A 143,656-nucleotide genomic window follows, 5' to 3' on the forward strand; every position below is an offset into this window, starting at 1 on the left:
CTTGTGGCACCTTAGAGACTAACAAATTTATTATTTATTTATTTATTACAAAGTTAGCTGCTTCTCACCACAGGCTGGATTGTTGACTTTCAGCCAGGCTCCCCCCTTTGATCAGCATGTCAGTCTCTTACTGGTGATATCTGTAGATGGAGGTGGAAGAGCGAGAGAATGGCAAACGTCTCTCACTTTTATCATGTTCTCTGCCCCCCCCTTCAGATTCAGGTGAGAATTACCTCATCACAGTCTCTAACAGGGAGCAGGGATAGCTTATTGGTGTGAGCATTGGCTTGCTAAACCTAGGATTGTGAGTTCAATCATTGAAGGGGCCACTTAGGGATCGGGGGTAAAATCAGTACTTGGTCCTGCTAGTGAAGGCAGAGGGCTGGACTTAATGACCTTTCAGGGTCCCTTCCAGCTCTATGAGATAGGTATATCTAGTCCAACAGAACCTTTGTTGTTTTCTAGGCTAGTGTCCTTTGTTCCTCTAAAGATGGGCTGGGTTTGTCCCATATATGCCCTGATGAGGTGTGAACTAACCCTCTGCCTCTGGAGAATTTTTTTGCCTGGGCTTGCTTTCAACCATGAGGGCACATTTTCAGCCTCATACCTATATACATGAAATTACAACCTATAACATTACTATAACGACGATTATTATAAGAACTCAGTGCATCATTCATTCTGACACTTATCAGATTGGGTTTCCTTTCCGGGGTTTCAGGCACTGCCAGCAAAACTCAAAAAATTTCCCCTTCTGTGACTGACAGATGACACAGCACACTCACAGATTTGTTAGATTTTTCATTTTTTTACCAGGCTTTTGCAACTTGGACACTTAGAGGAAAAAACAGGAATTTTAGAAATGTTTTTATTGAAAAGAAAGTGACGAAAAGCATATTTACATAGCTCAGGATTACTGCTCATATTTCTAGGTGGTCAACAAAGGAGAAGGAAAAAAGTGTGTCCTCTTCCTGAAAAGATTTTTTCCTCCCAAAATAGGTGTCTAATTTCTGATTGACAAATGCCTATGGGAAACAAGCACAGACTGGTGGGACCGCATAGTGTTGCAGGTCTGGGATGATTCCCAGTGGCTGCGAAACTTTTGCATGCGTAAGGACACTTTCATGGAACTCTGTGAGTTGCTTTCCCCTGCCCTGAAGCGCAAGAATACCAGGATGAGAGCAGCCCTCACAGTTCACAAGCGAGTGGTGATAGCCCTGTGGAAGCTTGCAACGCCAGACAGCTACCAGTCAGTCGGGAATCAATTTGGAGTGGGCAAGTCTACTGTGGGCGCTGCTGTGATCCAAGTAGCCAATGCAATCATTGACGTTCTTTTATTAAGGGTAGTGACTCGGGAAATGTGCGGTCATAGTGGATGGCTTTGCTGCAATGGGGTTCCCTAACTGTGGTGGGGCGATAGACGGCACGCATATCCCCAACTTGGCACCAGACCACCTTGCCAACCAGTATATAAACCGCAAGGGGTACTTCTCAATGGTGCTGCAAGCACTGGTGGATCACAAGGGACGTTTCACCGACATCAGCGTGGGATGGCCGGGAAAGGTGCATGACGCTCGCATATTTAGGAACTCCGGGCTGTTCGAGCAGCCGCAAGAAAGGACTTACTTCCCAGACCACAAAATTACCATTGGGGATGTTGAAATGCCAATAGTTATCCTTGGGGACCCAGCCTACCCCTTTCTTCCATGGCTCATGAAGCCTTACACAGGCAGCCTGGACAGTAGTAAGGAGCAGTTCAACTATAGGCTGAGCAAGTGCAGAATGGTGGTAGAATGTGCCTTTGGACGTTTAAAAGCTCGCTGGCGCTGTTTGCTGACTAGGTCAAACCTCAGCGCAACCAACATTCCTATTGGTGTTTGCTCTGTGCTCCATAATATCTGTGAGAGTAAGGGGGAGACGTTTATGGCAGGGTGGGAGGTTGCGGCAAATCGCCTGGCGTCCGATTTTGAGCAGCCAGACACCAGGGCGATTAGAAGAGCACAGCAAGGCGCGCTGTGCATCAGAGAGGCTTTGAAAATCAGTTTCATGACTGGCCAGGCTTCGGTGTGACAGTTTCTCCTTGATGCAAACCCTTTGGTGATTTTAATTCCCTGTAAGCCAACCATTGCTGTTTGCTGTGTGCTCCATAATATCTGTGAGAGTAAAGGGGAGACGTTTATGGCAGGGTGGGAGGTTGCGGCATCCCTCAGTGAAGGCTGCAAAAGCATTTCCTTTCCAAATCCCTCTTTTCAGTTCCAAATAAGTTTCTTGTTTTTCTTTTAACCTAAAACGTCAGACTTGACCTCAGCCAAATGGTGAAAATGTAAGAAAATTCTATCATTGTATGCAGTGTGTTGTTGTAGCTGTGTCAGAAACAGGATATAAAAGAGACAAGGTGGGTGAGATAATATATCTTATTGGATCAACTTCAGTTGGTGAGATAGCCAAGCTTTTGAGCTACACAGAGCTCTTCTTCAGGTCTGGGAAAGGTATTCACATGTCACAGCTAAATACAAGGAGGAACAGATTGGTTAGCACATATTGTAAGGGACCATTCAAGGCACAGTGGGGAACCTGGGTGCACAAATTCATTACTCTGATCAACACTAAAAACAAAGGACTTAACAGAGACACTGGATTTATGGCTTAGGCCTTGTCTACACTGCCACTTTACAGCACTGCAACTTTCTCACTCAGGGGTGTGGGAAAAAAACCTGTGAGCGCTGCAAGTTTCAGCGCTGTAAAGTGGCAGTGTAGACAGTGCACATTTTTACATTTTTAGTATCTGATAACTCGAATGGATGAAAACCATTTCCCTCCGAACTGACTGCCTAGTTAATCAGAATGTATAGAAGTGTGCTGTTTTAAAGTTCAGGGTTAGTTTTATAATTACATGTGCAAGCATTAGTTTGACAAATCCCTGTTTTTTTTCCTTTGATTGCCTTAATGCCTTTAGTTCTGTTCCCTAGAGAGCATCCCTTCTAGTCACTGTGAGCAGTACAACGGGGCTTTCATTAGTTCCATGAATCAAGTGACAGACAACTGCTGTGTAACCTCTGTGGTTACGAATTTGAGGGACTGCATGGCCTACTGGGTTGGTCTTCCCTTTCTGGTCATCAGTGAGGTCTGGCCCAGGTTGGTAGCAGGCAAAAATCTTTCTTGCCAGGTGTATGGGAATACCTGTCTAATTCCCGGGGGACAGGTTTGTAGCAGTCTGGGCATCAAGCCCAAGGATTAAATGGAGGCCAAACCACTAATCCACAGGTTTCTGCAGATATGGGGAGACCCACTATAATGGGTCAGTGGGTGCAGGAGCTATTCATGCATCTGTAGGAAGCAAACTGCCACACTGAGACTGTAGGGTTATCAAAGGACCAAACTCCAAACATTTGGAATCCGTCAGCTTAAAGTAAAGCTTTTCTCCACCAAAGCTGTTCTGAAGAGAAAAGGTGAGGCATTATCCCACCAACAGCACTTAAAGCACAAGGAAAGGCTTGCTCCCAGCCAGCAGTGCTGCAAGCCTATCTGGTCCTTTAAGCTTTCCTTAGGGCCTCTTGTGTAAAAACTTTAGATCTGTGCCTTAGGGTTTTCCAGGGGTATCCCCATAGCTGGGGCAGGTCTCATCTAAAGAGCATTTACTTTCAGCATGTAATTGAGCTTAAAGCTTTTCCTCGGCACCCAACTGACATTTTCTCCTCTAAGCATCCTGTCCCTTGTCACTTCCCACAGCCAATGGACTGCCTGGATGCTTTAGGACAAGTTCAAAGGGTTAAAAAAAACAGACTTGATGGCGGCAGCGGCGGTGATCTCTTTCACAGGTTTTATTTTTCATGGATCCTTTGGTGGCTGAGGAGTCCAGTCCTTGAGCCACAGGCCCGTTGGCAGATATTGAAGGTAGTGTTGGAAAACAGAGTTGGGCTGCATGATGATTGTCTTTCCTTTCTTTTCTGGTGTTTTTCTGCAACCAGGGCAAGGCAATTTTCCTCAAAAATGGACATTCCCTCTCTGACAAGTCTTCACCAGTTATCCCTATCCTGGGCTGCTCTCTCCCAGTGTGTGATGTCGATGCCACATCTTTTGATGTTTATCTTGAGGATATCCTCAAAATGTTTCTTTTGACCTCCCCGTTTCCTTTCTCCTTTGGTGAGTTGGGCATACAGCAGTTGTTTTGGTAAGCATACATCAGACAGACACCATGCCCGCGCCACCTCAGCTGGTGTTGGATAATCAGGGCCTCAACTCTGAAGATGTTGGCCTCTGTGAGGATGATCTTCCCACTTTATGTTGAGGAGCTTCTGAAGAAAGTGCTGGTGCTGGCGTTCCAGGTTTTTCAAGTGTTTTCTGTAGGTCACCCAAGTCTCACAGCCATAGAAGAGAGTTGGGATTACCACTGCTTTATAAACTAAAAGTCTAGTGTGTGTTCTGATGTTGTGAGTGCTGAACGCCCAGTGAGACAGTCTGCCAAAGGCAAGGCCTGCACAGCAAATTCTGTGCTGAATCTCGACGTCTATATCTGCCCTCTGTGAGAGACAGGTAAAGTGTTCTACATTTTCCAGTTCTTCTTTGTCGATATAGACTGGGTTCTCAAACTGGGGGTCGGGACCTCTAAGGGGGGTCATGAGGATATTACATGGGAGGGGGTCGCGAGCTGTCAGTCTCCACCCCAAACCCCGCTTTGTCTCCAGCATTTATAATGTACAAAAAAGTGTTTTTAATTTACGGGGGGGGGGGGGGAATCACACTCAGAGTCTTCCTATGTGAAAGGGGTCACCAGTACAAAAGTTTGAGAACTAGTGATATAGAGCTTCCTTGTTGGGTCTGATAATTGACCGGGGACTGGCTGGTGGAGAACTTTTGTTTTGCTGATGTTCAGAGTTAGCCCTAGGCTTTTGTAAGCTTCAGAGAAGCAATTAAGGGTGTTTGATAATCCTCCTTTGAGTGTGCAACTATTGCACAAGCATCTGCCTTCTGGAGTTTGGTTACTGTTGCCAATATTACTTTAGTTCAGGCACAGAGACGAGAAAGGTTGAAGAGGTTGATGTCAATCCTATATTGGATGCCAATGCCCTGTGGTAGACTGTCTTGGATTAGTGTTTTCATAGCTGCTAAGAAAATGGTGGGTGCCAGTACACAGCCTTGTTTTACGCCAGTTTGGATGACAAAGGGCTCAGAGGTAGAGCCACTGCACAAGATGGAGGCAGTCATCTGGTCATGGAGGAGCTTACAATGGTGATAAATTTGCTTGGGCAGCCAAACTGTGACATGATTTTTCACAGAGGCTCATAGGTGACAGAGTTGAAGGCTTTGGTCAGAGCCATAAAGGCCATATACAGCTCCTGGTGTTGTTCTTGAAATTTTTGCTGGATCTGCCTGGCTGTGAAAATCATGTCGGTTGTGCCTCGTGATGGTCTGAAGCCACACTTGGACTCTGGAAGTACTTCCCCTGCAACAGGGAGCAGGTGATTCAATAAGAGTCTAGCAAGAATCTTCCCAGCGATCGAGAGGAGGGCAATGCCTCAATAGTTGCCACAGACGGCCCTGTGTCCCTTTTTGAAAATAGTGACGATGTTAGCATTACGTAAGTCAGCAGGGATTTCTTCAGTGCGCCAGATTTTGAGGAGCAGCAAGTGAAGCTTGTTAGTTTTTCTTCTCTCATTTTCAGTACTTCAGCTGGCATGCCATCAGGGCCTGGTGATTTATTGTTCTTCGTGTGTTTAATTGCTTTGCAGACCTCCTCAGATGTTGGTGGGTTGGCAAGAGTTTCCCAGGGATGGAGTTGATGGTGTTGTCACTCACAGTTGATTCTCAATTTAGAAGCTTTTGGTAGTGTTCCATTCAGTGCTCTTTGATGGATTCGTTATCTTTAAGAAAGGTACTACCATCTTGCTTATACTTAAGACCCTAATAACGATGCTGTCTGTAGTCCTGTACTCCTGGTAGGGTCACCTATGGCAGTGTAACCCTTCTGCCTGTCAGAGTCGGCAGCAACAAGGACTGGGTTCAGTATCTAGGGGTACCTTTTCAATAACACAATGCAAAACCGGCTCGAGCCCCCACCCAGTGACCTGGGACAATTACATACCACCTCCCTGGGTGCCTCTAAGAGGCAATACTTCCCCTCTCGCAAGCACAGAGTCTGAGTGTAGCAAAAGCCTTTTAATAAAGGAGGGAAACAATGTGCCATTATGTGGGGAAACACCACAAACAGGATTCATAATACAAACCATGAGCAAAGGACCCACCCCCAAGTAAGTTTGGCAGTGTCCTTTTCCCCTCAGGGTTTTAAGTCACCCCTCCCACAGTTTCTGTCCTTGGTCAGTGCAGCCCCAGAGTTCAGAAGATCATCTGCAGAGTTTACCTCCCAGCCAGTGTGGAAGGGGGGGGAGGTATGGGGGCACCTTACATGCTCTGTTGCTCGGGTCGACGGCCGATTGCCATGCCTCTCCACCAGCCACCCTGCTAGCCACGCCTCTTTGCCAGCCATCCTGCTAGCTGCTCACCATGTCTTCAGCCCCCCCGCACACTTAACACAGCTCTCAGTGACTTCAGCTTTTAGTAACTTTAGCTCTTTAATGATTTCAGCTGTTAGTAGGGGAGCCTCAGTGTTGGCGCACCCAGAACCACTAGCCCAAAGTATGTCTAATACTTAGACCTAGGAATCAGCATTTCAGCTCTGCAGCATATAACAAGACTCCTAATGGAATCAAAATTAGCTCTGTTATTATACTGTGGAGAGAGGAAGAATCAAAGTGGTGTTTAGGGCCCACACTACCAGGTACACATACCTGTCCCCAGCCTCTCTCTATTCACTGGGCTTTGGAACCCATGTCCCTTGCAGAGCGAGTGCTACTTAGTTGAGGGCGAGTCCCTCCGTCATAAAATGCCAAGCACAGTTCTACTGTCCTTGATTCACATAACCAGGATAACAACACTTCATTACTCCTGCCCCAATAACAAAGAGACTGGGGATCCTGCAGCAGCCAAAGTGACCATTTGGGCAAGCAGTCTCATCATGCTAGGCAGGGTGGGTGTGCCCATGCAAACTAGATCAGCCCCTGAACTCCTTTTCCACAGCTCACCACCAGATGTCAGGGTAGAGCTCATTCTGACTCTGCTTACAGCAGTAAGGTTGAAGGTGAAGTACTAGACAAAGTGCAGTCTAGCACAGCACAACCCAGTATAAGACCTCAATGTCAGAACAGGTGGATGAAGCAGGATCACCTCTCAATGGCTGCAAAGGCGGACGAAGGCTGCAACGGAGGAGAAACACCCGATCATCTTGGACCTCCTTGCCACCAGACACAGATGCCTCTTCTGCCAAGATTTGTGTGGCTGCTGGTGCACATCAGCTCCTCCACATTAAACTACTCATGTGCAGGCTTCTTTCACAGGAAGAACTTTTCCCCCACCCCTACCCATAAAAGTCCTGCTGCGATGAGCGAGTGGCGACGGGGATAGGTGAAGTGATCACCAGGAGTCCCTAGTCAGAGACGCACACACAGGCGGTGACCGCAAGATGGTTGTCATCCCCGTACTGGGATGGGGGGCATTTTCAGCAGCAGTGGTCATAATTGAGCAGGCCTTTTTAGGAACTCTTCTGCTCACCCCATACGGAGACGGGGCTAAAAAAGGGATATAGACTATATCCCACGATACCTGACTGGAGAACCGTGTCCAGAGGGATCACTCCCAATGTGGTCAAAACCAAAAATGTTTCTTGCAACTTGGAATGTCTGTACCCTACTAGATGGATCAAAAAGTGAAAGACCCAAACGCAGAACAGCAAATGTTGCTCGAGAACTCTCGAGGTACTATATTGACATCACTGCTCTCAGCGAAACAAGACATGCAGATGAAGGCCACTTGAGGGAAGAGAGCGGCGGTTGCACTTTCTTCTGGAAAGGAAACCAGCAAATGACAGGTGTCGGCTTTGCAATCAAAAACCTGCTAGTCAACTGCCTGACTGAGCTCCCTGTTGTTATCAACGGGCATCTTCTGACCCTCCACATCCAATTGGTTAATAAGTCATTTGCCACTATGATCAATGCATATCCACCAACTCTTGATGCTGAAGAAGAACAGAAAGAATCCTTCTAAACTGACCTTGATAACATTTTGTCATCCATTCCAAAAACAGATGAGATAATCCTTTTAGGAGACTTTAACACAAGAGTTGGCTGAGATGCTAACATATGGAGTAGCACCATTGGGAAGGAAGGAGTGGACAAGACCAATTCTAATGGCATCCTTCTACTCAGCAAATGTGCTCAGCACAACCTTGTGATCACAAACACAATCTTCAGACAAAGCAACAAGTACAAAACAACTTGGTAACACCCCCACTCAAAACAGTGGCACCTCCTAGACTATGTCATTGTAAGAACACAGGATTGAAGAGATGTCTAAATCACCCATGTCATGAGAGGAGTCAATGATTGCTGGACTGACCACCGCCTGGTGAGGTCAATCATGTCCATCAGGATTGCACTGAAATATAGAACGCAATCCAAATCTCACAGACCGCAATACAACTTCCAAAGACTTCACTCCTCAGTGCATCAAGAGAACTTCCAAACACTCCTCAGTGAAAAACTGGCCATATGCACACCTGGAAATGACAGCACAAGTGTCAAAGAAGACTGGGAAGCCCTAAAACAGACCATCCATGAGGTTTGTGAGGAATCCATTGGCCTTGCTACCATCAGGACTGGTTTGACAACAACAACATTAAGATTACAGCCCTTTTGGACCAGAAGAGAAAAGCTTTCTGTGACTGACAAAACCAACCACTATCCAGTCAGAAGCAGTGTTCTTTCCATCAAGTTCAAAGGAGGATCTGAGAAATCAAAAACAAAAGGGTTGGAAAGACTTTGGCCTGCTTGGCCTCCGTAAGGCTGATGAGTGACATCTGGTAAGTTTTGGGCATATGTATAGGAACTTTTATTGTTTTGCATATGCTTTCTCTGAAATGCTTTTACTTTAAGAATAAAGCTGCTTGCTTAGAAAGAGTTGCATAGTAACTTGTAATTGCTGGGAATATGCTGTTCATAGCCATCAGTGAGAAAGCAATGCAGAGGTGCTGGCAGTTAGGCAGGGTGGCTTGCTGGGGATATCACAGTGTAAGGCAGGCAGCTGGGCAGCTTTAAAAACCTGGTCATAAGGAAGTGGGACATGGGTACCTTCCCAGAGACTGATGATGGTTGAAGTTCTACACATTCCACTATCTCGCTCTTTGTTCTCATGCCACAGGGACCAAGGCCAACAGTCTGGTAATGCCAATCAGTTTGATTGAGCCATGTGTTTAAATACTAGATGGATGCCAGTGGAGATGGTTGGATTGCCAGACTCTGAATCAATGAGGGGGTTGAATACAACTGTAAACTACCCAGGTGATGGCTGAGATCGTTGTATGAGCTGACAATGAATCCGTCACTGTATATTATTTATTATAGAGGCACTGGGCCTTTATGGTACTGCATAGGAATCCCCAGATTTCTATTTAGATAAGGGTGCCATTTGGGTATATATTTTAAAGACTCAGTTGAATAGTGCTATGATTGTACATTCATTGGGCAGCACAAATATGTCATGCTGACGGGTGAGCTGATGGGGAGAAGAGATTTGAACAGGAGTCTCCCATCTTTCACATGACTGTTAATGCTGGACAATCAAGGCATCCAGCCCCCCAATCTCCCACTAAAGGATTCCCTCCCAGCTTATAACACCTGTAGATCAGTGATGCTGAATTCTGTGGCAGCAGCCAGAACTTTTAAAATAGGGATGTTTTGACAGAAATGAATACAAACATGTTGGTTATTTTGATACAAAATTGAAAAGGGCCCTTATCGTGATTGTAATATCCAATTACTACAATACAAGTCAGTAATAAAAGTACAAAGTGGCCACAAAATATGTAACAGTAGTGTGTTTGTGTGTGTGACATTCCTCAGGATACAATGTGAACAGAAGGACAGCTGTGTCCCCTCAAATCTCTTACCTGGGGAGAGCAATCATGCCTGGTCCTGCTCACACACAGCCTCTAATATGCAAAAATCACTCCCATCTGAATTGTAGGCATGTCATAATATTACATTACAGGGTGACAGCAAATCCCCAGTTCCAGGCTTGTCCCCAGAAAAATGTGTCTTGTACTGCCCAGCTCTTTCCTTCTGTGCATTACAAGCTCATAGAAAGTCTGTCATTTCAATAATAGAAAATGATATGCACAAATCATGTAATCCCAAATAGAGGTTCCCAAACACTTCACTCCAAACATACACTGGTTTAGATAAAACAATAAAACAAGCGAATTAACAAGAGAAAGATTTTAAGTGATTACAAGTCATGAGGCATAAAAGTCAGAATTGCTTACAAAGAAAATAAAATATAAAACACAAACTAAATGAATTCAAAGCAAAGGCTTTTCTGATCTCATGCTTTTTGCTGAAAGCCTCCCAGTCAGGAGTCCGCCCCCAGTTCAGTGTTTCTTCAGGTGTTGCTGCCGTGAGCAGAGAGGAATGGAGGAGATAGGTAATTTGTGTTGAGTGGCCTCTATTCTTATACCTTTCTCTACTCTTTGAGGATTATCTCCAGCTGGGGTACAGGCAACAGCCAGTCTATCATACAGGAATCCTCAACTGTTCCCTTGCCTAAAAGGTAAATTTCTTGTTCACACCCTACTTCCTGTCAAAGAGTGGACGTTTACCCAGGTGATAGTCTATTTGATTATACTGACACCTAGCTGAGGTGCTTTTTGTCTCTGAGGAACTGTTTTGGGCTATTTTTCTTACATTGGAACATGTCACAACAATTCATAGAGTAGAATCTTATAATTTTACATACAAGATTGCCACACATATTTTACCAGGACAATAATGTTTAGCAGATTATGAGTTTTCAAATGATACCTCACAAGGCATACTTTGTACAAAATTTATCATTGTCTTGTAAACGTGATGAACATGGGGTACAGGCTGTCACAATGTGTGCAAATGTTTGTCTATGCATACAAAACAGCACTAATTTCATTGTTACAATTAACATATAAATTGTAAATGTCCTAATGGCATGTATGCTTACAAGTTGGTCTGTGTTTCAGGCAAAGATAGCAAAGGAAGACGCAGGGGCTGTAGGAAATCAAATTCCACTCCTGAGATTTATATTCTGCAGATAAATGTGCTTAAATGAGAGCAGATAAAAATAATAATGTTCGAAAAAATCAGTGCAGTTGGTTTTATTAAGAAAATTATAGCAGAATGGAATTAAGATGCGGAGGTAGGAAAGGAAGTTAAATCAGTTTCTTTAAATGTAGCCAAAACATAAGATTTCAGTGAGTTTTTGGAAGGAAAACTGTATCTTCAAATAATTAGAAATGTCAGACAGTAACGTCCTTGAGTTTCTTGTTTGCTTTTAAAGTATAGATCTTTTATTAAAAACAGGAATTTCCAGACACAAATGTTAAGGTTGAGCGTATTTATCAGTAATTCAACCTGAAACACATGGTATGGATGGTGTAGTTATCACAAAAACAAGTTGTCAAGGCTGATTCCCCACTCTGGCACTTCGAGTGCAAAAGGTGGGGGCCCCACAAGGATTTTAAAAATTAATACTGGCCACTCCAGATTTGTATTAAACTAAAATTAAAATACCTTTTCTCTGACCTTGGCTTGGTAAATGTGGCCACCACCCAATTGCAAACCCCCTTTCAGATCCCAGGAAGGCACACTTGGGAATTCCTTCTTGTGGGGTACCCTCAAGCCCTTTCTCTCTCTCTCTCTCTCTCTCTCTCTCTCTCTCTCTCTCTCACACACACACACACACACACACACACACACACACACACACACACACACACAAGAGCTGAGAAAGAAAACAAGGAAATAAACCTCTTAGAACACCAAAAATCCAATCCTGTTCTTTAAAAAGGTAAATTTTATTAAAAACAAAAAGAAAGAAAATACATCTGGAACTTAGGCTTTTGCTAGATTTTAAAAGAGCAATTCCAAAAATTAAGCACCCAAAATAGCTCTCTTGAGGTTCAGCTTAAAGGTTACAAGCAAAACAAAAGCATCTGGGGTTAGCACAGAGGAGTCCACAAGCCTTACAGAAAATAAAAGAAATAAAGCTAATTGCGTCTATCTAAACATTCCCTGTCCCAATGAATCCTTCTAGGTATGGACAATGATTTTTCATACCTGGTCCAAACATTACACGGCATTGCAGCTGCCCCCATCTCTTCAGCCCTGAGAGAACAGAAAGACAAAGGTGAAGCTTTTTTCCCATTTTAAAAAGTTCTAGCCTTCCCATTTACTCTTTTGGTCAGGTGCCCACTCCCTTTCCTTTATCTGGGGAACTTTTTTTAACCCTTTACAGGTAAAGCAAGCAGCCACCAAGAGGGACTTTGTAGCTAACTGGCTGGCTGGGTGTCCATAAAAGGGAGCTACCTCCCCCCTTCATTTATCACACAAGCAATATAAATGCAGGAAACTGTGAGGTGCAGTTAAACTTGAGCAATCCAAAGATGTGAAGGCACACCTGGCCAACCTTCACACTGCAGTGATGCCACAAGGAAAATAAAAATCTGTCTTTAAAAATCAGTTAAAGCTAATTGGGGACTAAAAGCAAATGCCTTAATCAGACTGATGTTTGCATGGTGTCACTCCAGGACAGAGCTACAGTTATTCGGGTGCCCTAAGACGATACCACATTTGCAATGCTCTTGCCAGTTAGGAGCATTAGGCTGCAAATACTCAGAGACATGAATGTGTTGATGAACAGTGTTGCTTTGCTCTCCAGGTGGCCCAGCTCCCTGTCCTTGAATTGCTCGGTATTCCACAAGAGGCCTCTCTCAACATCCTTCACCAACATCCTTCAGACACAGGTACACTTTTGGCTAGTCACAGCAGCTCCGCTCTCAGGTTCCCAGTGTCATGTGTGTGTGGAGGCCACAGGAGAATGTTGACGTCTGTGGTGGAAATGCACCTGAATCATTGCCCTCAGCCCAACACAGGGCTTCCCCCTGCCTTGCACGAAGGAGGGAGAAAATTCCCTCCGAGCAGCAGCGGAACTCCCTTCCCCAGGTGAGGGCACAGTGAACGTATGTTTGCATGGGGGGCAGGTTAATGGAGTGAGGTCTGGGCAAATGAGTAAATGATGGGGTGTCCAAAGCAATGAGAGAAGAGACTGCTAAGGAGACAGATTGAAATAAATTTCCCCTTAGAATCATAGAATATTAGGGTTGGAAGAGACCTCAGGACGTCATCTAGTCCAATCCCCTGCTCAAAGCAGGACCATCACCAACTAAATCATCCCAGCCAGGGCTTTGTCAAGCTGGGCCTTAAAAACCCCTAAGGATGGAGATTCCACCACCTCCCTAGGTAACCCATTCCAGTGCTTTACCACCCTCCTAGTGAAATAGTGTTTCCTAACATCCAACCCCGACCTCCCCCCACTGCAACTTGAGACCATTGCTTCTTGTTCTGTCATCTGCCACCACTGAGATCAGTCTAGATCCACCCTCTTTGGAACCCCCTTTCAGGTAGTTGAAAGCAGCTATCAAATCGCCCCTCACTCTTCTCTTCTGCAGACTAAACAATCCCAGTTCCCTCAGCCTCTCCTCATAAGTCATGTGCCCCAGCCCCCTAATCATTTTCTTTGTCCTCTGCTGGACTCTCTCCAATTTTTCCACATCCTTCTTGTAGTGTGGGGCCCAAAACTGGACACAGTACTCCAGATGAGGCCTCACCAATGACGAATAGAGGGGAATAATAACTTCCCTCAATCTGCTGGCAATGCTTCTACTAATACAGCCCCAATATGCCACTGGCCTTCTTGACAATGAGGGCACACTGCTGACTCATAGCCAGCTTCTCGTCCACTGTAATCCCCAGGTCCTTTTCTGCAGAACTGCTGCTTAGCCAGTGGGTTCCTAGCCTGTAGCGGTGCATGGGATTCTTTCTTTCTAAGTGCAGGACTCTGCACTTGTCCTTGTTGAACCTCATCAGATTTCTTTTGGCCCAATCCTCCAATTTGTCTAGGTCACTCTGGACTCTATCCCTACCCTTCAGTGTATCTACCACTCCCCCATCTTAGTGTCATCGGCAAACTTGCTGAGGGTGCAATTCATCCCATCATCCAGATCATTAATAAAGATGTTGAACAAAACCGGCCCCAAGACCGACCCCTGGGGCACTCCACTTGATACCGGCTGCCAACTAGACATCGAGCCATTAATCAGTACCCATGGAGCCCAACAATCTAGCCAGCATTCTATCCACCTTATCGTCCATTCATCCAATCCATACTTCTTTAACTTGCTGGCAAGAATACTGTGGGAGACTGTATCAAAAACTTTGCTAAAGTCAAGGTATATCACATCCACCGCTTTCCCCATATCCACAGAGCCAGTTATCTCATCATAGAAGGCAATCAGGTTGGTCAGGCATGACTTGCCCTTGGTGAATCCATGTTTACTGTTCCTGATCACCTTCCTCTCCTCCAAGTGCTTCAAAAAAAACCTTGAGGACCTGCTCCATGATTTTGCCAGGGACTGAAGTGAGGCTGTAGTTCCCCGGGTTCTCTTTCTTTCCTTTTTAAAATATGGGCACTATATTTGCCTTTTTCCAATCATCTGGGACCTCCCACAATTGCCATGAATTTTCAAAGATAATGGCCAGTGGCTCTGCAATCACATCAGCCAATTCCCTCAGCACCCTCAGATGCATTAGATCTGGACCCATGGACTTGTGTATGTCATGCTTTTCTAAATAGTCCTTAACCTGTTCTTTCACTACTGAGGGCTGCTCACCTCCTTCCCATATTGTGTTGCCCAGTGCAGCAGTCTGGGAGCTGACCTTGTTTGTGAAGACAGAGGCAAAAAAAGCATTGAGTACTTCAGCTTTTCCCACATCTTCTGTCACTATGTTGTCTCCCTCATTCAGTAAGGGTCTCACACTTTCCCTGACCTTCTTCTTGTTGCTAACATACCTGTAGAAACCCTTCTTGTTACCCTTCACATCCCTTGCTAGCTGCAACTCCAATTGTGCCTTGGCCTTCCTGATTACACCCCTGCATGCTCTAGCAATGTTTTTATACTCCTCCCTTTTCTTGTGTGTTGTCGTGTTCCCAATTACCTCTAAAGGGCTAAAGAACATTAATGTTTCAGTCACTCTAGATGCCTTTTATTTCAGATTAAGGGGAGCATACAGATTTATTTTTAATGGGAAATGAGAACAAATCTACATCCTATACTCAGGAATAAACAAAACTGAAAAAAATCCTACTAGCTCTTAAGCAATTTTCCTGTGAGATAAATCCAATAATATATTAGCAGATAGACTGTGAATACAACAGGGAAAGAAAGGGTCACAGGGAAACAAAAATCCAAGGGATGGTATATGATCCTTTGTAGATTAAGGAAGTGAAGTTTTTGAAACCCTTAGACCCTGAATCTCTCATTATATTAATTTGAAACCAGCCTAGCTCTGTAATAAAGAGGTAGAAGTGGAAGTAAATGAACAGGGATTCAACATGGGAAAATCCCGTATATCCCAAGATGTCGGCACAAGATGTTTAAAGATGATTAGTGTCAAGTCCAATGTTTGGAGGGCAGGGCCGCCCAGAGGATTCAGGGGGCCTGGGGCAAAGTGGGGGAGCGGACATAAAAAAAAAGGCGCCACCCACTGCGGCGCTTGTACTCACCGGGCGGCGCTCCGAGTCTGCGGCGGCGGTGGCGGATCCTTCACTTGCTCCGTGTCTTCGGCAGCACTGAAGGACCCGCCACCGAAATGCCGCCAAAGACCCAGAGCGACTGAAGGGCCCGCCGCCGAAGTGCCACCGAAGACCCGGACCGCCGCCGGGTGAGTAGCCAGGGAAGGGATTCTCGGCCAGGGCTCATGGGGCCCCTGCGGGGCCCAGGGCCTGGGGCAAATTGCCCCACTTGCCCTCCCCTCTGGGCAGCCCTGATGGAGGGCAGCAAGTTGGTATGACATGTCCACAATTACAACAGGAGCTAAGAGAAAAATCCGTGAGTATCTGAGAGTGGACGAGACATGTTCTGGAATGCCCACTGCAGGATCCCATCAAAGGAGCTCTGGAAGACAAAACAGAGGCAACAAAGGGGTAGCATGTATTTAGGGCATCTCAGGAAAGCAAAGGAAGGGCTTCATGAGGGCAGTAAGAAGATTTTCTCCAAGTGAGAGAGGAAGATTAGGAGAACTGGTTCATCTGGCTATATGAGGCACTTGCATGTGCATGCCTTTGCTCTCTGTCCCCCACTTTAATGGGCACCAATTTCAAACACAGTATACAAAAATAAACCTGCTTTATGCAGTATCAGCCTTGTAAATAGGCCTGTTCAGACTCTGATCCTGCCTCAGCCTGTACCCTGGCTCCCCAGGAGCCCTAACCTACACCTTTTGCCAGCAGGGGTTTCTGATGGCGCAGCAAGGCTTACAGGGAATACTCATTGACACAGGATTGCCCATTCAGTGCAGTCATACCTGGACTGCTGAAGGTGTTGCAGTATTTCTGCACTTGGACCCAGCTGCCTTTAGGCCTGGATTGGGTAGGGAGCCTTTGCAAACAGAGGTGAGTGGAGTGCCTGTGAATTCCAGGACCTGTAGGAACTGCTCTGTTCAGATTGTGGACTATTTTCTTGCATAAAATAAAATCGGAGAGATGAGAAGATGAAATGGTTTATTACCTCACCCAGGAGAGAGTCCAACTCCTCTTTATTCAGGATCGGGTCATTCCCAGCAGATTCTTCCACTGCCTGGAATCCAGAACATGGCCAGACTGCTCAGTTTCCCAACATGAAGGTGAAATGTTAAACACAATGGGTCTGAGTCTCTACCCAGTTACACTGGTTTATGATGGAGTAATACCATTGTCATCAATGGAGTTATACCAACATAAGCCTTCTGTAACCAAGAGGAGAATCAATTCCAGTCAAGCTCATCTGTTACTGAGAATTAAAGACACTTGTTGCTCCCAGGGCCGGCTCTGGCTTTCTGGCCGCCCCAAGCAAAAAAAAAACCGCGGCAGCCAGAACAGCAAAGCAAAAAAAAAAAAAACCACCTGCGGCGCGGCCAGAGCCAGGGTGCAGGGAGACTTCCTGCCCTTCAGATGTGCTAGCGGGGGGAGGGAGAGAACGGGGGCAGCCAGGGCTTCAGCGGGGCGCTGCCATGCGGCCCCTCCCGCCGTGCCCCCTGCCGGGAGGGCTCCGCACCACTCCGGTCGGCTGGGAGGGAAGGACGCGGGCTGCCCTGCTGGGCTTGCTGCAGGGCGCTCCCATCCTCCATGCTGCTGCCCCCTACAGGGCAGCCGGAGCGGAACAACAACAACAACAACAAAAACAAAAAGCGGCCATGCCGCCCTAGGATTGGGCGGAATGCCACCTCCTACAAGCTGCCGCCCCAAGCATCAGCTTGCTCGGATGGTGCCTGGAGCCAGCCCTGGTTGCTCCATGAAGTTTGTTTAGAAGACAGTGAGGCAATTGGGAACAAAGTGGTGCTAAACTCACAAGAACCTAAGCCAGAGTAGGGATGTTACACAGATGATTATGGCAGGCATGGCCAAACTGTGGCTTGTGAACCACCTGTGGCTCTTTTACAGGTAAAGTGTGGCTTGCAGAGCCCCTTCCCCCATTTTCTGCCTACCAGACTGGGCGGGGAGAGGGGGAGAGCTCAGGGCTTCTGCCCTGTGGTGGTGTAGTGAGACTAGTGGTTTCTGTTCTGCAGAGAAGGAGGTCTAAGGGCTTTAGCCCTGTTGGGGGGAGATCAGGGCAGAATCCCTACTCTCCAGCAGGCGCTGCCCTGTGGGCCAAGTTATGTGTCTTGTGGCTCTCAAACTTCTGAAGATTATTGGAGGGTCAGTAAATGTGGCCACTCCTGGTTATGCTTTCATTACTTGGATTAGCATGGTGGTCCCTTCTGGTCCTGAATGACTGAGGTTCTTGGAGTGAATATTGGCAAGGTGACTGGCTATGTCTTCTCTGCAATCATTAGAATGGTTAGTAAGTGTGGCAGTGTCTATGAAGTGATATACTGCGATATGTGCTTCTCTGGTAACATTCTCAAAAGGGCTTCTAAAAATGTGACCTCCAGTCTATAACAGGCTGTACGGGGGATTCCCTTAACCAGATGGACTTGAAACTGTGTACTAAGTTCAGGGGAACTGTGAATCTTGTTACTCTTATAATAAGCATGTTATACTGTAGCCCTAGGCATGTGTATGGTGCTTTACAGAAGACGTGAATCAGCTAGGAAGGTTGGCCTTGTGGTTAAAGCACATGACGGTAAGTCATGTGATCTGGATTCTGTTCCCCCACAGATCCAGGTAGAGCACAACTTCTCTCTGCCTCCATTTCATCATCTGTAAAAGAAGCTGGAGCTGTCCTACCTCACAGGGGGACAGCTCAGTGGTTTGAGCATTGGCCTGCTCAAGCCAGGGTTGTGAGTTCAATCCTTGAGGGGGCCACTTAGGGATCTGGGGCAAAATCAGTACTTGGTCCTGCTAGTGAAGGCAGGGGGCTGGACTCGATGACCTTTCAGGGTCCCTTACAGCTCTATGAGATAGGTATATGTCCATATAAGTATACCTGTATTTGTAAAGTGCTTTGAGAGTCTTTGATGGCAGAGGATACAGGAGGGCTAAGCATCTGCTGGAAGAGGTTGCTCCCACTGAAACGCACTTTGCTAAGTAGCCCTAAAAAAGTCATCTAGGACTTCTGCATGCACTGCAGAAAAGGCTCTGACTGTACTGACCTTCACTGCTCTTAGTGCAGGGTTATTTGAGGTCACTGTTCCCTCCAGACCACTGGTTCCAGAGCTGCCAGAGCAGGACTTGCATAGCAAGGTTTCACTGGAACAGAAGATAAAGATTATGGATCCTAGTCAAAGCATCACCCTGCAGACTGGAAAAATTAAGGAGAGTCTTGGTATGTGTTGCTATTTTGGATCAGAAAAGATAAGTGAGGCAGAGTACTATGAAGGATTTAAGACAGTATAGAGAATTTCAGTGCCATCTTTGACAGCAAGCCAGTAGCCTTCAGCTTCTAAAGACTGGCCAGACCCCTTGGTGGAATATAGTGCATGTGCATGGGGGCTGGAACATAGAGCATGAGTGCAAAGTACCAGAGTCATGGGGAGCTACCAGAGATTTGAGAGAATCAAATGTACTTTTGATCTTAAGAAACTGGAGAACAGCAGTGTCCAGCAAGTGTAACTTTTCCCTTGTAAAATAATAGACAAAATACCTGTATCTGGATTAAATCAGGTACAGCCGGGTGGGAGATGGCAAGGCCTTTGCACTCGTGCATCTCACCTGAGCCGCTCTGCTTGGGCAGGGAAGTGGCAATGGGCGTGGAAGGCCTTGAAGCACTGGGCACAGTAGGTCATGTCTCCTCCTCCCCTGCAGACTCCACATCTCTCACCAACTGTCAGTTTCTGTGGAAAGGAAAGGCGGAGAATTTGGATTTTATTCTCAGCCCCACTGTGACATTTTATACCTTGGGGGAGCATCCTGTAACCCCCATATTCCTCATTTTTATATAATTGTGATCTTACATATAAAGCATGCCTTGTAAGGTATCAGGTTATGATCTGCTGAGAGTCATTTCTCTATCTATATATGTATATCATTAATGCATATGAAGTTATGAGATTGTGTAGTATGGTTGTCACTAAAACATGCTGTAAATTGGGGAATCAGCCAGACATTAGCTCCCCAGAGGCAACAGCAAGAAAAGTAACCAACACCCGGGCGGGGTTTCAAACAACCCATCAACAACCTTTGCCCAGCAAGGGAACTACAATTCAATGACTCACCTGCATGAGGCCACACCAGGGGAATTGCTCAACCTTGCCGGGAGACTCAGCAATGCCCCCAGACATGCCTGTACTTGTGTTTTCCAAGCACACGGACTGAGGGTATAAAACAGGCAGAGTGGACACATACTGGGCCCTTCTCCTGCCCCCACCCATTCTGCAAGCAACTAAGACACTGAGAAGACAAGACTCCAACAGAGGAGATTGGCTCAGATTTCAAGGGTGAAATCTGTATATTAAGGACTGCAATATCCAGTGGGTGAGAAAAACTGCTTGATCTAGTTGTTGCCCAGTCTAATAGGGTTGAGAGTTTAGACTGCGTGCTTATATTTTATTTCTTTTGGTAACTAACTCTGACTTTTTGCCTATCACTTAAAATCTATCTTTTATAGTCAATACATTTGTTTTACTGTTTATCTTTACCAGTGAATTTGTATGAAGTGTGTGGCAAATCTGCTCAGGTTTGACAAAGGCTGGTGTATATCCACTTTCCATTGTTGAAGTGGTGAACCAATTAATAAATCTGCATTGCCCATCTTGAGCAGTGCAAGATGGTATATTCCTGAGGTACAGTGCTGGGAGCTGGGGGGATTTGCCTCTGGTGCCTTTCTCTGTGTAATTCATGAGTAGGGTGACCAGATGACAGGAAGAAAATATTGGGACACAAGGGGGGGTGTCACCAGCGGAGCAAAAAAAAAAAAAAAAAAAGGCAGAGTGCTGCTGGTGTAACGACACAAACAGCTCCCTCTCCCAATTCCCTACTGTGGCCCAGTGCTGCCGGCAGTCAGAGGAGGGGGGTGGGGGAAAGTCGAGAACAGCCGAGTGCTGCCGGCAGTCAGAGGCGATTATGCACCCTCCCTTAGCTATGCATACGTCCAGCGACTAGGTATTTACACCATGCTTATCACCATAATGACAGAGCAGAGAAGTAACAACCACTGTAACTTTTCCTTTCACTCTGCATTCTGACATGCAAGTCTAGCTGGGTCCAGACTGGTAGCAATGTGTGGATCAGTTTACAGTGGGGGAGCCTCTGGTTTTCAGGAGAGGGGAAAAAAACAACAACCGAGAACAGCCGAGTGCTGCCGGCAGTCAGAGGAGAGGGGGGGGAAAAAAAAGCCGAAAACAGCCGAGTGCTGCCAGCGGAGGGGAAAAAAAAGGCAGAGTGCAGCGTCCCGACCGAAGATCGATCAGGACGCAGGACAAACGCCTAAATATCAGGACAGTACCAATTTTATTGGGACGTCTGGTCACCCTATTCATGAGTGACTCTGGGAGCATTCATGCAACCTAGCTGGGTGGGGGCTCCACATTCTTTTGTGCTGAGTGATAACAGCACCTGGAGGGGTTGCTGCTGGTCACTAGCAAAGCATTGTGAGAGACAGCCCAGGCAGGAGAGCATTAAGGGGGCACAGTGATCCCACAGTCCCAGGCTGCACACTGTGGGGGATCCCATCACACTCACATTCTGGATCAGTCATGGGGCCTGCTGAGTCTTGGGTATATGTGCTCTGACCATCCCTCCCAGCCCACCTCCTTTTTAGGTGCAGTGCCTCCTCTGCCGCTGGCCCCTTCTCCTCTCCCTGCCCTCTCTCCCCCACTTTGCAGCAGGCATGGTGCACGCTCTGCTTTACAGGACACATGCACTGACCCCACACCTGCTGCTCTGAGCATTGGGGTGGCAACTCCATGGAGTATTTTGGGGTACATTTGTAGTGCTGGGGCTAAGCTGAATATGCCTTATAGCCAACTCAGATATGCTTAACATACTCTCTGAATCTGAACACTGTGCACACCATGGTTTTAAAGGCCCTGTAGAGTAAGATGGTTGAAAATCACATGGAAAGCAGAGCCACAAACTAGCTGTCTCTCCAGGCCCAGACTTGACAGCAGCTGGAGGGTTGAGGCTGGCATTACCACTGGCATTGGTGAGTGGGAAGGCGCAGGGGGCAGAGGTTGTTTGAAGGTGAATGAGGCATCGGAGCCTGGCGTGAGTTCTTTGATAAGAATCCTCTCTCTGTCTCCAGCTCCCCTGTGTCCATACAGACCCTTCTAGGCACAAACAGAAGTGTTGTTAGTTAGTCCCTCCAGAGGAGGCACCTCAGGCCCCTGCAGGTGGATCTGCTGATGACAGTTCTGTATAGAGGCACTTCAGTCTCCTGGATGGCCGTACTGGGTTAGACCAATGGTCCCTCTAGCCCAGTATGCCCGTACCAGAGCTTCAGGGGGAGTGCACAGAACAGGGTATTTGGAGTGATCCACCCCATCTTCTCCTCCTGGCTTCTGGTAGTCAGAGGTTTTGGGTTGTCCCAAGCATGGGGTTGGGTCCCTGACCATCTTGGCTAATAGCTATTGATAACTTTTCCTCCATGAACTTATCTAATTATTTTTTGATCCCAGTTATGATTTTGGCCTTCACAACATCCCCTGGCTATGAAGTCCACAGGTTAATTGTGCATTATATGAAAAAGTACTTCCTTTGTATTTAATTGTTTGTATTAAATCTATTAAGCAAAGGTGATCCATTCCCTTGATCACCTTTGTGCCCTTCTCTGAACCTTTTCTAGTTGCACTATAACCTTTCTGAGATGGGACAACCAGAACTGGAAACAGTAATGTGGTATAACATGGATTTATATAATGGCACTGTGGCATTTTCTATCCTTTCCTGGTATTTCCTAGCACTCTGTTCACCTTTTTGACTGTTGCTGCACATTGAGCTGAAGTTTTTAGAGAACTATGAACAATGACTTTAAGATCTTGCTTGAATAATAACAGCTAATTTAGAGCCCATCATTTTATGTGCAGTTGGGATTATTTTTTTTCCAATGTGCATTACTTTGCATTTATCAATGTTGAATTTCATCTGCCATTTTGTTGCCCAGTCACCCAGTTTTGTGAGATACATTTGTAACTTTTTGCAGGCAGCTTTGGATTTAACTATCTTGAATAATTTTGTATCACCTGCAAACTTTGCCAGCTCACTGCTCATCCCTTTTTCCAGATCATTAATGAATATGTTGAACAGCACAGGTCCCAGGACAGATCATAGGGGATCCCGCTCTTTACCTCTCTCCATTTGTGAAAACTGATAATTTATTCCTATCCTTTGCTTCCTATCTTTTAATCACTTACTGACCCAAAAGAGGACCTTCTCTCTTATCCCATGACCACTTAGCTTCCTTAAGAGCTCTTGGTGAGGGACCTTGTCAAAGGCTTTCTGAAAATCCCAAGTACACTGTGTTGACTGGATCACCCTCCTCCATGTGCTTGTTGACACCCTCAAAGAATTCGTCCCTACTGAGGAAAGCAAACCATCTAGGGTGACCAGATGTCCTGATTTTATAGGGACAGTCCCGATTTTTGGGTCTTTTTCTTATATAGGCTCCTATTACTCCCCATCCCCATCCCGATTTTTCACACTTGCTGTCTGGTCACCATAGAACCATCCCAACAGACTGGGCAAAAACTCTGAGCAAAATCTTGCCCACCCTTTCTTGTGTAGGTACAAGGGGCAAAGGAGGGTGGCCATAGGGGGGTTCACATGTCACATTACACACAAGGCAGGGTAATCCCAACAGCGCCTGGAACATAATCCTCTAATTTTGCCCAATTTCTATCTAGGGCACAGGAGAAGAGCGGTGTGGGGATATCGATAGAGGAGTGGTTGGACGTGGCTAAGTTTGGTGAAGCAAGGCTCCTAGCTATACCTGTGTCTCGGATGGTGGCTCTCTGGCCCTCTCCTCTTCTATGCGCTGGTCCTGCTTCACTTTCCCAGCTGAGCAAGAGATGCACCTCCATGTCCCGCTGTCCAAAGTCACATGGTAAAGAAATAGGTAAGCAAATGTTTAGGGGAAACAAAAGAAATGAGAAAGCAAAGCCAACCTGCATTTACCGCAATGGTGCTTTCTTATAGATACAAGGGATTTTTTCTGGAGACTCAACTGATTGGTCACAGTTGTGTAAAGCAACAGTACTGGCTAGTGGTTAGTTCTGTAAACAGCAATGAATTACAATGAAGCTATGCAGATTTACACCCACTAAGGACCTGGCCCTGCATGTAGGCCCCACAAGTACCCAAGGTCTCTGCCTCTGTAGGAATCATAGAATATCAGGGTTGGAAGGGACCTCAGGAGGTCATCTAGTCCAACCCCCTGCTCAAAGCAGGACCAATCCCCAACTAAATCCTATATTTAGGGAAGAGGGAAGCCTTCCTACATTTAGGACAATACGTTTTGGTTTTTATTTTAAATCTAGTTAAGAAAATCAGGCAAAATAATGCAAAATTATTTCAGCATTTTTTTAGCCCAACACTGAGCACTTTGAAAATCCTGCATCTTCCCCCCACCCCTGGATCAGAGTGAGCTGATGGGGTGATAGAGCAGTAAATACTCGCTGTGGGGAGTGTGCCTGGGAATGCTTGTTATTACCTTGGAATTTCTGTCAGTGGGGGCACAAGGCAGGCCAGATGGAAAGCTTTGGGGCAGCCGTCACAGCAGATCAGCTCCCCACCATCCCTGCACACTGCACATTCATCATCGTTCTTCTGACCCAGGGAGGCAAATAGCGCACGATGTAACAGAAAGCAAAAGTACAGAAACTCAAAGCCAACTTCTTCCTCACTCCAACTATGGTGATCTGTTACACTAGCGCAGTGCAATCCAGTATACTGCAGGACAAACTGGATTTGGTCTGTTATAAAGGGTCATGTTCCAGCACAGGTGACCAATTGGTGAATCCTTGCTATCAGATGTCACAAAACTAATAGCTGGAGCAAAACATTAGTATCCTGGACTTCAGAAAATACCTCTCTCTTCTCACTAAAGGATGACTAAACAGAATACAGAGCTGAGGAGCCAAGGGAGGTGAATGCTCAGGGGACAGCATGTGTTACAGCTGGCTGGCAGATGTAGTATTATAACACAAGCCTGCTTGACTTCTGTGGCCAGGTACTGTCTATGTATTTCAGAGACATTACACCTGGCAGGTGCTTCCTTGCTGGGGATCTGGCAAGGAATTAAAGCAGTGAATGCTTCATCCTTAATTCCAAGCTCCAGAATCCCACAAATTCAACAGACACTTGTCTCCATGGGTTATATACAACACGTCTGACAGCCTGCAAGGAAGCTCTGAACCTCTGAAAACCTTTCCCCATTTTACGCTTTCAACGTGTAGGTCTAGTGCCCACACACAGACCGTCAGTTAAGCAGGGAGCTCTTGGGCTGGGCAGGGGATGGAAATGGTGGCTGTTTCACTTTGGAATCTTCTGGGGAATTCCAGTTTTCCCGGGGCAGGAGGCTTTTCACTAGCAAATGTTTGTCCTGACCAAGCCCTTGTGTCTCCCCCTCTCTGGTAGCAAGACTACCACACTGAGGAAACCAGAGACTTCCAGGAGTCATGTACTAATTCCATGCAGCACCCTGAGGCCCAACAGGAGAATCTCACTCTCACGGAGACAAGGTGGTGCAGCAAAGAGGCACACTGCTATCCACCACGAGAGAATCAATGAAAACGAGATGTTGGCCCTGCACATTTGGAAAATTCACCCTGGAGGAGGAGGGAGTGACACTGGACAGAAACAGTTTGCCTGCTCCTGGCAGAGGGGAAGAGAAGCTCAGCTCCTCGATAGGGTTTTTACCTGGTGGAGGGGTTGATCCACGGTGTGAACAGGGGTGACATGGAGGCTGCTCTGTGAGTTTATTTTCAGCTCCCCATTCTGCAGAGTGAGATGGACAGGGGGTGAGGCAGGAAATGCTGCTGTGATCAGACTGGCTGTATAAATGCACATCCCATAGATGCATGTCCTGTCTCAGATGGATGCTAGGTCTAGACTCTAGAGCATCCTGTGTTCTCTGGCAATGGAGTCGGACTTGTGCCAACTGGCTGGAGAAGCTGTTGTGCTGCAGGAAGAACACTGCTCTGAGAGCACTTTAGGCCAAGCTGGTTCAGAGAGTAGGGAAAGGTTAGAAAACCACTCAGACCTTTCACATTCAGCACGAGGTCTGCCCGACCTGCCCAGGGCCAAGCCAAGCACAAATCTGCTCGATAGTTTATGAAGAAAAAGGACAAGGCTGAGCTAAGCTGTATGGGTGGAACCAGTACAACGTGTGAAACCCCTTACTACAAAGAGGACTCAAACAGGACAAAGATGTAAAAACAACTCATGTTTGCTGAAAGCATACATATTGGGGCCCTTGAAATCCCTTGACTCGCACACTGGGCTTCAGGCTTCGGCTTTTGTTCTTTCCCCCAGGTTCCTCAAACTTGCTTGGTGCATAAAACTCGCCTCCAACTTTGACACATTTCTTGGAGCCCCCTGGAAGAGAGGACACTCTGGCTTATGTAAGCTGTGTGCTGGGAGCACATGCACATGCTGCTCGAACGATGCTCAGGTGCAGGGGAAGGTTTCATTGTTAACGTGGTAAGGATGCCAGAGTTCAAGCAGAACAGGTGTAAAAGCATTACATTTTAGAAATGTTTGAAAACCATCTTCTCTGTTTCCCTCCCAGGGCCCAGTTCAGGAGTCAGCACTTCCTCTGAAGCAGCTGATGACACCACGGACCCCAGAAAATGTGGCAGGCAGGAGTTCAGGTCCCTGTTTAGCTGCTAGCGATGGGATGGACTCTTATCAGGGAACTTAATCCTGAGCCCAAGGCTTGGCAGGTAAATGAAGGATCTGACCTGCATGGGCTTTGTCAAGAATCATCCACATGATATGCTGACGTTTCAAGGGCCAAATCCCAGTGATAGGGCAGAGAGCACAGCAGGGACAGTGGCTGGTAGCCGTGCACCCTGCCATGTGCAGCCTGTTAGTGAGAATCATGGGGCAGAACACCACCTGTCCAGCTGGCCCAGCAAGGTGTAGTGCTGGGTCCTGCTGCCATTTGCTACTTCACGTTGCTGCAAAAATAACTCTTGTGCACCATGGCAGGATGCTACGTACATGCCCACATCACAACAACTACTGCTCACAACTCCATCCTCCTTACACAGGCAGGGGGTAGCCAGAAGGCTGTGTTTGTTTATATTCTGCCAGTGACTTAGAAAAAATTAAAGACCATCTATGCTAGGAGGAGGGGGGTCTCCCAGTCCAGGGTTACAGTACCGCTACACTTTCCACCTGAACTGAGACTCCCTTGTGGGTTTCCCCATCCCCCAATATCCCAGCTCCTCCCCAAATGCTGACCCTATCCGTGTCTCTGTTCTTCTTCCCACAGCCATCCACACTTTCCACCAGTGTACGCTACTTACACAGCCCTCTGGCTGGTCTGATCTGCTAACCCGCCCCGCACGCCCACCCCGCCGGCCCCACCATCCACCCTACTAGCCCTTCTGCCAGCATGCATTGAAATCTTGCCCTACCTATAATTGCCTGGGTGGCTTCTAGCTTCAAGAAGGAGGGTCCTTTCACTCTGATTAACCTGAACTAAATCTGTCCCCGGGAACCAGGCTGTCCTCAGGAAGGGGGAAAACCTGGAATGGAGTTGGCCCACATTGTTGTCATGAGAACTGTTCTTTAACTCCCTAGATACTCAGCTGTGTCTCTCATTATAGTCACTACTAGCCCCAGGTTCATGATTTCTTGGACCAAGAACATTGGCATATCTACCTGACTCAAACACCTGTTTGATGAGAATTCCTTCTACAGCCCCGCAGCTCACTGGTAGTTCACTGGATGACACAGTAACAGCCCTCTGGACTGAGGCAGCCATACTCTGAATGCCTATGGTTTTAAAAACAGTCATTATCAATGAAACATGAGGCCTTTGTACATATATTCTCCCAAGGGACGGGGGAGGGCTATGGTTTGAAGTACACCGCTACCTCGATATAACGTGACCCGATATAACACGAATTCGGATATAACGCGGTAAAGCAGTGCTCCAGGGGGGCGGGGCTGCGCACTCCGGTGGATCAAAGCAAGTTCAATATAACACGGTTTCACCTATAACGCGATAAGATTTTTTGGCTCCCGAAGACAGCGTTATATCGAGGTAGAGGTGTATGTTAAAAACTGGCATTAAATACAACCTGATGACCCCAATCGGGGGCTCCCCCAACCCTGATGATTGCATCTCCCTGCAAGGCCCGTCCCAATCTCCACTAGATAACAAGCCCCTGGCTGGCCACTTGATCTGGTCCCATGTCTGGCTGAGCAGTAGAATGCAGACCTCTCTTCCCCACCTGCTGAGATCAGCATCTGGGGAGGTGGGTTTAAATAGGGATTTGATTTCAAATGAAAGGAGATTGGTGGGCTCAGTCTAGTCCCTAGTAAATCATTGGTCATATCACACATTACAGGGCATGACTGAAAGTCTCTGCACACCAGCCAAGCCCAGCTCTGGAGCAAGGTGTGCCCAAGGTGTGTTGGCAGAGCTGTGTAGGGAAGGTCATGCAGTTGATGGGTTTGCTGGGTTTTTTTTTAATCCATTGCTACTAGTCCTTTAGCTTCACAAACACTAAGAATCCTCCCTTCGCCCGCTGAGGTGCCTGTGTGGTGCTGCACTTGTCACCTGGTTCTGGGAGCTGCTGTTTCTCTGAGACATTTTACTTAAGCTAATGTTGTGTATGGGAGACGCCAACCCACTAGCACTCACAGGGGCCATTGCTCTGCAGGGTCATGGATTCTCTTCCCATGCTGAAGGAGGCCCAGTGACACCCAGCTCAGGAATGGTTTTAGCCTGTTCATTACTGGATGGTGCTAACAACAAAGATTTCTCCAAACAGGGCTGGAGAAATGAGGGGAAACACATCACTCACCATTTCCCAGAGGGAAACGTTGGATCTCCACACCTTCTGGTTTCTTTACAGCTTTTGCCTTTGGCAGGGTCCCTGTGGGGTTATAATATGGGTTAGAGACAAGGGTACACATTGGATGTTATTAGAAAGAGCCCTTAATTCACCTCCTGGTTAGATAATGGAAACCTTACAAGAAACTGGAACAGTAGGCAGGGATGGTGATGCTCCAATGTGAGCAGCCAGATCTAGCTATTTAGGTGCTTAGATTGCACCCGCTGGGGTGTAAGAGAAACTATTTCAGCAGTAAGAACTCCTTATTGAAAGTGGTTACATTCCTTCTTGCACATGCAGTCATGGTGCACACCTCTGGGCACAATGGGCAGCTTTAGAAACTCAGCTGAAGTCCAAAGACCATAAATAAATGATTGCATCTCCCTGCAATGTATATTATGGATTTATATGAACTTTAAAGAGATTCATAGATTCCAAGGCCGGAGGGGACCATTGTGATCATCCAGTCTGACACCCTGTAGAGCACAGGCCAGAGACCTGCCCCCAAATAAATCCTAGAGCTGAGTTTTAGAAAAATATCCAATGTGACTTTTCTTACATTTTCTCCAACTCTTTATTCTTTTTCCTCTTCTTCCATCTACCACTTTTCCTTCCTTTCTCTCTCCATTCTGTTAGGTTCTCTCCTTTCAGCTCTCTTTTCCTCTCCTCTATCTCCATTCTTAAAATTCTCAATCTTCATTCTTTTCTCCTCTCGTCTTCCATCCCTTCTTCCAGTCACCCTGGTTCTCCGCCATTCTTTCCATTTCCTTCTTCATTTCTACATTCTCCATCTCATCCTTCCCTACTCCTCCTGCCCCCCCCCCCCCCCCCGACAACTGGCATCTATCTCCCTGCAAGGCCCAGCCAAATCTCTGCCTGATCACAAGCCCCTAGCTGGGACTTTGATCTGCTCCCTTGCCTGGCTGGGCAGCAGAATGCAGACCTCTCTTCCCCACTCCATTTAGATAGCTGCGGAGGGGATGGGGAGCTACTTGAGGCCTACAAGAAGCCAGGATAGAAGCTGTTAGACCCAAGTGGGAAGAGCTCCTTGAAAGTCCAAAACAGGACAGCTGCTCTTCGTTGCCTATAGAGCCTGGGGGAATTGTGAGCTTAAGAAAGGCCTGGTGAGCTATCTGCTTGATGGGTTTGGGAGGCTGTGCACCAGCACGGCTCAGGATCCAGCATGGGCCAGGCAGCGAAAGAGGCTCCGTACCAGGATTCGAGTTGCATTTCAGCAAGGGCTGAGCTGGCTGGGGAGAGTCCCTTTCCTCTGGTGCTTTCCTTTTCGGCTGCTGTTTGTGCTGCACCAACGTCTTGGGGCTGGGGAGTGGTTTCTTCCCCCGGCGCTGTCTGCTGAGATCCACATCTGGAAAGAATGACAGCAGAGAGATTGGCATCAGAGTGGGGACATTCCAAACTGCCCAGTGCTTTGCTGGGGCTCTAGATTTCTTAAGTTCCCCAGTGATCTGGTGCAGGTTCACCCCTTGGCGCTGATCGTTACTGAGACAATCACTGCTTGCTTCTCCCCTCCCCTCCCACCCTGTTCCCCGTGCACTTCATTCCTGGGCTGATGGCTGCCATTCTACACCTCTCCTGGGGCTGGAATTGGAGTACGAGAGGCGAAGCTCTTGGTTCCTAAAGAGGAGGGACCCTCATGGAGCAGAGGCCTGCTAGGTAAGGAGTCATTCTCTTCACAGTCCGTCTGAGCACCCTCCCACCTTTGGGAAAGCTGCTCTGAATAGGCTGGAGCTTGGAGTATCTCTCCAGGTTGTAATCCTTGAAGAGGACCCTCCAGAAGTCCTGGATGGAGGATGAATCCCGGTTCAGTAGCCAGGTCAGCATGGCATGGAAGGCCTTGTGAGAGCCCTCCTGCTCCTTCAAACTCAGTGTTTCCTTCAAGAACAAAAAGAGCAGTGTAATCAAATGTGCAGTTCTCAAGGGCATCCCTCCTGTTCCCATGCCTCCCCCCGCAGCTGTGCTGCACCCATGCTGTGTAATGCAGGCTCTGGGCAAAGAGGGAGCCATGGTTACAGCACCTAGCACCTCCTCCCCCGGTGTGCCTGGGTGTGTATGAATGGATGCTTTAATCAGCCATTAAAGGAAAGCAAAAAGATCACATGCAATGGGGCGCTGGGGTAGGCCGTGTTGGGGGAAGGGGGAGTGAGACCCTAGGATGGACTGAATGAGGCTGAAACCATGTTTGACAAATAGCATAAGATTTGGAATTGTATTGCCTAGAGCTGACGACACAGTCACATTATCATTGTAGCATAAGAGGTGGGGGGTGGTGAGTCATGAAAACAGCAGAGGAAGGGCAGAAAGAAGCCAAGAGTCCATTGTAAATATAAAAGCAAATGACTTTAATCAAAGATCCCCTAAAAAGTACATTAAGTTGACTTACAACGTTCCATTAACAACCATCATATAAAATAGCCACCGCTTTCTAAAAATTGCTGTTAAGGGCAAACGTGCATCTGACCTGCAATCTGACCAGCACTAAATTCTAATAACCAAGACTGAGCCTCTAGCACCAGAGATCAGCTTTATAATTACTTGGCTCCACCCCTTTTGGTTTCATCCAATCCGCTCCCCCTTCCTCCTCACGCTGTTCCCCCCTTTTATTTGTGTGTATGTGTTCCCACCATGAAAACACTTTTCACCTTATCTATTCCAGCCAAGAAACCATCCAAAACCAAACAAACCAGAATTACAACACACACTGAGTATTTAACATTCCGCTCCTTGGGGGGAGCTGCCATGCTGACTTCCTTGCAGTATTGTCAGTTCTGGGTTTACAATGGCTCCAGTAGCCCATGCTCAGAAGGGTCCCCAGCCTGCTCTGCTTGCACTGCGCCCCGAGACCCCGCTGGCTCCCCCCGCCCACCACTTGCTCCTCTCGGCCTGCCCGCAGGCTGGCCGAGGGCTCCTCTCCGCTCCCTGGCCCCACCCCCTGCTCCTCTCGGCCCCCTGGCTGGACCCCAGTGCACCTCTGGCTCTGAGCAGTCTCTGCTTCCCACCACCTGTGGGGCCCCGCCTGTCTCCCCAGAGCTGAGCCGCCTGGAACTGGTGCAGTAGCCTGGCCAGTCTCAGCCAGGTGAAGGAGGAGACAGTGAGGGGGGGGCTTGGTTGGGACCCTCCAGGCAAGTGCATCTTGAGGGAGCCCGGCCGGGCAGGCCCTGACCTGGCTGATCACGCCATTCCCGAGGGGCCAGAGCGATTCCCGGCCCTGGGACCAGCCCTGGCTGCGCTGCCGGCTCAGCCCGGCAGATACAGTCGCCAACCAGCAGGGAGTGTGGCCGGGAGGCAGGGCTTGGGGAAATGGGTCTGTGGGGAGTCTGGGGCGGGGGTGCTGGGCTGTGAAGGGGCAGGGAAGCTCTGTGTGTGTTGGGGCACTAGAGAGTGGGGGTGAGGGGTGCTGTGTATTTGTGGGTGAGTCTGGGGGCACGCTGGGCATAGTGGGTCCAGGGGGCCTCTGAACAGAGGGAGTCAGGGGGTGCTGGGGGGGGGCTGTGTGGTATGGCATGGGCCTGCCCCCGAGGGGAAGGGGCATGCTGGCAGTACAGGGCCGGGCAGGCCACTGTGCGTCTGGCAACTGCCGGTTTGTAAATAGTGCCCTCGCATTGGGCGGAGCGGGGCTTCCCCTGCCATGCCATGCCCCATTGCCTCTGGCTGGCCCCTCGCTCTGGGAACTGACCTCCCCGCACCATGCTCCATTGCTTCCATGGGGGCCCACAAATATGTTTGGTGCCGGGCCCACAAAAGGTTAATCCGGCCCTGATTACACTCCAGACAGAAGGGTGTGCTGTGTAAGAATAAAAATAGCAGCATTTCAAAGCCCCACCTAATGACTCAAATACAGTCCAGCAGCCACCTGCAGGAATTGTGGCCTCTACTGATTCAAGAGAAAACTCCTGAAAACACTGCCCCCAGGTAAGACTCAGCAGTCTCCACCCTCTGGGGAGGGCAGCTGAAAAAGGAAGTCAGCTCTGCAGCATGTATCCTTCAGTTGTTTCTCCTTCCCTATTTTAACCTTAAGCATTATAGATAACTCATCAGGCAGTTTTACTACAACTACATTTCAAATGTCTCTCCTCACAGGCCCAGCCCTTGGGGTTCCACACTATCTGCACTAGCTTGTGCCAGTACGATCATCCTTGCTGATAGGACTCCCAGCTAGCTGCAGTGGGGGAGGGAATCGGAGTGTCAGATACAGACCAAGGAAATACACCTCGTTTCTCAGTGGAATATTTCCAGTTTTTCCAATTCCTTTTCAAGAGTATAAACCTGGAACTCCAGTCAAGCTTTTCATAAGTGCCCAGTGGTTTGGGGTGCTCAGCTTGACACCTGACTTTCAGATGGTGGGTACTCAGCACTTTCTGAAACTCCTGCCCCTTTAAGGAGCACCCATAATCACTAGTTACTTGAAAGTCTTGGTTTATATGCATGCACATGTATACGTACATGTGCACATACAGAGCAGTGCACAATCATTGCCCAGTCCCGAAGGAATGTAGTCATAACCCCAATAATTCCCGAAGTGAGCTTAAAATATGACACTTTCCTCTACCCCCAAAAGACATTGACAATCCCTTTTACAGCTCCCCACACCTCTGAGACCCTTTCTTTCAGATTTACAAGTATCCACATTCAAACTGCTTCTAGGGTTAGAATCCTCACTAGAATATACGCCTCAGACATTAGACCTGAGCAAGTCACTTAGCATGGAGTGCCAGTGTTCTTCTCACCTTGAACATCTCCTCTGTGACAACATCATGATCAGCAAGTCCATGAAGCAATGGGAAAACGTCGTCCACAGCCATGGAGATCTCCGTGCGGTATAGCTTCAGCAGCTGCCGCAGGTCCCCTTCTCCCAAGGGCCTGTCAGTGCTGGACATCCTGCAAGGAATCCGTATTTGTGGGGGTTTCAGCTGGAACGGGAGGATCTCCCCTACAATCAACACCACTGGGAGAGACTGGAACTGCAGTAACTGAGGCACCCGTGCTGCCTATGCTCTTACATCATTCCCTGTGAAGCCTGGTTCTGGGAAAGGCAGGCACTGAAACAGGGAGAAGAATGTGCATCTTACTTAGGACAGGACTTGCTGTGTCAAGTCAGTTGCCAAAACTTCCCCTTTAATAGAAACCTACGTGTCTTGTCACCAATAGCCAGCTCAGATGTCAATCGCTGGCTATTGAGCTGAACCCAGGAATCCCATTAAGTTCAGTTATTGCACTCACATTTCTATACTCATGTTAACGTCACATTGCATGAATTTCTTCTCATAGCTCTCCTCTCTGACTGTTCCTCACCTGTCCCTGGGCCAAAACACCACCAGATTGGATGTGCTATGCCTGAAGTGCTGACTCCTTGCCCACACTGTTCAATAAGGCTGCGTGGTAGGTATTCTCCTCTGTGTGCGTGTGTACACGAAGATGCAGAAAGGGTGGTTGGTTGGTTGGTTATACATCCACCAGCCACACTGAAATGTGTTAGTAGCTAAGCTTGGTGTCTGTGAAATCCATCCTTTGCCCTTAAGCATGCAACACTTCCTTGGGCTCTTTATACAGGTTAATCTGTGGAGGGAGGGAAAAAAACAAACTACTATTATTGAGGAACCAATTGGGTCCCAAGGATGAGCTTCTGAAGCTTGATTGGAGCTGGGAAGGTGTCTCTAATTAAGCTCATTTGCTCAGTTTCACTTTATAAGAGTTTGTCGGGGTTTTTTTCCCCCTTGCTTCACTTAAGCCCTGCAGATTATTTTAAATTGGTGCAAAACAAAATTGCTTAGTTAATTTTAGCCAGATGTTAAACTATGGTAGGTGCATTTTCAGATCCGTAATGCTAGTATGAAATGGTCAATACACATTTTGCAAACACTCTGGCATTTAGTGGCCACAAAGGATTCTCCAGTTGTCATAGGCCATGTGTGCAGCTTGCTGTATGATTTACTATTTGTGCCAAGTTTGATTTTTTAATCAGTATTCAGTATGTAGGAATATTTCTGCTTATTCAGCCCCTGTCACATCTGATTTCTGAAGTGTTTAAGGTCTGGCTGCTGCTTATACCAGTTGGGTGTTTGTCTTTACAAAACAAAGACAGCTGGATGACACATATTTGCAGGCTTGCTTGATTAGTCTACATGTCAGCTTTTTAATAATTCTATTCATTTGGTGGCAGTAAACTCAAACAGTTTACCTGAAACAGTACCTGAAATTCTGACCTGCTCATTTTGTCAGAATGAAGAGGGTAGTTTCCTGCTCCTCTTAGGAACAGAACCTGCAAAACCTTAAGCACGTGCCTAACTTTCCAACCAATTTGAAATCAATACTCATGGGGGTAAAGTTATGCACATGTGTGATTGCAGGATCAGGAAATTAATTTTGAAATTATTAATTGGTACACTTCTGCTGTTTCCACCCAACCTTCAGTTTTTGTTTTGTCAGTTAACCCCTTCTAACAATCCATGCTCAAAACTTCAAATGCACTTGTATTTCAGCCCATGAGCAGGATCAGAGTGATTTGAGGCTTGGCTCTGCCACAATTGCTTGCTACACAAGTTGCACTCTAACTATTTAGGTGAGTATTCTTTCAACTTCTGTAATTGGAGTCTGTATCTTTTCTATGAGTAAAATCCTGAAAGCCGCTGTCTCCTGCAGAGGGGAGCCCCACATCAGCTTGTGGTCGGGAGCCAGGCCAGCGTGGTATGAAGTGCAAAGTGACTACTAAGGGTGTTGGCTGGGCTCCTCACCCATGAAGCAGCAGGGCATGGTTTGGCATTTAAAATATGACAAGCACCAGTTTGCATAGGGGTTCTGTACAATAAGCAATATATTCACACTGGAAAATGAAACTTTTATATGCAACTGCTGCCTCAGGGATACTGTATACTGTGGGGAACAAACTTTATACTCCACCACCTAGCAGGAAGGGATCCTTTATTTCGGAATAAATGGGAGATCCTGTTCACCATGGTAAAGGTAAGGGTAGGTAAAGGTGGGCATTCCAAAAGCCTTTGCATAGATCTGCTCTATGTGTTTGGGTAACTATTAAATGATCAATGCCAGGTGAAACTTGGAAGCTACAGAATCATTCAGATTTCCAAATGGAATATCTCTGCTCCTACACCATTCAATGATCAGCACTACTTTCCCTATGAAATATAATCTCTTCCTATATTGTTCATTAGTGTCAACTAATTGCTAGCTGTAGATAATTTTGGTTCTATATTAACCTCAATGAGACAAATTCAGAGATTTCAGCTTATACAAGGCAAAAGTAACCCAATCCTCAGTATATTGGTGTTACTCACAATACCTCTTTGTTCTTGTAATGAACTAAGAGTCACCTCAGAATTTATGTACTTTCCAGGGCACCTGTCATTTTCATCCAGAAACTCTCCTATGTAATTGTATCACTAGTGACCTGTCTCTTAATGCTTGCTCCTGTTCTTAGTTAAGTCATTGCCATTGACTTCAGTGAAGGTTGGATCAGGCCTGTATTGTACACAGCCTGTAGTGCTACAAGATGATGGCAGAGAAATTCAGCTCTGAGCTGAAAATCTAAGCAGCCCACGTTGGCTCAAATAAACTGTTAAAATGAGAGCAGTAGACTGACATCACACGTAGAGACACAATCTAGGAAGAAAAATAAAACTGTTGCTTACTTAGGGCTACAGATTATCACAGGATTGTAGAAAGCACTGTAATTCAGGGCTGAATATAGTCACTTGTTTATGACCTCTCTTGCCCCTTTAACAGTTGAAATCTGTTTCCTTACCCACATTTTTTGTTCTTTTCCCATCCCCAGCTCTTCCTCACGCTGCTTTGATACTATAAGGCTGCTCATCATGTGTGTGTTGAGTTGTAGGCCTCTTCTGAGAAGTAGAAAATATTGTAGGATGCAATTCAGTAACCTAAATTTATAAAGTAAATTGTCTTTTGACAAAGTTTGTGGGCCTAAAACATGACCCTTTAGTCTACCCACCTCACACCTGCTCCACAATCCCTCTGAGCCCTGTCCTTGGCTAAGGACTCAGTAGACTGTGTGTGAGTGCTCTCCACATCAGGAAGACTCCCACAAAGTTTCTGGGAACAAGCTAGGCCCAGCTCCAGTTCTCTGGTGAAGGGCTTCAGAAAAAGGCTGTAGATGTTTATGGCAGCTCTGCTGATGAGTGCAATATGACAGTGGTGCAGCCACACCACTAGAGTTAAGGCTGCATCCTGACTTCTGTTTAAATGTTGCCCATTCAAAGTCCTCTAACATCAACGTTCAGTCAGATTCCATAGCAAATTTGTGTGCCTCAGGAGAGCGCAGGGCGTAGGCTTCAGGCCGCAGATGTGAGGTCACTTGTGTGAGGGGGTTGCAGCAATATAAGCCCTGAAAAAAATCCATTTTCAAACAGTTTCTAGGTGGTTTTTATTTGTGCAGTGCTAGAGATCAAACTATTGATGTGGTGCGGGTCACAGTGGGCACACTCTAGACACATTTCCTCAGGGTAGTGCATAGTACACACTAAACCTTTGGAGACCTACATTGAGAATGGTTCAAGACAATGTGCATGCCCCAATAAAAAAAAAAGCAGCTAGAGGGTTTCCATTCGTGTTTTATATGCTTTAAAGCTCGACTCTTGTCTGTGCTCTGACATCCAAATGGTTAACCAGATTGCTTCCAAATTTGGTGTGCCTCATGCAGGCAGGGGGCAGCGTTAGTGATCCAAAATTTGGGGCTGTTTGCCCAGAGTATTCCGAGTTATAGGCCCCTGCCAAAAATCAGTTCCCTTCTGCTGCCTTGTACTGTTAAACTGAGAGGTACAAATGACTAGATCAGTGGTTCTCAACCTATTTACCATTATGGGCCACATATGCAGTTCTCAAGTGTTATGTGGGCCATACACACTATATATATTATACCTTTGTGGCCCTGAGGATGTCATATGGGCTGCAAGCAGCCCACGGGTTGAGAACCACTGGATTAGATGAATCAGAGCTCATTGAGATTGTTGGTTATGAACTCGCCCTTCAATTAACAGAACTAAGGATAAGTTTCTCACAAGCCCCCACCTAAGACAAAAGGAGTTTTGCACTGAGTGGCTAGAAGATGCTAGCATTTGTGACTCTTGGGGTCAGTTTTATTTTGAGGGGAATGTAATCAAAGTATTTGGGGAAGAAAAATTAGACATGTGAATGCTTCCTCAGAGAGGAGGAATATTAGGGGGCAGAACAGTAGCAGAATAAGGGGAGCGAGGAGGGAGTTATGGGGAGGGGAATAAATGGATATAGATTGTAAGGAAAAGAACAGCCATACTGAGTCCAACCAAAGGTTCATCTAGCCCAGTATCCTGTTTTCTGACAGTGGCCAATGCCAGGTGCCCCAGTGGGAATGAACAGAACAGGTGATCCATTCCCTGTCGCTCATTCCCAGCTTCTGGCAAACAGAGGCTAGGGACACCATCCCTGCCCATCCTGGCTAATAGCCATTGTTGGACCTATCCTCCATGAATTTATCTAGTTCTTTTTTGAACCTTGTTATAGTCTTGGCCTTCACAACATCCTCTGGCAAAGAGTTCCACAGGTTGACTGTGCATTGTGTGAAGAAATAATTCCTTTTGTTTGTTTTAAACCTGCTGCCAATTAATTTCATTTGGTGACCCCTAGTTCTTGTATTATGAGACGGCGTAAATAACACTTCCTTATTTACTTTCTCCACACCAGTCATGATTTTATAGTCCTCAATCATATCCCCCCTTAGTTGTCCCTTTTCCAAGCTGAAAAATCGCAGTCTTATTAATCTCTCCTCATGCGGAAGCCGTTCCATACGCCTAATAATTTTTGTTGCACTTTTCTGAACCTTTTCCAAGTCCAATATATGTTTTTCGAGATGGGGTGAACACATCTGCATGAAGTGTTACCATGGATTTATATAGAGACAGTATGATATTTTCTGTCTTATTATCTATTCCTTTCCTAATGATTCCCATTGAGTGGATGTTTTCAGAGAACTATCCACTATGACACCAAGATCTCTTGAGTGGTAACAGCTAATTTAGACCCCATAATTTTATATGTATAGTTGGGATTGTTTTCTCCAATGTGCATTATTTTGCATTTATCAGCATTGAATTTCATCTGCCATTTTGTTGTCCAGTCACCTAGTTTTGAGAGATCCTTTTGTAGCTCTTCGCACGCTGCCTGGGACTTAACTATCTTGAGTAGTTTTGTATCATCTGCAAATTTTGCCACCTCACTGTTTACCCCTTTTTCCAGATCATTTATGAATATGTTGAATAGGACTGGTCCCAGTACAGACCCCTGGGGGACACCACTATTTATCTCTCTCCATTCTGAAAACTGACCATTTATTCCTACCCTTTGTTTCCTATCTTTTAACCAGATATCAATCCATGAGAGGACCTTCCCTCTTATCCCATGACAGCTTACTTTGCTGAAGAGCCTTTGGTGAAGGACCTTGCCAAAGGTTTTCTGAAAATCTAAGTACACTATATCCACTGGATCCCCCTTGTCCACATGCTTATTGACCCCCTCAAAGAATCCTAGTAGATTGGTGAGGCATGATTTCCCTTTACAAAAACGACGTTGACTCTTCCCCAACAAATTATGGTCATCTATGTGTCTGACAATTTTGTTCTTCACTATAGTTTCAACCAGTTTGCCCAGCATTGAAGTCAGGTTTACTGGCCTGAAATTGCTGGGATCACCTCTGGAGCCCTTTTTAAAAATTGGCGTCACATTAGCTATCCTCTAGTCATCTGGTACAGAAGCTGATTTAAATGATAGGTTAGAGACTACAGCTAGTAGTTCTGCAATTTCATATTTGAGTTCTTTCAGAACTCTTGGGTGAATACCATCTGGTCCTGGTGACTTATTACTGTTTAGTTTATTAATCTGTTCCAAAACCTCCTCTAATGACACCTCAATCTGGGACAGTTCCTCAGATTTGTCATCTAAAAAGAATGGCTCAGGTTTGGGAATCTCCCTCACATCCTCAGCCATGAAGATCGATGCAAAGAATTCATTGACAGTAGTTTCTCCGCAATGGCCTTATTGTCCTTGAGTGCTCCTTTGGCATCTTGATCATCCAGTGGCCCCACTGGTTGTTTAGCAAGCTTCCTGCTTGTGATGCACTTAATTTTTTGATATTTGGCTAGCTCTTCTTCAAATTGTTTTTTGGCCTTCCTAATTTTATTTTTACTCTTTGTTTGCCAGAGTTTATGCTCCTTTCTATTTTCCTCACTAGGATTTAACTTCCACTTTTTAAAGGATGCTTTTTTGCCTCTCACTGCTTGTTTTACTTTGTTGTTTAGCCATGGTGGCACTTTTTTGGTTCTCTTACTGTGTTTTTTAATTTGGGGTATACATTTAAGTTGAGCCTCTATTATGGTGTCTTTAAAAAGTTTCCATGCAACTTACGGGGATTTCACTTTTGGCACTGTACCCTTTAATTTCTGTTTAACTAACTTCCTCATTTTTCTGTAGTCCCCCTTTCTGAAATTAAATGCTACAGTGTTAGGCTGCTGTGGTGTTTTCCCCACCACAAGGATGTTACATTTAATTATATTATGATCGCTATTACCAAGCAGTCCAGCTATATTCACCTCTTAGACCAGATCCTGTGCTCCACTTAGGACTAAATCAAGAATTGCCTCTCTTGTCGATTCCAGGACCAGCTGCTCCAAGAAGCAGTCATTTAAGGTGTCAAGAAACTTTCTCTCTGCCTCCTGTCCTGAGGTGACATGTACTCAGTCAATATGGGGATAGTTGAAATCCCCCATTATTATTGAGTTTTTTAATTTAATAGCCTCTCTAATCTCCCTGAGCATTTCGCAGTCACTTTCACCATCCAGGTCAGGTGGTCGGTAATATATTCCTGCAATATGCTTATTATCCAAGCATGGAATTACTATACATAGAGATTCCATGGTACAGTTTGGTTCATTTAAGATTTTTACTTCATTTGATTCTATGCTTTCTTTCACATATAGTGCAACTCCCCCACCAGCACAACCTGTTCTGTCCTTCCGATATATTTTGTACCCTGGTATTACTGTGTCCCATTGATTATCCTCATTCCACCAAGTTTCTGTGATGCCTATTATATCAATATCCTTATTTAATATACGGCACTCTAGTTCACCCATCTCATTATTTAGACTTCTAGCATAGGTATATATGCACTTAAAAAACTTGTTACTTTTTAGCTGTCTGCCATTACATGATGTAATTGAATGGGACTTTTTTCATTTGACTCTTTCTAATCAGATCTTACCTGTATTTTATCAGCTTCCATCCTCTCCTCCTTACTAGGTCATAGAGAATCTCCATTAATAGATCCTTCCCTAAGGGATGTCTCTGTCTGAACCACATGCTCCTCTGCACCTGTCGGCTTTCCCCCAGCCCTTAGTTTAAAAACTGCTCAACAACCCTTTTAATTTTAAGTGCCAGCAATCAGGTTCCATTTTGGTTTAGATGGAGCCCATCCTTCCTATATAGGCTCCCCCTTTCCCAAAAGTTTCCCCAGTTCCTAATAAATCAAAACCCCTTCTCCCTACACCATTATCTCATCCACGCATTGAGACCCTGCGGTTCTGCCAGTCCAACTGGCCCTGCGCATGGAACTGGAAGCATTTCAGAGAATGGAGGTCCTGGACTTCAATCTCTTACCTAGCAGCCTAAATTTGGCCTCCAGGACCTCTCTCCTATCCTTTCCTATGTCATTGGTACCTACATGTACCACAACTGCTGGCTCCTCCCCAGCACTACACATAAGTATATCTAGATGTCTCGAGAGATCCACAACCTTCGCACCAGACAGGCAAGTCACCATGCGGTTCTCCCGGTCATCACAAACCCAGCTATCTGTTTCTAATGATCAAATTGCACATTACTAATACCTGTCTCTTCCTAATAACTGGAGTTCCCTCCCCCAGAGAGAGATCCTCACTGTGAGAGGATACCACATCATCATCTGGAAGGAGGGTCCCAAATATTGGATCATTTTCCTCTGCTCCGGTTGGATGTTCTCCTTCCCTGAGACTTTCATTCTCCTCAACAGCACAGAGGCTGTCAGACCAGGGATGGGACTGTTCTACTGTGTCCCGGAAAGTCTCACCTATGTACCTCTCTGTCTCCCTTAGCTTCTCCAGTTCAGCCACCCTGGTCTCCAAAGCCCGTACATAGTCTCTGAGGACCAGGAACTCCTTGCCCCGAATGCACACACATGCCACCTGCCCATAGGGCAGGTAATCATACATTCTGCATTGGGTGCAATAAACTGGATAGCCCCCACTTTGTTGCTGGACTTCTGCCTGAATTCTCTTTTTACTTCTGAAGCTTGTTCCTTTATTGCTGTTTTGTTTTTATCACGGGGTGTTTTTAGCTTTAAGGTTAAAGAATGTTAAGTTTATTTAGACACCCCTCCCACACACTTTCCCTCTAAACTGCCTCGCAAAACTCCCGTTAGCCTCTCCTGTTCGCTAGCTCCTCTGGTCACTTAGGAGCGGGCTTTTTAAAGCCCTGGTCTTCCTGAGTAGCTCCACCCCCTGGTTAAGGATTGATGGGTGCTAAAGGGCTTAGGGCATGGCTACACTTGCAGACGTAGAGCGCTGTGAGTTAAACCCGCCTTCAGAGAGCGCAGTAGGGAAAGCGCTGCAGTCTGTCCACACTGACAGCTTCAAGCGCACTGGCGTGGCCACATTTGCGGCACTTGTAGCGGTGCATTATGGGCAGCTATCCCACAGAGCACCTCTTCCCATTCTGGCGCTGTGGCTTGTGGGAAGGGGGCATGGAGTGCGGGGCATTCTGGGTCCTGTCCCAACGCCCCGTGATGCATTGGTTCGCATCCCAGCATTCCCTTTGCTTCCGTCCACATTTGGCACCATCTTTCAACGTTTTTTGTACTGCACGCTCTGTCTTCCCTTTTGGTCTGCGGGAATGGAGCCCGAACTGTTGAGGACTATGCTGATGAGTCTCACCAGCACGTCACGTTTGGCAGTCGAGTTTTTCCTTATGATCCAAAGTGACAGTGAGAGCTCCGACAATGATATCGACTCGAGTAACGCATATGACATGAGTTTGCTTGTGGCATTCACGGACATGCTCACCACCGTGGAATGCCGCTTTTGGGCTTGGGAAACAAGCACTGAGTGGTGGGATCACATCGTCATGCAAGTCTGGGATGACGAGCAGTGGCTGCAGAACTTTCGGATGAGAAAAGCCACTTTCATGGGACTGTGTGAGGAGCTCGCCCCCACCCTGTGGCACAAGGACATGAGATTGAGAGATGCCCTGATGGTGGAGAAGCGGGTGCTATTGCAATCTGGAAGCTGGCAACTCCAGACAGCTACCGATTGGTCGCTAACCAGTTTGGAGTGGGAAAGTCGACCACTGGAATCGTGTTGATGCAAGTTTGCAGGGCCATTAATCGCATCCTGCTCAGAAGAACCATGACTCTGGGTAAAGTGCATGACATTGTGGCTGGCTTTGCACAAATGGGTTTCCTAACTGCGGAGGGGCGATAGATGGGATGCATATTCAAATTCTGGCACCAGCCCACCTAGTCTCTGAGTACGTTAATCGGAAGGGCTATTTCTCTATGGTTCTCCAGGCGCTTGTGGATCACCATGGGCATTTCATTGACATTAACGCAGGCTGGCCCGGAAAGGTGCATGACGCATGCATCTTTCGGAACACTGGCCTGTTCAGGAAGCTGCAAGCCGGGACTTTTTTTCCAGACCAGAAGTTCACCATAAGGGAAGTTGAAATGCCCATTGCGATCTTTGGAGACCCAGCTTACCCTTTAATGCCGTGGCTCATGAAACCCGACACAGGGGGCCTTGACAGCAGCAAGAAGCAGTTCAACAACAGGTGGAGCCAATGCAGAATGACTGTGGAGTGTGCTTTTGGCCGTTTAAAGGGCCGCTGGAGCTCTCTGTTTGGGAAGCTGGATCTGGCCGATAACATCCCCACGGTTATATTCGCGTGCTGTACCCTCCATAACATTTGTGAAAGGAAGGGTGAAAGATTCACTCAGGCATGGAACTCGGAGGTTCAATACCTGGAGGCTGAATTTGAACAGCCAGAGAGCAGGGCTATTAGAGGGGCCCAGCACGGGGCTGCACCAATTAGGGATGCCTTGAGGGAGCAATTTGAGGCTGAAAGCCACCTGTAATGTCTGGTGCCCTGCACAAGAGTGAAGTGCAGTGCTTCTAATGTTAGTAGGAATCTGTGTTTGCTACGCTAACTTACAGTGCCTGTTTCTTTCCTAAAAATCCATTTATTGAAAAGAAAATGCATTTATTGAAGAGAGATACGACTGCTTGGGAAACAGAAAAGGCAAGGGGGTGGGGAACGGTACAATCACAGATTTGCATATGTCCTGGCTGGAGTGCTGTGCAATGAGTGGTGCACTTCAGGATGGCTATACTGCATGATGATGGGGGTTGAGTGCAGTGGGTAAGGGTCGTAGTTTTCAGGGCTGGGTGGTGAAGCTACAGGTGTTGGAGGCAGCTGGTGGAGATAAGAACCGGGATGTTGGGGAAAGTGGGTTGGAGGTGACATGGGGGCACGAGGGAAAGAGTTTTGGGACAAGGGCTGCAGGGGGGGAGTGGGTGCGGATGTGCTCCACCTGCATTGCTACGAGTGCCTGTATCGAGTCCGCTTGGCTCTCTATGATGCTTAGCAGCCGCTCCGTGCTTTGGTGCCGGCGATCCGCATTCTGCTGGCGGACCCTCCTTTCACTCTCCCTGCCACTCCTGCACTTTTTGATTTTCATTACTTGAATGCTGCATTACTTCATGCAACGTCTTCCTTGCTTCTACGTGGCCTCTTTCTGATTCTTTGGAGTCTTTCGGCTGGTGATAATATGGACGGCTGAGATCTCAAGGTTGCATCTGTAAAGGCAAAATGCAACACTTAACAGAGGCAGCATTGTTCACACCAGACAGAGCAACGATTCCCCCATACTTAAGGGCAAGCACAGTCTACACAATAGCATAATTTGCCCGTTTCAAAGCGAGCGCACATAACCCTCGGGAGCCCCAAAATGGTGAGTAAGCACAGGGTCAAGTGTGACTGATTGTTTCATGGCCATACTGTCCTCTGGGTTTCTGTGCCTTGGGGAGAGCCAACAGTGGAAGGGGGCCCCTATACTGAACACTGTCCCCACATTTTCCCCAGGAGTTCTTCCTGGAAGATATCTCGTTGCTGAGGGTGACCTGGGAAGCAAGGGAGGGTCTTCTACTGCAATGCGGCTTCTGCCCAGGCCCATATGCAGCTTGCTTTGTGTGCAGCATTGGTTCCCCCACCCCTCACGGCACAGTGGCACGGGCAAGTTAGCCTGACTGGGACAAGGACCACAGTGGCTCTCCCATGAAACCTGCGCAAGCGCATTGCCCAAGTTCTGGATGAGACCTTTGAAGAGATCACTGAGGCCGATTACCGCGATGTGACAGAGCACATCAACGCCATATTCCGCATCTAGGCATGCATACAGCCCTAACCCTTCTCGCCCCAAGAGCCTGCACCGAATAATTTCCTTCCCAAAATAAAAGCCGCTTAGCGGGAACCTCCTCCAGTGTTTGTCCTTCCCCAAGCACCAGCCGCCGCGAGTGGCTACCCTCCTCCTGACTTGAGAACAGCTCCTGGCTGCATGCATCTAGGGATTCTGGGATATTATCCTCGCTCCCACTTTGCTGCTCCTCCTCTTGCCTTGTTGGACTGGACGCTGAAGTGCCCATGGTGGTCCCCAGAGTGGAGGTGGGGTCGCCCCCAACTATCGCGTCCAGCTCTTTGTAGAAATGGCAGGTCGTGGGGGCAGCACAGGGTGGTGGTTTGCCTTTGTGGTAGGCATTCCGCAGCTCCTTCACTTTAACCCTGCACTGCAGTGCATCCCGGTTATGGCCCCTTTCCATCATGTCCCTTGATATCTGCCTGAAGGTATTGTAATTCCTATGGCTGGAGCGCAGCTGGGACTGGACAGCTTCCTTCCCCCCCAAACACTGATGAGGTCCAGCAACTCGCCATTGCTCCATATTGGGGACCACCTGGCATGTGGAGGCATGGTCACCTGGAAAGATTCGCTGATAGCACTCCACACCTGGCTGAGCAAACAGGAAGGGATTTTTCAAAATTCCCAGAGAATTTAAAGGGTGGGTCTGACGGTTGGTCACCTGAGGGCAGGGCAGTAGAGTTCAAAGTGAGGACCAGAGTGGCTAGAAAAGGCATCGTGGGACACTTCTGGAGGCCAATCAGAGCGCACTATAGGATCAGGGCGTCCACACTGGCACCTTGGCGCTCCAGCAGGGGCGCAACAAATGTTATTCCACTTGCCGAGGTGGAGTACCAGCAGCACTGTAGCCATGGAGTCAGAGCGCTCTACGTGCCTTGCCAGTGTGGACGGGTAGTGAGCTAGTGCGCCCGGGGCTCCTTTGTTGCGCTGTAACTCGCAAGTGTAGCCAAGGCTTTAGGGATCAAAGCCTCGTTAAGAAGCTCCCAGCCTTGCCTAGCAGGCCGCTAAGCTCAGTACTCACACGGTTAGCACACGGTGCCCCAAACAAACAGACCACACGATATATTTCAGTCAAGCAGCAAGCACACCACAAACACAAACACTACAGACAACAAAATTACCCCAAGGGTCACGTAATTGCTCCTCGTTCATCCAGAGAACTTCCTCACAAAACTCCCGTTAGCTGCTCCTGTTGGCTGTTAAGAAGTTTGGGGACTCAGGTGAGACAGGTGTGCCCACTAGCTTTGCCCATACACTCCAAACCCTGATAATGCACCACAACATCCTGAACCCCACAACTCTGCCAGTGCACCCCAATCTATGCACAAACCTTGCACACATCCACCAGTTCACTTGGAATGTGAATTTTGGGGCACAGCTCTGAACTCGATTCATTATCTACCCCATCCCCACAGCTCTGCACCCATTTCATTATCTACCCCACCCCCATGTACCCACAGCTCTGTACCCATTTCATTATCTACCCACCCCCAGTTCTGAACCCAGTAAATTATCTACCCCCCCAAACACCCACAGCTCTGCACCCATTTCATTATCTACCCCACCAGCACAGCTCTGCACCCATTTCACTATATACCCACACACACACCAGCACCCATTTCATTATCTACCACCATACACACAGAGCTCTGAAGCCATTTCATTATCTACCCCAACTGCAAACACACATCTCTACACCCATTTCATTATCTACCCCTCACACCTACAGGTCTGCACCCATTTCATTATCTACTCCACCCCAGGACAACCACAGCTCTGCACCCATTTCATTATCTACCCACATCCACAGGTCTGCACCAGTTTCATTATCTACCCCTCACACCTACAGGTCTGCACCCATTTCATTATCTACCCCACCCCAACACCCACAGATCTGCACCCATTTCAACATCTGCCACCCCGATCCACAGCTCAGCACCCGTTTCATTATCTACCCCACCCCCAACACACGCACAGCTCTGTACCATTTCATTATCTAAGCCACACCCACAACTCAGCACCCATTTCAACATCTACCCCCCACACACCCACAGCTCTTCACCGTTTCATTATCTACCCCCCCCACAGCTCCACACCCATTTCATTATTTCTCCCACCCCCAACACTGCACTCATTTCATTATGAACCCCACTCCCCACCCCCACAGCTCTGCATCCATTTAATTATCTATCCCTCCACACACCCAAAGCTCAGCACCCATTTCATTATCTACCCCACCCACACATATCGACAGCCCTATACCGATTTGATTATCTAACCCCCATACCCACAGCTCTGCACCCATTTCATTATCTACTCCACCCCCACATGCTCAGCTCCGCACCCATTTGATTATTTACCCCACCCCAGCATACTCCCAGCTCTGCACCTGTTTCATTATCTACCCCACCCGCACACAACAGCAGCTCTATATGCATTTGATTATCTACCCCACCCCAACACACGCCCAGCTCTACACCCATTTCATTATGAACCGTACCCCCCACAGCCACAGCTTTGCACCCATTTCGGTATCTAAGCCACCCCGCACATAGCTCTGCACCCGTTTCATTATCTACCCCACCCCCAACACACACCCTGAAGGAACAGAAATGGACACCGTGTCAAGTCAAGCACAAGGGTTTGTTACGCACAGCGCTGGTGGAGTGTCACTTTGCTTATTGGGCTCAGAGACACTGCAAAACAATTGATTACAATTGTTTACAATAGATTATATTGCTCATTGGGCGGAGAGAAGCGACAGGGTGGGAATTCCCGAGCCCCTGGATAGGTTCTAGCAGCAAAACAAGATAAGCACAATAAGCCAATAGTCTAAAAGATTACATAATGGCACCATCCATGGCTCAGGTTAATATGTTGCTAATACACAGGTAATTTCCCTCAAACTATTCCTATTGAAGTGTATAGGTTAAATCCTAATTTTGGGGTCCAGGGGAATGAGGTAGCAGCTCTCCCGGTTGACCAACGGGTAGATTCCTGGAGATTTAAAGCAAACGACAGTGATTAGTACGCAACAATAACAATTGTTTATAGTTTTATAGTTTTACCCTTGCATTGCTGTGAACTAGGATTGGCATCCATGAAGGAGGGTATACCTGTGAAGGGGGAGGATGTCCTATCTCATACTGACATGTTGGGCCTCTCCCTGGACTCTAGTAGGCATGTGGGGGGAGTATTCACTATCTCCTTCCTGCACTGGGGAGTAGACTTTGAGGCCCTTCTCAACGATTGTGTGTCTGTAACTCACGATAAGGACACCCAATTACGGCTCACCATCTGGCGTTATGCTGACTACGCTCATCTAGTAGAAACAAAGCAAGGTTGTCTCCTGTTTTATTCAGTTTTTCTTAGCTAGTATTGTTCATTGTTAACTAGGCCCCAGATCACGCTGTGGAATTCGGGCCAATGTGAAAAGTTCTTAGCAGAGACTAGTATCAGAGGGGTAGCCGTGTTAATCTGAATCTGTAAAAAAGCAACAGAGGGTCCTGTGGCACCTTTAAGACGAACAGAAGTATTGGAGCATAAGCTTTCGTGGGTGAATGCCCACTTCATCAGACGCAAGACTGATGAAGTGGGCATTCACCCACGAAAGCTTATGCTCCAATACTTCTGTTCGTCTTAAAGGTGCCACAGGACCCTCTGTTGCCTTTTAGCAGAGACTGTGTTTAAGATTTTGCGTACACATTAAATGGATTTTGGCCCTTCACTCCCATAATTCTGCACCTACTTCATAATCTACCCCACCTCACATAACCACAGCTCTGCACCCATTACATTATCTACCCCCACACACAAACAGCTCTGCACCCATTTCAACATCTCCCCCCACACATGCTCTTCACCCATTTCATTATTTACCCCACCCTCACACACCCACAGCTCAGCACACATTTCATTATCTACCCCACACACCCACAGCTCTGCACCCATTTCATCATCTACCCCACATCCCCACAGCTCTGCACCAATTACATTATTTACCCCCCCGAACACCGCCCCAGCTCTGCACCCATTTCATTATTAAACCCACCCCCAAACGACCAGCTCTATACCCTTTTCATTTTCTAAGCCACACCCACAGCTCTGCACTCATTTCATTATCTACCCCCACACACCCCCACAGCTCTGCACCCATTTCATTATGTACCACACGCCCAGCTCTGCACCCTTTTAATTATCTAAGCCACCACCCACACCCACAGCTTTTCACCCAATTCATTATCTACCCCCACACCCACAGGTCAGCACCCATTTCATTAATTACCTCCCAAAACCGCCCCCAGCTCTGCACCCATTTCATTTACCACCCCCCCCAAACTCCCCCAGCTTTGGACCCATGTCATTATTTACCCCACCCCAACACACGCCCAGCATTGCACCCATTTCATTATCTGCACCCCCACCCCACCCCCCCGAGCCCTGAACCCATTTCATTATTTACCCCACCCTCACACAGCTCAGCACACATTTCATCTACCCCCCAAACTCACAGCTCTGCACCAATTTCATTATCTACCCCACCCCCACATACACAGCTCAGCACTGTACCCATTTCATTATCTAACCCACCACACCCACAGCTCTGCACCCATTTTATTATCTACCCCTCACACCCACAGCTCTCCACCCATTTGATTATCTACCCCACCCCGCACACACCTGTAGCTCTGCACCCATTTCATGATCTGCCCCACCCCCGACACACAGAGCTCTGCACCCATTTCATTATTTACCCCACCCCTAACAGAGCCAGCACTGCACCTATTTCATTATCTAACCCACCCCCCAAAGCTGTGCATCCATTTCATTATCTACCCCTCCCCCAACACACACCCACAACTCTGCACCCATTTCATAATCTACCCCATCAGGGTCGTCCCCCCCACTCTGAACTCTGGGGTACATATGTGGGGACCCGCATGAAAGACCCCATAAGCGTATATTCTACCAGCTTAGGTTAAAAACTCCAAGGCATAAATTTCTTTCCTTGTCCTTGGACGGTATTGCTGCCACCACCAAGTGATTTGCACAAAAATTCAGGGAAGGGTCACTTGGAATCCCTATCCCCCCAAAATATCCCCCAATCCCTGCACCCCCTTTCCTGGGGAGGCCTGAGAATAATATAACAACCAGTTGCCTTAGCAATGTGAGCACAGACCAGACCCTTTGTCTTCAGGACACTAAAAATCGATCGGGTTCTTCAAAGAAGAACTTTATTTAAAGAAAAAGTTAAAGAATCACACCTGCAAAATCAGGATGGAAGGTAACTTTACAGGGTAATACAAAGATTTAAAACACAGAGGATTCCCCTCTGGGCTCAGCTTCACAGTTACAAAAACAGGAATGAAACTACCTCTGTAGCATAGGAAAATTCATACAAGCCAAAACAAAAGATAACCTAACGCATTTCCTTGCTATTACTTACCATTTCTGTGGTTTTAGATCTATTATTCCAGGTATATTTTCAGGAGATTTTGTATCTGCTTGGTCTTTCCCTCCGTCCGGAGAGGGAACAACAAAGAGAGAGCACAAACAAAACCTCCCCGCCTCCAGATTTGAAAGTATCTTCTTTCCTCATTGGTCCTTCTGGTCAGGTGCCAACTAGGTTATTGAACTGTTTAACCCCTTACAGGTAAGGCAATTCAGTACAGCTGCCAAGGAGGGATTTTATGCTACTCTTTCCTCTATATTTATGACACACACCCCCAATCACAGACAGTGCTGGACAGCCTGTTCCATACTGGCTGTGATTTCTTCCTGGAGCTCTAGGAGAAAACAGAGTTAATAAGACACATGCACCTCTAGACATACTACTGATTATATAAGAACTAACAGTATTTCCACATTTTAAGAACGATTTTAACCAGTTGATTCTGGGAAACTTTCAAGGGAGAGTGCATCAGCCACTTTGTTAGAAGCCCCTGAAATGTGTTGTATTTTAAAATTAAAATCTTGGAGAACTAAACTCCACCGAAGAAGTTTTTTGTTATTTTCCTTGACGGTATGAAGCCACTTTAGCGCAGCATGGTCGGTTTGCAAGAGGAAACGCCGTCCCCAAACGTATGGGCGTAGCTTCTCCAGAGCATACATAATGGCGTAACATTCCTTCTCTGTGACTGACTGGTAGCTTTCCCTCTGACAGTTTTTTGCTGAGAAACACGACAGGATGGAATTCTTGATCCGGTCCTTCTTGCATTAAAACTGCTCCCACACCACGCTTGGACGCATCTGTGGTTACCAGGAAAGGTTTGTCAAAGTCTGGGGCCCTTAGCACAGGGTTAGACATGAGTGTTGCTTTAAGCTGGTTAAAGGCCTTTTGACACTCTTCAGTTCACTGAACTGTATTTGGCCGTTTCTTTTTGGTCAGGTCTGTCAGTGGGGCAGCAATTTGGCTGTAGTGTGGTACAAATCGCCTGTAATATCTGGCCGAGCCCAAGAAGGATTGGACCTGTTTCTTTGTCTTTGGGACAGGCCACTTTTGGATAGCATTCACTTTGGCCTGTAGGGGGTTGATAGTTCCTTGACCCACCTAGCGTTCAAGGTATGTTACTCTGTTTAGAACTAGTTGACACTTTTTAGCCTTAACAGTTAGTCCTGCCTCCCTTATGCGCTCAAAGACGTTTCGTAGATGCTCCAGGTGTTTTGCCCATGAATCAGAAAATATAGTGGCCACATCGTCAAGGTAGGAGACTGCAGATTCTCCCAATCCCGCTAGGAGACTATCTAAAAGCTTCTGGAAGGTGGTGGGTGCATTTCGCAGCCTGAAAGGGAGCACCTTAAATTCATACAGCCCCTTAGGTGTGATGAATCCGCCAAGAAAAGGTCAGCCTTCATCTAGCGCAGGGGTCGGCAACCTATGGCACGCGTGCCAAAGACGGCACGCAAGCCGATTTTTAATGGCACGCTGCTGCCTGCTGGGGTCCCGGCCATCGGCCCCGCTCAGCCTGCTGCCAGCTGAGCGGGGCCAGCGGCCGGGACCCCAGCAGACAGCAGCGTGCCATTAAAAATCCTGCCCGGCCCGCTCTTCTCCGCCCCTCCTGCCGGCATTTGCACATGCTTTGCTGACCTCTGTCACTTCCAGCAGGAGCTTGTGTTTCCAGGTTAGCATGTCCGGGAAGCAGCCCCGCCGGTGGGGGCGAGAAGAGGGACCCGGCCCCACAGGAGTTGCAGCGCCTGCGAGGCCTGTAAGTGGGGAAGGGTCTTGGGTCCCAGCTGCGCCGTGTGCCCGCCCGCGCCGAGCACGGACGGCCCCGCTCCCTGGACTCAGGCAGGCTGCCCCGTGGTTGGAGCCCCGGTGCCGGGATGAGCTGGGCTCTGTACTGGGGCAGGCTGCGTCCCACAGCCCGAACCCAAGCCCGGGGGCTGCGGCTTGCCGCCTGCTGGACCCTGGGAACAGCTGGGTCGCGCCTCTTTCGCCACTCCAGGTCACTGGAACCCGCTCCCCTCCGGCATCGAGGGCAGAACCCAGGAGTCCGGAGCCCTAGTCTCCGTCTGACCCCCACCCCCTCGAACAACTAGAGCCCAGCTGAAAACCTAGGAATCCAGAGTCCTCGCTCCCAGCACTCCTCCCCCGAGCGTCAGACACCAGCCCCTTCCTGAAGCCCAGGAGTCCCAACTCCCACCCCGCTCCCCGCCCTACCCCCCCTCACACGCCCCTAAGCCCTCTGCCCTGACCCCTGCACCCCCTCACACACACCCAGCCCCCTGCCCTCACCCCTGCACCCCCTCACACACACCCAGCCCCCTGTCCTGACCCCTGCACCCCCTCACACACACCCAGCCCCCTGCCCTGACCCCTGCACCCCCCCATGATTCCAGCCCTGACTCCAGCACCCCCACACATACCCAGCCCCCTCCCACACCCCATGCCCTGACTCCTGCACCCTCCTCACACACCCCTAAGCCCTCTGCCCTGACCCCTGCACCCCCTCACACACCCCCAGCCCCCTGCCCTCACCCCTGCACCCCCTCACACACACCCAGCCCCCTGTCCTGACCCCTGCACCCCCTCACACACACCCAGCCCCCTGCCCTGACTCCTGCACCCCCACACATACTCAGCCCCCACACACCCCATGCCCTGACTCCTGCATCCCCCACATCCCCACCCCCACCCTGAGCACCAAATGGGAGCTCCTGCACCACACACCCCCACATTCCCACCTGCACCCCTCGCACCAAATGGGAGCTGCCCAGGTAAGCACTCCACACCCAAACCTTCTGCCCCAATCCTGAGCCCCCTCCTTCATTCTAGCTCCTGGCCAGACCCTACACCCCAACCCCCAGCCTGCTCCTTCACCCCCAGCCCTGTGCTCAGTGCACTCCCACTCTCAGCTCAATGCAGAGAGAGAGGAAGAAAATGGGCTAAAACCAGGGAGAAGGTAGGTACCCACTCTATGTGGGCAGGGCCGGGACCCGTTCAGCCTGCCGCCAGTCTGGGGTTCTGGCTGCTGGCCCCTTGCCAGCCGGGGGTCCCGGCCGCCAGCCCCGCTCAGCCCGCTGCTGGTCTGGGGTTCTGGCTGCTGGCCCGGGGTTCTGGCTTGCCAGCCAGGGTCCCGGCCGCCGGTCCCACTCAGCGCCCGCTGCCGGCCTAGGTGAACGGAACCCCAGGCCGGTAGCGAACTGAGCGGGCTGGGGGCGTAAGATCAGCATTTTAATTTAATTTTAAATGAAGCTTCTTAAACATTTTGAAAACCTTATTTACTTTACATATGACAATAGTTTAGTTATATAATATAGACACCTTCTAAAAAATGTTAAAATGTATTACCGGCACGCGAAACCTTAAATTAGAGTGACTAAATGAAGACTCAGCACACCGCTTCTGAAAGGTTGCCGACCCCTGATCTAGCGGTACTTGCCAGTACCCCTTGGTTAAGTCTAAGGTAGAGATGAACTGGGCACTTCCCAGTTTCTCCAATAGCTCATCTGTGCATGGCATTGGATAGTTGTCTGGGCGAGTTACACCATTTAGCTTACGGTAGTCCATGCAAAAGCATATTTTTCCATCTGGCTTCGGAACTCAACCACTGGAGATGCCCATGCACTTTCAGAGGGGTGGATTACACCCATTTGTAGCATGTCCTGGATCTCCCATTCTATAGCAGTTTTGGCTCTAATTGCGTGAGCATTACCTGTGTCAATGGAGTGGTATTCCCGTTTGGTCCGTCCTGGGGTGGCTGAGAACATTGGCGCGAAGCTAGTGCACAGCTCCTATATCTGCTGTCGCTGCATACGTCCTCTTTCTACAACAAACTGGGACCTATTAGAAGAGCTGAGAGGCGGTGGGTCGCTCCGTGCCACCATCCAAGCTCCCTGGAGGCTCTTATCTGCTTCCTGCTCTGCCTGGAATTGTCTCCAGCATTAAGGGAACATCAGTTCCTCACTGGATTGTGGACTTGGGCTTGGTCCCTCTGGAAGCAATGTAGATGATGGGGTTGTTTCTGTTGTTTGTGAACTGCTTTCCGCTGGTGCACTTGGTTGTATTTCAGGCTCCTGCTGGGCCTCTTGCACAGGTTTAGCTGCTGCTACCGGTGCAGACTCAGTGGTGCCCTCTGATGTTGGAGTGCAGATGGGATTGCAAGCACCTATAAAACACACCCAGCACTGCACCCATTTCATTATCTAACCTACAACCCACACCAACAGCTGTGCACCCATTTGATTATCTACCCCACCACATCCCCACAGCTCTGCACCCATTTCATAATCTACCTCCACACCCAGAGCTCAGCACCCATTTATTATTTACCCTGCCCCCAACACACACCCACAGATCTGCACCCATTTCATAATCTACCCGACCCCCCCCCACACCCTTAGCTCTGCACCCATTATTTACCCCACCCTCACACGCCCAGCTCTGCACCCATTTCATTATTTACTCCACCCCCACACCAACAGCTGTGCACCCATTTGATTATCTACACCCCGCACGCAGCTCTTCAGCTGTTTCATTATCTACCCCACCCCACAGCTCTGCACCCATTTCATTATCTACCCCACGCCAAACACACACCCAGCACTGCACCCATTTCATTATCTGCACCACCACCCCACACCCACAGCACTGCACTAATTCCATTATCTACCCGATACCCACACACCCAGAGCTCCTCACCCATTTCAACATCAACCCCCACACACCCACAGCTCTTAACCCATTTCATTATCTACCCAACCCCCACACAACAGCTCTGCACCCATTTCATTATTTACCCCACCCCCAACACACACCCAGCACTGCACCCATTTCATTATCTACTCCACAGCTCTGCACTCATTTCATAATATACCCCACCCCCTGCACCCATAGATCTGCATTCATTATCTACCCCACACATACACACACAACTCTGCACCCACTCCATTATTTCATTATTTTCCCCATCCGCAACACACACCCAGTACGGCACCCATTTCATTATCTACCCCAACCCCCACAACTCTGCACCAATTTCATTATCTAGCCCACACCCACAGCTCTGCACGCAGTTCATTATCTACCCCACCCCTCAGACTCATATCTCTGCACCCATTTGATTATGTACCTACCCCCACAGCTCATCACCCATTTCTTTATGTACCCCACCCCCACAGCTCTGCACCCATTTCATTATCTGCCCCACCCCATGTAACGATGCTGCCTCTGGCAGGACACAACTGAGAGTATCAATTCAGGACAAATTGTTTAGAGCAGGACAATTACAGCCTAAACCTGGAGTTCCTTTAATATTAAGGAGTCTGGTGGCACCTTAAAGACTAACAGATTTATTTGGGCATAAGCTTTCGTGGGTAAAAACGCATAGCATCCGAAGAAGTGAGGTTTTTACCCACGAAAGCTTATGCCCAAATAAATCTGTTAGTCTTTAAGGTGCCACCAGACTCCTTGTTGTTTTTGTAGATACAGACTAACACGGCTACCCCCTGATACTTTAATATTAAGGCAAACCAAACCAGCCAAACAGAGAGGACTTCGGTCTCGCCCCACTGGCTAACCATAAGTCATACAAGCTTAGACACTCCAGTTTCCCAGTATTAGCACAAGTGCCACTCATTATGGGGACGAATAGTTATGAAAACTAATGCCCCAGTAAAAGAAAAAAGGTTCTCCGGATTCCAAAGGACCAAGCCCCAGACCCAGGTCAATATACAAGTCAGATCTTACCCACAAATCACGCTGTTGCCAATCCTTTAGAATCTAAAATCTAAAGGTTTATTCATAAAAAAAGGAATATAGATGAGTTAGAATTGGTTAAATGGAATCAATCACATACAGTAATGGTAAAGTTCTTGGTTCACGCTTGTAGCAGTGATGGAATAAACTGCAGGTTCAAATCAAGTCTCTGGAGTACATCCACAGCTGGGGCGAGTCATTCAGTCCTTTGTTCAGAGCTTCAGTTTGTAGCAAGGTGCTTCCAGAAGTAAGAAGCAGGATTGACAACAAAATGGAGGAGATGCAGCAGCCTTTTATAGTCTCTTGCCATGTGGCCTCTGCTTTCTTTGTTCCAAAGACAAGCCACCCAGCACATGGCATGGAAAAACCTTAAAGAGTTCTGTCCAAAGGCATGTCCCTGCATGCCTTGCTGAGTCACAAGGTGTATCTGCCTTTTCTCAATGGCTCAATTGTATAGCTGATGGTCCTTAATGGGTCATCAAGCAGGCTAAGCAGTGCTGACGCCAAATTGTCTGGGGTGTCACCCAGACGCATAGCACAAGTTTGAAATACAGACAGTATAGAGCCAATACTTATAACTTTAAATACAAAAATGATACATGCATACAGATTGCATAATCATAACCAGCAAACCATAACCTTGTCTTAGACACCTCATTTGACCCCTTTTATACAAGGGGTCACTACAGGACCTTGGTTGCAACAATGATCTATACGGTCCCAGTTTGTGTCAATAACGTCACACCCCCACAGCTCTGCACCCATTTCATTATCTACCCCACCCCCACAGCTCTGCACCCATTTATCTCACCCCAACACACCCCCAGCTCTGTACCCATTATTTACCCCACCCCAACACACCCCCAGCCCTGCACCCATTTCATTATCTACTCCACACCCACAGCTCTGCACCCATTTCATTATCTATCCCACACCCACAGCACGGCACCCATTTCATTATCTACCCCACTCCGCACAATCCACAGCTCTGCATATTATCTATCCTGGGAACCCAGGAGACCCATCTGCACTCTTATTGAAGGAATATCGGACTCATAGAAACCATCCTCAAACCACTCACCACACAAAGGGCGAGCTTCCTGCAGGAGACAACCAACTTCCTCCAGAAACTCTGCAACATTTACAACCTCCCTCAGAACAACATCCTTGCCACCATGGATGTCACCTCCCTATACACCAACATCCCTCACAATTACAGAATTGCTGCCTGCCTCAAATATCCACAATACAATGGACAACACTCAGATATCCATCTCAAACACACCACCAAACTCATCCATTTCATCCACCCATAACAATTTTACATTCTACCACAACTACTTGTACAAACTATGGGAACAACCCTAGGTACTACGATGGCTCCCCAACGTGCCAACCTCTTTGGCGGCCACCTTGAGGAAGAATTTCTGGATAAATGAACCAAGAAACCAATGCTATTACCTGAGATACAGCAATAATATGTTCATCTTCTGGACAGATGACCTAACCTCCCTCGTAGATCACCACCACCACCCATCCATCAAACTCTCTCTAGAACACTCCCACACCAGAGTCAACTTCCTGGACACCACAATCAGGTTCACCAGTGGAACCCTACAGACAACTATATACAAGAAACCCATGGATCACAGCACTTACCTCCCCAGATCCAGTAACCACTCCAAAAACACACCAAGCAATCATAGAACCATAGAAGATTAGGGTTGGAAGAGACCTCAGAAGGTCATCTAGTCCAATCCCTTGCTCAAAGCCAGACCAACACCAACTAAATCATCCCAGCCAGGCCTTAAAAACCAAAAAGGATGGAGATTCCACCACCTCCCTAGGTAACCCATTCCAGTACTTCACCACCCTCCTAGTGAAATAGTGTTTCCTAATATCCAACCTAGACCTCCCCCACTGCAACTTGAGACCATTGCTCCTTGTTCTGTCATCTGCCACCACTGAGAACAGCCGAGCTCATCCTCTTTGGAACCCCCCTTTAGATAGTTGAAGGCTGCTATCAAATCCCCCTTTACTCTTCTGCAGACTAAATAATCCCAGTTCCCTCAGCCTCATCTCATAAGTCATGTACTCCAGCCCCCTAATCATTTTTGTTGCCCTCCTCTGGACTCTTTCCAATTTTTCCAGATCCTTCTTGTAGTGTGGGGCCCAAAACTGGACACAGTACTCCAGATGAGGCCTCACCAATGCCGAATAGAGGGGAATGATCACTTCCCTCGATCTGCTGGCAATGCTTCTACTAATACAGCCCAATATGCCATTGGCCTTCTTGGCAATAAGGGCACACTGCAGACTCATATCCAGCTTCTCATCCACTGTAATGTTCAGGTCCTTTTCTGCTGCTTAGCCACTCAGTCCCAGCCTGTAGCGGTGCATGGGATTCTTCCTTCCTAAGTGCTGGACTCTGCAATTGTCCTTGTTGAACCTCATCAGATTTCTTTTGGCCCAATCCACTAATTTGTCTAGGTCACTCTGGACTCTAGTCCTACCCTCCAGTGTATCTACCACTCCCCCATTTTAATGTCATCTGCGAACTTGCTGAGGGTGCAATTCATCCCATCATCCAGATCATTAATAAAGATGTTGAACAAAACTGGCCCCAGGACCGACCCCTGGGGCACTCCACTTGATACCGGCTGCCAACTAGACATGGAGCCATTGATCACTACCCGTTGAGCCCGACGATCTAGCCAGCTTTCTATCCACCTTATAGTCCATCATCCAATCCATACTTCTTTAACTTGCTGGCAAGAATACTGTGGGAGACCGTATCAAAAGCTTTGCTAAAGTCAAGGAATAACACGTCCACTGCTTTCCCCATATCCACAGAGCCAGTTATCTAATCATAGAAGGCAATTAGGTTAGTCAGGCATCACTTGCCCTTGGTGAATCTATGCTGACTGTTCCTGATCACTTTCCTCTCCTCTAAGTGCTTCAGAATTGATTCCTTGAGGACCTGCTCCATGATTTTGCCAGGAACTGAAGTGAGGCTGACCGGTCTGTAGTTCCCCGGGTTCTCTTTCTTCCCTTTTTAAAATATGGGCACTATATTTGCCTTTTTCCAATCGTCCGGGACCTCCCCCGATCGCCACAAATTTTCAAAGATAATGGCCAATGGCTCTGCAATCACATCAGCCAACTCCCTCAGCATTAGATCTGGACCCATGGACTTGTGCATGTCCAGCTTTTCTAAATAGTCCTTAACCTGTTCTTTCACCACTGAGGGCTGCTCACCTCCTCCCTATACTGTGTTGCCCAGTGCAGCAGTCTGGGAGCTGACTGTCTGTGAAGACCAAGGCAAAAAAGGCATTACGTACTTCAGCTTTTTCCACATGTTGCCTCCCTCATTCAGTAAGGAGCCCACACTTTCCATGACTTTCTTCTTGTTGCTAACATACCTGAAGAAACCCTTCTTGTTACTCTTTTAACATCTCTTGCTAGCTGCAACTCCAAGCGTGATTTGGCCTTCCTGATTTCACTCCTGCATGCCTGAGCAATATTTTTATACTCCTCCCTAGTCATCTGTCCAATCTTCCACTTTTTGTAAGCTTCTTTTTTGTGTTTAAGATCAGCAAGGATTTCACTGTTAAGCCAAGCTGGTTGCCTGCCATATTTGCTATTCTTTCTGCACATCGGGATGGTTTGTTCCTGTGCTCTCAATAAGGCTTCTTTAAAATACAGCCAGCCCTCCTGGACTCCTTGCCCCCTCATATTAACCTCCCAGGGGATCCTGCCCATCAGTTCCCTAAGGGAGTCTAAATCTGCTTTTCTGAAGTCCAGGGTCCGTATTTTGCTACTCTCCTTTCTTCCTTTTGTCAGGATCCTGAACTTAACAATCTCATGGTCACTGCTGCCTAGGTTGCCACCCACTTCTACTTCCCCTACCAATTCTTCCCTGTTTGTAAGCAGCAGATCAAGAGGAGCATGGCCCCTAGTTGGTTCCTCCAGCACTTGTACCAGGAAGTTGTCCCCAACACTCTCCAAAAACTTCTTGAATTGTCTGTGCATTGCTGTACTGCTCTCCCAGCAGATGTCAGGGTGATTGAAGTCCCCCATTAGAACCAGGGCCTGTGATCTGGAAACTTCAGTTAGTTGTCCGAAGAAAGTCTCGTCTACCTCATCCTTCTGATCCGATGGTCTATAGCACACACCCACCATGACATCACCCTTGTTGCTCTCGCCTCTAAACTTAACCCAAAGAATCTCAAGAGGCTTTTCTCCAGTTTCATACTGGAGCTCTGAGCAATCATACCGCTCTTACATACAATGCAAGTCCTCCACCTTTCCTCCCGTACCTGTCTTTCCTGAACAGTTTATACCCATCCATGACAGTGCTCTAGTCATGTGAACTGCCCCACCAAGTTTCTGTTATTCCAATCACATCATAGTTCCTTGACTGTTATCCGTTATCTACAGCCAGGCACTCAGATAACATAGAATATGCTTTGAAGAAAAATTCACTGAACGCACTTAAAACCACCTTCTCCAAACAAGAACACTCCACCAGAGATGTAGGGTGCACCATGGAACAGATCACCCAACTGAGAAAACGCTTCAATATGGGGGGTGGGGGGGGGAGAGCGGGAAAACATCTGATCATACATCCCTAGTTGTCAGCTGCCGCCTCACACTGGAACCCGTACTGGGTATCATTAAGCAATTACAACCCATAATTTATGGGGACCACATCCTGAAAGAAATCTTTCTCAAACCCCCCCTCTTCTGGCCTTCAAACAACACCCCATCCTCACCATGCTCATCATCAGAAGCAAGCTCCCCAGGATACACCAACTCAAAGCAGCATCACGCCCTGCAACAACAGATGCAAAACCTGCAGATATATCTCCACTGCTGCAATGATCAATACCATCCACAACACACCTTTCAAGATCAAAGGGTCCTACACGTGTCTATCACATGTGTTGTACCTGATCCAGTGCACTAAATGCCCCAACAACTAGGTGGGTGAAGTGAGAATCAGTAGGCTCTCAAATGAACTCTCACAAAAAATGATAAAAGATAGGATGCTTTTGGTCACTTGGGGGTGAACACTTTTTACAAAACAATTGTTACCCCCACACTTTAGGGTACCCCATCTTTACCCCTCCATGGGCTCAAGGCATAACCCAGTTAATTTAGGCTATGTCTACACTGCACTTTCGTTAACTTTTGTCATTTGGGGTGTGGTTTTTCCCCCCACACCCCTGAGTGACAAAAGTTTTTTAATGATGAAAAGCGCCCGGGTGGACACCGCTTCATTGGTGGGAGTCGCTCTCCCGCCGACGAAGCTACCACCCCTTGTTGCCATCAGGAGAGCTTTCTCCAGGCAACAAAGAGCGGATACACTGCATACAACAATGCGGTTGTAGCGGCACAGCTGTGCCACTGTAAGGTACATAGTGTAGACATAGCCTTAGGCACCCCCACTTTCCCAGTTCCCAGGGCTTGGGGCAAAAGATGCACCTACCCTTACCCAGTTCCTAGGGCTCAGGGTGTAATCTTCTGTGGGTTTGCAGGGCCTTTTACCAGTGAAAGAGCCTTACACAGTAATATACTTAACCTCCATTTATTAACAGTTACCAAAACACAATACACTTGCTAAGCATACAATGCTCAACACTCCCAATAAGGCAAACAAACTTTTCTTGGTGGCCAGTTAAGATTAGATCATCCTGGACTTCAGCTTCTGCACAGTATGATTGGCAGGATGTTGAGGTCTGGCGACTCTGATCTTGGGCTATGTCCTAGAGTTAGGTTCCAAAGAACTTCCTTTTGGACCCCAGTTTATATAGCTAAAACTTGGGGCCTACTTAGCTGTACCTTAACCAATCATTTTAAACTGAAGTACTACAAAACTATTTTTCACCAATCCTAGCCCATTATGAAATAATTCTTTAACCAATCAGATCCCACAACCTTAGTTGATTTAAATTTTTCAAAAACAAATTAAAGAACAGACAGTGATAACTATAGGTAAACAAATGGAAGTATTACAAATTAAAGAACATACAAAAGCAATCAATGGAATCTTTTCAACCAAAACTTCTGGTAAGTGGTTTTGCCAAACAGAGTGTTACCTTGCAAAGTTCTGTTTACACATTTTAAGATTTGTCTGTTTGGTCACTATTGGTGCTATTAGGGCAGAAATGCTTCTTAACAACGCAATATAATATTTTGGTGCAGTTTAGATGGGACATCATGTGACTCCCTGCTTCTTAGCTCATGGCTGCTCTTGTCCTACTATGGCTGCTGCTGCCCTACTATGGCTGCGGCTGCTTACTGCAGAAAGCCTTTCACTTGCAACAATCACTCTATATCTGACCTCTCAGTTCTCATATCAAAGGAAACCTGCAAAACCCCTTGAATAGATGAGCCTGGGAGCTTAAATTCATAACTTAGCTAGACACTAAAAATCATGGACACAATAAAAACACTGGGTTTATGGCTCATTACAACAATTTGTAACCCACTAACCCTCCTCTGTCCTATGACTGCGGAGGTGTTAACTGCACACTTCACTTTGAATAGTCTCTTTGCAATGTGTTAACTCCTTATCTGCTCCACCTTGTCTTTAGCTGTGACACTGAAGGCAAGTCTACACTTAAAAGGCTGCATTGGTGCAGCTGCACCACTGTAGTGCTTTAGTGAAGACACTCTAAGCCAGTGGTTTTCAAACATTTTTTCTGGCAATCCAATTGAAGAAAATTGTTGATGCCCACAACCGAACAGAGCTGGGGATAAGGGGTAAGGGGTTGGAGGGGCTCAGGGGTGGGGCAGAGGATTGGGGCGCAGGCTTACCTCAGGTGGCTCCCAGTCAGCGGCACAGCAGGGGTGCTAAGGCAGGCTTCCTGCCTGTCCTGGCATCGCAGACCACGCTGCACCCTGGAAGTGGCCAACAGCAGGTCCGGCTGCTGGGCAGAGGTGCTGCTCTTGCCCGCAGGCATTGCCCCCCCAGCTCCAGTGCTCGGGGCGGGGGCAGTGCACGGAACCCCATGGCCCCCCGCCTAGGAGCTGGACCTGCTGCCAGCCGCTTCCGGGGTGCAGCATGGTGTCAGAGCAGGTAGGGACTAGCCTGCCTTAGCCGGGCAGCACTGCTGACGGGACTTTTAATGGCCCGGTCAGCGGTGCTGACCAGAGCCGCTGCGACCCAGTGCCTTACATTCCACGAATCAGTACTGGGCCATTTCCCACAGTATGAAAACCACTGCTCTAAGCTAACAGGAGAGAGCTCTTCTGTCGGTTTAGTTAATCCACCTCCACACCAACATAGTGCTGTCTACATGGGGGGTTAAGTTGGTATAACTATGTTGCTCGGGGGTATGAAAATGTGGATTTTCACACCCCTGAGCAACATAGTTATACAGATATAGGTCTGTAATGTAGACCAGACCTGCGTACCTTTGCCTGACCTGAAGAAGAGCTCTGTATAAGAGAAAAAGCTTGTCTCTTTCACCAACAGAAGCTGGTCCAATAAACAATATTACCTCACCCACCTTGTCCCTCTAATATGCTGGGACCAACATGGCGACAACAACACTGCAAATGGTAACTAATTGACATATATGAAAATTATTGTGACGTAAATGGGTATTAAACCAATTAGCAGTGGGAACCCTCAAGAGAAGTGGGTGTTAAAAATACAGATAAGGAAAAGATGTGAAAACCATTAGAAATACACGCAAGCTAAAGTGGGTGTTAGCATAACACAATAGGCATGAGTGCTCAGAGATGCCATGATAACAAACACATACTGACTCTTGGGTATCTCCACAAAGGATGGTGTAAGGCAGGGATCGGCAACCTTTGGCATGCGGCTCGCCAGGGGCGGGCCGGGTTGGTTTGTTTACCTGCCGCGTCTGCAGGTTCGACTGATCACGGCTCCCACTGGCCGCGGTTCACCATCCCAGGACAATGGGGGATGCAGGAAGTGGCGTGGGCCGAGGGATGTGCTGGCCGCCGCTTCCCGCCAGTGGGAGCCATGATCAGCCGAACCTGCGGTCGCGGCATATGAACAAACTGGCCCGCCCCGCCAGGGTGCTTACCCTGGTGAGCCACGTGCCAAAGGTTGCCTATCCCTGGTGTAAGTAATGCAAGCGCTGGACATCTGACAGTATCTTTCTATTTTTTGCTCTATTGAAGAGTGTGTATTTTAGGGGGCTGGAGCACATGACTTATGAGGAGAGGCTGAGGGAACTGGGATTATTTAGTCTACAGAGGAGAAGAATGGGGGGGGATTTGATAGCTGCTTTCAACTACCTGAAAGGGGGTTCTAAAGAGGATGGATCTAGACTGTTCTCAGTGGTACCAGATAACAGAACAAGGAATAATGGTCTCAAGTTGCAGTGGGGGAGGTTTAGGTTGGATATTAGGAAAAACTTTTTCACTAGGAGGGTGGTAAAGCACTGGAATGGGTTACCTAGGAAGGTGGTGGAATATCCTTCCTTAGAGGTTTTTAAGGTCAGGCTTGACAAAGCCCTGGCTGGGATGATTTAGTTGGGGATTGGTCCTGCTTTAAGCAGGGGGTTGGAGTAGATGACCTCGAGGTCCCTCCCAACCCTGATATTCTATGAGTCTATGATTTTTGCCTGGCTAGCTAATAAAATTATTATGTAATCAAAGAGTAGTGTGATGTCCCTGCTGTGTATTTTGGGATCCTCATTGTGATGACAAGTTCTCTACAGTAGCTGATCTTGGGGCTGACCCCTCTCATACCACTACATTTTAAATCTGGGGAGATTAACAAATTAAGCTGCATACTACCAAAGAAACTGGAGGACTCTCTCTTGAGGTCTCCAAATTAAGACTGGATGCCTTTCTGGAAGATACACTTTAGTCAAGTTATTGGGCTCTGTAACCGAGTGAAATTTAATGGCCTGTGATTTACAAGGGGTTAGACTAGATCAGGGATCGGCAACCTTTGGCACGCAGCTCGCCAGGATAAGCACCCTAGCAACCGGGCCGTTTGTTTACCTGCTGCTCCCTCGGCCCACGCCGCTTCCCACAGCCCCCATTTGCCTGGGACGGCGAACTGCGGCCAGTGGGAGCCTCGATCGGCCGAACCTGCGGACACGGCAGGTAAACAAACTGGCCCGGCCCGCCAGGGTGTTTACCCTGGCGAGCCGCATGCCAAAGGTTGCCAATCCCTGGACTAGATGATCTAATGGTCCCTTCTAGCCTTAACCTCTACGAACTAGGAACATTATCAAAGCACTATACAACAGTGTTAAAAACCATATTCAAACCACGCTGGGTTTCTGTTTAATACGTTTCAGTTTACATCACTTGCTGTATTTGTAGTGTGAAGTGGGTTTTACAGCAGGGATTAAAAATCATACTGTTCCAAGATCTAAGACTGGCCACATTCGGTCCAAGACCAGTGCTCAAGCAGTGCTGCTGCTGTGAGTGCCCAGTGACTGGTTTAAGGTCTAATATATCTCAGGTCTTGAAGGCAAGAAGTTGAAATGTGCCATGCAAATCATTAAATTCAATTTCCTTTTAAACTTTGTTAACGACAAAAAAAGTAAAAACTATGTTTACTGCACTGAGTTTGGTTAATATTTTGGAATAAATCCTCAAGGGACCTCATCAGTTATTTATGTGAAAGTTAACTGAGTAACCGATAAGAGACTGATAATAAGTATATTATTCAGAGAGGCAGACAGTTACATCCTTTGAGGGAGAGAGATAATGTAGCTACATATACTTGAGCCTGAAAGGCAAGGCCATTGCCTCCTTCACAATACCAGCAGTTCTTCTTTATTCCATATGAATTTGAAATGCAACATTAAAACTACTAATTTAAGTAGGTACTCACTGGGAGTGGGATTTCAAAGCAGTTGAAGGACAAAGGTAATTAGCCAGTTTTACTATTAGTGCCAATTCTAAAAGGTGCTAAACATTCTCAATTCCCACTGAAATTAATGGGAGTTGTGACTGCTCAGCATCTGCACTTTAAATTAGCTTTATCAACAATATTGTATTACTTCCCAGTAGTCAACTAGACTCCTGTTGACACTATTGGCCCACCATTGCTATCACCATGAATTTTCAGATTTAAATAGCTGAAATCATGAAATGTACTATTTAAAAAATCCTATTACTGTGAAATTGACTGTGAATTTGGTAGGGCCCTAGACATAGTTTATCGCACTGTTTTTTAAAAATGGCCATGCAAAAATCAAAGTTGGGAGGTTTTTTGTTTATGAATCAGATCACTTCTGAGAATGGAAATGACTCTTCCATTCCTTGTTCTGTTTGCAACACAATTACATTATCTCTGTGGACAACGAAGAATCGTGCTAAAACTTTAGCCTTTCACTTCTGGAAATGAAGATTTTATATATTGTCTTAGATGACAAGTATTTGGTACTCTTAACTGTATCCTTAGTGAACATTCATCCAAAAAAGTCTAGTACAGTCAGGGCCTTAGATGAAGAGACTTGTACTGCTACATAATCTCCAGATCATCTATCTCTAAGCCTTCATATTATTAGTTAATGACTGCTTTTTCCTTTGGAGTTCATAATCTTTTACAGTTTCTGCCAATCTCATTACTTCAATGCTCTTCACTCCAAGGTGGATGTTTCTGAATGTTGTTAGAGTATCTACATCAGGGACTTCCAAATGATCATGGTATTTCAAGATCTCCTAAACATTTTGTTGCTAACTTCTACTACAGTAGCCTCAGCTTGAGACTGACATGTACTAGCAGTTTTTAAAACTTGTCAACAGTCTCATAGAACCCAGGCCTAACTTTCCTGATGCTCATACGTATATGTTGACACTCAAGAGGCATACTATCACCAGCTGATGTTGGTGAGCTGGCAGTCCACGTAGAATATGGACGCTTCCTTTTCCCCTTAGATGAAAAATCTGGAACACCTTCATCCTCCTCCTCTTCTACAACATATGTTTCATTTACACTCATACCTTCATCTGACTTCTCATCAGTTTTGTAAGTCTCTTCTTTGACTTCACTTGCTTCTTTTTTTTCTGCAATTTTTCTCAAGTGCTCCAGGCACTGTAGTTTTCTTCTTTCCATCATCTTAATTTCTTTCTTGTCCAAGAAATCTTTATGGTACATTTTTCTTTCACTTCTTTGATTTTCAAGAAATTTCCACTCAACGTCTGTCATTTTTATACCACTGTATTGTTCCAGCTCATTTCTTATCACTGTGTCTGTACAAAATATGTCAAAGAGCTGTTCTGAACTCCTGTTGAATGTGTCTGCCTTCTCTGTAAATGACTGATTTTGTCTCTGCTTTCTGGTTTGATAGAGTTTTGTGAATTCCTCATACATTTTGAGAATATTCTTCTTTATATTTTTTGTTGCTATGGTGTGTAAGTTGCAAAACAACCAGTGTTCCTGCAGAAGTTCAGCAAGCAATTGGGCTGCATCTTCTTTTGACCGTTGTGCTTGCCCAGCTCTTTTGGGTTGCAACAGATACAACATGTTCTGAATGACATCCTTATTTGTAGGCAGAATTCCTTGGGAAAATTCTGATGACTCTACATAGTCAACGTTTCCTAGAGTTTTCTTTGCTTTAGACCCCGTAGCCAACGATTCCATCACTACTTTCTTATTGTCTTGTAATTCTGACAACCTGAAAGTAAGATGAAACTCAAAATTACAATTTTTGCAGCAAGAACAAACATCAGAACAGTCTGAGAAAAGGACAAAGTTTACATGAAAAAAGACATTCTATGATATTATAGTATACACAGATACTGTTGGAGATCTACTCTCTTAGATCAGTCCATCTAGATGTCCGCACAATGAAACTGTCCTGCTGGTTAGTATAACTTCTTTATAGAACGTTAATATTTATTATTTGGTTAGTTTTGTCATTTTTTGACTGAATTTCTTAAATATTAGCTTTTCAATATTACAAATGCTCAATCCATTGTGCTTCAACTTTTGAAACACAAAGAAAGAGTGTGTCCACACTAGCCACTCTGAAACAGTCTAAGCTTTACCCTGCATCCGCACTAGGGCTGCCTTAAACTGATGCAGGTGTAGTGAATGGGCTGTCATCTCAAAGAAGATCCAACCTCCTCACCCCACCCTTTAAAATGCATCCTGGCCACATCATCCAACAACTGCCCCTAAAGTATCCAATCCCCCTATACAGCTCAAAATACCCACAGGATCTGGTGCTGAACACTCTCAAGTGGCACTGTTGAATCCTTTGCAAAAAAATATTCATCGTCATCAAAAGATGATGTTGCTCTGTTTGACCTGAACAGCTCTGACAAAGCAGAGCCCTAATGAGGGATGGTTGGCACTTTCTTTTGGCCCTGGGGGGGGCTCAATGGAGGGGGGTGAGGCTGCTGTCAATGGAATCCAAGCATCTGCATTATTTGGTTCATCAGCTATAAGTCATGATTTGGCACCTGTACTAGCAGCTGGCGAGCCACAGTTGGCTCAGTTTGGGACATCTGGTAGCCAGGACAAGTGGTATGACAGAAGTGGGGGCAGGGCATTTCAGGGATGAGGATTAATGGGGTGGTTCATGGGCAGAGGGGAACATTTGACAGGAGACCATTGCTAAGAGGGGGACCCCAGAGGGAAATGTGTCAGAAGTTCACAGTTAGCTTAGAATGTGTCTATGCAGGAACCATTAGTTGAGCATTTGGAGAGATTAATCATGTGTGGGGCACCATTTCTGAGGAGGGGACTCTGAGGAAGTAGCGGTTTGAAAGGGGACTCTTAGCTGGCAAACTAAGGAGGTTCACTGGCTGAAGGGCCTGTCAGCTCTAAGCTGTGTCAGTCAGTAATGCACAATTGTGCCAATGTACATGCTGGTTTGATCTCCAATTGACTGAAGTATTATCCCTACAAATTTCAGGCAGAGAGCACTAATTGTTACATAACACTGGTTGAAGCACTTATGTACATGGACACAAGGTGCTTTTCATTTGATTAAGGGGGAACAATCTACATTAACCCTGGTACATTTTTCTAAAGGTGACAAAACCCGTTTGAGGGGAAGTGGTTGCCAGTTTTCTACTCACACAAAACCAAACAGCCTTGCCCCACCCCCTGCCCCGCCCCTCCTCCAAGGCTTTGCTCCCGCTCACTCCATCCCCCCTCCCTCGGTCGCTCACTCTCCCTACCCTCACTCACTCGCTCATTTTCACTGGGCTGGGTCAGGGGGTTGGGGTGTGGGAGGGGGGGAGGGCTCCGTCTGGGGATGCAGGCTCCGGGGTGGGGCTGGGGATGAGGGGTTTGGAGTGCAGGAGGGGGCTCCAGCCTGGTGAGGGAGGGAGCCAAGGGGTTCGGAATATGGGAGGGGGCTCTGGGCTTAGGCAGGGGGTTGGGGTGTGGAAGGAGTTATGGGCTCTGGGCTGAGGGTTCAGGTTCCGGGGTTGGGCCAGAAATGAGGGGTTCAAGGTGTGGGAGGGCGCTGGGGTGCAGTGGGGGTGAGGGCTCTGGTTTGGGGCTGGGGATTTAAGGTGCAGGTCATAGATTTTAAGGTCAGAAGGGACCATTATGATCGTCTAGTCCAGGGGAGGGCAACCAACGGCACGCGTGCCAAACACGGCACGCGAGCCGATTTTGAGTGGCACACTGCCTGCCCGGTGAGAGGAGGAGGAGGAGGAGGAGGGGCAGAGGGGCCGGAAAGCGCCACGCTGGGGGAAGAAGCAGGGGAGGGGGGAAGCTTGGCTGCCGCAGGACCAAGCTTTTGCCTCCTGCCCCCGCAGGGGAGAGCGGTGGGGGGGGTCCCGGCCCCCCACCCCACTCAGCCCCCGCCGCCCACCGCTCTCCCCTGTGGGGGCAGGAGGCAGAAGCTTGGTCCTGCAGCAGACAAGCTTCCCTCTTCCCCCGCTTCTTCCCACAGCTTGGTGTGTTCCGGCCCCTCCTCCTCCACCCCCCCCCACCCCCACCGGCGATGGCCCTTGTGAGGGGGAGCGGAGCAGAGCCGAGCGCAGCGTGCTCCCTGCTCCGTAGAGCAGACAGAGAGAGGTAGGGACGGGCCTTGGGGAAGGGGGTGGAACAGGGCATATCCCTCCCAGCCCCCTGCCATGAGCCGCTCAGGGCAGGGGGCTGGGAGCACCCCCATGAGCCGAGCACCCCCCCCCAGCCTTCTGCCCTGCACCCCCCACACCCCCCCAGCCCTCTGCCCTGACCTCCTCCCAACACCCAGCCTTCTGCCCTGCACCTCCACACACACCCCAGCCCTCTGCCCTGACCTCCCCCCAACACCCAGCCTTCTGCCCTGCACCTCCACACACCCCCCAGCCCTCTGACCTGACCTCGAGTCGCCCCCAACACCCAGCCTTCTGCCCTGACCTCCCCCCAACACCCAGCCTTCTGCCCTGCACCTCCACACCCCCCCCAGCCCTCTGCCCTGAACCCCCCCACACACCCAGCCCTCTGCCCTGAACCCCCCCACACACCCAGCCCTCTGCCCTGAACCCCCCCCCCCACGCCCCAGACTTATAGAGAGAGACCTTCTAAAAAACTTTAACATGTATTACCGGCACGCGAAACCTTAAATTAAAGTGAATAAATGAAGACTCGGCACACCACTTCTGAAAGGTTGCTGACCCCTGGTCTAGTCTGACCTCCTGCACAACACAGGCCGCAGAATCTAACCCACCTACTCCTGCAACAAACCCTAACCTATGTCTGAGCCATTGAAGTCCTCAAATCATGGTTTAAAAACTTCAAGGTGCAGAGAATCCTCCAGCAAGTGACCCGTTGCCCACGCTGCAGAGGAAGGCGAAAACCCCCCAGGGCCTCTGCCAATCTCCCCTGGAGGAAAATTCCTTCCCAACCCCAAATATGGCGATCAGCTAAACCCTGAGCATGTGGGCAAGATTCACCAGCCAGACACCCAAGAAAGAATTCTCTGTGGTAACTCAGATCCCACCCCATCTAACATCCCATCACAGGCCATTGGGCATATTTACCACTAATAGTCAAAGATCAATTAATTGCCAAAATTAGGCTATCCCATCATACCATCCCCTCCATAAACTTATCAAGCTTAGTCTTGAAGCCAGATATGTCTTTTGCCCCCACTACTCCCCTTGGAAGGCTGTTCCAGAACTTCACTCCTCTGATGGTTAGAAACCTTCGTCTAATTTCAAGTCTAAACTTCCTGATGGCCAGTTTATATCCATTTGTTCTTGTGTCCACATTGGTACTGAGCTTAAATAATTCCTCTCCCTCCCTGGTATTTATCCCTCTGATATATTTATAAAGAGCAATCATATCTCCCCTCAGCCTTCTTTTGGTGAGGCTAAACAAGCCAAGCTCTTTGAGTCATCTTCCATAAGACAGGTTTTCCATTCCTCGGATCATCCTAGTAGCCCTTCTCTGTACCTGTTCCAGTTTGAATTCATCCTTCTTAAACACGGGAGACCAGAACTGCACAGAGTATTCCAGATGAGGTCTCACCAGTGCCAGGTGGGAGCTCCGGGCTGGGATTGAGAGCGGGAAGGGGATCAGGGCTGGGGCAGGGGGGGTTCAGGAGTACAGGGTCTGGGCGGCGCTTACCTCAGGCAGCTCCCAGAAGCAACGGCATGTCCCCCCTCTGGCTCCTATGCGGAGGCATGGCCAGGCAGTTCTGCACATTGCCCCGTCCGCAGGCACCGCCCCCGCAGCTCCCATTGGCCACAGTTCCCAGCCAATGGGAGCTGAGGAGCTGGCGCTTGGGGCGGGGGCAGCGCACGGAGCCTCTTGGTTGCCCCATGCCTAGGAGCCAGAGGGGGAACATGCCGCTGCTTCTGGGAGCCGCACGGAGCCGTGGCAGGCAGGGATCCTGCCTTAGCTCTGCTGCGCCGCTGACTGGACTTTTAACAGCCCGGTCAGCAGGGTCCCTTTTCAACCAGGCATTCCAGTTGAAAACCAGACACCTAGCAACCCTAGTGTGGGGGCTGGGAGGGAAGATTGAAAGGGTCAGCTGCCCTGGCTTTGGTGGAGCCAGGAGTGTAAGTAGGACCCCCCTCGCTACACAAACATTGTTAGCAACTACTGCAATTTTACTTCAAGTTTTGTGCCTTTTGATGTCCATAAAGTCCCAGCTCCCGGACTCTGGTGATTCCACGAGAACCTGCATTCATTACACACCAAGAACTGTTCTAAAGTGCAACATGCAGAGAAAATCTGCCAGTGTAACATGAACGCACAAAACCGCAACATCCAGTGGGGAAACAAACTTATTTGTTACTAACATCCAGCTCCTGACTCCTGAGCTCAGAAACGTGGGAACTGGCCCTACGGGAGATTGGTCGGGCGGGAGGGGGGGGGGGGGGGAGGGAGAGTATGGAGTCCCTCTGGAGGCGGGACTCAGGGCAGCCCCATGCTCCTACCACCCAAAACCTGCCCAGCGCGGCCCTGACACCTCTCCCCCCCACCCCGGCTGCGCAGCCCGGACCCCGGAGGACGCTGGGGGCTCGAAGAATTACAGCCCCCGAGGTTCCTAGGCCCGAGCCGTGTGTCCCTGACCCACCCCGGGCCAGCCCCTCGGCGGATCTCACCGCCATCTTGGAGGGGGCTCTGTGGAGTTTGCGCAGCTCTGGGGAGAGAGGGCCGAGAGCAGGGTTACCTGCGCCATCTTGGAGAGGGGCAGCGCGGGAGCAGCAACACTCCCTTCCGGAAGTTCCGTCCTAGCCTGGCCTCTCTATGGCCTAAACCGGAACTGCTACTCTTGCTGCGTCTGCCCGTCTTGTCTTTCCGCCCGGCCCGACTCTATGACCGGGGTGAATAGAATCTCTAGTCCGAAGTGCGCGAGCGGGGGGTGGGGAAGGGAGCGAGTAATAACGGCCTCCTGCGGCAGCTTCTACCCACCCCTGCGATCAGCTCGGCCCAGGCCGCCTTCGGCGGGGGGCGCAGGTAAGGGGGAGAGCAGCCCCTGCCCCAGACAAGGCGATGATTGGTCGGTGCCTGGGTATTAACTGTTGGTAACCAATGGCCACTCCCCAGGCACTGACCAATCAACTCACTGTTGATTGGTCAGTGCCTGGGTATTAGTACTGGTAACCAATGACTGAAGGACAAAGAGCTGATTGGTTGGTGCTTGGGTGTTAATAGTTGGTAACCAATTGCTGCTGCCTAAGGGCCAGTGTGCTGATTGGCCCGTGCCTGAGTATTAGTGCTGGTAACCAATGGCTGTCCTCTGAAGCATTGGTGGGAAGGTTCCAGTACTACCTGCTGATGAACCAGTGTTGAGCTGGTGTCTGAAGGAGCAGGTGGATGGGAGGAGTTGAACTGAATGAACTGCCCCTGAGATGGGAGCAAGGACTTGCTGCTTCAGGTCTTAACAGTGGGTTCAGCTGGGCACATGCAGCTCTCCCTCACTACACTGTGCTCAGACCCGGTCTGAGGGCAGGATTTAACCACTGGTAGCCATATGGCTTATTGCAGCAGCAATAGCGGTGGTTGGTATCAGCATAGGCGCCGACTCCGTGGGTGCTCCGGGGCTGACTCTGGCGCCGACTCCGTGGGTGCACTGTTCCTATTTAACATGTGAGCAATCAGAGAGTTCTCTTCTGATCAGGGCTGTCAAACGACTAAAAAAAATGATCACAATCGCAAGATTAAAAAAATAGTTACAATTAATCGCAGCTTTAATTGCACTGTTAAACAATAATAGAATACCAATGTAAGTTTATTATAAATATTTTGGATGTTTTACTACATTTTCAAATATATTGATTTTAATTACAACATGGGATACAAAGTGTTCAGTGCTCTCTTTATTCTATTATTTTTTATTACAAATATTTGCACTGTAAAAAAATAAAAGAAATAGTATTAAGGTTTAAGAATCTGAAGTGCCTTCCAAAATCTGAGAGAGACGAAGTGTGGAATATATTGTCAGAAGTCTTAAAAGAGCAACACTCCAATGCAGAAACTAAAGAACCCAAATCATCAAAAAAGAAAATCAACCTTCTGTTGGTGGCATCTGACTCAGATGGTGAAAATGAAGGTGCATAAGTCCACACTGCTTTGGATTGTTATCGAGCAGAACCTGTCATCAGCATGGAATCATGTCCTCTGGAACGGTGGTCGAAGCATGAAGGGGCATGGGCCGGGGGTATAATAGGCCAGAGGAGGCTTAGCCTCCTGTGGTGCTGCTGTGGCCGCTGGGCAAAAGTGCCATGTGAACTGTTCTCATTTTCAGATGACATTGTAAATCAGAAGCAGGCAGCGTTATCTCCCGTAAATTATAAACTTGTTTGTCTTAGTGATTGGCTGAACAAGAAATAGACTGACTGGACTTGTAGGCTCTAAAGTTTTCCAGTGTTTTGGTTTTGAATGCATTTACGTTAAAAACAAACAGAAAAACTACATTTGTAAGTTTCATTTTTACATAAAGAGATTTCACTATAGTACTTGTATCAGGTGAATTGAAAAATACTATTTCTTTTGTTTATCTTTTTTTACAGTGCAAATATTTGTAATAAAATAATAACATAAAGTGAGCACTGTGCACTTTGTAATTGAAATCAGTATATTGGAAAATGTAGAAAAACATCCACAAATATTTATAATAAATTTAAATTGGTATTGTATTATTGTTTAACAGTGCAATTAAAATTGCGAGCAGCCACCGCTCTCCAGCTGCCCAGGTCTGAAGACAGCACCGCCACCAGCAGCAGCACAGAAGTAAGGGTAGCAGTACCACAATTCCCCTACAATAACCTTGTGACCCTCTCCCCCCCAACTTCTTTTTGAGTCAGGACTAGGATGACCAGGTGTCCGGTTTTCGAGCGGAAAACCCGGTCGAAAAGGGACCCTGGCGGCTCCAGTCAGCACTTCTGACCGGGCTGTTAAAAGTCCGGTCAGAGATGCTGCAGCGCTAAGGCAGGCTAGTCCCTACCTGTCCTGGGGCACCACGCTGCGCCCCAGAAGTGGCCAGCAGATCCAGCTTCTAGACGGGGAGGTCATGGGGCTCCGCGCGCTGCTCCCACCCCGAGCACTGGCTCCAGAGTCCCATTGGCCGGGAACTGGCCAATGGGAGCTGGGGCGGGGGGGCGGTGCCTGCGAACAAGAGCAGTGCGCGCCGCGGAACCTCCTGCCCCCTCCTCCCCCGCCTAGGAGCCAGACCTGCTGGTCTCTTCCGGGGCACAGCGCGGAGCCAGGACAGACAGGGACAATCCTGCCTTAGCCCTGCTGCTCCACTGACCGGGAGCTGCCTGAGTAAGCCCAAGCCACTGCCCCAGCCCTGAGCCCCCCCCCCCAACCCGGAGCCCCCTCCTACACTCCAGAGCCTGCACCCACATCCCAACAACCTGCCTGAACCCGCAGCCCACTCCCACATTCCGAATACCTTGGCCCCACCCCCCAGCCTGAAGCCCCCTCCTGCACCCCAAACTCCTCATCCCCATTCCCAGCCCCACCTTAGAGCCCACATCCCCAGCTGGAGCCCTCACCCCCTCCCACACCCCAACTCCCTGCCCCAGCCTGGAGCCCCCTCCCGCACATGAACCCCTCATTTCTGGCCCCATTCCAGAGCCTGCACCCCCATTTAGAGCCCTCACAGCCTCCCGCACCCCACCCCCATTCCCCAGCCCAGTGAAAGTGAGTGAGGGTGGGGGAGAGTGAGCCACCAAAGGAGGGGGAATGTAGTGAGCAGGGGACGGGGCCTCAGGGAAGGGGCAGCAAGGTGTTCGGTTGTGTGCCAATAGAAAGTTGGCAACCCTAGTCAGGACCCCTACAATTAGAACACCATGAATTTTCAGATTTAAATAGCTGAAATCATGAAATGTACTATTTAAAAAATCCTATTACTGTGAAATTGACCAAAATGGACCGTGAATTTGGTAGGGTCCTAGACATAGTAGTTTATCGCACTGTTTTTTAAAAATGGCCATGCAAAAATCAAAGTTGGGAGGTTTTTTGTTTATGAATCAGATCACTTCTGAGAATGGAAATGACTCTTCCATTCCTTGTTCTGTTTGCAACACGATTACGTTATCTCTGTGGACAACAAAGAATCATGTGCTAAAACTTTAGCCTTTCACTTCTGGAAATGAAGATTTTATATATTGTCTTAGATGACAAGTGAAAGTATTTGGTACTCTTAACTGTATGCTTAGTGAACATTCATATTCTCACTCATTTTGCTTTAATCACTTCCTGTCTTAATACTGCCATTCCTCTTTTTTTATATCCAAGTACACTTCAGTGAGCCCATGATATTATGGTGGCCAGACTATTCTCTTATTTAAAAAAAAACAGGATCACTCATTCTCTGATTTCTCATTCAGATTTGTCCCTTGAGGTGTTTAACTGGTCTTGGGACAGATTCAGATTCTGCAGAAAGGAAGCTTTCATGTTTTAAAGAAAAAACTTCTGGTCCTTATGGTTATGAATAGAACTTGCCAAACATGAACCAAGTGTAACAGTTCTCAAAGTGATCTTGGAATCTGCAGGCAGACTGAATCAAAGCTCTGAGAGGTGTGAACTGTCCCAGTCAACTCAGTGGCATTTTAACTCTTAAAACTGATGCCCCTTTAACAGCCAGATTTTAAAACAGTGTAGTGTGCAATTGCATGCTTAATCTGCACAATTACTGCAATTGCCTGCATCAAGAAATTGTAGACAAGTAAGTAGATAAACGAAGAATAGGTATACCAGATACTTTTAGGGTCACTGCTGTCGTGTTTTCCTACTGAGTGATGCTGAATGCAACAGTAACTTTACTAACTAGAATCTGAGGTACATAAGACTCATATTCTACTCTGATCTTGGTACAAGCTTTCAGTTGTTATTGGTGGGAACTCTGCTGTAGACAGAGCAGTGTATGGCCCTTGTTGTGCAGACTTGGCTTACAGAGAATCCTTAAAAATATAGTTTAGCCTTCTGTATAGAATGAGAAGACATCCTTATTTTGTTTGAACTCTGGTGCATAGGTAGGTATTGCGCTGCCCCACACCACAGACAAGGCTGCTACAGAGTGAAGGATCAGTGGATCGCAGAGTTTGGTAGAAGGTCTCAAAGAATTGTGGGAAAGAATCACAACCACTTTAGAAGGTGAGGATATTTTCACAGATGATATAGGAGAGATGTAGAATGAGAGGGAAGAGAAAGGGTTCCTGATAAAAACCTCCCCAGTCCTTTCTACTAGAGCATTCCTGAATATACACATCATGTGCAAAGTATAAACAAACCTCTGAACCCTTTTATTAAAACTTCACTGGAAAGGAGAGGTATAAATAGTAGGCAGAAATGTTACTGTAGAAATACGTTTACTAGGTTACTAGAGAGAGTCACCATTCAGCATTTCAGCATCTCATCAAGAATTCTGTGATTACTATAAGTTCACATAGAAACTAAAAAATGTTTAGGGAAGAATGAGACAAACTATAGACACTTGTGTTTTATGTAGAAATCATAATATGATCAGGAAACTCGTGTGTGTGTTTGTCAAGCTTAAACTTTTACTGTTCATACTGATCTTGTATGTAGATTTCTGCAGAATGGACAGGGACCAAGTGGAAAAAATGGTGCTAACAAAAGATGGGAGAAAAATCACTGTGGATAAGGAGTGTGATGGGGAAGAAAATAAATCAGTGGAAAGGTGAGTGGGTGGCTTCTCTATTTTTCCTGGTTTGGAGGGGCGGGGGGGGGGGGAGTGGGAGAGAGAGCATTTTTATAAAACTTAGAAGGTTGAAATTTTTCTGAGTTGCTGGGAAATCTATTCTTAAAATTCATAAAAACAGTAACAGGTCTTAGGCCTAGATATTCGTGCAGGTCATGCTTAAGACTCAGCTCAAAATGTCTGACTTAAGCTCCAGTTGTGATCTCTTCTGACATGGTGATGGTCAGGGCTGGGATCTCTCCGTTTTTTTGTTTGTTTGTTTGTTTGTTTTTGGAGGGTGGGAGGTGTTCATTCTGCTCTAGTGCTATGATCTTATTTGAGAGGGGAGGAGGGTAATGCTTGCTCCACATGAAACTGGTTAAAGCACTATTTTAGTGTAAAGAAGAGCTGTGCTCTCTGATGGAGCTGTAACATTCATTGTTTGATCCTGCTGACAGCTGACTCTCTTCCTCCTCTCCTATTCTAACTCTCTCTCTCTCTCTGCTTCCTTACCTACAGCAAGGTTTACATGGATTACAATGCAACCACCCCAATGGCACCAGAGGTGATCCAAACTGTAACAGAGGCCATGCATGAGGCCTGGGGTAACCCCAGCAGTTCTTACACAGCAGGTAAGAGCAGCTCTTGAAGGAAGGGAAAGAGGTAATCTGAGGAAGGAGAGGGGCAGTTGGGTTCACAGGCAGTCCTCCTGATCATTATGAATAGAACATTCCACTAGCCGCATAGGTGCCGACTCCGTGGGTGCTCCGGGGCTAGAGCACCCACGGGGAAAAATTGGTGGATGCTTAGCATCCACTGGCAGCTCCCCGCCCCACCCCCCCGGCCCAGCTCACCTCCGCCTCTGTTCCGCCTCCTCCCCTGAGCACGCCGCCACATCCTGCTTCTCCCTCATCCCTCCCAGCCTTGTGCCACGAAACAGCTGTTTCGCGCGGCAAGCCTGGGAGGGAGAGAGGAGGAGGGGGAATGCGGCGTGCTTGGGGAAGGAGGTGGGGCTGGGGCGGGGATTTGGGGAGGGAGGGGGCGGAGTTGGGGTGGGGCTGGGGGCGGGGGGGTTCGAGCACCCACTGGTGCCAACAAAAGTTGGCGCCTGTGACTAGCCGGAAACCTCTTTGAGATTATTCGTGTGCAAATGTTTGCAGGATTAAAGCCTATTATTGTAGCAAATTCATAGTTACAAATCTGAGCATATGCAGACATGAATTTGAATGCTTTATAGATTCTAACATATGTAAGATTTATGTTCACATTTGGCTAGTGGTACATGCTACATTGAAGCTTACAGCTAGGGATGTCTGGAAGACAAGAATTCCATTTTGTGAAAAATTTCAAAGTTTCGATATTTGCTTCCATTCCAGGGCAGAATGAAACCAAGACTGTTCTAAGTTTTTTGTGGGGAGAAAAAAACAGAGAAAGAGAGAATAACCAGAATAGTGAAAAGCCTCCAAAGCAGGAATTTGACATTGGGTCTGCCACAACCCTGATAAGTGCCCTAAACACCAGGGTATTGGCTGTCTGGCGTGGGTTGGTTCTCTCTCTCTCTGGCTTTCATCAGAAATTCCATCCTGGACCTGAGAAACCTTCCTGTCACAATTGATATGCTTCCACAACAGGTTTCAGTTTTGATAAATCAGCATTTTCTGACAAAAAAATCTTTTGTTGAAAAGTTTCGGACCAACTCTAATTGGAGCCATGCCAAATGTAAATGTTCTGCCATTTTTTAGTTATTTGCCAACAAAAACTTAGAATGTAAGCTTTTCAGGGTGGGAACTGCCTAGCACAATGGAGACCCTAGATGCTAATGCAATGCAAATAACTAATCATACTAATAATTGGTAATAAAGGCTGGACACTTTTAAAAAAGCTGGTGCAGTGTAATTTAACCCACTCCTCTAAATCAAAAATGGCAGAGCTGATTGAATTCACTCACCCTAAAGAGAATTTCACCGTGGACTGAGGCCAAGAGTGATGAGTTTCATATAAAAATTAAAGTTTTTGACAGTCTTCATGAACAGTAGAAAAAAGAGTCATAAAAAAAAACTCACCTCAAAAGTCCAGGATTTTCAAAAATGGGTGCCTAAAGATAACCAAATATAGATTTATGAGCCTATCTAAATAAACGTCCTGACTCTCAAAAAACAAACAAAGAACAGTGCTTTCAGCAAGTCTCATTGGTGCTCAGCACTATTAAAAGTCAGGCCACTTATTTAGGTGCCTTAATATGGACTTCAGAGTCTAAACTTTAGGCATCCACTTTTGAAAATCTTGGCCCCTAGCTACAGAGTTCATGACCCAGTGAAATTAATAAAAATAAACTTCTGAAAAAAAGGAAACTTTCTTACTTTTTCAGATTGGAAAATCAGAGAGTTACAGCCCCTGTTTGGGTGTTCAGTGTAGGTGCTGTTAGGACACCCCTTAGTGAGAAATATAAAGTTCAGGAGGACATTTAAACTTCAGCTGAAAAAAACCAAACCAACTTTCAAGAAGAGTTCCAGGGAAATTCTGCTACTGTGCTAGCTGGCTCTGACTCTGATACAGTCTAGATACCTCCTTTGTCTTTTCTCTCCTTGCTCCTGTCTGCTAACTGATTCTGTTTGAACTGTGATTTATTTTTAGTTTGTTTATATTTTCAGCTATTGAGCAACTGCACTGAACTTGCATGAGGTGGGGGGAAGAGCTTCCTCATAAGTCCCATGATGGATACATGGGCAAGTGCACATATGAAAGGAATATGTCTGTAGAAAGAAGTACATGCAATTTCAGGAGACAATCCTTTCTTGCTGAGTGCAGGTTCTAACTGTAAATGATGGGGATTTCCAGTGTTTGTGACTGGGAATAGCTTATGTCATCTGTATGAAAGTGATTTTTGTTTGCTATCCGTGTCACCCAAGGACACTCTCTTCTAAACACTTTATTACTTCTCCTTGACCTTTTAATCTTACAGAGAGAAAATCAAATAAATATGGACAAGAATCCACCTCATACATTAAATCAAACAACTGTGGAAATACATTAAATCCCTTTTAAATGAACCTCTAGTACAGGAATAAATCCAGTGTTGCATCCTTTCTACAATTTTCTACTGTAAATATGTAATAAAAACAACTTGATCAACTGTGTACATTGATCCTGCAGGTAGAAAGGCCAAGGAGATCATAAATAAAGCTCGGGAGAGCCTGGCCCGGATGGTGGGAGGAAGGCCCCAGGATATCATTTTCACCTCAGGGGGCACAGAGGTGAGCACATGAATCCTAGCCTCATCCTCCCTGAACAGGATGAGTGCTTATATTGTGGTGTTTGAGAGAATAGACAGTAACGGCTCCTCTACATGTGATGATGCACCCTGCGGAGGGGTGGGGAGTGGCATACTTTCTTAAGTGCACTAAAGTGCTCATTAATTGATCCATGTAGAAAGTGCTGGTGCACAATAATGGTTCCGTAGTACAGTTTAACATTGTACTGTTTCAAACAGCACTGCGTGCTTTTACAAAGACCAGTTAATGCCAACTTAACATATAAAATGATGGAGTCTAAATTGGCTGTTACCACTCAAGAAAGAGATCTTGGAATCATTGTGGATAGTTCTCTGAAAACATCCACTCAATGTGCAGCTGCAGTCAAAAAAGCAAATAGAATGTTGGGCATCATTAAAAAAGGGATAGATAATAAGACAGAAAATATCATATTGCCTCTATATAAATCCATGGTACGCCCACATCTTGAATACTGCATGCAGATGTGGTCACCCCATCTCAAAAAAGATATATTGGAATTGGAAAAGATTCAGAAAAGGGCAAAAAAAAATTATTAGGGGTATGGAACGGCTTCTGTGTGAAGAATAAGACTGGAACTTTTCAGCTTGGAAAATAGACGACTAAGGGGGGATATGATAGAGGTCTATAAAATCATGACTGGTGTGGAGAAAGTAAATAAGGAAGTGTTATTTACTCCTTCTCATAACACAAGAACTAGGGGCCACCAAATGAAATTAAGGGGCAGCAGGTTTAAAACAAACAAAAGGAAGTATTTTTTCCACACAATGCACAGTCAACCCATGGAACTCCTTGCTAGAGGATGTTGTGAAGGCCAAGACTATAACAGGATTCAAAAAAGAACAAAATAAATTCATGGAGGATAGGTCCATCAATGGCAATTAGCCAGGATGGGCAGGGCTGGTGTCCCTAGCCTCTGTTTGCCAGAAGCTGGGAATGGGCGACAGGCAATGGATCACTTGATGATTACCTGTTCTGTTCATTCCCACTGGGGCACCTGGCATTGGCCACTGTCAGAAGACAGGATACTGGGCTCGATGGACCTTTGGTCTGACCCAGTATGGCCATTCTTATGTTCTTATGTAATGCACAACACATTAGTACACTTGAGAAATCCCGACCCCCCAGTAGAGTGCATTACCCCTTTGCATAGACAAGCCCCAAAACAATTACAAACATAGAATCATAGAAGATTAGGGTTGGAAGAGACCTCAAGAGGTCATCTAGTCCAATCCCCTGCTCAAAGCAGGACCAACACCAACTAAATCATCCCAGCCAGGGCTTTGTCAAGCCGGGCCTTAAAATCCTCTAAGGATGGAGATTCCACCACCTCCCTCGGTAACCCATTCCAGTGCTTCCCACCCTCCTAGTGAAATAGTTTCCCCTAATATCCAACCTAGACCTCCCCCACTGCAACTTGAGACCATTGTTCCTTGTTCTGTCATCTGCCACCACTGAGAACAGCCTAGCTTCATCCTCTTTGGAATCCCCCTTCAGGTAGTTGAAAGCAGCTATCAAATCCCCCCTCACTCTTCTCTTCTGCAGACTAAATATGCCCAGTTCCCTCAGCCTCTCCTCATAAGTCATGGGCCCCAGCCCCATTTTCATTGCCCTCCGCTGGACTCTCTCCAATTTGTCCACATCCTTTCTGTAGTGGGGGGCCCAAAACTGTACGCAATATTCCCCCTTTAGTCTGTTTTTTATTTGAAAGCCACACGGCATTTTTCCTCCTCTGCTTGGTAAGTTCCAGTTCTCTATTAAGATGTAGCCACGAACCTGTTAGACCCACCGAAATGTATACTGGCTTTGTAGCATGGCCTTTTTCTAGGGCAGGGGTCGGCAACCTCTGGCACGCGGCTCGCCAGGGTAAGCACCCTGGCAGGCCAGGCCAGTTTGTTTACCTGCCGCGTCCGCAGGTTCGCCCAATCGCGGCTCCCACTGGCCGCAGTTCGCTGCTCCAGGCCAATGGGGGCTGTGGGAAGCAGGGCGGGCCAAGGGATGTGCTGGCCGTGGCTTCCCGCTGCCCCCATTGACCTGGAGCGGCGAACCATGGCCAGTAGGAGCTGCGTTCAGCCGAACCTGCGGACGCGGCAGGTAAACAAACTGGCCCAGCCTGCCAGGGTGCTTACCCTGGCGAGCCGCATGCCAGAGGTTGCCGACTCCTGTTCTAGGGTGACCAGATGTCTCGATTTTATAGGGACAGTCCCGATATTCGGCGCTTTTTGTTATATAGGTGCCTATTGCCCCTCACCCCCGTCCTGATTTTTCAGACTTGCTATCTGGTCACCCTACCTTTTTCCTTATTTATAACTTGTAAATGGACATGTTTTGAAATGAGACCCTGGAGTGAAAACTGTTACCCAGAGATGATGAACACAAATGACCCCTCCTCTCACAATCTGAAGATGACCCAATGCCCCTGGTTAAAGGACCTGTTAGAGAAGTTCATTTCCTATTGACATTTTCAGTCTGTCCTAACGGTTATGTTTTCACAAAAAGCATTTTAAGCTGTTACTTGCATGCAGATAAGTGAGAAATTGAAAGTAAGGGATTCTGCGCCCTACCCAGTGCCCTTGGTTATACCCTGCTCTGGCGGTTTCCCTCTTACCTCTCTGCAGGCAAATAATTTAGTTATCCACACGGCACTGAGGCATTTTAGAGAGACTCAGGTGCTGGGACAGGATGGGCCTGGTGAGGATCACAAAAGGGCAGCCGGGGCCACTCCTCATTTCATTACATCTAACGTGGAACATGACTCGGTCCGTTTGCCATTGGAGCACCTTGTGAAAGAGCACATGGCAGGTGAGTACATGTGGATTGCAGGGGATTGCAAGGGAGTGTCATTGATATATACTCCCCACCTACGGGCCCTCTGTTGAGCTGCTTTTCACAGGAGCTTTTGTTTCAAAATAATAAATACAAGTCTCCTTTCTTTGCACACTGGACTTTTCCCAGTGCATGAAATGGACGGTTCTGAATGGGTTGCTGGCAAAAGCAATCTCAAGCAGCGTAGTCACTGCAGTTACTTTGTCAGATGATTATGATCAAGGTCCTGCAGGGAGCACAGAGTTTGAGGTGCTGATGGTAGCACCAAGGTAATTTTCTCTTTTTTTAAACTACAGTGGAAAAGTCCAATGTTTTGTGCTGTTTTCTCCATCCCTCAGTGAAGGGTACATTGCATCTCCCTCACCCTCTGACCTGACCAAGTGTTGCTTTCCCTGGTCAGTAAATGTAGTATTTTAGTGGCAGCTCTGAAGGCTTTAGCTCAACAATCTGGGCCTCTTGCCCCCTTTTCTCTTTGTCCTCTCTATCCTGCATCCACTGTGTATGGTCAGGAAGGCAAGCAGCCACCACGTCTGCAAGGACATTCCTCATGTGGCCACTAGCTGGTGTTATAGCATGTATATTTCACCCATTGCTTAAAAGCTGGGGGCATTATCCTCACATCTAGTCAAGTGTCTCCTTCCTCAAGATATGACAAGACCCTGAGTAGTTTCTGACATTCCACCCACCTTCCCTGCGCAATATGCAAGCACAGTTTTATCAAGCCAACTGCTAGACTATACTCTAAGGCCTTGTCTACACTACGAGAGTACTTCGATTTTAGTTAATTCGACTATGTGGAATCGATATTACTAAGTCGAACGTGTGTGTCCACACTAAGGACAGTAATTCGACTTTGTGAGACTTTGTGAGTCCACACTAACGGGGCAAGCGTCGACATTGGAAGCGGTGCACTGTGGGCAGCTATCCCACAGTTCCCGCAGTCCCCGCTGCCCATTGGAATTCTGGGTCGAGCCCCAAATGCCTTCTGGGTAAAAAAATGTGTCGAGGGTGCTTTTGGGCGCCTGTCGTCATCCGTCCGTCACTCACGCCCTCCCTCCCTCCCTCCCTGAAAGCGCCGGTGGGAAATCAGTTCGCGCGCTTTTCTGATTACTGACAGCGCGGACGCCACAGCAGTGCGAGCATGGATCCCGCTGCGACCATCGCTGCAGTTGTGGCAGTTCTCAACGCCTCGCAGCTTCTCCTCCACCTGTACCAGAGGCAGCTGCAGATCAATCATGAGAGGAGGCTACGGCACCACCGTGACGGCATGAAGTCGGACACTAGCTCCGACCTCTCTGAGAACATGAGACCCAGCGCCCAGGACATCTCGCTGTCACTGGGTCTTGTTGATACTGTTGAACGGCGATTCTGGGCCCGTGAAACAAGCACAGAATGGTGGGACCACATAGTGCTGCAGGTCTGGGATGAATCCCAGTGGCTGCGCAACTTTCGCATGCGGAAGGGGACTTTCCTCGAACTGTGTGAGTTGCTGTCCCCTGCCCTGAAGCGAAAGGACACCCGGATGCGGGCAGCCCTGACTGTCCAGAAGCGAGTGGCCATAGCCCTCTGGAAGCTCGCAACGCCAGACAGCTACCGGTCCGTCGCTAACCACTTTGGTGTGGGCAAGTCTACCGTGGGGGTTGCTGTTATGCAAGTAGCCAGGGCAATCGTCAAGCTACTGCTATCTAAGGTAGTGACCCTGGGAAACGTGGAGCTCATCAGAGATGGCTTTGCCGAGATGGGATTCCCAAACTGCGGTGGGGCTATAGATGGGACTCACATCCCTATCCTGGCACCGGACCAACAGGCCAGCCAGTACATCAACAGAAAGGGGTACTTTTCCATGGTGCTGCAAGCACTGGTGGACCATCGGGGACGTTTTACCAATATCTACGTTGGATGGCCTGGCAAGGTTCATGACGCTAGGGTGTTCAGGAACTCTGGTCTGTATAGACGGCTGCAGGAAGGTCTTTACTTCCCGGACCACAAAGTAACTATTGGGGATGTGGAGATGCCTACAGTCATCCTCGGGGACCCTGCATACCCGCTAATGCCCTGGCTCATGAAGCCCTACACTGGCGCACTGGACTCAGGGAAAGAACTATTCAACTACCGGCTCAGCAAGTGCAGAATGGTGGTGGAGTGTGCTTTTGGCCGTCTCAAGGGGAGATGGAGAAGCCTACTCACTCGCTGTGATCTCAGCGAGACCAATATCCCCATTGTGATAGCTGCTTGCTGTGTGCTCCACAATTTGTGTGAGAGCAAGGGGGAGACCTTTATGGCGGGGTGGGAGCTTGAGGCAAATAGCCTGGCTTCTGATTACGTCCAGCCAGACAGCCGGGCGATTAGAAGATCCCAGCGGGACGCGCTGTGCATCAGGGAGGCTTTGAAAGCCAGGTTCCTGACTGAGCAGGGTCTCCAGTGACTGTTCACTTTGTGGACACAGATACTGAACCTGCCCCCGTTTCTTTACCCAGTTACTGTTGACTATCCTTCCAAGTTACATACCCCCTTCCCCACCTTCCCAACAAATAAAATCTGTTCCGTTTTGTTACTGAACAAGGTTCTCTTTCTTACTGTTTTCGCGGGAATGTTTTAAACCGGGGACGCAGACTGTGGCGGGGGGCTGGTTTATTGTTTTGATGCAAATGATGCTTCTAAACTCCGGGAATGACAGGCTCCGCAGTGCTGGATTGGTTGTTTCAACGCAGCCTGCCAGCAGTCCTGGGCGGGACTGCATGTATGTGTCGGCCAAGTGACTTTCTGGCAGGGGGCGGAGGGTAACAGATCCCCTGCTGCGTGGCTCTGTGATCCAGGATAAGGACCGCGGCAGAAGATCTGTAACTGCCCTCCCCCGCCACAAAGTCACAGATCAACCCCCTCGCACCCCAGAACATGAAAACCGCCTCCCAGACTGACCAGGGTAACTGGTGACTGTACTGTGTATGTGTCCTGATGCTGGACCTGCCCCCGCCTCTGTAGCCTGCTACAGGTGACTGTCCTGTCCAAGTAACAAACCCCTTCCCCCCCTTCAGACAGAATCCCCTCTAAAAGACACTCTCGGAAACAGTACTTAACAGAAACAGATGTTTTATTATGAACCGCACATGAAAAGGGGGGGAGGAAACTTGGACGTGGGCTATTGTGAGATGGGTAGGAAAGGGCTTTTCAAACTTTGGAACGAGAGCCTTCCATTGCTGCAGCAGTGTGCAGGGGCCGACTGAAAGTTTTAACGGCCCTTGCCGCCCCTCCTTCTTTGGACTTTTGGTGAGGGGGGTGTGGGACTTGGTGGCGGGGGAGGGCGGTTAGAGATAGACAGCAGCAGGGCTCTGTCCTCCTGCCTCCGGTCTTGCAGAACATCCACTAGGCGCCGGAGCGTCTCCGTTTGCTCCCTCATTAGTCCAAGCAGGGTTCGAGTAGCCTGCTGGTCCTCCTGGCGCCACCTCTCCTCCCGTTCCATGACTGCTCTGTGCATTTGTGACAAGTTCTCCCTCCACTGTGTCGTCTGGGCTGCCTGCTCTCGTGAGCACTCCATAAGTTCATAAAACATGTCTTCACGCGTCTTTCTCTTCCTTCTCCTAATCTGCGCTAGCCTCTGGGAGTGTGATGCCAGGCTGGGTTGGGAGACAGTCGCAGATGTGTCTGTGGGAATGGGAAAAAGGGAGTAAATTCCTGAGACAGATAAATGAAGTTGCTAACAAAGAACATAGTCTTTCTCTGTGAACAACACCATGCACTGGACCTTTCACATGCGCACACAGGACAAGGTCGAATTTTCGGCCCTCGCCTTCAGTGCCTGGGGTCTTGCAGTTGCGATCAGAGAAGCGTGGCAGGACACCTCTACTTTTGTTGCAGGAAAACATGGTAAGCCGTAGACTTGTGGCAGCTTAAAAATGTAATAGTAGCACTGGGCTCCTTTCGCACTGAATGCAAGGCCACTCTCTGCTGGCAGCAATCAGGGAAGCATGAGCTCTGCCCCTGTCCCACCACCTCGCGGCTGTCCCCGGGAAAGATCACTGTATGCTGCCCCTCTGCCGCCTCCACCGCGTGGCTGTAAAGCAGTCCCAATACTAACATTCCCCTCCCTAATTTAAAGCAGGGCGTCATGTGCGATATAACTCTAATGAGGATCTCGGAGAGCGAGAGGGGAAGAATGCTTCGGGAGACCATGCAGAGGCCAGGGCCGTATGCCGCCATGCTGTGCCGTGCCATGATCCCAGACTACTTACTGGACTCATGGCGTGGGAACGTGTGTTACCACGGTGGACCAGTTATGTTAAAATTACATGTTTAGATGTTTAAAGCACTCACTGCTTGATCCTTCCCCTGATTCGGTGTCCGGGGTAACGGCTGTGGATGGTTGGTAGGGGATCTCGGTAAGGGTGATGAAGAGCTCCTGGCTGTCGGGGAAATCAGTGGTGCAAGCGCTGTCGACTGCCTCGTCCTCCTCATCTCCTTCCTCATCTTCCCCGTCCGCTAACATTTCCGACGAGGAACCGGCCGTGGACAGTATCCCATCCTCTGAGTCCACGGTCACTGGTGGGGTAGTGGTGGCGGCCGCACCTAGGATGGAATGCAGTGCCTCGTAGAAACGTGATGTGTGGGGCTGGGATCCGGAGCGTCGGTTTGCCTCTTTGGTTTTTTGGTAGCCTTGTCTCAGCTCCTTGATTTTCACGCGGCACTGCGTTGCATCCCGGCTGTATCCTCTCTCTGCCATGGCTTTAGAGATCTTCTCGTAGATCTTTGCATTCCTTCTTTTGGAGCGCAGCTCTGAAAGCACGGACTCATCGCCCCACACAGCGATGAGATCCAAGACTTCCCGATCAGTCCATGCTGGGGCCCTCTTTCTATTAGATTGCACGGCCATCTCTGCTGGAGAGCTCTGCATCGTTGCCAGTGCTGCTGAGCTCTCCACGCTGTCCAAACAGAAAATGAGATTCAAACTGCCCAGACAGGAAAAGGAATTCAAATTTTCCCGGGGCTTTTCCTGTGTGGCTGGTCAGAGCATCCGAGCTCGAAGTGCTGTCCAGAGCGTCAACAGAGTGGTGCACTGTGGGATAGCTCCCGGAGCTATTACCGTCGATTTCCATCCACACCTAGCCTAATTCGATATTGCCATTTCGAATTTAGCGCTACTCCTCTCGTTTTCGAGGAGTACAGAAGTCGAATTTAAGACAGCTCTATGTCGAATTAAATAGCTTCGTGGTGTGGACGGGTGCGGGGTTAATTCGATGTAACGGCGCTAAATTCGATATAAACTCCTAGTGTAGACCAGGCCTAAGTTCTTGTTGTTGTCTATGATGAATCTAATTGCTCGTGTCTTGCCATGCAGAAGCCACCTTTGTCCCAGTGTCCAAGATCACTGGGCAAGTGGAAGTTGATGATACCATTGCAGCAATCCGTCCAACCACGTGCCTGGTTTCCATCATGCTGGCCAATAATGAGACTGGGGTAATCATGGTTAGTTGGTCCCTGGGTTTTATTTACCATGGATTGGAGGGAAGGGGGATCAAATCTGTGCTACATACTCTGTTTACATTTGTTATTTTGGCATCTTCTGTGCACTGAGGTGCTTCCCCTGCCTGGTCTTTTGTCCTGGTCTCTCTTTCCCCATCTCTCTTTTATTTTCTCCCTCTTTGTCACCCCTTTATCATATCCCTATCTTCTTCTTTGCTCCTTTTCTCCCCTTCTGTCTGTCAGCCTAAAACAGTGGTTCCCAGATTGTGGTAGCTGGAGCATTTTTTGGTGGCCTTCAAAGATTTGGCTGGTCATTTGCTGCTGGCTTCTCCTCCACTGGCTACACTTCACGTTAGACAAACACCTTTCAGGGTTCGTTTAGGTATACTTAATCCTGGCTCAGCCAGAGGATGGACTAGATAACGTCTTGATCCTTCCAGTCCTACATTTCTATGATTCTTTTATTACAAAAGTATTTAAGGTCACTTTTCCATGCAAGCTCTTTCTTTAGGGGGATGTTATGTAATAGTGAATGGAGGGAAGGTGGCCTGCAGGATAGTGAATAGGAAGGGAGGCAGTCACAAATGGGAGGGGAGGTGTTCATGAGACATTCTAACAAGATGTGTTACACAGTGTGAAGAGTTTGAGACCCCAGTCACCTGAGACAGTGTTCTCTCCCGCCAGCCCATCTCAGAGCTCAGCCAGCGGATTCAGATCCTGAATCAGAACAGAATGGCATTAGGCCTGCCCAGGATTTTGATGCACACAGACGCAGCCCAGATGATAGGGAAGGGCCGAGTGGATGGGCAGGATCTGGGAGTGGATTACCTCACCATTGTGGGACACAAGGTATGCCTCTATTCCCCTTGGATTTCTCTCTTCATCTCACACTGGAGCTGCCCATATATTTAAATCACCTTTCAATACAAGAACCTTCTCTTCTGAATTATTGCATCTTCTGAGTAGAATTCTTCCTATTCTCTGCCTTAGGTCTGGCCAAAGAATGGCTGCTGATAGAAAGCGGTTTTCTAATTTTTTACAAAAGGGAAAGGAAAAGCCAACTTTCTTAGTATAAGTCCGAAGGACAAAAAACATCCTTCAGAGAAGCCTGCATCAGGGCTAGAACATGTTACCCCAACCAATATTGTGGCAGGGGCTTTGGGAATCCAAATGCTGTCCACACGCTCTCTGCTTTTCTGACTCCAAACGAGGCATGTGGGTGAATGTTCTTCTCTTGTCAAGATAGTAACTCAGGATTTGGGTTGATCTACTTGTGTATGGCTCACATACAGAGCATCCTCATCTCCCTGTGGCACAGAGAGAGAAGGAATAAGGCAGTCCAGCTAGTCACTCTTTCTACTTTGGAGGATTTAGTGCATTAGACTTTTGTTCAAGTATTAAAGCTTCTCACTAGATGGCACTCTCGAGATAGTCTTTCCTGTACCCAGCTGTCTTTTGTACGTGTGTATATATACAATGTGTGCACACAGGTGGTACAGTGATGTGCAGACATGGACAATGGACAGCCAGTTATACAGTACTTTACTTTTCTTAAACACTCTGTAACCCTATGACAGACTTGTGTCTGCATAACTATCCTCAGAGCAAGATGGTACAAAAGATGAGAGGGTTCCATGGTTCCTAGGCCATCAGTAAGATGAAGATGGAGGATAAGGCTTTTCTTCTTGATCTGGAGGTATCCTGTTGGCAAAAGAACCACAATGAAGGAGGAACCGGAGTTTGCAACAGTAGAGAATTGACTAGGACTGTGCAGGGCTGTTGTGAGGACTAACTGGAGAGAGATAGTAAATTGCTTGGAATGGGAAAAGAATAGAGTATAGGGTACGTGCTGAGTATTATTATTATAAATTGTTGGGAAAGTGAAAGTGGGAAGGATCAGAATGGGTAGAATCCAGAAACCCTCTCCAAGAGGTGCAAAGTGAAGTGGGGAGGGGGAATTACGAAGTTTCCTTGAGTTCCCTTTCTTAGAGGTGGTGTTTTTCATTGCAGTTCTATGCCCCACGGATTGGAGCACTGTACGTTCGAGGGCCTGGGGTCACCACTCCTCTGCATCCCATGCTCTTTGGAGGGGGACAGGAGCGGAATTTTCGTCCTGGGTAAGGTGGATGGTCGGATGGGTGAGCAGATGTTTCACTGGGTCAGTACATTTAGAGAACTGGCTAAGCGAGCAGATGGCTGTACTATTTAGTGAATGCGCCCTGTGAGAAGCTGTGGAGTACTCACTTCCATTGGTCTTTCTGGGGTGACAAGTTGTAAGATGCTTAGAGAAAAAATGAGATAGTTTGTTAATTGCACTGAAGATGTCAAGTGTCATATAAATACTAAACACAAAATTGTAAGCATTGAAGGCCATCCAGGATTCCATCACTGTGCTCCATGCCACAGTTAGAGCCTCACACCATCAATGGGGCTAGAACCCAGAACCTCCTGATCCAGCACTTGAGCTGAGAAACTCTGTTACTTGTTAGTTGTGTGGGGCCTGATGCTCAGCTGAGCAATTCTAATCCCTTCCAGTAGAGGGCGAAATGTCAGGTACATGTAGCTACATCCTGCTTGAAAGGAAGGCTGCATCCACACTCAGGACGGTATGTACCTACACAGAGCCGTGAAAGGGGAGCTGCCGGAGCCTTTCCCCACTGCCTCTTCTCTCCCAGATCCTTTTCCTGCTGCTGGAGCCTTTAACTGTGGAGAGAAAAGGTGCTGGTGGAGGGCTGCCGGTGGCTTTCTCTGCTTAAACAAAAGGCTCAGAGCCCTTCCCCATTGCCTTTCCCGCTGTTGGAGCCTTTCACCGCAACAGGGAGGTAACGGGACACTACACTGCTAAATATAACAATGTAGACGTGGGAGGCACTGCTTGGGCATGTAAAAAAAGAACCACCGTGGCTTAACAACCATGTAAAAGAAGCAGTGAGAGATAAAAAGACTTCCTTTAAAAAGTGGAAGTCAAATCCTAGTGAGGCAAATAGAAAGGAGCATAAACACTGCCAAATTAAGTGCAAGAATGTAATAAGAAAAGCCAAAGAGGAGTTTGAAGAATGGCTAGCCAAAAACTCCAAAGGTAATAGCAAAATGTATTTTAAGTACATCAGAAGCAGGAAGCCTGCTAAACAACCAGTGGGGCCCCTTGATGATGGAGATACAAAAGGAGCGCTTAAAGACGATAAAGTCATTGCGGAGAAACTAAATGGATTCTTTGCTTCAGTCTTCACAGCTGAGGATATTAGGGAAATTCCCAAACCTGAGCTGGCTTTTGTAGGTGACAAATCTGAGGAACTGTCACAGATTGAAGTGTCACTAGAGGAGGTTTTGGAATTAATTGATAAACTTAACATTAACAAGTCACCGGGACCAGATGGCATTCACCCAAGAGTTCTGAAAGAACTCAAATGTGAAGTTGCGGAACTATTAACTAAGGTTTGAAACCTGTCCTTTAAATCGGCTTCTGTACCCAATGACTGGAAGTTAGCTAATGTAACACCAATATTTAAAAAGGGCTCTAGAGGTGATCCCGGCAATTACAGACCGGTAAGCCTAACGTCGGTACCGGGCAAATTAGTCGAAACAATAGTTAAGAATAAAATTGTCAGACACATAGAAAAACATAAACTGTTGAGCAATAGTCAACATGGTTTCTGTAAAGGGAAATCATGTCTTATTAATCTATTAGAGTTCTTTGAAGGGGTCAACAAACATGTGGACAAGGGGGATCCAGTGGACATAGTGTACTTAGATTTCCAGAAAGCCTTTGACAAGGTCCCTCACCAAAGGCTCTTACGTAAATTAAGCTGGCATGGGATAAAAGGGAAGGTCCTTTTATGGATTGAGAACTGGTTAAAAGATAGGGAACAAAGGGTAGGAATTAATGGTAAATTCTCTGAATGGAGAGGGGTAACTAGTGGTGTTCCCCAAGGGTCAGTCCTCGGACCAATCCTATTCAACTTATTCATAAATGATCTGGAGAAAGGGGTAAACAGTGAGGTGGCAAAGTTTGCAGACGATACTAAACTGCTCAAGATAGTTAAGACCAAAGCAGACTGTGACAAACTTCAAAAAGATCTCACAAAACTAAGTGATTGGGCAACAAAATGGCAAATGAAATGTAATGTGGATAAATGTAAAGTAATGCACAATGGAAAAAATAACCCCAACTATACATACAATATGATGGGGGCTAATTTAGCTACAACAAGTCAGGAAAAAGATCATGGAGTCATCGTGGATAGTTCTCTGAAGATGTCCACGCAGTGTGCAGAGGCGGTCAAAAAAGCAAACAGGATGTTAGGAATCATTAAAAAGGGGATAGAGAATAAGACTGAGAATATGTTATTGCCCTTATATAAATCAATGGTATGCCCACATCTCGAATACTGCATACAGGTGTGGTCTCCTCATCTCAAAAAAGATATACTGGCACTAGAAAAGGTTCAGAGAATGGCAACTAAAATGATTAGGGGTTTGGAACGGGTCCCATATGAGGAGAGATTAAAGAGGCTAGGACTCTTCAGCTTGGAAAAGAGGAGACTAAGGGGGGATATGATAGAGGTATATAAAATCATGAGTGATGTGGAGAAAGTGGATAAGGAAAAGTTATTTACTTATTCCCATAATACAAGAACTAGGGGTCACCAAATGAAATTAATAGGCAGCAGGTTTAAAACAAATACAAGGAAGTTCTTCTTCACGCAGCGCACAGTCAACTTATGGAACTCCTTACCTGAAGAGGTTGTGAAGGCTAGGACTATAACAGCGTTTAAAAGAGAACTGGATAAATTCATGGTGGTTAAGTCCATTAATGGCTATTAGCCAGGATGGGTAAGGAATGGTGTCCCTAGCCTCTGTTTGTCAAAGGATGGAGATGGATGGCAGGAGAGAGATCACTTGATCATTGCCTGTTAGGTCCACTCCCTCTGGGGCACCTGGCATTGGCCACTGTCGGTAGACAGGATACTGGGCTAGACGGACCTTTGGTCTGACCCGGTACGGCCGTTCTTATGTTCTTATGTTCTTATGTTATGTTCTTATGTAGATAGCCTTGTAGGTATACACCCTAGGATTCAGGAGTGTAGGGCACTCCGCTTGCCTAAGCTGTGCCTCAGCATCTACATTGCTGTTTATACCTGTGCTAGCTGGGCATGTGGTGTCTGTACTCTACATGCCACCGCATCAGTAGATGTACCCTAAAAGTCTACATGGTTGGAAGTCTCTCCCCATTGGAAGGAACAGTCTGATCAGCCAGCCAGATTTAGGGTATAATTAGATTGATAATTGAACACATTTCATTTTATTCCCAGCCTGTCTCTCTTGTAAGAACTGTACAAAGGACAGTAAGGTTTCTTGTGGGTGTGGGAGAAGAACTCTTCTGCTGGCGTATACACATTGGGGTCTGTTATGCTCTTGACTAAATGCATTCTGAATACAGTATCACTGACTTTGTGGAAGCCACATGTCAAATTTCTTTGGAGTCACAAAGAGAAGACCATTTTGAAGTTCTCCTGGATTCCTAAAAGCCATCTGCAGACATCTCAGTGACAGCTTCAAGCTAGTCACTGATTTTTGCAGCCAGAGGTAGAGTTTTCCATGTAGAAAAAGGCAACATCGATTCTCTTGACTAACTGAAAAATATCAGTTTCCTTTACCACAGCTGTGAACAAATAGGGAGTTAAGCACCTAACTGGCCACTTGTGCACACAGTTGTTTGTTGTGGTAATTACCCCACATGTTGCCTTGCAGTTGTGCTCACATTACTTGTGTATGCAAGTGGGGCTACTGCCTTTTAAAAATGGGGCTCTTGGCACCCATTGATTTCCTGGGGAAGCTGGAAATAAATAATTTCTGTACAAATGCTTCTCTTTCAGGACAGAGAATACGCCAATGATTGCTGGCCTTGGCAAGGTGAGTTCAGAAGGAATCAAGGGAGAAAAAGGAGTGTGAGTCAAACATTAATGGTGCCTGATAGATAAGTAACTAACTTGTCTGCTGTGCTCCAAGCTCTTTAAAAAAAACCCTAACTAAAAAAGAAAAGTCAACTTGTAGCAAAACAAGACTGCAGTGTAAACCCTTGTTTTTTGTTATTAGCCACAGGAAATTTTTCAAAGTGGTTCTGGGAGATTTAACTGAATAACTTCCCATGCCAGTAATGGGAGTCACCCAGCTAAATCTGCACAATGCTTTGAGGATGTTGGGATAAGTGTGTATTTCACAGGAAGAGGGGAAAGTTGTGTGTGGTGGATATGAGTCTTAGAGTACAGACACTACATGCCCAGCTAGCACAGTTATAACCAGCAATGTAGAGGCTGAGGCACAGCTTAGGCAAGCAGAGTGCCCTACACTCCTGAATCCTAGGGTGTATACTTACAAGGCTATCTACATGCCCAAGCAGTGCCTCCCACGACTGCATTGTTATTTTTAGCAGTGTAGTCTTGATCTTGAAAAATGGCCTCTGTAATTCATGAAAGATCTGTAATAAAGCACAGCATGATCTGCTATTCCTTCTACTTCCCCCTCCTTTCCCCTTCTGTGACCTATACAGTTCTGTTCCCCAGCACTCATGTCAAGGTTTGGGGGAAGACTGCTACAACATGTTTGCATTCACTTGTGGAGTAATAGCACATTTGAAAACTATATCACCAAGAAGAGATTTTTTTATAAAGAGGCCAAAACTACATAGTGGTTTCTGGTGTACGGAGCTCTGATTAGGAAAAGTTAGAACTAAGGGACTTCCCCGCCCCCTGTGGATCTCTATACCAAGTTTGTGAGACAGGCTGGGGAAAACTAAGAGCCCATGCACGGTTTGATATCATAGAATCATAGAATGATAGAATATCAGGGTTGGAAGGGACCTCAGGAGGTCATCTAGTCCAACCCCCTGCTCAAAGCAGGACCAATTCCCAACTAAATCATCCCAGCCAGGGCTTTGTCAAGCCGGGCCTTAAAAACCTCCAAGGAAGGAGACTCCACCACCTCCCTAGGTAACGCATTCCAGTGCTTCACCACCCTCCTAGTGAAATAGTGTTTCCTAATATCCAACCTAGACCTCCCCCACTGCAACTTGAGACCATTGCTCCTTGTTCTGTCATCTGCCACCATTGAGAACAGCCGAGTTCCATCCTCTTTGGAACCCCCCTTCAGGTAGTTGAAGGCTGCTATCAAATCCCCCCTCATTCTTCTCTTCTGGAGACTAAACAATCCCAGTTCCCTCAGCCTCTCCTCATAAGTCATGCGCTCCAGACCCCTAATCATTTTTGTTGCCCTCCGCTGGACTCTTTCCAATTTTTCCACATCCTTCTTGTAGTGTGGGGCCCAAAACTGGACACAGTACTCCAGATGAGGCCTCACCAATGTCGAATAAAGGGGAACGATCACGTCCCTCGATCTGCTGGCAATGCCCCTACTTATACAGCCCAAAATGCCATTAGCCTTCTTGGCAACAAGAGCACACTGTTGACTCATATCCAGCTTCTCGTCCACTGTGACCCCTAGGTCCTTTTCTGCAGAACTGCTACCTAGCCATTCGGTCCCTAGTCTGTACCTGTGCATGGGATTCTTCCGTCCTAAGTGCAGGACTCTGCACTTGTCCTTGTTGAACCTCATCAGGTTTCTTTTGGCCCAATCCTCTAATTTGTCTAGGTCCCTCTGTATCCGATCCCTACCCTCTAGTGTATCTACCACGCCTCCTAGTTTAGTGTCATCGGCAAACTTGCTGAGAGTGCAGTCCACACCATCCTCCAGATCATTAATAAAGATATTAAACAAAACCGGCCCCAGGACCGACCCTTGGGGCACTCCGCTTGAAACTGGCTGCCAACTAGACATGGAGCCATTGATCACTACCCATTGAGCCCGACGATCTAGCCAGCTTTCTATCCACCTTACAGTCCATTCATCCAGCCCATACTTCTTTAACTTGGCAGCAAGAATACTGTGGGAGACCGTATCAAAAGCTTTGCTAAAGTCAAGGAATAACACATCCACTGCTTTCCCCTCATCCACAGAGCCAGTTATCTCCTCATAGAAGGCAATTAGGTTAGTCAGGCACGACTTCCCCTTGGTGAATCCATGCTGACTGTTCCTGATCACTTTCCTCTCCTCTAAGTGTTTCATAATTGATTCCTTGAGGACCTGTTCCATGATTTTTCCAGGGACTGAGGTGAGGCTGACTGGCCTGTAGTTCCCCGGATCCTCCTCCTTCCCTTTTTTAAAGATGGGCACTACATTAGCCTTTTTCCAGACATCCGGGACCTCCCCCGATCGCCATGAGTTTTCAAAAATAATGGCTAATGGCTCTGCATTCTCATCCGCCAACTCCTTTAGCACCCTCGGATGCAGCGCATCCGGCCCCATGGACTTGTGCACGTCCAGTTTTTCTAAATAGTCCCGAACCACTTCTTTCTCCACAGAGGGCTTGTCACCTTCTCCCCATATTGTGCTGCCCAGTGCAGCAGTCTGGGAGCTGACCTTGTTCGTGAAGACAGAGGCAAAAAAATCATTGAGTACATTAGCTTTTTCCACATCCTCGGTCACTAGGTTGCCTCCCTCATTCAGTAAGGGGCCCACACTTTCCTTGACTTTCTTCTTGTTGCTAACATACCTGAAGAAACCCTTCTTGTTACTCTTAACATCTCTTGCTAGCTGCAACTCCAAGTGTGATTTGGCCTTCCTGATTTCACTCCTGCATGCCTGAGCAGTATTTTTATACTCCTCCCTGGTCATTTGTCCAATCTTCCACTTCTTGTAAACTTCTTTTTTGCGTTTAAGATCAGCAAGGATTTCACTGTTTAGCCAAGCTGGTCGCCTGCCATATTTACTATTCTTTCTACACATCGGGATGGTTTGTTCCTGCAACCGCAATAAGGATTCTTTCAAATACAGCCAGCTCTCCTGGACCCCTTTGCCCTTCATGTTATTCTCCCAGGGGATCCTGCCCATCTGTTCCCTGAGGGAGTCAAAGTCTGCTTTTCTGAAGTCCAGGGTCCGTATTCTGCTGCTCTCCTTTCTTCCTTGTGTCAGGATCCTGAACTCGACCATCTCATGGTCACTGCCTCCCAGGTTCCCATCCACTTTTGCTTCCCCTACTAATTCTTCCCTGTTTGTGAGCAGCAGGTCAAGAAAAGCTCTGCCCCTAGTTGGTTCCTCCAGCACTTGCACCAGGAAATTGTCCCCTACACTTTCCAAAAACTTCCTGGATTGTCTGTGCACCGCTGTATTGCTCTCCCAGCAGATATCAGGGTGATTAAAGTCTCCCATGAGAACCAGGGCCTGCGATCTAGCAACTTCTGCTAGTTGCCAGAAGAAAGCCTCGTCCACCTCATCCCCCTGGTCTGGTGGTCTATAGCAGACTCCGACCAGGACATCACCCTTGTTGCTCACACTTCTCAACTTTATCCAGAGATACTCAGGTTTTTCTGCAGTTTCATACCGGAACTCTGAGCAGTCATACTCCTCTCTTACATACAACGCAACTCCCCTACCTTTTCTGCCCTGCCTGTCCTTCCTGAACAGTTTATATCCATCCATGATAGTACTCCAGTCATGTGAGTTATCCCACCAAGTCTCTGTTATTCCAATCGCATCATAGTTCCCTGACTGTGCCAGGACTTCCAGTTCTCCCTGCTTGTTTCCCAGGCTTCTTGCATTTGTGTATAGGCACTTAAGATAACTGATTGATCGTCCCTCTTTCTCAGTATGAGACAGGAGTCCTCCCCTCTTGCGCTCTCCTGCTTGTGCTTCCTCCCAGGATCCCATTTCCCCACTTACCTCAGGGCTTTGGTCTCCTTCCCCCGGTGAACCTAGTTTAAAGCCCTCCTCACTAGGTTAGCCAGCCTGCTGGCGAAGATGCTCTTCCCTCTCTTCGTTAGGTGGAGCCCGTCCCTGCCCAGCACTCCTCCTTCTTGGAACACCATCCCATGGTCGAAGAATCCAAAGCCTTCTCTCCGACACCACCTGCGTAGCCATTCGTTGACTTCCACGATTCGACGGTCTCTACCCAGGCCTTTTCCTTGCACAGGGAGGATGGACGAGAACACCACTTGCGCCTCAAACTCCTTTATCCTTCTTCCCAGAGCCACGTAGTCTGCAGTGATCCGCTCAAGGTCATTCTTGGCAGTATCATTGGTGCCCACGTGGAGAAGCAGGAAGGGGTAGCGATCCGAGGGCTTGATGAGTCTCGGCAGTCTCTCCGTCACATCGTGTATCCTAGCTCCTGGCAAGCAGCAGACCTCTCGGTTTTCCCGGTCGGGGCGGCAGATAGATGACTCAGTCCCCCTGAGGAGGGAGTCCCCGACCACCACCACCCTCCTCCTCCTCTTGGGAGTGGTGGTCGTGGAACCCCCATCCCTAGGACAGTGCATCTTTTGCCTTCCAATCGGTGGAGTCTCCTTCTGCTCCCTTCCCTCAGATGGGTCTACTCCACCCTCCGCATTAGTACCTGTAGAGAGAACATGGAAACGATTGCTCACCTGTATCTCCATTGCTGGTACATGGACGATCCTCTTTCTCCTTCTGGAGGTCACATGCTGCCAAACTTCTTCATCATCCGTCTGTCCCTGCTGCGCCTGCTCTGAATCTTCAGAACATTGTGGCCGTAGAAGCATCTCCTGACGTCTGTCCAGGAAATCTTCATTTTCCCTTATGCAACGCAGAGTCGATACTCGTTTCTCCAGACCTCGAACCTTCTCTTCTAATATGGAGACCAGCTTGCACTTTGTACAGACAAAGTCGCTTCTGTCCTGTGGAAGAAAGACAAACATGGCACAACCTGTGCAGGTTACAACAGCTGATTGCTCACCTTCCATATCACCTTCCTCTTAAGAGCTTCCTCAGCTGTTGCAAGAACTACTCAGAGAAACCTGCAGATGAAAGCCTCAGTGAGCTCTCCCCAGGCGAACTCCCTCTGTTAGCCTCTGCTGTTCGCCGCTCAGCTGGTTCGCTGCTGACTGCCCTTATATACCAGTCAGGCCCACTCAAGGCCCACCTGGAACAAAGCACTCCCAATTCACACTTTTCAAACAAACAAGCAAGCAATCAAGCACACGGTCAAACTGACAAACTGTCCGAGCAACAGACACTCAGATACTCACCAACACAGCCCCCCAATGCAGCACTTAGCGTACCTCCTCTCGGACAGCTCCCAGGCAAACTCCCTCTGTTAGCCTCTGCTGTTCGCCGCTCAGCTGGTTCGCTGCTGACTGCCCTTATATACCAGTCAGGCCCACTCAAGGCCCACCTGGAACAAAGCACTCCCAATTCACACTTTTCAAACAAACAAGCAAGCAATCAAGCACACGGTCAAACTGACAAACTGTCCCAGCAACAGACACTCAGATACTCACCAACACAGCCCCCCTAATGCAGCACTTAGCGTACCTCCTCTCGGACAGCTCCCAGGCAAACTCCCTCTGTTAGCCTCTGCTGTTCGCCGCTCAGTGGGCCTGATATCCGGGAAGCATTCTTCAGAGAAGGTGAACAAACTGCATAGTGCCTAGCACTGGTTTGGCAAGTCGCCAGGAATCTGAAGGCTGCACCAAATTGTCCTATAAATATGCCAAACTAAGGCCAGGACTTTGTAAGGAGCTTAGCTCCTGTTTAGGCATCGAAATAAGGGGACAGATTTTCGAAGTGCTCAGTATGCCGAATGCAGAGCTGTTGTGAAATCTGGCCCCACACCACAGAAATGTGCTGGTACCTGGGTTCTAAAAGTGCCCCTTGGAGGAGAAATGCTGTGAGGGCCCAGAGCATGTGGACTTTGGGCTTCATTTCACCAGACTAGGATTTGTGCCCACTGATGGTACCAGCATCCCCCTCGAGGTGGCTTTCTTCTCCGGATTGGGGGCTAGGCACCTTAAGAACATAAGAACAGCCATACTAGGTTAGACCAAAGGTCCATCTAGCCCAGTATCCTGTCTTCCGACAGTGGCCAATGCAAATTCCACCTTGGTGGAATTAGTTCATATATAAGCCCTTCCACCCCCAAGTGTGCCTCCTATTAGGTCAGAAAAGTTGGCTTATATACAGGTACATGAGGCAGAGGAAATGATTCCATTCTGATTGGTTGTTAGTACTTGTACACCCATATCCATAGTTCCTGGTAAAGGTAAAACATACGCCTACCTTGACTTAGACTCAGAAGCTGAGAGTGGATGACACTCAATGATTGCCTGTTCTGTTCATTCCCTCTGAAGCACCTAGCATTGGCCACTATCGGAAGACAGGATACTGGGCTAGATGGACCATTGGTCTGATTCAGTATGGCTGTTTTTATGGTACATTTCCAGGGGATTATTGTTCTTCTCACATGATTGTGACCAGGTCTTGTGTTACAGTTGCTGAGAAATATAGCGTCCGATTTGTTTTCTTCTCTGCACTCAGGCCGCTGAGCTGGTGAACAAGAACTGTGAGGATTATGAGGCTCACATGAAGGAGGTTCGGGATTACTTGGAGGAGAGGCTAGAAGTGAGCATACCTCGTTCCTATTATGTTTATGCCCCTGCTGGAGTCCCTGATCTCTGGGCAGTCTGTACAGCAAGCTTCTTAGAGGAGGAGAAGAAAAGAGCATGTTTTTCAAGAGCACCAGCAATTTGGAAGGACTGTGACAAAAGCATCTGGCAGGGAGACACACAGCTCACACCATCAGTTGGCACTGAAATGGGGGGAGGAAGTAGTTGAGATGTAGCAAGCTGAGCAGGGGAGTGCATATATGATCACGAAGAAAGAGGGAGGAGGAAATGGACTGAGAAGGGTAGGTGGTCACACACTACATGGGCCAGGTAAGTACCTAGCTCAGGGGTGGGCAAACTTTTTGGCCTGAGGGCCACATCGGAGTTCTAAAACTGTATGGAGGGCCAGGTAGGGAAGGCTGTGCCTCCCCAAACAGCCTGGCCCCCGCCTCCTATCCGCCCCCTCCCACTTCCCACTCCCTGACTGCCCCCCTCAGAACCCTCTTCCCATCCTACCCCCCCGCTCCTTGTCCCCGACCACCCCCTCCTGGGACCCCCGCCCCTAACCGCCTCCCAGGACCCCACCCCCATCCAACCCCCCCGCTCCCTGTCCCCTGACTGCCCCGACCCCTATCCACAGCCCCATCCCCTGACTGCCCCCCCCCCGAACCTCCACCCCATCCAACCGCCCCCTGTCCCCTGACTGCCCTCCAGGACCCCCCGCCCCTTATCCATCCCCCGCTCCCCACCCCCTGACCGCTCCCCCAGAACCTCTGCCCCATCCAGCCCCCCGACTCCCGCCCCCTTACTATGCCGCTCAGAGCGGCAGGAGCTCGCAGCCCTGCCACCCAGCCAGAGCCAGCCACGCCGGCTGTGCTGCCCGGCAGGAGCGGCGGGCTACAGCACTGGTGGCGCGGCGCTGTGTGGGAGGGGGAACAGCTGGGGAGAGGCCAGGGGCTAGCCTCCCCGGCCGGGAGCTCAGGGGCCGGGCAGGACGGTCCCGCGGGCCATAGTTTGGCCACCTCTGACCTAGATAATAGATAAAAAAGGGGGTGAAATGGGACCCTCCTCCCCCCCTTTCAGATTGTTCAGTTCCTCAGCCAACACTGGCCCTCCCCAGCTTTCTTGTAGAAGGAAGTGGCAACCCTTCTCACTGGCTTTCTGTTTGTGGCCATGACTCCTCCTGATTCGGTGGCGTGCGTCCCCACTATTCAGAGATGCTGGTTGTTGTTTTGCCCCTGATGCCCCTAACTTATAGTCCTTCTGCATTAGCCCTTAGGGCCCTCTGAAGGGGTGCAGGAATCATGGGGAGGCAGGATTGGCCAGGTCACTTCCACAACATGCTACTCACCCACCCTGGAACTCTCTCTGCAGCAGGGCCTCTTGCAATGGCGGTGGGAGTGTAGAGTCAGCAGAGCAGGGTCTGCAGCTTCCTTAGGGTGACTCCTATACTGGTTTATTTCCTGTGGGGGCCTTGGAGCCCCCTTGCACCAGTGTAGCCAGAGCAAAGTGTCCATGGCACAGTGGTGAATTCCCCAGAAACAGTCTAGAGCTGTCTGTCCCAGCCTGCCAGCTCAGTGTTCAAATTACCAATCAGCCTGGGCTGTGTACGTGTCAAGTCCCAGGAGGTCTCCCCAAAGCCCTAGTGGTGCGTGGGGATGAAGGCTTATAGGGGCTCTAGGGTGTGTTCCTCCTGCCCAGCTTCATCCTACCCAGGGCAGAGCAGTTTGCATTCATGGAGCTGTTAATGTTTATTTTATTTTCCAGGCTTCGTTTGGAAAGCAGAGACTCCACTTTAACAGTCAATTTCCAGGTGCCAAGCGGCTCTGCAACACTTGTAACTTTTCTGTTTGGGGGCCAGGGCTGCAAGGTATCTCTCTTCTATCCCAGCCACGGTCATCCTTTACATGTCTGTCTGGGCCCCCAATTCCCCTTCACTCTAGCCCGCTGCTTCTCCTCTTGTGCTATCAGACTCTGAAGAAGACGTATTGCATGGCCACCTCCGCCATGGAGCAGGATGCCAGAAGACCTGCACAAGCCTGAGAGCAGCGGCTCATTGATCTTGCAGGAGGATACCAGGCACAGGACTGAATCACCAGAGTCCCCTCATCTGAGGAGAAGCATGTCAGGCCAGCCAGGGCCAGGCATGGACCTCTTACCCTGAGCAGAGAGGAAAATGACCCTGCCAAAACATTGCTCAGAGGTTGTGCTGAAAGGGTTGTTTGAAGTGTAGGTTGGTCATTTGTGTATGGGAGGTTTAAAGAAGGGTCCCTGTGCTGTCATTCAGCTTGGTAAGTATTCTGTGCTGAGCGGGGCCTGTGCTTTGTCTCTTCTGCAGGACGGATGGTGCTGTCTCACTGCAAGACTCTACTCGCCAGTGTTGGTGCAGCATGCCATTCGGAGAAGGGTGACCAGTAAGCAATCTATGTTGTGATACTGAGTCATTCTCCTGGGAGGAGAGAGGTCAAGTTGAAGGGGACTGAGTTTGCACCTTTATGAAATAGTTTCTCATTAACAATTGCTCCTTCAAACAGCTCCTTTGGGATCACACAAGAAGATTAGTGCTTTCCACATGGTCCCGAGTAACCCCCAGGAGTAGGTTGAGGATGTACAGTAAACTATTGAGTCACTGAGTAACAGGGATTAGTGTGACATTGGGTAGTTTCTCACTGAATAGACAGGGCAGTGAGGTGCTCAGGTGGTGACTCGCTCTCCTGCTGTTGTGTGCCATGTCACAGATGGTATGCAGAGAGCACGTGGAAAGCAGGGAAGCTGACCTGAGGAGCTCAGCATTTGCAGGGTCAGAATGAGAGCAGTCAGACTGGAAAGATAGGGCACCTCATGACCAGCTGAGCCATGAGGCTAGAAGATTCCAGATTGTTCAGAGCCCAAAATTTGAGTAAGAAACCTTGGTGTTTTCATAGAATCATAGAGATCGAATACCCTGAGTGTCTTTATTTTTAGTGCTATAGACTGCCATGTGGAAGATGGGTTTGATCCCAGTTTGTGGCATGGGTCACTGGCTTACTCCTGGCTGGCTGAAATACTGCAGGCCAAAAGTACTGTGAAATCAGCATGTTTAGCTCCAGTAGGCAGAGGCAAGGGCAAGTATTTCATATCACTGTCTTGACACCTCCAGCTGATTAGATTGAACAGCACTGACCAACTCCTAGAAGAATCCAGTGCCTTTCAGCCAGAATGAGGGGGAGAGTGTATAATCTGCTTGGAGGAGGGGACTGCCACTGCTCAGACAATTATACTTGTTTTCATTATCATAGTAAATTTTACAGGAGAGGAATGTGTTTTCTTGATGTTTAAAGGGTTAAACCCTGCTTTCATTGTGTTGTTTTCCAGGCCGTCCTCTATACTGCTCAGCTGTGGGATTCCCTATGAAGTTGCTCAGAATGCCCTGCGGCTCAGTGTGGGGCGGGACACCACCAAGGAGGATGTGGACGTGATAGTGGAAGATCTGAAGCAGTCTGTGGCTCAGCTAGAACAGAACAGAGTCACTTAGAGATCAGGGATCAGGACGGGGAACTGAGAGGAGAGATTTCCTTGAAAGAAACAGATTCCTGGGGCGTGATTCTCCCCTGCCCTGTACCTGGTGTGTCATTTATTGGGTGTGACAAGCTGTCCAGTCAGAACAGTAATGTTTTACACCTGCCTTGGCTTGGTGTAAATGACTGCAGAAGGTACAGGGCAACAGAGAATCAGACCTTTAGACTCTTCCCATTCCTGAAGAACTGGTTGTCCTGTGCTGGGAGGACTGCAGCTGTTATTACATGTTCATTCCTTTAGGACATCGGAGTGTGGCAAGTAATATCACTGCTTATGTTTGGGGAACTTTTGAACGCTCACTTGTTCTACTGAGAAGTTAAAAACTCTGGGTTTGGGGACTGCATTTGGGTTGGGGGGGTGTTAATGTATTCAGGTGTGTTTGTATCCAGGGGAGCGGCTGTAATTGTGCACAGGTGTGCCTGGACTAGCACAGAGGAATGAGAGTAGGAGTTTGCATTCAGGAACACTCTGAGGGATTAGGAAGGCATGTATGTGTTCCTGGGATACCTGTATTTGCACATAGGAGGCTGTGTCAGAATGCCTGCATTTATGCATAGGGTGGTGTATGTATGTCTTAAGGGTGCCAATCTTAGAATGTGTGTGTGCAGTCAGGAGGTAGTTGGGCTAGTGTACAGGATGTGTGTGCATTCAGAGGAAGAGTGAGCGTGCATGCGTCATTTTGTCACATCTGGCCAGTCCCACCTTTCTGAGCATCAGAATTGTAGAATCTGTGATGTGCACACACTCACTCTACATGCACATAGTTATGAGCATTAAAGATCTTCGCTTTAACTTCCCCATGAAGGAAACAGGCCTTCCAGGACTAATGGAAATTAGGAAAACTTTTGTTTCAAATCAGTGTCTTTCCAGGAAAGGAGGTTGCCAAACAAGGCTGTTAGAGGCATCTCTCAAAGGCAGGAATATAACATTTACTGTACCACATTAGATCCTTGGTACCTTGGCTGGTACCTTGCTTCCGACTGGCCAATACCTGATGTTTCAGAGGATTTGTTGGTACTGAAGGAATTAGAATACTACTTTTAAGTGTTCCTCAAACTCTTTTCTGATCGTCCTTATGGCACCTGCACTGGTTACTCTTGTTGGTGTTGACTGTGCATTCTTCCTATTACTTCTCCTGCCAGGGAGCAGGTCCTGCATTCAGCTGTGAATTCTTTGAAGGGAATGCACTGTCTATTATGCACCTGCTCCTATGGAGAACAGAACTTGGCCAGTCAGGTGGCTCTTCTATTCCTACTGCTAATCAATGGATTAGAAATAAAATGATAAAGCAGTAACTCATCAGGGGGGCAGGGTGAAGTGAGGAGATGGGGAAGGACTAATATGTCTATGTTCTCACAGATAGTAAAAGTTAACCCTGTTAAACTGAAACATTGTAATTAAAAGCGCATTTTCCTTCAGAAGTTTCTGTTTTATGTTGGGGACCCAGGAGTTCATGGGACAGTTAGGCTGGCAAGTACCATGGTGAAAGGAGGTGGAAGAGACAACTCTGATTGAGAGCATTTCAAAGGCTGCCATGTCTCTTCACATATGATGACATGATAAGGGTCTGCGGAAAGTATGCATGCCCTTCCAGGTGTGGATAGATGTTTGGCTGCGTGTGTGTTCCCTCTGTGTGCCACCCCAGCACGGCAGACCTCAAGTGAACTGCCCAATGACCACAAGATCCATTAAGAGACAAAGGCACCCAGCCAGGTTTATTGTCGACGAAGCATGATACTAGTATCCCGCAGACTCTACCAGACTGCTAATAAATGTATGCCCGTAACAATGGACTAGCTCAGTGAACGGCGGGACTTTCCGTTCCTCCCTTGGCCAGACAAAGATACTCCCTCTGAGATACATCTTTATACCCTGATACAAACAAGTTACTACTGCCCCTCTGACATAGTTACTGTAGTTACTGCCCCCTTACGTGGCTAGTTATCACTCATCCTTGTACGTATAGGTTCGATTAAAACATCTCTATTACATACTGTCATCCTGACCTTATCTTTTAGGAGGGATCACTGGGTTCCTGTTATCCTTGGGGAAAGTTTTTGTACCATCCTTGGTATCAGGATGTTCAGGTACCACTTGATATTGGGATGTGTTCACGTGAGTATTCTGTGACTAGCATTCCTTAGGAATGTGCATTTCTGCAATATTAGCCCTGTTCTTGCCAGATTCTGTGAACCGGTCCTGCCTCATACCAGGCCTCTGAAACAAGGACTTACATCTCAGGCTCTCTTCCTACTACACTAGGTACCACATTTCAGCTTACAGCTACCAACATTTTTGAGAGGGATAACATGAAGCGAGGGTGGCTGTTTCCATGCAACTGGGGGATATTAATGGGCAAAGATCCCTTCTGAGCCATATACTCTCCCTTTGGAATTGCTGTGAGATGACTATGAATTGGACATAAATCAGCCATACGCGAATGTATCCATTCCAACATGCAGCAGCAGCCATAAACCTCCATGCAAGTTGTGTTTGAATGTAAGATTCCACATTCAGACTCCTCCTAAACTGCTTAATTACAAAATTAGACTGGAATGAAGTATTTACCGAGTGACTACAGATTAGATCTGAGCATACTGATAACATTTATCCCCCTGTGCTAATAACATTACTGGTGTCCTGTTTAATTACTATGATTTTATAACCTTGTGACAGAAATAATAGAAACTTTGTGAAACTGTGCAATATGTTAAAAAAGCCGCCCCCATTCCTAAGGCCGCTCCTTGCTGCTGTGGAGTTCTGTGTCAAATACTACAGGGCCATAGTTGCATTCTGGGTGCCTGATTTTGCTGCTATTGAAATCAGTGGCCAAACTTCCATTGACTTCATTTGATCAGGAGTGCGGTCAAGAAGGAGCTGTAAGGAAAGGTAAATGTAAATGCTAGTAAGTGCTGAGTGCCCCTTGCCATTTGAAGGGCTAAGCCTATAACTACAGTTACTGGATTTTTTTTCATGTCACCTTTAAGAGCAGAATGTAGCTATAAATATCTGCTTATGTTTTTTAAAAATGGCCTCTTTTGGTACCACAATCTTGATTTCTGTCCCTTGAATCATAGGTTTTTTGACATTTGAATTAATTTCACACTAGTGACACACATAATTAATCCAAAACATGGCTACAAAAAGTGCCCTCCTTGATTATCAATAAACAAACACTGAGAGAAATCCAAGACCCTTAGTCAAGGTGTGGAATGGTCTCGTGTGAGATCAAACTTGGAAAACAAATAATTAAGGGAGGGAACAAGATGTCTTGGAGAAATGAGCCTACTGCCTTTTGCTGCTAGATGCCTGGTCTGAATCCAACCCTGGTTGCTCTATGCCATGCCCTGCATACAATGTGATTACACAGTGTTGTCAGTTTGGCTTGTGTGTGCATGTGTTCTTTCAGCGTGCTGTCCCAGCTCTGCTCAGACAGCTGGTTTAGCAGACCTCAATAGTACTACCCAGTGTTGATAAGTGCTGAAGGCTGGAACATTATTGCTTTGGTAATGCAGTTTGGGCTGCCCAGTGCTTCTATCCTTGAAGCTTTAGTGCTATTAATAGATAGTGCAGCATGTTAATTCGTCAGACCTTGGTGTTGCTGTGATGGGTTCGGTCACAGAGACTCCCCTCAAGACTGTCACTCGATGAGCTGGGATACCACTGAGAACAACCCTCCTGCCAGAACAGGTGCCCCTCCAGTCCTGTCTTGCTGAGTTAGACACTCCAGTCAGCTCCAGCACAGACCCAGCGGTTGGGCCACGCCTCTCTGCAGTTCATTGAAATTGAGATTCACTCAGCCCAGGAGCCCCTCAGTTAACAGGCACTTTTCTAGCACCCAGTGTTCAGCCTTTTTGGGAGCCTGAACCCCGAATAGATCCACTTTACTCTGTTGAGGGATGTGATCATTCCCCTCTATGCAACATTAGTGAAGCCTCATCTGAAGTACTGTGTCCAGTTTTGGGCCCCACACTACAAGAAGGATGTGGAAAAATTGGAGAGAGTCCAGCGGAGGGCAACAAAAATGATTAGGGGGCTGGAGCACATGACTTATGAGGAGAGGCTGAGGGAACTGGGATTGTTTAGTCTCCAGAAGAGAAGAATGAGGGGGGATTTGATAGCTGCTTTCAACTACCTGAAAAGGGGTTCCAAAGAGGATGGATCTAGACTGTTCTCAGTGGTACCAGATGACAGAACAAGGAGGTATGGTCTCAAGTTGCAGTGGGGGAGGTTTAGGTTGGATATTAGGAAAAACTTATTCACAAGGAGGGTGGTGAAACATTGGAATGGGTTACCTAGGGAGGTGGTGGAATCTCCTTCCTTAGAGGTTTTTAAGGTCAGGCTTGACAAAGCCCTGGCTGGGATGATTTAGTTGGGGATTGGTCCTGCTTTGAGCAGGGGGTTGGACTAGATGACCTCCTGAGGTCCCTTCCAACCCTGATATTCTATGATTCTACAGGGTAAATTCATAAATTGTCAGCCCTCTATAACACTGATAGAGGTATGCACAGCTGTTTGCCTCCGCCCCCCCCCCCATTAACCACTTACTCTGGGTTAATTAATAAACAAAAGTATTTTATAAAGTATAAAAAGTAAGATTTAAGTGGTTTCAAGGAATAACAGACAGAAAAAAGCAACAGAGAGTCCTGTGGCACCTTTAAGACTAACAGATGTATTGGAGCATAAGCTTTCGTGGGTGAGTACCCACTTCGTCGGGTGCCACAGGACTCTCTGTTGCTTTTTACAGATCCAGACTAACACGGCTACCCTCTGATACTAGACAGAAAAAAGTAAGTCACCAAGCAAAATAAAGCAAAAACACGCAAGTCTAAGCCTAATACATTAAGAAACTGATTACAGGTAATATCTCACCCTCAGAGATGTTCCAATAAGCTTCTTTCACAGACTAGACTCCTTCCTAGTCTGGGCCCAATCCTTTCCCTGGTACAGTCTTTGTTAGTTCCAGCAGACATCTCAGGTGGTAAGCAGGGGTTTTCTCATGACTGGCAGCCCCTTTTGTCCTGCTCCACCCCCTTTTATAGCTTTGGCACAAGGCGGGAATCTTTTGTCGTGCTTGTCCCCAACCCCACCTCATCAGTGGAAAAGTACAAGGATTAAGATGGATTCCAGTATCATGTGACATGGTCACATGTCACTGTAAGACCCCTAGTCTCCATTCTTCCTGGGTTGGCCCACACGTACACAGGAAGGCTTGCAGGTAAATAAACCATTTACAACCAACTGTCCTAGTTAATGGGAGCCATCAAGATCCTATACCATCATTAATGGCCCACACTTTGCATAATTACAATAGGACCTCAGAGTTATACTTCATATTTCTAGCTTCAGATACAAGAAGGATACATGCATACAAATAGGAGGAATAGATTCAGTGGTTTATAACCTTTTTTATGATTCCTTACAAGAGACCTTTTGCATAAAGCATATTCCAGTTACATCATATTCACACTCATAAGCATATTCCCATAAAACAAATGGAGTGCAATGTCACAGTTACTTATAAAGAAAGACTACAGGCACAGTTCAGTGACATAGGCACTCAGCCAGGTTTATTGGTGTCAAGACGCGGTCCTAGCATGCTGGCTCCCTTGTTACAGGTATGCTAAGACATGAGTGCCCCATGGCAAGGAATGGCTCAGTCAGCAGCTGGACTATCTGCTGCTCCTTCGACCAAACAAAGAATTAAGGCGAAGTATCCCTATGTTTATAGACTAAAACAAACAACTAACATATACAATTTCCATACTACCTTATGCATCTCATGACATCTGTTTGTTACCACCCCTTGTTCCTGATTTCTTAGACAAAACATCCCTATTCATTATTTTGTCAAACCATCTTATCTTGTATTAGATTGGGGTGTATCTGTACTAGCTAGAATATATTTACATAAATATCTACGGCCTAGTACACTAGCAACAACTTTGCCAAGTTCATGTACTGGACAGTGAACTTGAAAGCATCTGCTTTAATACATGGTCTGACTTTGGTTCACAGTCTCTGGTTCAGGCCTCAGATCTTGCACCAGGACCAGTGCTCCAGGCTCTCTTTATTAGATGTGGCCATGCAAATAGCCACATAAGTGTAGATATTTTAAAGTTGCTGCATAATTATGCTTTAGGTTTTTATCTTTGGGCACGATCCCCAACTAGTGTAAATGAACACATCTCTACTGAAGCTAATAGAGTTATATCAATTTACACCAGCTTAGGATCTGGCCCTGTAGCTTTATGAGTAGCTTGAAGTAAACATACTGCCTTCCTGGTATGAAATCTCCATGGTAGTTGCTTGCCAGATGGCTGATTTGAAAACCAAAGCCTTGAGGTGTCAACTGGGTTATGGCACATTCAGAGCAGTTCAATAGGAAAATAGTTTTTCAGTGGATCAGAATATTGTTGGGAGAGTTTGTAACTCATGAGTCTACCCATATGTTCTGTTAACAATTTGGGACCTAGTGGTTTGTTATATGTTTATTTACAATAACTGTTTAGTTGAGCTTTAACATAGTTTGGGACTGAATGCAAAATTGGGGAGCAAAGCTAGGAAAAGCTTTGTCTATGTAGCAATTCCCCATACAGTTTTGGATCTTAATTGTTCCCAGCTGCGTATGTTTGCTATAATGCAGGTTGCTCGATGGATAACTCCATTTCCCACCCCAGCTTAGCCCCATCTGCTTTACATATGCCCCCAGCTGTACCTTCTCGGGTAACCAGAGACAGGCTACTTCTGCTCTGCACATAAATCAAGAAACTCAGAGAGAGAGAGAGGATGGAGCTTCCCATGGAATTTTAGCCACCAAGGAAGGGAATTTGACAACATTAGAGCAGCTGCACACAGATGGCACTCTGGGCTGGGATATCACAGACTCCTTGGGAGTGGGCCTGGTCCACCATGCCTCAACAGCGAGGAGCTTGGAGTGCCTGAAGTTCCTGGTACTGCAAGCCAAGATTCCGGGGAAACAGAGAACCAACAACACTGTGACTCCAGCACACAGTGCAGCATCCACGGGGAACCTAGCAGAGCTGCAGTGGCTGATCAGGGATGGCAGGTACAACTTACAGGTAGGTGATTGGTGGGGAGAATCAGGTTTCAGGAGCACGGGAGCAAGATAGGGGTTTGTTTTAGGGTAATGGCTCGTGTGGCTCCAGTGCTTTACCCAAGGAGCTGTAGGGCAGAGTGAGCAGTGTTCTAAACAGAGTGGGTCAGTAGCACGTCTGTACAGTCCTTCAGTTTGAGCTGGCATTGGCGTTTCACCCCCAGCACCAGCATGGTGGTCTCTTGTCTCTTTGCAGCATCTTGCTACCAGCACCGGGGAGGAGTTATTGTTATATTACAGTTAAAATTCTCTTTAAGACACTTTTGAGTATGAGAGTTGAACCTAATTTGCTGCCATCTCTTACTGCTTCTAACTTTTCTGAAACTTAATGAATCCAGAAGCTCAGGGTACCTTTATTTCTCAGGCAACTAATGTTCTATTTAAATAAACATACTTGACTACCTTTGCACTGAGAACATACCAGGACAACATGGCAGAGCAAAATGGTACATCCTGCTTTTGTTCTCTTTACTCTTCTGACTAGACACTGGCCCAGATCAGAAGACATCAGATCTGACCATTCCCACCCAGGAATCTTAGGGATGGTAGAATCCAGAACCAGCACCCTGATTTGGGCTTGTCCCTGTCATTTGCCTGAATTGTAACCCCAAATCTAAACCTGCCCAGCATAGGGTAAAGCTTGGATCTGAATCTGAGCTCTAGTTCAGGCCCATCGCCAGTTCTGGTGCAGGTGCTTCTTGGGAAGAATGCTGTTTGTTTATTCAGTATGTACTGACATCGTGATGTAAAGCGTGAGTGACACAGAGGAAGCCATTTGCAGGGCACAAGAAGTTTCACTGGTCCTGCAAAACCCAGGAACTATGCTACAAATTCTTGAGTGTTTTCTGCAGGCCCCTTATCTCTTAACCATTGACTGATATAGAGCTCTTCTGTAACAGATATTTAGGGGTGGTTTATAGAGAGTGTTACACTTGGTCAATCATGCAGAGGGCCACTAAGCCAGGGTGAGAGACTGTCACAGAGTCAGCGGGCGACGCTCTGGAACTACTCCATATGAAGCCAGTCAGGACTCTGAGGGAGCATGCCTCCTCTCTCTGGGCATACTGTTGCCAGGACAAGAAGCTTACACAGAAGCTTGGGGAAGCCAGAGGGCCCTGCACCCCAATTCCGCAGTCAGACAGGAACACAGCGTAGGACAGAACTTAGCACAGAAATCAGTGACTTTCAGCCAAGTCCATCTTGGGGAGTCCTGGGCTAGAAGACCTAGACTCCCCCTCTTCCAGTGCCCCCAGGCAGACTGCCAGCTTCCAGCAACCTGACCTCAGACACCCCGTTGTTCCTCCTCCTTGTTTTTATCTCGCTTCCTGGGCAAAGAGTCACCTGGTCATCACCTAGTTGCATCCCCCTCCTATGTCTCAGGTTACAAAGAGCACTGGTCATCAGTGAACACCATAAAGGGCTTGTCAAAGTCTGGGTTTCCCAGCACCAGGCCCGTGACCAGATCCTCCTTCAGTGTGCAGAGAGCCCTCTGGCACTGCCTCATCCAGACCAGCTTGTCTCGCTTACCCTGCTTGCATAGCTCAGTGATGGGAGCCGACATAGAGCTAACGTAGGGCACAAACCTCCGGTAAACCCCTCCATCCCAATAAAGGCGTGGGCCTGTTTCTTAGTCTGGGGAGCAGGCCAATCTCTGATTGCCTCCACCTTGGCCGAATCTGCCTTTAGGCAGCCGCTCCCCACCTTGTGGCCTAAGTACGACACCTCTGCCATCCCCACCTTGCACTTGCCAGCTTTTACAGTCAGCCCTGCATCCTGGAGGTGACCCAGACCCCTCTTCATCTATGACACATGGTCCTCCTAGGTCTGGCTAGCGACACAAATATCATCAATGTCCACTAGAGTAAAACTCTCCATCCCCCTCAGTAAATGATCCCCCTGGTGCTGTCAGGTGACCAGCACCACCTTGAGGCCGAAAGGTAGGACCAGGGATTTGTACAGCCCCAAAGGGGTAACAAAAGCAGGTTTCAACCTGGCATCTGAATCCAAAGGCACCTGCCAGAAGCCTTTGGTGAGATCCCTGGTCGGGGGTACTGAGTCCCCCCCAACTTGTCAAGGATCTCATCAGGCCTAGGCATGGGGCAGGCCTCAGACATGGTGATGGCATTGAGCTTCCGATAGGCCACACAGAATCGGATCGACCCATCTTTCCTGGGGACCAGCACCACAGAAGAGGTACTGGAGCTGGTGGATGGCTGGATCACCCCTAAAGCCAGCATGTCTCTGATCTCTCTCTCCAGGGCCTGGGCTGTGTTCCCAGTTACTCTGAATGGGGAACACCTGGATTAGAGGGCTGGCTCCCATCTCCACCCAGTGGACAGCTCAATTATTGAGCCCAGGCTGGTTGGAAAACAGCTGTTGGTATGAATCTCTGCCTGCTGGGCAGGGGTTATCAGAGAGGGGAATTAATTTCAGCAAGGGGCTGGCTCCTGTCTGAGGGAAGAGACCCACCAGGGGCTCTTCCCCCTTCTCCCACTGGCCACACACAGCCAGTACCAGCCTCTCCCTGTCACAGTACGGCTCCATCATGTTGACCTGGTACCCTCGGTGGCTGTGAGCCTGGTTGGGCAGTTCCACCACATTGTTCTCCTCATTCAGTTGCTTGATGACCTTGAAGGGCCTCTGCCAGGCAGCTTACAGCTTATTCTTCCTCACCAGGATGAGAACCCTCACCTGGTCCCTGGTGCCATAGGCTGAGCGGTCATACCAGACCTTCTGCCTCCCTTGGGCCCTGGCTAGGTTCTCCCTGGGCAGACCCATGAGCTCAGTGAGCTTTTCTCAGAAAGTCAGTACATACTCCACCACTGATTCTCCATTGGGGGGAGGCCTTCCCCTACCATCCATCCTTCACCAAGTCCAGGGCCACCTTCTGAAAAGGCTCCTCTATGACAGGCAGGTGTCTCAAGGCTGCTTTACCCTTGTCCCGGGCCTTTTGCACCTCTGGATAAGGCAGCCCTGGTTGGCAGCTGTCCCGCCCTGGCTGTGGTTCCCCACACTCCGCTGGGGTCTCTGATCCCCCTGGGCTCAGCTTTGTCCCTGCTGTCCCAGTGAGGCCAGGCAGCAAGCCCGCTGCTTTGCTCACAGCATCAGAACTAGTGTGAGCCGCCTCCCCCCTGTGCAGGGGGGTGGGAAGTATGTCTCTGTCCCACTCAGCTGCAGGGCTCTGGTTACAGACAAGCAGGTATCCTGAGCATAGCAGCTCCTCCGCCCTGCCAGCCAGGTCATTTGCATTTTCACTGACCGCTTCAGTCTCAGCTGATTGGTTTCCTGGATTCAAATTCAAATCCTCAGCCATTACAGGAGCAGAGCCTGGATCCCCTGGATGGGTCCTTCTGCCTCTCAGCTCAGCCACCGCCAGTTCATGCTGCCGCTGTCTTTCCTGCTGTTCTGCTTCATGCCTTCCCTTTCTCTCATGGTCCTCTGATTCCTTCAATCTTAGCTCCAATCCCATCCATCTCAGATCCACTGATGGGAAACCCAGAGGAGACCCCCTGCTGGTTGGAAGTCTCAGGGATGCCCGGCTGCTCCCAGCCTCTCTCGTGGCCCCAGCTGGGTCAGAACCCGATGCGGGCCCTGGGGCTGCCTGGCTGCTCCCAGCCTCTTTCGTGCCCCCAGCTGGGTCAGGACCCAATGAGGGCCCTGGGGCTGCCTGGCTGCTCCCAGCCTCTCTCATGCCTGCCCCCAGCTGGGTCAGGAACCAGCTCCTTAGAGCGATCATTCTCCTCCAACTGAGCAATTAGCTGTGCCTTGGTGAGCTTTCCAATGTGCAGCCCGCCCCGCCCCCCGCACAGCTCTATAATGTCCTTTTTAAGGAGATAGTTATAGGATATCTCCACACTGTTCCCAAGTGGTCACGGACTCACAGGCCTGTGCTCTCTCAGCTCCCCACAGTCCCTGGGAGGAAACCCTTCAGTGCAACAGCCCTTCTCGGGGGTCCACTCTCTCTTGGGGTTAAGCCGTAGGCTCCTCCACCTCCTGGAACTGTGCCTCTTGGAGCCTTCAGCACACCCGTCTCTCACTAATTCCCCTTCGTTCTACTGCAGGACACTCTGTCCATGGGGTGCAGTTTATCCCACCACTGCCACCAGTTGTCATGGAGTCACTGGGCGATGCTCTGGAATTACTCCATATGAAGCCAGTCTGGGGGAGCATGCCTCCTCTCTCTGAGCATATTGTCGCCAGGGCAAGAAGCTTACACAGCTTCGATCTTCCTGGGTCTGGCCTCGGAGCATCCCCTTCCACACCGTGTGCTTCCTGCAGTGAGTCCACCCAGGCAGGGCTCCTGGGGAAGCCAGAGGACCCTGCACCACAACTCTGCAGTCAGGTGTGACTCTCAGCCAGCTGGTAGAACAGAAGGTTTATTAGTTGACAGGAACACAGCGTAGGACATAACTTGTTAGCACAGAAATTAGTGACTTTCAGCCAAGTCCATCTTGGGGAGTCCTGGGCCAGAAGCCCTGGAATCCTCCTCTTCCAATGCCCCCAAGCAGACTGCCAGCTTCCAGCTGGCCCAACCTCAGACCCCCCGTTGCTCCTCCTCCTTGTCTTTGTCTCACCGGGCAAAGAGTCACCTGGTCATCACCTGGCTGCATCTCCCTCCTGGGTCTCAGGTTACGAAGGGCACCAGTCATAGCATATGTGCAGGCAGCTGGAGCAGCCTCACCTGCCCCAGAGGTCTCAGCCAATGTCACACATCCTTATTCCCACCACCAAGGCATTGGTGCAGCACACAGGGAAACTGCGGTGCACACAGTATTCATGCAAAACAGTAAGACTCACATAGAACATAACAAAGGAAAATCCTTGCTTCATTACAGAGAGAAAACCATGGGAAGAGTGTAAATAGGGTGAGGGGAATTAGAGCTGAATCCAGAATATCAAGGCTGTTTAGAGGCAGCATGATGGGAAGGATGAGCAGCTCAGTGCGCTTGCATTTTGTTCCGAGCCAAGGGCTCTGGAGATAATACTGAATTGTGTAATTGTTTTGAGCAGACTCCCAAATCCCTCCCCTCCCCCCAAACAGCTTATTGACAAAAAGTTTTGCCAACAATCTTGCAGGGACTTTCAGTATTGAAGAAAATGAGGTGTAGAAAGTGTCAAAGCAAAGTAACTTTTTATACTGTATTTTTATAACTGAATTTGTTCAGAACTAATAGTATCACTGTTGTGACCATGTTTAGTTGGGGGCTGCAATGTCTCATAACGAGCTGCTAATGCAGGTCAGTGTCACCATTCACCAACAAAGAGCAGATCCTAGCAGAGTGCTCTTTCTCTGGGACCCACTTTGTAAGAGTCCTCTCATGACATGCCCATCTCCTCTAATGTTGTGACAGATTTTTGTTACCAATCTGCCTGGAGCATCAGTTGATTAGGCTGACGCCACAGGATCGTTTGGGGAGGGGATGACGAAACACATCAAGTGTCTAGATTGTAAAGCTTTATTGATAAAATAATAAAATAACAGCAGAGAGTGCTGAGACTGTTCCCACGTCACTCAGGGGAAGAAAGAAAGCGTTAATGCCCCCAGGCCCTAACCCACTTTCATACTCACACCTGCACTACCCAGACTGGCCAAGTCTAGGTGTAGCGTCAGAAGAAGGGGGGGGGGAGTGGAGCGGGAGTGCTGTCCTGGGCCCAGGTCATCCAAGAATCCGCTGTGTTCTCCAAGTTGCTCAAGTTCTCAAGAGGGTTTTAAGTCCTGGGCTTCTTTGGGGGTGGTTTTGTCCAGGGCCCTCTGTTCCTGGTGCTCTTTGTACTAGTCCAAACAGGCTTGCTATGGTCTCTTTTCCTTTTCCAAAACATCCCAGCTCCGGAGACTGTTTGCTTTTCTGTCTTGGCCTTCACTAGTCTCACTGTTATCTTTGCAGTTCTGTGTCTCAGTTGCTCTCACTGTTATCTTTGCAGCTCTGTGTCTCACTTAGTTCTTCTTTTCTCACAGCTGGTTGGGGGGGGGGGGTTGGACTTCCCCACTTCTGTTTTGGCAGGTAGCAGCTGGCCTTGGGCTGGAGTTCTCTTCTCTTCAGACTGAGCTTGTTAATTGCAGTGTTGAGTTAACCTGTTCTCTGCTTTTTTCTTTTTCTTCTCCCCCCTTTTCGGCCTCTTGTAACCTACAAAGAAACCTTCCACTCTCCACTCACACACCTTTAACCCTCCCCAAAATGCTTTGCAATGCTTGCAACAGCGTTAGCAATATACAGTGCTGATCTGTCTTCCCAGGGAACTCACTAAGGGGAGGGGGCCATTGGGTTGTGATAATGTCCCAGTCTCCACCGTTCCTGCAGTGTTTTCAGTTGGCCCTGTCCAAAGGCTCCACTCATCATAATTTGTAAACCAGCATCAAAATGCAAAGAAAACTCAGAAATAAAAAGCAAAAATCTACAGTAAGTCTGAGATATAAACAAGTAAAAGCAAAGACCAATAACTAACCTTCTCCTAATTGAAATGGAAGCCCATATATAGCCCGCTGCTGGGTCTCAAAGCAGTGGGCACAACACTTCATAGACCATAGGCCCTGCCGCAACCCCTGTTGTGAGCCTCAGGTCCCTTCGGGTATGTCTAAACTGCAGTAAAACACACACGTCTGGCCTGTCCCAGCAGACTTGGGCTCGCGGGGCTCTGGTTGCAGGGCTCCAGTCTGAGCCTGAATGTCTACACCACAATTCAGGACCGGATTTAGGGGCAGGCAACCCAGGTGACTGCTTGGGGTGCCAGGCTTGGAGGGCACTGGGTTCAGAGTGCTGTGCATGAATAAATACAGATTTAAAGGTCCTAGTGTGTCAAGTCATCATCTTATATGACAGGGATAAATCATGCATGCAAATTGTGCATCATAGTCATGAAATAGGCTACAACTGCAATAAAAAATAAGGTATTCAAAAGTTTAACAAATGGGGGGGGGGGCTCCATTTGGTCTAGGGCCAGCTCTGCCACAATTTTACAGCTCCGCAGCCCTAGCCCCGCAAGCCCAAGTCAGCTGACATGGGCCTGCCATGGTGTTTTACTGCAGTGTAGATCATGGGTGGGCAAACTTTTTGGCCTGAGGGCCACATCGGGGTTCTAAAACTGTATGGAGGGCTGGGTAGGGAAGGCTGTGCCTCCCCAAACAGCCTGGCCCCTGCCCCCTATCTGCCCCCTCCCACTTCCCGCCCCCTGATTGCCCCCCTCAGAACCTCCTACCCATCCAACCCACCCTGCTCCTTGTCCCCTGACTGCCCCACCCCCTATCCACACCCCTGCCCCCGACAGCCCCCCCGAGGACTCTCATGCCTATCCAACCCCCTGTTCCCTGACTGCCCCCCCCCCAGAACCTCTGCCCCATCCAACCGTCCCCTGTTCCCTGACTGCCCTCCGGGACCCCCCGCCCCTTATCCAACCCCCCGCTCCCCGTCCCCTGACCGCCCCCCCAGAACCTCTGCCCCATCCAGCCCCAACGCTCCCCTCCCCCTTACCATGCCGCTCAGAGTGGCAGGAGCTCGCAGCCCTGCCATCCGGCCAGAGCCAGCCACTCCGCCCGCACTGCCCAGCAGGAGCGGTGGGCTAGAGCACTGGCGGCGTGGCACTGCGGGTGAGGGGGAACAGCTGGGGAGAGGCCGGGGGCTAGCCTCCCCGGACAGGAGCTCAAGGGCCAGGCAGGATGGTCCCACAGGCCAGATGTGGCCCACAGGCCGTAGTTTGCCCATGTCTAGTGTAGACAGACCCTTCGTCATTATGTCAGATCCCCTCCCCTGCCAGCTTTCTGCTAAATTTGACTGATAGGCTTCCACTGAACAGGAAACAGTACCCAGCTTACCAACTGCAGACTAGATGAGACTGGCAGAAAACTTGGCTTCTCTCAGGCCTGGTCTACACTACGAGTTTAGGTCGAATTTAGCAGCGTTAGATCGATTTAACCCTGCACCCGTCCACACGATGAAGCCATTTTTGTCGACTTAAAGGGCTCTTAAAATCGATTTCTGTACTCCTCCCCGACGAGGGGATTAGTTCTGAAATCGACCTTGCTGGATCGAATTTGGGGTAGTGTGGACGCAATTCAATGGTATTGGCCTCCGGGAGCTATCCCCAGAGTGCTCCATTGTGACCGCTCTGGACAGCACTCTCAACTCAGATGCACTGGCCAGGTAGACAGGAAAAGCCCCACGAACTTTTGAATTTCATTTCCTGTTTGGCCAGCGTGACGAGCTCAGAGGTGATCATGCTGATCTCATCAGCAGAGGTGACCATGGAGTCCCAGAATTGCAAAAGAGCTCCAGCATGGACCGAACGGGAGGTACTGTATGATCGCTGTATGGGGAGAGGAATCCGTGCTATCAGAACTCCGTTCCAAAAGATGAAATGCCCAAATATTTGAAAAAAATCTCCAAGGGCATGAAGGACAGAAGCTATAACAGGGACCCGCAGCAGTGCCACGTGAAACTTAAGGAGCTCAGGCAAGCCTACCAAAGAACCAGAGAGGCAAACAGCAGCTCTGGGTCAGAGCCCCAGACATGCTGCTTCTATGATGAGCTGCATGCCATTCTAGGGGGTGCCCCTACAACTACCCCACCCCTGTGCGTGGACTCTGTCAATGGATTCTCATGCAACAGGGATGCGGATTTTGGGGACGAGGAAGATGAGGAGGAGGAGGAGAAGGAGGAGGAGGAGGAGGTTGAAGATAGCACACAGCAAGCAAGTGGAGACGTTTTCCCCCGACAGCCAGGAACTGTTTATCACCCTGGAGCCAGTACCCTCCCAACCCACCGAAGGCGGGCTCCCGGACCTTGAAGGCGGAGAAGGGACCTCTGGTGAGTATACCTTTGTAAATATAATACATGGTTTAAAAGCAAGCGTGTTTAATGATTAATTTGCCCTGAATACTTGGGATGGATTCGCAGCCAGTACAGCTACTGGAAAAGTCTGTTAACGTGTATGGGGATGGGGCGGAAATCCTCCAGGGACATCTCAATGAAGCTCTCCTGGATGTACTCCCAAAGCCTTTGCAAAAGGTTTCTGGGGAGGGCAGCCTTATTCCGTCCTCCATGGTAGGACACTTTACCACGCCTGCCCAGTAGCACGTAGTCTGGAATCATTGCATAACAAAGCATGGCAGCGTATGGTCCCGGTGTTTGCTGGCATTCAAGCAACATCTGTTCTTTATCTCTCTGTGTTATCCTCAGGAGAGTGATATCATTCATGGTCACCTGGTTGAAATAGGGGAATTTTATTAAGGGGACATTCAGAGATAGCCGTTCCTGCTGGGCTGTTTGCCTGTGGCTGAACAGAAATCATCCCTGCTGTTAGCCACGCGGTGTGGGGAGGGGTGAAGCGATCATCCCAGAGAATTGGGTGTGTGTGTGGGGGGAGGGTTAGTTGGGTTTGTGCTGCACGTTAACCCTAAAACCACAGCCCATCCTTTTAAATGGCCAACCCATTTTAAATGGCCAACCCAACGGGTGCTTAGTATGGGAAATGAGGGCGCTGCTGTTTGAAACCATTCACACATGTTATGAAGGTTAAAGAAGCCAAAAGACAGTGGCTTACCATGTCTGTCTGCAAGCTGATTTCTGTTGCCCGCTGGCCCTGTGTGAGTGATCTCTCACACCAAACCAGCAGGCCCTCAATATAAGAGGCAAAATGTGACCTTGTAAAGAAAGCACACGTGCTATGTAATGTTAACAGCTTGGTTCACCGTGAAAGAGTCTACCCATTGTTCTCTAAAATGTGTCTTTTTAAATACTACTCTCCCTTTTTTTCCTCCCACAGCTGCAAATGTTTCAATGCTCCCCCTATCATCTCCGTCCCAGAGGCTAGCGAAGATTAGAAGGCAAAAAAACCGCACCCGTGATGAAATGTTCTCTGAGCTCATGCAGTCCTCCCACACTGACAGAGCCCAGCAGAATACGTGGAGGCAGAGGCTGTCAGAGTGCAGGAAAGCACAAAATGAACATGAGGACAGGTGGCGGGAGCAAGAGGAGAGGTGGTGGGAGCAAGACGATAGGTGGTTTAAGCGTGATGAGAGGAGGCAGGAAGCAATGCTGAGGCTACTGGAGGATCAAACTGATATGCTCCGGCGTATGGTTGAGGTGCAGGAAAGGCAGCAGGAGCACAGACCGCCGCTGCAGCCCCTGTGTAACCAACCGCCCTCCTCCCCAAGTTCCATAGCCTCCTCACCCAGATGCCCAAGAATGTGGTGGGGGGGGGGCCTCTGGGTACCTAACCACTCCATCCTAGAGGACTGCCCAAGCAACAGAAGGCTGACATTCAATAAATTTTGAAGTGTCCTTCCCTCCTCCACCACCCCACCCAGTGCTTCCCTCCTCCACCACCCCTCCCGGGCTACCTTGGCAGTTATCACCCCATTTGTGTGACAAATTAATAAAGAATGCATGATTCCAACACTGAAAATGAGGGCGAAGAGATAAGCACAGATATAGATAGGGGTAGGGAATTGGACATTAGAAGGACGGGGCGGATGGACACTAGGGGGTCCGTACCAAAGTGCATAACTAATGGGAGAAAGGACAGACAGCATACGGTAAGATGTTTATACACCAATGCGAGAAGCCTAGGTAACAAAATGGAGGAACTGGAGCTCCTGGTCCAAGAAATGAAACCTGATATCGTAGGAATAACCGAAACGTGGTGGAACTGTAGTCATGACTGGAGTACAGGTATCGAAGGGTATGTGCTGTTTAGGAATGACCGGAAAAAAGGTAAAGGTGGGGGTGTGGCACTGTATGTGAATAATGAACTAAAATGTAAAGAAATAATAAGTGATGGAATGGATAAGACAGAGTCTGTCTGGGCAATGATTACACTGGGTAAAAGAACTACTAGAGCCTCCCCTGAGATACTGCTTGGGGTGTGCTATAGACCGCCAGGATCTAGCCTGGATGCGGACAGAGAACTATTTAATGTTTTTAAGGAAGTAAAAACTAATAAGAGCTGTGTGATCATGGGGGACTTTAACTTCCCAGACATAGATTGGGGAACAAATGCTAGTAACAATAATAGGGCTCAGATGTTCCTAGACGTGCTAGCAGATGAATTCCTTCAGCAAGTAGTAGCTGAACCGACGAGGGGGGATGCCATTTTAGATTTGGTGCTGGTGAGTAGTGAGGACCTAGTTGAGGAAATGTTAGTAGGGGACAACCTTGGCTCGAGTGACCATGAGCTAATTCGGTTTAAACTAAATGGAAGGATTAACAGAAATAAAACTGTGACTAAGGTTTACGATTTCAAAAAGGCCAACTTTTATAAACTAAGGCAACTACTTAGGGAAATGGATTGGGCTAACATACTTAGAGAGCTAAAGGCAGATGAGGCCTGGGATTATTTCAAGCTGAAGTTGCACGAGCTGTCCGAGGCCTGCATCCCGAGAAAGGGGAAACGGTTAGTAGGCAGGAGAATTAGACCTAGCTGGATGAGCGGGCATCTCAAAGGGGCGATTAAGAAAAAACAGAAAGCGTACAAAGAATGGAAGAGGGGGCAGATCGGTAAGGAAACCTACCTTATTGAGGTCAGAGCATGTAGGGATGCGGTGAGAAAGGCCAAAAGCCGTGTAGAGTTGGACCTCGCGAGGGGAATTAAATCCAATAGTAAGAGGTTTTATAGCCATATAAATAGGAAGAAAACAAAGAAAGAGGAAGTGGGACCGCTGAAGCATGTAAATGGAGTGGAGATTAAGGATAATCTAGGCATGGCACAATATCTAAATGAATATTTTGCGTCAGTATTTAATAAGGCTAATGAAGGGTTTAGGAATAGAGGGAGCGGGACAGAGGGGAATAAAGGAGGGGCGATTGACATTACAGTATCAGAGGTGGAAGCCAAGCTTGACCAGCTAAATGGGACTAAATCGGGCGGACCGGATGATCTCCATCCTAGAATATTGAAGGAGCTGGCGCGAGAAATTGCAAGCCCCTTGGCGATAATTTTTAATAAATCTGTAAACTCGGGGGTGGTGCCGATGGACTGGAAAATAGCTAATGTGGTTCCTATTTTTAAGAAGGGGAAAAAAAGTGACCCGGGTAACTACAGACCTGTTAGTTTAACTTCTGTAGTATGCAAGGTCTTGGAAAAAATTTTGAAGGAAAAAGTAGTTGAGGACCTTGAGGTGAATGGCAATTGGGACAAATTACAACATGGGTTTACGAAAGGCAGATCGTGCCAAACCAACTTGATCTCCTTCTTTGAGAAAGTAACAGACCTTCTAGATAAAGGAAATGCGGTGGATCTAATTTACCTCGATTTTAGTAAAGCGTTTGATACTGTCCCGCACGAGGAATTATTGGTTAAATTGGAAAAGATGGGGATCGATATTAAATTCCAGAGGTGGATAAAAAACTGGTTAAAGGGGAGACTGCAACGGGTAGTACTGAAAGGTCAACTGTCGGGTTGGACGGAGGTCACCAGTGGGGTTCCTCAAGGTTCGGTTTTGGGTCCGATTTTATTCAATCTATTCGTTACTGACCTCGGAACCGAATGTAGGAGTGGGCTGATAAAGTTTGCGGATGACACAAAGTTGGGAGGTATTGCCAATTCGGAGAAGGATAGGGATATTCTGCAGGGAGACTTGGATGACCTTGTAAATTGGAGTAAAAATAATAGGATGAGATTTAATAGTGAGAAGTGTAAGGTGATGCATTTAGGGATGACTAATAAGAATTTTAGTTATAAGTTAGGGACGCATAGGTTGGAAGTGACGGAGGAGGAGAAGGACCTCGGAGTCCTGGTTGATCGTAGGATGACTATGAGTCGGCAATGTGACGTGGCTGTGAAAAAAGCTAATGCGATTTTGGGATGCGTCAGGCGAGGTATTTCTAGTAGGGACAGGGAGGTGCTGCTTCCGTTATACAAGGCGCTGGTGAGACCTCATTTGGAGTACTGTGTGCAGTTCTGGTCTCCTATGTTTAAAAAGGATGAACTCAAACTGGAACGGGTACAGAGAAGGGCCACTAGGATGATCCGAGGAATGGAAAACCTTTCCTATGAAAGGAGACTCGAGGAGCTCGGTTTGTTTAGCCTAACCAAAAGAAGGCTGAGGGGGGATATGATTGCTATCTTTAAATATATCAAAGGGATTAATACCAAGGAGGGAGAGGAATTATTTCAGCTCAGTAGTAATGTGGACACGAGAACGAATGGATATAAACTGGCCGTGGGGAAGTTTAGGCTTGAAATTAGAAGAAGGTTTCTAACCGTCAGAGGGGTGAAATTTTGGAACAGCCTTCCGAGGGAAACGGTGGAGGCGAAAGACCTTTCTGACTTCAAGATTAGGCTTGATAAGTTTATGGAGGGAATGGTTTGAAGGGATAACGTGATTTTAGTCAATTAGGCATTAACGTGCCATCGCGGGTAAAATGAGGGTCCGGCTGTAGAATCTTGCCTGTATGCTCGGGGTACTGCTGATCGCCATATTTGGGGTCGGGAAGGAATTTTCCTCCAGGGTAGATTGGCAGAGGCCCTGGAGGTTTTTCGCCTTCCTCCGCAGCATAGGGCAGGGCTCGCAGGCTGGAATATTCTGTTGTGGGTGGGTCAGCTTTTGTGGCCTGCGTCATGCGGGAGGTCAGACTAGATGACCATATTGGTCCCTTCTGACCTTAAAGTCTATGAGTCTATGAGTCTATGAGTCTAATTTGAAACAACAATGACTTTATTGCCTCTGCAAGTGGTGATCAAAGGTGGGAGGGGAGGGCGGTTGGCTTACAGGGAAGTAGAGTGAACCAAGGGGGCGGGTTTTCATCAAGGAGAAACAAACAGAACTTTCAAACCGTGGCCTGGCCAGTCATGAAACTGGTTTTCACAACCTCCCACCCTGCCATAAACGTCTCCCCCATACTCTCACAGATATTGTGGAGCACACAGCAAGCAGCAATAACAATGGGAATATTGGTTTTGCTGAGGTCTAACCGAGTCAGTAAACTGCGCCAGCGCACTTTTAAACATCCAAATGCACATTCTACCACCATTCTGCACTTGCTCAGCCTATAGTTGAACAGCTCCTCACTACTATCCAGGGTGCCTGTGTATGGCTTCATGAGCTATGGCATTAAGGGGTAGGATGGGTCCCCAAGGATAACTATAGGCATTTCAACATCCCCAATGGTTATTTTCTGGTCTGGAAAGTAAGTCCCTTGCTGCAGCCATTCACACAGACCAGAGTTCCTAAAGATGCAAGCGTCATGTACCTTTCCCGGCCATCCCACATTGATGTTGGTGAAACGTCCCTTGTGATCCACCAGTGCTTGCAGCACCATTGAAAAGTACCCCTTTCGATTTATGTACTGGCTGCCTTGGTGCTCCGGTCCCAAGATAGGGATATGCGTTCTGTCTATCATCCCACCACAGTTAGGGAACCCCATTGCAGCAAAGCCATCCACTATGACCTGCACATTTCCCAGAGTCACTACCCTTGATAGCAGCAGCTCAGTGATCGCATTGGCTACTTGGATCACAGCAGCCCCCACAGTAGATTTGCCCACTCCAAATTGATTCCCGACTGACCGGTAGCTGTCTGGCGTTGCAAGCTTCCACAGGGCTATCGCCACTTGCTTGTGAACTGTGAGGGCTGCTCTCATCTTGGTATTCTTGCGCTTCAGGGCATGGGAAAGCAAGTCAAAGTTCCATGAAAGTGCCCTTACGCATGCAAAAGTTTTGCAGCCACTGGGAATCATCCCAGACCTGCAACATTATGTGGTCCCACCAGTCTGTGCTTGTTTCCTGGGCCCAGAATCGGCATTCCACGGCATGAACCTGCCCCATTACCACCATGGGCCCGTGCTTTGAGAGAAGTTTGTGTCCATGTCCTCATCACTCTCGTCACCGCGCTGCCGTCACTTCCTCGCCTGCTTTTGAAGTTTCTGGTGCAGCATATACTGCAGGATAATGCGCGTGATGTTTACAGTGCTCATAACTGCCGCAGTGATCTGAGCGGGCTCCATGCTTGCCATGGTATGGTGTCTGCAGGAGAGCAGAGTGGCAGCGGAAGCGGTCGTTTGATGATGACAGTTTGCAGTCCTACTGCACCATCTGCTGCCAGCAGCACCCAGGACACAACAGCGGCAGCTGAGCTGAGTGGGCTGCACGCTTGCCGTGGTATGGCGTCTGCGCAGAAAAAAGGCGTGAAACAATTGTGTGCCGTTGCTCTCACGGAGGGAGGGGCGACTAACGACATGGCTTACAGGGTTGGCTTACTGGGAATTAAAATCAACAAAGGGGGAGGGTTTGTATCAAGGAGAAACACATACAACTGTCACACCGAAGCCTGGCCAGTCATAAAACTGGTTTTCAAAGCCTCTGTGATGCGCAACATGCCTTGCTGTGCTCTTCTAATCGCAAACAGCCTAGTCAGCAAACAGCACCAGAGAGCTTTTAAACGTCCAAAGTCACATTCTACCACCATCAGAGAGAGGAGGCATGCTCCCCCAGACTGGCTTCATATGGAGTAATTCCAGAGCTAAGGGATGAAACTTAAAGAAGAGAATGACCTGGAGTCACTCCCATTTATGTCCAGGCGCGATCTGCCAGGAGCACTGAGGTCTGCCAGGAGCACCCATGTCTGCCTAGGCGCCCCCGACTGACCTCACCAAGGTCGGCCAGGAGCACCCAGGAGACAACGACGACGGCTAGCAGTCGTACTGCACCGTCTGCTGCTGCGAAGGCAAGGAGCTGCTGCTGTGTAGCAATGCAGTACCGCGTCTGCCAGCAGCACCCAGGAGACGTACGGTGACGGTGAGCTGAGCGGGCTCCATGCTTGCCGTGGTATGCCTTCTGCACGGGTAACCCAAGAAAAAAGGCGAGAAACGATTGTTTGCCGTTGCTTTCAGGGAGGGAGGGAGGGAGGGAGGGGGGCCTGACGACATGTACCCAAAACCACCCGTGACAATGTTTTTGCCCCATCAGGCATTGGGAGCTCAACCCAGAATTCCAATGGGCGGCGGAGACTGCGGGAACTGTGGGATAGCTACCCACAGTGCAAGGCTCCAAAAGTCGACGCTAGCCTCAGTACTGTGGACACACTCCGCCGACTTAATGCGCTTAGTGGGGACACACACAGTCGACTGTATCAAATCGATTTCTAAAAAATCGACTTCTATAAAATCGACCTAATTTCACAGTGTAGACATACCCTCAGAGAATCCCCTTGGCTTACCTTTGTGTCTGAGCAGGAATTAATGTCAAAAACAACCAGGTACTTACCTGTTAAGTCCACCAGCTGGGTGATAAGTATCAGTTTGCCATGGTGCAAACCTAGATGACAAATTGGGTAATTCAGGATCATTGTTTTGCAGCCAATATATTTCTCTGTTTTCTCTTTCTCTTTGTGCATACATGACTGAGGAAGAAGAGGCAGAAGGAAAGGCTTCTAGGTGGATTCTGGCATAAAGCTAGTATTTTATGACTCACTATGTGGACAAATAGCATTCTCCCTGAGAAACAGCTGCATCAGAACTAAAGATAGGCCTAAGCCATGAGGAAAATCCATGCTAAAAATGTTGGGCTTGCTTGTGTCTCTAGGTCAGGGGTCGGCAACCTTTCCGAAGCGATGTGCCAAGTCTTCATTTATTCACTCTAATTGAAGGTTTTGCGTGCCAGTAATACATTTTAACGTTTTTAGAAGGTCTCTTTCTATAAGTCTATAATATATAACTAAATTATTGTTGTATGTAAAGTAAATAAGGTTTTAAAGTGTTTAAGAAGCTTCATTTAAATTAAATTAAAATGCAGAGCCCCCAGGACTGGTGGCCAGGACCCGGGCAGAGTGAGTGCCACTGAAAATCAGCTCATGTGCCACCTTCGGCACGCATGCCAGAGGTTGCCTACCCCTGCTCTAGGTCATGGTAAAGGGCAGTGCATGGCTTCCCCATCCCAAGAGCATCCCCGGGAAGGGGTTGTGGCTCAGGAAGCCACAGCCTCCTATCCTGTTCTCACCTTGTTCCAGGGACATAGTTGTTTGCTCTTGGCTGCCAACAGCAAATTACTGCCCCATCCTGACTGAGCATTGCTGGCCCTGCCTCCTCTCAGCCCCTCTGAGGCAATAGGTATGTCCCAGCCGAGCCCCTGGAGTTCTGCTCTCCCTCTCTCTGCAGGAGCAGGATGCCTCGGGGGCCTCTCTATTGCACTTGGCTGCTTGTTTTGGCCATGCAGAGGCTGTGCAGTGGTTGCTGCAGGCAGGCTATGATGCAGCCATGGAGACGCACAAAGGAGCAGTGCCAGCGCACTATGCAGCAACCAAGGGGGACCTGACCTGCCTCAAGCTGCTGGTCGCTGCAGACCTAAGGTAAGAAGAAACCCAGTGTACTGTGCAACACAGAGCTCTCTGCACACAGCAGTTCTGAAGTCAGAGGCATTTCCTGCTTCCCCTACCTACAGGGACAGCTGGGGACTCCCCTGTCATCTGGGATCCCCCAATGGCATAAAGTCAGCATAGCTCACTCCATATTATCCCCTCCACCTCCCCTGATAAGGGGCCTTCCAGATTGTGCCAGAGGCAAGGCTAAGACAGGAGGGAGTGTGGCTGAAACATGTTGTGTTCTGACAATTCTGAATGGGCAGAAGGGTTCCTAGGAGATTGTTCCAGCCAGCGTAAATTAGAGCCGCTGAGGGGCTTCCACCTGTTCCGTTGGACTGTTCCTCGCCTGGCACATGTCCTGGCTTCTTGGCAGTGAGGTTTCCACAGGATTTTTCCAGCCTAAACTTTCCTTTTCTTAATTTCATCTCATCGTGCCTGTTTCTAACCTGGAGGTCACAAGGGGCTTTCTAGCCAGCAGGAAGGCAGGAAAAGGTGATCAATAGGGGTCAGAGGATCAATAGCAATGCAAAGAAGGAAAAAGATGCACCAGCCACTAGGGAGAGGGACAGGCTGTGGGAGATCCTCCATGGGAAGGTGGAGCTTGTGTTGAATTCCATAGCTTACCTTTGGCCCCCCCAGTCCCTGCGTGGGGTGCTGGGAGCAGGCAGGTAGTGGTTTACGTTGGCTTCCTGCAAGGAGACCAGTCAAGGGACAGTAGCAGAGGTCCCAGCCCATCTCCTCAGCACCCTCGCTCCCGCTTTCCTCCTCCTGACTTGTTGAACTCTGTGCTGCTATGGTCTCTGAAGTGTCCATGGTGGTCTTCGGAGTGGAGGTGGGGTTGCCCCCAAGTAACGCGTCCAGCTCTTTGTAGAAACAGCAGGTCGTGGGAGCGGCAGTTTGCCTCCCGCGCATTGTGGTAGGCATTCCGCAGCTCCTTCACTTTAGGCACTGTGTCCCGGTCATGGCCCCTTTCCATCATGGCCCTTGATATCTGCCCATAGGTATTGTAATTCCTATGGCTGGAGCACAGCTGGGACTGGACAGCTTCCTCCCCCCAAACACTGATGAGGTCCAGCACCTCACCATTGCTCCATACTGGGGATCGCCTGGCATGTGGAGGCATGGTTACCTGGAAAGATGCACTGAGATCACTCCATGCCTTGCTGAGCAAACAGGAAGGGGAATTTCAAAATTCCCAGAGAATGTAAAGGGCGGGTCTGGCAGTTGGTCACCTGAGGGCAGGGCAGTAGAGTTCAAAGTGATGACCAGAGTGGTTAGCACAGGCATTGTGGGACACTTCTGGAGGCCGATCAGAGCGCATTAATAGACCAGGGCGTCCACACTGGCACCATGGCGCTCCAGCCAGGGCGCAGCAAACTTTATGCTTCTTGTGGAAGTGGATTACCAGGAGCACTCCAGACGTCAAGTCCAGGTGCTCTATGTGCCTTGCCAGTGTGGACATCTCAGGAGTTAGGGTGCCTGGGGCTGATTTAATGCGCTCTAACTTGCAATTGTAGACAAGGCCTAAGATAGGACAGAACATGCCCAAGTGTGTCAGTGGTGTGGGGTTACCTTGGTGTCTTGTTACCAAGCAGCTACATGTTACAAGTGTTTGTGCTGTCCGTGAATATGAAATCCCCCCGCCCTTCTCCCCTCTCCCCTGCAGAGGTGTGCAAGCTCACAGTGCCCTGACACCTCCCAGCAGAGTTCTGTACAGGGTTCTCCCCTGGGGACCCTGCTGCACTCTGCCTCGCACCAAGAGGTTGGCATTCACCTGGGAACCTGGGTCCAGAATCCACCTAGGAAAGGATTGCTGTTGAGGCAAAGGGGCTTATAATGAATTACATATTCCTGGAGCCCTGGACACCAATCACAATTCAATACAAAAGGTTTCACTAACAGAACATTAAGGCTGCGGACTCAGTCACTGAGGAATTAGGCCATGAGCCTGTCTGAGTTCTGGGAGAGGATTTGGATTGCATTTTATTTCGTCTGACCCTTCTCCCATCTACACTGGAGCGGAGAAGGCAAAGGAGCTCAGACACCAAACGTCCCAGCTAGCACTGACTCCAGCAATGAATTTCACAGCCTTGAAGCCCTATCAGGCAGCGAGGGCATGATCCAAAGCTCACAGAAGTCCCTAGGAGTCTTTCCATTGATTTCAATGGGCTGTGGATCAGGCTACTCGAAAGCATGGCTGTGTTGATGCACTTGGTGGCCTCTTGATACCCGAGGCAGTTGCTAATGGCTTACGCTCTGTCAGCACCATGCTCATCAGTCCAATGGGGTCCAATCTATCTGATAATTTTCCCAGGGATTAGATTTCCAATTACCAAGGGGCAGCCACTTCAACCTTCACCCCTGTAACAATTCCCTTCAGGAGCCCTCGGTCTCCTGTTCCACACAGCATCTACCCTGGACCTTCACTCCCGATAGCCACCAGCACTTAAGCTGTTAAGTGTGCTTCCCCGTGGACAGAGCAGAGAGGATACAGGACTGGCAGGTGATGGCAGGGGTCAGCTCAGCCCTGCAGTTAGGGAGGTCAGAGGTAGGGCTGTGAGATGACAGCCAGGGGGATTTGGACATAGAATGAGGGATAGATGAGAGAGGGATGGCAGTGGTGAGATGGCAGGGGTGTGCTGTGTAGGAGTGAAGTTAGACCTGCAGTAGATATCCTTTTCCCGTCAGATGAGGAGAAGTACAGTACCCAGGTCTATAGTCCCAAGAAAATCAATGCAAGTCTGCCATCTGCTGGCACCAATATAATTTATACTCCCCATAGATACCAATATTGTGAGCAAAACCATTAGGTGAGATTTTTAAAAAAAAAGCCTAAGGGAGCTCAATCCTCAAATTCCATTGGAATTCATGGACAGTGACACCAAGAGAGCGCATGGGCCAGTGTTTGGGGCACTAGCCTAGGACTTGGGAGAACCTGGATTTGATTCCCTGCTCTGCCAGGCAGTCTGTGGCAAGTCACTCAGCCTCTCTGTGCCTCAGTTCCCCCCTGTATAATGGGAAAACAGCCCTGCCCTGCCTCACAGGGGTGTTGTGAGGACCAGTGCATTAAAAAAGATTGGGAGGCCCTCAGATACTATAGGAATGAGGGCTAGATGTGGGCCTAAGAGCGCCTTTAGAAATCCCAGCCATTTTCCATCTCTCATGCTCTGGTCGTAGTGAGCTCTCTCCTTCCACACATTTATCATTTTGTCTACAACAAAAATAAGGCCTTTCTGTATACGTCCAGTTTTAAGGCTCTAGGGGCTAAGCGGTGGCCCTGGGCAATGAAGCTTGTAATGTTTCCCATAGGTCTGAGTGCCCCTGCATCTCACCTATTCCCCATCCATTAAAGGGGAACAGCACTGGAGTGGCCTCCCCATTGCCCCATCCCTCCCACATACAGGTCTGCCAAAAGTTGCCTCAGGGAGCTGCTCAGAGGGGGTGATAGACTAGGGCTGCCTGAGTGGCCAGGAAGCTCCAGCGAACCTGCTCAGGGTTTGGAGGTTTTAAAAGACCACAATAGCAGGTGAGTTTTCCTTGGTGTTGCAGGGCAAGTACACCCCATCCCTCTTTGGGGCGGGGCAACGGTGCCATGGTTAAATCCTCCTGCCTGCCCTTAGCCTCAGGGCAGTACAGCTCAATGGCTAGAGCAGGGATCTCAAACTCAAATGACCACGAGGGCCACATGAGGACTAGTTCATTGACCCGAGGGCCGCATCACTGACACACCCCCCTCGCTGCCCCCAGCCCTGCCCGCACTCCACCCCTTCCATGAGGCACCGCCCCTGCCCCGCCTCTTCCCACCCCTTCCCTGCCCCCATTCCAACCCCTTCCCCAAAGTCCCCACCCCAACTCCGCCCCCTCCCTGCCCCCAGAGGGTGCAGGAGGGGTGTGGCAGGGGCTCAGGGCAGGGAGTTGAGGTGCAGGGTGTGACAGAGGGCTCAGGGCAGGGAGTTGGGGTGTGGGGTGCAGGAGCGGTGAGGGGTGTGGCAGGGGGTTGGGGTTCAGGCAGGGGCTCAGGGTAGGGGGTTGGGGTGCAGCAGGGGGTTGGGGTTCAGGCAGGGGGCTCAGGGCAGGGAGTTGGGGTGCAGCAGGGGATTGGGGGTGCAGCAGGGGGCTCAGGGCAGGGGGTTGGGGTGCAGAAGGGGTGTGGGATGCAGCAGGGGGCTCAGAGGATTCAGGGGGCCTGGGGCAAAGCAATTTCGGGACCCCCTTCCATTAAAAAAAAGTTGCAATACTATAGTAACATGTATTTGGAAATGTAAAAAATAACTAGTGAAATACATTCAAAAATTAATTTGTAATAATTTGAAAATACACTAAATACATTATTTAAAAACGTTAAATGCTTTAATGGTATGTATACATTTGCAATTACATAATGGGCTGTTGCTGGGTGATGGTGATGGTTGGTGCCAATGGGCTCTCGCTGCCTGACGGTGGTGCTGCTATTGCCCAGGGCTGGGTGGGGAGCTGGGCTCTGGGTTGGGGGGTGCCCGGCTCACAGGGGCTGGGCTCAGGGCTGTGGGGAGATGGGGTCAGAGGGTGTCCAGCTCAGAGGGGCTGGACTCGGAGCTGAGGGTCAGGGCTGTGGGGGGGATGGTGTCGGGGGAGTCCGGCTCAGAGGGGCTGGGCTCGGAGCTGGGGGTCAGGGCTGTGGGGGTAATGGGGTCGGGGGGTACCCGGCTCAGAGGGGCTGGGCTCAGAGCTGGGGGTCTGGGCTGTGGGGGGGATGGGGCCAGGGGGTGCCCGGCTCAGAGGGGCTGGGCTCGGAGCTGGGGGGCTGGGCTGTGGGGGGGATGGGGTCGGGGGAGTGCCCGGCTCAGAAGGGCTGGGCTCAGAGCTGGGGATCAGGGCTGTGAGGGGGATGGGGTCGGGGGGGTGCCCGGCTCAGAGGGGCTGGGCTCAGAGCTGGGGGTCAGGGCTGTGGAGGATGGGGTTGGGGGTGCCCGGCTCAGAGGGGCTGGGCTCGGAGATGGGTGTCAGGGCTGTGGGGGGATGGCGTCGGGGGTGTGCCCGGCCTTGGCCCCTTACCATGCCGCTTACTCCCTCTCCCAGACAGCGCTGCAGCGGCGTGGTGTCTCCAGCGGGGCCTGAGTTCCCGCCGGTCAGCCGCAGTTCGCAACCCCGCCCCCTTACCAGCTGAGACACCGGGGGATGGGGGAAGACGGAGGCGGGGGGAGCCTCCGACATACTCGTGGGGGCCCCTGCGGGGCCCGGGGCAAATTGCCCCACTTGCCCCCCCCCCCGATGGCCCTGGTGGGATGCAGCAGGGGTCTCAGGGCAGGGGGTTGGGGTGTAGAAGGGGTTTGGGATGCAGCGGGGGCTCAGGGCAGGGGGTTGGGGTGCAAAAGGGGTGTGGGATGCAGCAGGGGGCTCAGGGCAGGGGGTTGGGGTGCAAAAGGGGTGTGGGATGCAGCAGGGGGCTCAGGGAAGGGAGTTGGGGTGCAGGAGGGATGTAGGATGTGGCAGGGGGCTCAGGGCAGGGGTTTGGGGTGCAGGCAGGGGGCTCAGGGCAGGGAGCTGGGGGGCGGGGTTCAGGAGGGCTTCGGGCTCTGGCCCGGAGCCGCTTACTTAAAGTGGTTCCGGGGTTGCAGCGGCGCACACCAGGGCCAGGGCAGGCTGCCTGCCTGCCCTGGCCCCAGCCCTGCGCCACTCCGCGAAGCAGCTGGAACCATGTCCCTGCAGCCCCGGGGGGAGGGGGACACAGTGCTCCGCGCGCTGCTTTCCGCTCCTCCAGGTACCTCCCCCGAAGCTCCATTGGCCGCAGTTCCCCGTTCCCGGCCAATGGGAGCTGCGGGGGGGGGGGAGGCGGTGCCTGGAAACCAGGGCAACACACGGAGCCCTCTGCTCTCCCCCTCTCCCCCTGGCCGCAGGGACATGATGCCAGCCGCTTCAGGGAGCGGCGCGGGGCTTGAGGGAGGCAATCCCGCGGGTGTAGTTTGCCCACCCCTGGCCTGGAGGTAGGCCAGGGGGGTGCGTGGGCCGCTTGGCGGGCTGCAGGAAATAGCCCTGTGAGCACCATGTTTGAGACCCCTGAGCTAGAGTCAATGTGTTTGCCCTTGTCGTCAGGGAAGTATGGCCTAATAACCAGAGTCTATACATAGAATCATAGAATATCAGGGTTGGAAGGGACCTCAGGAGGTCATCTAGTCCAACCCCCTGCTCAAAGCAGGGAGGCAAGAAGCCCGGGGGATCAGCTGGGCCCCCGGTTGGGAGCTGCATGGAGCCGAGAGCCCTGGCTCTCAGGCCTCTCTCTCCTCCCCCCCCCCCCCCCCGCCGCCCCTTTTCAGTCAGTGGAAGTGATCCTGGTGAGGACACGCACCACCGACAGGAGGAGGGTCGTGTGGGTAAGTCAACTTAACCTAGGTCGACTTAAGATTGTAGTGTAGACAGGCCCATAAGTCTGAGGCTACTGCTCTAACCCTTAGCCCTCCTTTCCCTCTAATGTACCTCCTGGCCCTATCTGCTATGTATTATTATTGTTACCGAGAGCTAGATCAATGCTAACCAATCAGATTCCATGTCAGCAGTTTATCTGCTGACATCCAGTTCTGGGGAGCGCCTAGCATCATGGGTTCCTGGCCTCCAGAGGCTCCGAGGCACTACCACCATACAAACAAGTAACAGTACCTACTTCTTATACAGCACTGCTCATCAGTAGTTCTTATAAAGCATTTTACAGTATATTGTGCAGCTAGAGAAACTAAGGCATACAGCTGCAATGTAACTTGTCCCAGGTCATCCAGCAGGCCAGGGGTGAAGCTGGGAACAGAGCCCAGATCTGTGAGTCCTACTTGGGTGATCTATCCACTAGGCAATGCTGCTCGGTTAAATACATAATAATATCAAAATGTATTGACAAAGAGGGTATTTGATAGCCTTCAACTACCTGAAGGGGGGTTCCAAAGAGGTTGGAGCTAAGCTCTTCAAAGTGGTGGCATATGACAGAACAAGGAACAATGGTCTCAAGTTGAGTGGGGGAGGTCTAGGTTGGATATTAGGAAAAACTATATCACTAGGAGGGTGGTGAAGCACCGGAATGGGTTACCTAGGGAGGTGGTGGAATCTCCATCCCTAGAGGTTTTTAAGGCCCGGCTTGACAAAGCCCTGGCTGGGATGATTTAGTTGGTCCTGCTTTGAGCAGGGGGTTGGACTAGATGACCTCCTGAGGTCTCTTCCAACCCTAATCTATGATTCTATGAAGAGGTAAATTTTGGCCTCATATTCACCTTAGTCACTATTTACCTTCTGGATCAAGATACTATCAAAAGTGCTAAATACTGGAATCTGATTCTGTTGTCCCCCCCCATCCCGTCCCCCCCGACACACACACACCTTGTTATTTGAAATATAATTTTAGATAGCTCTGTAGATAGCTCTTTTTGGTCCTTGGAAACATGGTCCAAAATAACCCTGGCTACGGGATAATACTGCTACACCGCTAAAAGGAAGCAGAAAGCTGATAAGGCCAGGAATGCATTAGCCAAAGATGTTTTCCCCATCCCTCCATGTCCCCACTTGCTGTTTTCATGGGGTTTATTTAATCTTTTACACAGTGGTTAAATGAACTGTGTCAGCAGTCAGTAGCTTGATGCTACTGCAAGGGAAGAGGATAGAGGCGTCCAAATGGAGAGTCCCTGTGATTTCCATCTCCTCTCTAACCTGTAGATACTGCTTGTACCATGTGCAGTACCATGATGGGGAGCACCGAGTTGCCATGAATGGGGCCCAGGCTTCAGGAGGATGCAGCATGACCCTCCCCAAGAGGGTCCATCTCTGAGAGCCAGCATCAGCCCGTATTTAACCCACCACCTGTTCTTCTTGCACAGGCAACTTTCACCGACATTGGCCTCGCCACACAGGATGCCAAGGGAGGCACTGCACTGCACTTTGCAGCCAGAAGCGGCCATACTGTCATTCTGGACAGACTTCTCCTAATAGAGATTGAGATAGTGAAGGACCACTGGGGAGGAACGCCCTGCACGATGCTGCTTAGAATGGGCAGCTGGAGGTAAGATATGGGGTTAGGGAACAAGAGGGCTTGCTTAGAGACCATCCAAACTCCTGGGCTGTTAGGGACACGGGGGAAGGAGGGATGTGTGTGGCAGGGGGGTTACTTTGTTCTGAAACTTTTTTCCTTTCTGGAAATAGATGAGTAATGCGCTCCCAAGTATCCTGGGGCTTCCCTGATTTTCAGGGCGTCTCCCTGGCCTGTCTAGACTGGAGGTGGTGGCCCTGCCATAACTTGAGTGAACTGATTGCCAATTAACAGGTGTTAACTAACATGATGTCAACACTGATCTAGACATTCCACAAAGCATTCCAGGACATAAACATTCAGGATCTGAGTTAGTTAACATGTGTTAATTGGCAAGCAGCTCACTCTCTAGTTACAGTAGGACCAAAAAGGCTAGTCTAGACAAGGCCTCTGAACAGAAAGAGTCACCATTCTTTTTATTTTTTCTTATGCATATTTCTCAAGTGTCTTACTAAAAAACCTCCCAATGTCCAAACTTCCTAAAGGATTTAAAGGGGACAGCTTGGATTTTATCCCGGGGGGAACAGAAATTGGGCCTTTTCTGAGACCCCAAAATCTTGAGTCTCTGAAATAAATCCAGTGAGAGGACAGTTGTACTCCCGTAATGAGTGGACGAGGGGAAGGGGGTAAATCTGTCAAGTGAAATTTGGATTAAGTAAAGTTAGCTTGGAACATTAAGAAAGTTTAATACAAGTATTGGAGATAATGTAAAACGAGAGGCAGCCTAAGGAAGTGAAAAGCAGCATTGCTGGCCCAGGCATTCAAAAATCAAGTCAGACTCCAAAAAATGAGTGACGTAATAACTCACGAGATTTAAAGTATGCATTTGCCTTCAAGTCTTTGAACCTTTGAACCACAAGGGCAAGAAATTAACGTTTAAAAAAAATGGAAGCTGAGAGTTTCACATAATCACATGATTCCGGGAGCTGGGGCTTTAAGAAGAAAAAGCCCAAATATCACAAGACATGATAAAAACACAAGAGTTGGCAATGCTGGTAAATGGGGACAAGAGAACAAAAATACAAATACAGTTGCTTCATGTGCTAGAGGCAGGAGAGCTCACCAGTGGGTAAAAATGTAAAAAAAAAAAAAAAAAAAAAAAGCCGCAGGCTGTCTGAGTGGCTAGAGTGCTCAGCTGCCATATTTCTGTCTCCTCACTGTGACTCCTGGGCAGCAGCTTGGGGTGTGGCATTGCCTGCACTCAGCACCTCCTGTTGTTCTGTGGCAACATGTCTGGCCTGGCTTTAGCAAGAAGAGTGTTGATAGGCCCTTGAGGAAGCCATTGCAGTAGTCCTCGGCTCATCACAAGACACTGAGATTTGCAGTATGTTAAAGGCTGCTGTAACAATTTTTGTGGCACTTGCCACTTTGCACAGTGATACTGTGTGACCTATTTGTCTGGTCAGAGAAATGCACAGCAGTGGCAACCCTACCTGCTCAGTCCTGAACTAGAAGGATAGCAACAATGACTTAGGGTCTGAAGGTAAACCTAGGAAGAGACTCAAGGCTCGGAGAAGGGCCTGGGGAACCTAGAGGGGCAGGTGTAAGAAGGCAACATCAAACACCTCCGTCTGTGACTCATTTCATGGATTTTGTGCATCAGACATTTCCCCGTGGCATTCCTGAGTGTTCCTTCAGGGCAGCAAGGGAGTGTTACAATAAAGGGAATGTCTGGGTGAAATCACTGATCAGAGTGCCCAGTTCATGCCTGAGTCTTGTTCTTGTCCTGCATTTCGAGAGCTGTATCAGCTCGGGCTGGCTTCTTGCTGAATCCCAATAAATAGGAGTGGCTTGGTCAGCACTTGAGCTGATATTTTTGAAGGCAGACCCTGTGGAAGATGCAGTATGCCCCCTGGTGGCCACCATTGTTTATTCCAATTGAAGGGATCAGGTGGACTTAACAGAACTAAGCAGAGGGCACTGGCAGAAATGTGTTTCGAGTCCCTCCTAGGTTCTGGGCACTATGTACATCTATGATGTTGTTATTTATCCGTTTGCAGTGCTGTCAGACTTTGATTTCCCACCGACTAGACCCAAGTTTCTGGGATGGGGATGGCTGCACTGTGAGGGACCTAGTGGAATACAATGGACATAGGCAGTGTGCTCGGTACCTGCAGGATATGGAGAAGCTGGTAATAAACGATCTTTCATCACTATCACAAACTCACAAGGAGTTTGCATTCCTTCTGGGTCACTGGAAATGGGGAAGGGGTGTGTGTGATCCAGACAGGTGCCCTGAAACCTTACTGTATGACTTCTTTAGGAGCATCAGATGCTCTGACAAGGGCAGGGTGTAGAACCAATGTGAATGAAATTGTTTTTAGTTATTCACTGTACCATTGTAACTTCTGTTCACCATTTCATTACACTTGCCATTTTGCCTACATTGTAACATTGTAACTTCTGTGCAATATTGTAATTCAAAACCCATTTTAAAATGCTAACTCCATTTTGTAAAAGGCTTGTGCTGCAGCCTCCATTTTTGCAAGCCATACTGTAATTTTATTAGTCTAGTTGAGATGTGTGAATGAGGTATGTATGGGTGATAGAATCAACCTCCAGCACCAGCCCGTCCTGATGAGATAAAGTTCAAATACCAACAGCTGAAGAACTAGACAACAGCCCTAACTCAAGCAAGAAGCATCCACCCTAAAAAGAAAAAAACAACAGAAGGAAGATCAAAGCCAGGTCCCAGGCTGACAGTCACACCTGCAATTGACGGGTGATCAAGCACCAAACCCAGAGGCGGCGTGACACAGCAAGACCTAGAGACTTTGAATCCAAACTAAAAGCCTATAAAAAAGGAAGGGTGAGATGAGAGACTTTGGGTAACGTTCTGCTATCAACATCAAGGAGCATCGGTGCGTGCTCGACAGAGACCCGGCTCCTCCTCGTGCTCAGCTTTCCTGGCCAGTTAGCTGCCACGAGCTCCGATCCCAAGCTGCGAACTCAAACTACAATCAGGACCGGTAACTATCCAGCAGCTGCAGAACATTTTGTGTGTGTGTGTGTGTGTGTGAGTGAGTGTATGTGTATAAGCATTAAGGTATTTGCTAATAGTTACAGATTAATAATAAATGTGGCATCTTTATCTTGTCCCCTTTAATAAGATCCTGCTAGTTTTTATTGGTATAACATTTTGGTGGAGAATAGCGAAAGGGGGATTATTGGTATTTTTGCCTCACTTATTGTAAACCAATCTGTGTGCACACAACCGGCTCTACAGAGCACGGTTCTATTCTTGGTTAACAAAACCTGTTGGCCTCCGAAGAGGTAGCAGAAAACATAAAATTGTTAACAAAACCTGCTGGCCTCCGAAGAGGTAGCAGGAAACATAAAACTGTTAACAAAACCTGCTGGCCTCCGAAGAGGTAGCAGAAAAAGAGAAAAAAAATCAAATTAGGGGCAGCAAGAGGGTCCCAGGGACCAGACAGTGCTGCTCGCTGAACAAGTTCTGTTAAACCAAACTCTGAAGGATATAGGAGTTTGGGCAGCAAGAAAAGGTGCATACACCCTCAGTCGTAGCATGACTGAGTATAAGGGGAGAACTTAGGGTTTCTCGCTCTGCCCCTGGGAGGGGTTTTTATTTTTGGTGTATGAACCCTCGGTGGTAGAAGGCCGAGCAATACAGAGGGAAGCTTAGCGTCTCTCCCTCTGGCCCAGAGTGGGTTAAAAACATAAGATACAGATCTTGTTCTGTTAAACCAAACTCTGAAGGATATAGGAGTTTGGGCAGTGTAGTGTGGTTTATGTTTGTTTGTTTTGTTTTGTTTTTTTGTAAGTAATATTGTGGTAATTTCACAATTTTGAAGAAAATGTTTAAGGAACGGGACCAGGAAGGGTGGGGGCTAGTTGGAAAGCCCACCCTCCTTGCTAAATTGGTAGTGGAACAAAGCTTGTGCCCATGGAAAGGAACTGTTTATTGGAAAAAGCAGGATCGGGCCCAGGCAAGCAACAGATAGAGAAACTGGAAAACAGGTTGGGTACAGAGAGTTAAAACAGCACTCTCAAATCTTACAGCAGCAGTAACATCAGGAGAAGAAACATTTAAGACCCCAGAAGGGGGAAGACCTTTGGGACCCCTCTGGAGATTGGGAAGGGGGATATTTGGGATATTTGGGTAAATTCCTCCTCCCAGGGCCAAAATGCCATTGAAACCGTTAACAACAGTGCCTGCTTCTGCCTCAGATCTCCAGGCCATGGCAAAATGGCTGGCGATTTTAAAACAAATTTTTTTTTTCTAGATGGAGTGTTAACGCCCTTTTACTGAGAGAAAGGGAGGATTTACACTCACAAGAAATGCACCACTTAATTAGCATTTGTGCAGCCCCAAGTACCAAACACACTGTGGCAGAAACTAAGCAGGTTCTGCCATGGTGAAAGCACTGTGCTAATTTGTTTCCAAGCTTTTATCTTTCAGGCTCTAAACCAGAACATCAGGAGAGCTGGTACCAGCTGAAGAGTTATAAAATACCATGGTTATAGTGTCATGACAAAGTCTGTGTTCAGTGTTCTGTGTTGCATGTTCTGTGTGTCTGTCTCTAGTGGTGTCCTGTGCTGGCATTGGGTCCAGAAAAAGAGGGGATACTACACTAGACAGGGCAAATGTATTTTCCTCTCTCTACTTCCCCCATGTCCATCCAATTTATCAATCACCACTTGTGTCCAAAGGACTTTGGTCCCCAGTGCATCAGGTTTATTTTTTGTTAGGTTCTCTAGTAGTCATTTTGTTGTTAATTTTTGTTATTAATACATTTGTATTGTTAGTTACATTTGCTTGTATTGTTAATTCCACACTTTCCTCTATGCACTCTGGTTCTACTTCCCCAAGCCCTAAAGGGTAGTTCTTGGGCCCCCATAACCTGTAAAACCTTGGCCCATGATTGTAGGGCCCCATCTTTCAGGTCCCCAGAAACCTCTTGAGAACAACTGTTAAAAATAGGAAATTCTGCAACATTTTAGCAACTAAATGTTAGTTTAAGTCCAAATCAGCTTAACCTTGCATGACAACTGTGGTACTCCTACAAAATCTTATTTGTTGTGTGTGCTTAAGAAGGTCCTGACCTCAGTGACTTTTATTGTTTGATGGCTATTGCAGCATCAAACTTGGGCCTCATCTTGTTTGTCAATGTACCCAATTACTATAATAGTAATGGTTTTATAATTGTTTGGTTTGTTTGCAACAGATCACCTGTGCCCTACAATAACAACAACTGCTGTAATAATCATAAATAAAGGGGCAGAGTGTTGTAGGAGCAGCCCACCTGGTCAGCAGTTCTAAATATAATTTTTCATCCCATCATTGTCCTATTAGTAATCCTAACTGTTATGTTGGTTCTGCCTTAAAACAATTACATAAAGTGTGACCCATTCAATACCCCTGGATTGAAGGGTCAAAAGGGGGACAATGTAGAACCAATGTGAATGAAATTGTTTTCAGTTATTCACTGTACCATTGTAACTTCTGTTCACCATTTCATTACACTTGCCATTTTGCCTACATTGTAATTTTCATTACACTTGCCATTTTGCCTACATTGTAACATTGTAACTTCTGTGCAATATTGTAATTCAAAACCCATTTTAAAATGCTAACTCCATTTTGTAAAAGGCTTGTGCTGCAGCCTCCATTTTTGCAATCCATACTGTAATTTTATTAGTCTAGTTGAGATGTGTAAATGAGGTATGTATGGGTGATAGAATCAACCTCCAGCACCAGCCCGTCCTGATGAG

General features: G+C 48.3%; 3 protein-coding genes across 3 annotated transcripts; 1 reads left to right on the top strand and 2 right to left on the bottom strand.

The window, feature by feature from the left end:
• Nucleotides 1–16,009: 16,009 nt before the first annotated feature.
• Nucleotides 16,010–41,884, bottom strand: AIRE (autoimmune regulator). The gene is made up of 17 exons (XM_065411390.1): nucleotides 41,743–41,884; nucleotides 37,527–37,582; nucleotides 36,394–36,446; nucleotides 33,362–33,512; nucleotides 30,335–30,509; nucleotides 29,830–29,982; nucleotides 28,587–28,658; nucleotides 27,436–27,549; nucleotides 26,009–26,142; nucleotides 25,465–25,542; nucleotides 24,257–24,372; nucleotides 23,537–23,633; nucleotides 21,666–21,878; nucleotides 19,324–19,445; nucleotides 18,765–18,861; nucleotides 16,703–16,771; nucleotides 16,010–16,090 (listed from the first exon to the last, which is right to left on the bottom strand). The coding sequence occupies exons 1-17, from the start codon at nucleotides 41,882–41,884 to the stop codon at nucleotides 16,010–16,012; spliced, it is 1,923 nt and encodes a 640-aa protein (XP_065267462.1).
• A 2,137-nt stretch (nucleotides 41,885–44,021) lies between these two features.
• LOC135883430 (uncharacterized) lies at nucleotides 44,022–73,009 on the bottom strand. Its single transcript, XM_065410535.1, has 3 exons — nucleotides 72,916–73,009; nucleotides 67,289–67,962; nucleotides 44,022–44,521 (listed from the first exon to the last, which is right to left on the bottom strand). Exons 2-3 carry the CDS (start codon nucleotides 67,926–67,928, stop codon nucleotides 44,424–44,426), a joined length of 738 nt encoding a protein of 245 aa, XP_065266607.1. The 5' UTR covers nucleotides 67,929–67,962; nucleotides 72,916–73,009; the 3' UTR covers nucleotides 44,022–44,423.
• Nucleotides 73,010–73,059: 50 nt separating this feature from the next.
• SCLY (selenocysteine lyase) lies at nucleotides 73,060–106,984 on the top strand. The gene is made up of 13 exons (XM_065410534.1): nucleotides 73,060–73,202; nucleotides 77,784–77,895; nucleotides 78,415–78,527; nucleotides 81,049–81,149; nucleotides 83,804–83,987; nucleotides 89,344–89,471; nucleotides 90,153–90,317; nucleotides 91,479–91,585; nucleotides 95,345–95,381; nucleotides 101,853–101,936; nucleotides 103,688–103,790; nucleotides 104,259–104,334; nucleotides 105,275–106,984. The coding sequence occupies exons 1-13, from the start codon at nucleotides 73,061–73,063 to the stop codon at nucleotides 105,432–105,434; spliced, it is 1,512 nt and encodes a 503-aa protein (XP_065266606.1). The 5' UTR covers nucleotide 73,060; the 3' UTR covers nucleotides 105,435–106,984.
• The last annotated feature ends 36,672 nt before the right edge of the window (nucleotides 106,985–143,656 follow it).

This window comes from Emys orbicularis, chromosome 9 (assembly GCF_028017835.1).
Source record: "Emys orbicularis isolate rEmyOrb1 chromosome 9, rEmyOrb1.hap1, whole genome shotgun sequence".
NCBI lineage: Eukaryota > Metazoa > Chordata > Testudines > Emydidae > Emys > Emys orbicularis.

What these genes read in the sequence shown, in the direction of transcription:
- LOC135883430 (XM_065410535.1), bottom strand. Translation starts at nt 67,928, where the DNA reads ATGGAATCGTTGGCTACGGGGTCTAAAGCAAAGAAAACTCTAGGAAAC. An exon ending in TGATGAGAAGTCAGATGAAG is followed by an intron (nt 44,522 to 67,288) that starts GTATGAGTGTAA and finishes TTGCCTTTACAG; the next exon opens with ATGCAACCTTGAGATCTCAG.
- SCLY (XM_065410534.1), top strand. Translation starts at nt 73,061, where the DNA reads ATGACCGGGGTGAATAGAATCTCTAGTCCGAAGTGCGCGAGCGGGGGG. An exon ending in GAAAATAAATCAGTGGAAAG is followed by an intron (nt 77,896 to 78,414) that starts GTGAGTGGGTGG and finishes CCTTACCTACAG; the next exon opens with CAAGGTTTACATGGATTACA. An exon ending in TTGGGGGCCAGGGCTGCAAG is followed by an intron (nt 103,791 to 104,258) that starts GTATCTCTCTTC and finishes TCTCTTCTGCAG; the next exon opens with GACGGATGGTGCTGTCTCAC.
- AIRE (XM_065411390.1), bottom strand. Translation starts at nt 41,884, where the DNA reads ATGTATGATTACCTGCCCTATGGGCAGGTGGCATGTGTGTGCATTCGG. An exon ending in GATTTCAAGGGCCCCAATAT is followed by an intron (nt 25,543 to 26,008) that starts GTATGCTTTCAG and finishes CTCACTCTGCAG; the next exon opens with AATGGGGAGCTGAAAATAAA. An exon ending in AGCCACCATCCGAGACACAG is followed by an intron (nt 21,879 to 23,536) that starts GTATAGCTAGGA and finishes GTTTGTGCCTAG; the next exon opens with AAGGGTCTGTATGGACACAG.